Raw genomic sequence first — 144179 nt, 5'->3', positions numbered from 1 at the left:
CTAAACCATCTAAGTATTGCATTCATCTCCATGGAGTTCATCCAATATGTGTCAAAATAGATATTAGGTTACTATAAAAAAATGATAAGATTTCCTTGATTTTAAGATGATGAGCTTCCATTAAAGTTGTGCATTTCTTCCTAATAATTTTTAAGCCAATGCCTTTGATTGGATTTTTTCTCTAGTGATTTGATAATTGAATCAGCCATGTTTATGGCTATGGCAAGTTGGAGAAGGATCATACTTTGTTATGCATGGTGCCACATAATGTATGTAGCAGCTAGCATAATCAAACATAATGGTACATTTTGAAAGAATCCCAATTATGGCCCCTAATAGGGCATTTAAAATTGACTTGGTTAGTATGATTAGATATATAGTGACTGCTTTTACATGTTTATGTACCTCATTTATGTAGTGAGTGCACTTTCATATTGGTTAGCATGATCATATATTTTCATATTGGTTACAAGATTCTTGGTAGGGAGTTGGAAGAGAAGATTGGAGAGTTAACAAGTGAAAATGATATGTTAGTGATGTTTGCATGCCATGGTGAGTTGAGAGAGATTATACTATATGTTGATTTTTAAAGAGTAAGTAAGGGTTAGTGTTGTTGATGATAGGCGCTGCAATAGAAAGTTGGGGGGGTGGTAAGAGGGTTTACCTCCCCCCCACCTTTGTATTTTAATCTTCTTATAATTTAATGAAAGTTTCCTGCTATTGATAAAAAAAGGACAACACTAACTATTAATGATAAAGATTATGAGCCATACTGAGAAACTTCGAGCTTTTGGTTATATACTATCTTGAGTGTAAAAGAGAAAATTGCAAGTTATTGGGGCATAGACTTGTGTAATCTTTGGGATTTGAAATGATTCAGGTAGAGGAAGGCTGAGGTTATTATTAATTGGATAAGAAATCTTTCTGCTGGTCTTTGGAGGTTGAGGCATTCTAGGGAGGCAAGAAATCTGGCAGTCTGTGTAGCTTTGGGAGACCTGAATTGTATTGGGGGATTTCACCCTTAGGGTAGCAATTATTTTCTCATTTGTTGCTTTGCTTTTATTTTTTGGTGGATTGGTTTTACCTCTTTGAGGTTTGGGATTGGGTCATGTTTCTAATGGATCTTGAGCCTTGTATTACTTCTCTCTTTTTGATCTGCTTGTTTTTATAAATCTCTTTGTTGCTGAAAAAGATGAATATAAAAAGAAAACATTGGAAGTTTAACTTGGTTTTAGCTTTACTGAGGTCATAGTTTTCACTTATTTTAAAGTTAAAAGTTCATTTTCTACTCTTTTTTAAAGGAAGTTCATTTTCTACTTATTTGGATATTTGGAGCTGATAATGGCTTCCTAAATTAGATCAAGGCCAAGCAATGCATGAAGCTGATTTTGATGTGGATGATATAGATGGAGTTAATTTGATACTTTCAAATTAAAAATAAAAGCAAGCATCATACAATATCGAAATCTGATACTTTCAGATTAAAAATAAAAGCAATGAAAATTAAAAAAAAAAGTATAATAAGCAACGATATCATACGGAAGAATAAAAAAAAGGAGTAAACATATGGAAGTTTAAACCTAAGATGTGCAGATACAAGAACAATGGATGTTCAAAAAAAACCCTAATAGTGCATATTGGGATGGGGGTTGTACATGTGCAAACCTAACATTTGAAGTTTAAACCTAACAATTTTTAATTGCATTAAAAAAAAAGGAGTAAACATATAGAAGTTTAAACCTAATAAGACAATCGGTGTTCCAAAAAAACCCTAATAGTACATATTGGGATGGGGATTGTACTTGCACAAACCACCACCCGAATAACAAACTACCACCACCACAAGATTCACGAGCACCAAATGCTTTGTAATCTCCTACAAAAGAGGGGAAAAATATTTTAGTGGAACCACGGAATAGAGACGAAGAGGAGGATGGCGACGGCGGAAGAAGAAGAAGAAGAAGATTGAAGGAGGAGGAGGAAGAGGAGGATGAAGGGAATGGAGGAAATGAACCCATGAGAAGTAAGAGGAAAAGTGTCGAGTGTGCAAATGAGAGGGGTTGGGGGGGGGTTAGCATCGGGGGTTATTGTTCAATTTTGTATGCGTGTGAGAAATCGCACGCATATGGGGAAGCTTTAAGAGGGCATAAAAGGCTGGAAGCTATGATCGTAACTTCCCGAAATCAGCCCAAATTGGGCTTCTCTAAGCTTCTCGATGCAATATCTTTTGGCAGTGAGATCTGATGCGAACCAAACGGGAATAGACCGATTTTCGGTCTTATGAGATTCTAAACAGACGGAAGACCGCACAGAAAGACTTGCCAAATGTGGCCTTCATTTTAGTGCTTCCCCCAACGGATAAAAGTTTATTCACTATTTTGTTGATATGACGCCTAAGTATCAATAAATGGATTTATCATTGTTTTTCTCGATTTTCCAAACAAATCAAGTACAAAACGTTTAATAAATAAATGTCTACAGTTCCAAACACATACTTAGTTTATGTAACGGTGTTCCTATTGCTGCCTCAATTGTTAACTCTAACCGTGTCCAAAACAGGGGCGGTTACTTATTTGGAACGGAAAAACTGTGGTCTAATAGTTCAGAATATTGGAAGCAAAAAGAATGTGAGAGTGTGAAGTAGGGGAGAAGGGAAGAGAATGAGACTATTTTGTTAAGTTTCCTATACACGTACTTTATTGCTTGGGTTTCTATGAATAATACCGTTTTTAATTCTAACTTGCCACATGGCCTATTGAGAAACATGGATAGGGTGAAAGGAGAAACGGGAAAGAGTGAATGAGAGAGAGTTTAAAGAGAGAGAGCAGGGACGGGATAAGGGAGAAAGGATAGAGAGAGAAGAAGAATTAAGAAAAGGATAATAGATAAAGAATAGATTACTCCTTTGGTTTTTGGTCAAAAGAATATATTACTCCTAAAACACCGTAACTTTATTTTTATTTGTACATACAATAATGATAAAATGAATCTTAATCTATTGATTATAGATCTAAGAAATGATAATACTTTAACACCAACTGAGGGGTGGGTCAGTTGGTATATTAACTAATTTGGTTCAGCACCGCAACCATCTCTTTTGGGGGTTGTTAGTGTGGTGGATATTACTGAATACCAAAAAATGATAATACAAAATGAAGAAATTGGGCCAGCCCAAACCCAATCCAAGCTCAACGTAAGCCTGATCCAATCCCAATCCAATCAGAAAAGTCAGATTGATTAGGGCTAAGGTTGGGGTTTAACAACTTGAGTTGGGCTAGGTTTGGCCTCAATCCAATCTAACCCGACTTGACTTTCAGTCCTACTTTACGCCCTATCTATTCTTTAGAAGTTTAAGGTTGTGTTTAATTTTAAAATGCTTTTTCTTTATTAAACGGGCTTTTAAATAAGCATTTTTTGCATAAGGTACTTGTTTAAATAAGCATATTTAAGCATTTGGTTTTAGTGTGATGTTTCAAATGGCTTTTTCTTTATAAAAGGGTTTTTAAAAATGTAATGTTTGGCTTTTTAAATGGGCTTTTTGGAGTGAAAAAGCATTTTTTGAGAAATTTTTTATCCAACATTGATTTGGACTTTTTTGAGGGTGTTTGGTTCCGTTTATGTTTATTGAATAAATGTTTTGTACTTGTGTAGCCGTAAACCGAGAAAAACAATTAATAAAGGCACTTATGACACATAGGCACCATTAGGCATCACATCAGCAAAGTGTCAATAAACAGGAAGCTCTAAAATTAAACTTCCTAAAACGGAAGAGATGCACAGAAATCGATGTTTGCAAAATACGTAGGGATGCAATTAATGAGGCCTTTGCTGATAGGGTGCCTATGTGGCACCGTTTACTCAATAAACGTAAATAGAACCAAACACATACTTTGGGTGCTTGTGGCTAGTAATAAGGATTAACTGACTAAGCCCAATTAGCAATGCTCGACATAAGACTCCCAAACACGGGCCTACTCTAATTATTGTGTGCAGTTCCATTTCTATACTTGCCTTTTCGAAAACATAACCAAATTCCCGACTGTCGGTTCAACCGGAGTTCAAATCTGCCCCCCACCAAATTGCCCCCCACAACGTCCTACAGTACATCCCACCGTGTATTGGAAACATCTCCCGATGATGACATCATCACTTCTCGTATCATCATCACGAGATGTTCCCAATACAAGGCTTGAATGTGTTGTGGGACGTTGTGGGGAGCAGATTTGCTTGGCCTAAACCACCCTCAATGATAGACCTATTCATGGGTCAGGCCGGGCCGGGCCGGGCTTTGACTCTTTATTAACAAAAAAATGTTAGGCCCGAGCCCGAGCCCGAAGCCCAACCTAATAAAAAAAATTCAAAATTTTCCCTATTCAAATGGACATTTTCTATTTTAATTTAGATGTTTTTTTCCCCTATTTAAATGAACAATGGGCCTACAAGTGAATCAACAACATTCTCAAATCAAAAAATTTATTCAAATGGACATCACATAGTGTTTTTACTTAGGTTTAACTATAGGTCGGGCCGGGCTATTTTGGCAAAGCCCGAACCCAGTTCGAATTTTATGCGAGCCGGGCTTTTTGGCCCGAGGTTAAACCCACGGGCCAAAAAGCCTGTTCAAATCCGTCCGGGGGTCGGGCCACCCGGCCCATGAACAGGTTTACTCAATGACGATGGCCAAAGTGGCAGCCTAGGTCAACTAAATATTCCGTCCAAGTGGGCTGGTGGGCCCCAAGTCCAACCTGACCTGAAATTCCCGCTACAAGTGGTTTAGGCATGTCGTCGTCATTGATGATTGGTTTCAACTAGTTGTGATGATTGGGTGAGGGATCATTTGTCGGATCTCCGTCATCCAATAGTGGGCCCATCTGACAAAAACGCTTATAGACCGACCGTCATTATGATAACAAAGACCATGGATAAGAACAATATAAAGAGGGAACCGGCCCAACCGGCCTCTTCTTGGTTCACCAAAATGTTTACCCCTCACTTGATTGCAAGTTTTGGAGGTAATTCTTGTAAATATCAAGGAAACACGGGGATGCATTTAGGTAAAAAACGCGAGATTCAAGCTTACACTCGGGCACAGCAGTTAACCCGTTGAAAACGGCAGGTAGAGTGGGGAGTCGTCTACTTGTTTTTCCCGAAGTCTTCCAATGAGAGAGCAATTCGATCTGTCTGCTTCTTTAACGAAAAATAATTTATCCAATTTTTTAATCTTATTCTCTGTTATTTTGCTTCACCTAATCTGAAATGGTGGGTGATGGTGCACAATCCGGCCGATCTTAGCTGTCAACGATCTTGCCTTTGAACTGAGTGGCAGGGACCTGAAACGGAAGGAGAAGAGAAGCTCCGGGGAGAACCCGGCGTAAGGGCTCCGAAGCTCAAGTTAGAGTCTTTCAAAGGCAAGATGATAGCGCAAAAGTTAGCATACCTCGTTCCTGGGGGGTAGGAGCCTTTTATAACCACCTCGCGCACTCACTTCCAGGCTTCCGTCAGAGAGGGCATGATTGCTTCTGAACTCCTGCCAGTTCGGATGTCATTTCCTCTGGCTGGACAGAATCGTCACTGCTCCTTTTGTCGGAGCCATCTCTATGGCTAGTAACGACGGTTGCAGGTGGCGGTAGCAGGAGGCCGTTTGAAGTGCGGCTGTCAGGCGTCAGATCCCAAATCAGTCAGGTGCGTCGCCCTTGGATACGGACGTCCTTGGTGTCAGGTACGTTTGGTCAGCCTGGTGTTTCGGAAGCGAAGTGTTGGAGTGGCGAGCGAGATGTCTTGAGTTCGGTTTGGGGAGTGTTCCGAGCTGCCATGGGCCAGCTCGGGTCACAGCTTTGTGAGGCTTGGGGTCTAGTATAGTTCGTGCTCCTTGCAGGGAGCTCGGGTTCTCAGTAGGGAGCTCGCTCTTAATAGGGAGCTCGGACTCCCAGTAGGGAGCTCGGGTTCTTAATAGGGGGCTCGGACCCTTAATAGGGAGCTCAGACTCCAAGTAGGGAGCTCGGACTCCTAGTAGAGCGGTCTGGAGTTCGAGCTCGGTAGTTAGCTTGGACTTGCTTTCGATGCTCGCTTCGGGCGCTCTACTGTCCCGAGTTGTTTGCTTTTGCCACGTGTCGGGTGATTGCGAGGTCGGGCCAAATTCCCCTTCATCAATTGCCCCCCACTCCCTGCGACAAGGGTCCCGTCTTGGTGCGGGGAGTTCGTAAGGTAGCAGGAGGGTTTTGGTCCGTGCTGAGCGCGCTTGCTTTAATTTGATTTTCAAAAAAGGGCGCGCGTTTGGGAGACGTGACGGCAGTCATTCGAGAGTTGAGCTGTAGATGCTTTTATTGCGAGGAGACGTGCGCCGACACCCCGTCAGTTTCGAGAAGGTGCGTGCTGACACCCGTCCTCTAACAGGACGTGCGCAACACCTCGACAGTTTCGGAAAGACGTGTGCTGATTGGCCTCGGAAGACGTGCGGTTTAGCGCGGCTATGGGCTGTTGGATTGGCTTCGATCTGGGCCGTCGCTTTCCGGCCGCTGTGGATATAAATAGCGCGTGGGGGGGGCCCGTCCTTGCCACTGTTGTACCTCTTGAACTCACGCCTAAGTTTCAGTTCGCGTCCAGGCTCTTCAGCTCGCGTCCCAAGTTCCTTGCTTGTTCGAGCTTTCGTGGTCTACTTCAGTCTTCTTCCCGGGTGAGTGCTTTTGGAATCCCGTTCCATTTCCCAATGTCTAGTTCGGAGGGTACAGACTGTTCAAGAGGGTCTGATGTAGGTTCTACGAACCAGTTTGCGTTCCCCGGTAGTTCAAGTGAGCCCGATGTAGGTCCTGAGGAAGGGGTCGAGCCTACAGCCCGAGGTGCTTCGGGTAGGTCGGCGTCCACCTCCCGTCGTGGCCGGGTTGTAGATCAGTTCGGCCCTTCGACTATGACGCCTAAGGGACTTCAATCCCTCATAGACTACTACGACTTGCCCGGGGAGCACGGTTACTTCATGCCTACGGGTAGCTTCCCTTGGGAACACGGTCCTGATGAGATTGTGATTTTCCGGGAATAACTTGCTGCGGGGCTGCGACTACCCTTTCATCATCTTCTCGTCGAGGTTCTAAACCACTTCGGTGTGACGGTCGGCCAACTTCACCCGAACTCCATTAGGAATTTAGTGGGGACGATCTCCTTATTTTGTGACGAGAACTTTCCTTTGGATCTGGAGATTTTCTCCTCTATTTTAATGCTGAAAAAACAAGCGGGTCCCCTTCCTGGGCGTAGGCGGGCATACTACCTGTCTCCTCGCCCGGGCTTCAAGCTCTTACACGGACTCCCTAATAAGGTCCCTAATAAGGTCCCGGCTGGGGGATGGCCGCTCCCGACTCCGGCGTCACACTTGATAAGGAGACGGCGAAGGGCCTCCGGCAATGGGCACGGCTTGGGCTGGATTGTCAACGGTATCTGACGGAGGCCAAGCTTATTGCTGCGGGCCTGAGTTCGGGTAGGTTCTTTCCCTAGCAATCCTGTCTTGCTCTTCTTTTACGTGTCTTACTGATGCCGAACTCCTTTTCGCAGGTACAATGGACTCTCGAGGGACCCGAGGTGGGCACTTGTTCCAGGGCATGAAGAGGAGAAAACGGGTGGCTAAGCGAGCTTGCGCCGAACCATCCCAGGGTGCGGAGCCCGAGGTGCCGGACTATCCGGCGGAGGAGCCCGAGATGGTTCCTCCTATGCAGGAGCCGGCGGGGGCTCCTTATGCCGAAACAACACACACAGGGGCTCCCGCTTACTCCGAGTCTGCCCATACGCGAGCTGGGCCGTCGGGCTCAGAGGCCCCGGGGGACTTCAGGAGCGTGCTGTCGCCTGTTCATGCTCTTCAACGGAGTAAGGAGGTGATGTTTCCCGAGGAAGTTGCGGCGTGGACCGAGCTCCCTCTGCACCAAGTGGCCTGCCGTGCTGTTACTCATGCCATGGTGGTAAGTGCTCCCTTCTTTAGAGTTCGGCTTTTATTCTTTTATTCGTTCCTTTGATCCCGTTTTCCTTTGATAGGTGAACTCTTCCATTCACGCCTTGGCGAACCAGGTGGAGAGATGCTCGAGGCAAGCGCGAGCTGCCGAGGAGGCTGCTCGAACTGCCGAGGAGAATGCTCATGCTGCTGAGGCTGCTGCTCGCCTCGCGCGGTCTAGGCAGGCGAGGTCTCAGAGAGATGCCGAGGCCATGGGAGTGGTGGTGAAGCATATGGCAGAATTAAAGCTGGACCTGGAGCACCAGGTTGAGTATCTTCAGGAGGATATCAGGGAGAGGACTCAGATCTTCTCTCAAGGCATCGAAGACGCGAAGAAGAAAGCTGTCAGTGATTATATTGCTTCGCCGGATTTCGATGATCTGATGGTGGACTCCTACAGGAGGGGTTTCAAGCTAAGCCGGTGGATGATCCGGAATACGTACCCCGACCTCGATACCAGCGCCATATCCACTTCGCGCATTACTCAAGAGATGGCTAATGCTGCGGATGCTAAACCGGACTCCGAGGGGGAGGCAGGTCCTTCGGGTGTTGTCGAAGTGGCTTCTGATAATGATGAAGTAGCCCCTGGCTTGTAATGGCTTTTTTTTGTACACATCTATCTGAAATGAAATGGCTTTTTGTTCAAGTGTTGGTTGTCTTCGAGCTGCGTTTTTGCCGAACTGACCATTTCGGTCCTTCAGTTCGTTTTCTGACACTATCTGAAATGAAATGGCTATTTTTCTGGTCGTCTTCGAGCTGCGTTTTTTGCCGAACTGACCATTTCGGTCCTTCAGTTCGTTTTCTACCTAGGCTTCAGGGTGCTTGCCTTGGTGGTTTATAGGTAGTATCTTCTTAAGTTGACGACGTTCCATGCTCGGGGTACTTGTTTTTCTTATAGGGTTTCGAGCTCGTATGCTCCCCCACGAGTGCTTTCATTACTCTGTAGGGTCCTTCCCAGTTTGGTCCAAGTTTCCCTACGCCGGGTTCGGGCACCATGACCTTACGGAGAACCAGGTCGCCGACGCAGAAGTTCCTCTTCTTTACTCGTGCGTTATAGTACCGAGCTACCTTTTGTTGGTAGACCGCAGTTCGGATGTGCGCGAGGTCTCTCACTTCATCCAGTAGGTCGAGGTTGGTGCGTAACTCGCCCTCGTTTGTCTGTTCGTCGTACGCTTCTAGTCACAACGTAGGCACTTCGATTTCCGCCGAGATCACCGCCTCAGTGCCGTAGGTGAGGTTAAAGGGGGTCTCTCCTGTGGCAGTTTTTTCCGTGGTTCGGTGAGCCCATAGAACAATTGGTAGTTCGTCTGCCCACAAACCTTTGGCTCGGTCTAATCGTGCTTTCAGTTCGCGGAGGATGGCTCTATTCATTACTTCTGTTTGGCCATTTGCCTGCGGGTGTGCGACCGACGTGAAGTTCTGACTAATTCCCATACTTTGGCACCATTCTTGGAACTTGATGTCTTCGAACTGTTTGCCGTTGTCGGAGATCAGTACCCGAGGTAGCCCGAAGCGGCATACAATGTTTTTCCAAAAGAAGTTCTGTATGTTTCGGGCTGTAACTATTGCCAGGGGTTCAGCTTCTATCCACTTTGTGAAGTAATCTACTGCCACCACTAGGAATTTTCTCCCGCCTGTCGCTGGTGGGAATGGCCCTAGGAGGTCGATGCCCCATTGGGCGAAGGGCCATGGGCTGGTGAGGTATTTGAGGTCGGCAACGGGCTGATGGTGGATGCTGGCATGCTTCTGACACTTGTCGCATTTTCTGACGAGCTCGATTGCCTCTGTCTTTATTGTTGGCTAGTAGTATCCTTGTCAAAGCGCTTTTTGGGCGAGGGCTCTGGCACCCAGGTGTTCGCCGCACAAGCCTTCATGGGTGTCGCGGAGTACTAGCTCGGCTTCAGCTGGGCGCAAGCATCGCAGGTAGGGGAGCGTGTAGAATCGTCGGTACAACCGTTCGTCTATCATGACGTATTTGGCTACTTGGCGCTGCACCCTCTTGGCTGCGTTGCGGTCCGCGAGGAGGGTTCCGTCTAACAGGAAGCTCGTGAGTGGGTCGATCCAGCCCGGCTCTGCTTCAGTGACGGGAGCGACCTCTTCTGCCCCACCGAGAATGCTGGGCCGAGGTAAGTCTTCTACGTACACGGTTCTCCTGGCGTTGTGGCTCGTGCTAGCTAGACGAGACAGGGCGTCGGCCTCAGCGTTTTCTGACCTCGAGATTTGCTTGATGAAGTGTGACTGGAAGTTGAACAGAGCCTCCACTTTTGCCAAATATGCAATCATTGTGAGCTCGCGCGCTTCGTATTCGCCTGTAACTTGGTTGACCACGAGCTGGGAATCACTGCAGACAACCATGTGCTTTGCTCCAACCTTGTGCGCTAGGTTTAGCCCGGCTATCAGTGCCTCGTACTCCGCCTCGTTGTTGGATGCCGCAAACTCAAAGCGTAGTGCGTATTCCAGTTTTGTTCCGCTCGGGCACGTAGCACTATTCCAGCCCCGCTGCCTTGTTGGTTCAAGGAGCCATCTACGTGAAGGATCTAGGGCTCCTCATCCCAGTTCGCGCTTGGTCTAACCAGGAGGGATGCCACACTGGCTGCTACTTCACGGGGTTCGGACTCGTTTGGCTTGGGAGCTCCGAGTTCGCCTGAGCTGGGGATCTCGGGCTCGACCGGCTCAGGGGCTTCGAGGCTAAACGTGCATTCTGCGATAAAATCTGCTAAGGCTTGGGCCTTAATGGCAGTTCTTGGCTTGTACTGGAGATCGTACTCACTGAGTTCGATGGCCCACTTCGTCAGCCGGCCGGAAACCTCAGGTTTGAGTAAAACTTGTCTCAGAGGTTTGTCAGTCAGGACGATGACGGTGTGAGCCTGGAAGTACAGGCGGAGTTTCCGTGCTGCTACCACCAGTGTATACACTAGCTTTTCTATCTGCGGGTACCTTGTCTCTGCTCCCTACAAGATTTTACTAACATAATATATGGGTCGTTGGACCCGGTCTGCTTCCTTTACTAGTACCGAACTGACCACCTCGTCGCTGGCCGAGAGGTACAGTTCTAAGACTTCGCCTTCCTCGGGCCGAGCTAAGGTTGGCACATTGGCGAGGTAGCCTTTTAGCTCGTCAAACGCGAGCTGACAGTCTTGGGTCCATTCGAACCCTTTGCCTTTGATTGCTTTGAAGAAGGGTAGGCAGCGATCTGCCGACTTGGACATGAAGCGGCTTAGAGCGGCTATGCGGCCGTTTAGCCTCTGGACTTCTTTTATTTTCCGAGGTGGTCTCATATCTAGGATGGCTTTTATCTTGTCCGGGTTGGCCTCGATACCGCGTCGATTGACAATGTGGCCTAGGAATTTGCCCGAGGTGACGCCAAAGACACATTTGTTGGGGTTCAATTTCATGCTATACTGACGCAGGATTTGGAAGACAGAATCTAAGTCTTGTATTAATTCTTGTGAAAACTGTGTCTTGACGACCATGTCGTCTACATAGCACTCTATATTTGTGCCGATCAGGGGCCGAAACAGCCTATTTACAAGTCTTTGGAAGGTCACCCCGACATTTTTTAACCCGAAGGGCATGACCTTGTAACAGTATAGGCCGAACTCGGTTATGAAGCTGGTTTTTTCCTCGTCGGATTGGTCCATCCGGATTTGGTTGTAGCCTGAGTAGGCATCCAGGAAGCTAAGCAATTCATGTCCCGAGGTCGCATCCACTAGGCGGTCGATCCTAGGAAGGGGGAAGCAGTCTTTCGGGCAAGCTCGGTTCAGGTCAGTGTAGTCGACGCATGACTTGCCGTTCGCCTTTTTCACCAGCACAGGGTTGGCCACCCAGCTCGGGTAATGGACTTCCCTTATGAAGTCTGCCGCGAGGAGCTTCTCGACTTCCTCGTCGATCGCTTTCCAGCGCTCTGGGGCTAAGTTCCGTTTCTTCTATCTAACGGGTCTGACTAAAGGGTCAGTGTTAAGTTTGTGAGTTATAAGACCAGAGTCAATACCGGGCATATCGGCTGCGGACCATGCAAAAATATCTAAATTTTGGAGTAAAAAACTTACCAGTTCGGTCCGTAGGGGTTCTTTGACAGAAACACCAATCTGGAGTGCGCGAACTAGGTCCGTAGGCGAGGTTGGGATCGCGACTATTTCTTCTGTGGGCGAGGCTCATTCTTCGCCTTGTTCCGCGGGCCGCTCCAGATCGAGGTCGCCGGCCGCCTTGGTCTTTCCCTTTAGGGCGGCAACGTAGCACTTGCGGGACTCGAGCTGGTCGCCCCGCGCTACCCCCACATCGAAGTCCGTAGGGAACTTCATGGCCAAATAGTAGGTGGAGACCACCGCCCGCAGGATATGCGTGATTGTCTGCCCTATTATGGCATTGTATGGGGAGGGGGTCGCGATCACCAGGAAGTCATGGTTGAGTCTGACCGCACAAGGCCACGTGACGACTTCCACAGGCACCGTTATTTTTCCAAGGGGCCTGACTTCCTCTCCGCTGAAGCCCACCAGGGGAGTGCTTGCGGGCTTTAGTTCGCTCCTTGGCAGTTGTAGCCGATCAAACGCCGATTTGAAGAGGATGTCCGCCGAGCTGCCCGAATCTACGAGTACGCGCCTAACCTCGAAGTCGCTGATCCTTAGTTTAATGACAAGCGCGTCATCGTGAGGGTAGCGAACTCCTCGCGCCCGTCGTCTTCTGTGAAGAGGATTGGCTCTTTGGTCTTTGGCCTTTTCGGAGGGTTCCACTCCTCGAGGGTCACTTCGCGAACTGAAGTCCGGGCTGCCGCCGATGTGCACCCCGCTACCACCGGACATCCCACAATTACATGAATGGTTCCCCAAATTGGCCTCTCTGCCGGAGGCTGTCGCTGCATCGGTTCGGTAGGCCTGCTGCTAGTCTCGGGGGCGTCCTTTTCGTGCTCGCCTGGCTGATCCGCTTTATTGCTATTATTGTTGTGCTGTACAAAGTTCCTTAAGTATCCGCGACGGATGAGCCCCTCTATTTCGTCTCGGAGGTTATTGCACTGCTCGGTACTGTGACCATGGTCCATATGGAAACTACAATACAAATTCTTGTTTCTTTCGTTCGGATTTCCCTTTAGGCGAGGTAGCCATTTCACGTACGGGGCGTCCTTAATCATCATTAAGATCTCAGTCTGCCTCGTGTTCAGTGGCGTGTAATCCGTCCGAATTGGCAGGGGAGCTCGGAATGACTGGTTCGGTTTTGGGTCCCGGGCTGGGTTTTTTCGGTCGGCTGAGTTAAAGGGCTCGCCATCCCTCTTTCTTTTCTCATTTCCGCCCTCGGTTCGCTAGTTGATTTCCTCCTCCGTCCTCATGAACTTGTCCGCGAGCTTGAGGAACTCGGCCACGGCCGCGGGTTGGTTGGCTACCATGTGCCATTTGAACTCCTTGTGCGTCACCTCTCTTTTTGCTGCGGCGAGCTGCACCGTGGGGTCTAACCGCGGTATCTGTAAGCATGCTTCATTGAATCGTTTGATGTAGCCCCGTATGGGTTCTCCTTCCCTTTGGACTACCCCGAAGATGCTTTCCTCTGCTCTGGGGCACCATTTGCTGGTGACAAAGTGTGCAGTGAAGACCTGCACGAACTGAGCCCAACACTTTATCGACCCGGGGGCCAAGTTCCTGTACCAAGTGCGGGCTACCCCCTTGAGGGTGGTGGTGAAAGCCACGCACATGCATGATTCACTGGCTCTGGCGAGGTGCATTTGGGACTGGAAAGCGTCAACGTGGTTGTTGGGGTCGAAGGACCCGTCATACTTGTCTAGAGGCGGGAGCTTGAAATCTCTGGGCAGGGGGACTGCCAGGAGTTCTGACGCGAGGGGGGAAGGAACTGAGAGAATCGGGGCAACTCCTACCTCGTCTGAGCTCGTCTCGCCTTTGCCTCTGACCTCTGATAGGACGCGGGTAGTGGTTCGTCGACCTCGACGGCGCCTTCACTACTGAGTGGGCCTTGTACTAGCACTGCTGGCCTCCGTGTTGCCGAGCTCGATGGGCCCGGAGTGCTGGTAGTCCGCTGCTGCCAGTGCGCCGAATCGGTTTTCCACGAGTGGGAACTCTGGTTTGGAGCCCCGAGGTGCCGATCTCGCGGGCGAGGTTCCCGACCCGCCTGCGAGCTGCGAGGCGGGGATGACTTTTCTCTCTCTCCGGCCTGGGGACGAGGCCTGGCTGTTTGGGGGGATCTGGGGCCTGGAGGCCTTTCCTTGGTGGAGGCGTCCATCCTGCGGAGAGGCCTTGACCGGCTTCGGAGCAGGCTGGCGAGGTGGAAGTAATGGTTGGTTCGGTGGCAGTTGGGGGAACTGCTGTTGATAGTGATATTGGGAGAGGTTGTGCAACACTTGGTGCTGGTGAAGCTGGTGTTGCTGGAATTGTTGCATCTAGGCTTGCATTGCCCGCATGCACTGCATTAGGTCGTCCAACCGATTTTGGCTAGCTGCCAGGGGGACGGCGGTTGGTTCAGTGAGGGTAGTTTCGATGGGGAGAGGAAAGGGGATGTTTGTGGCAGGTAGGTTTGCAGGCGCCACTACTTGTGGCGTATTCAGATTGGGAATTCCGTCCACCGAGAGGGGGATGGTGAACTGCCCAACACACACCACGGGAACTTGAGGCTGTTCCCCGGTGGTGTTTGTCTCTGTGCCGCGTCCGGCGTTGCTGGAGGAGGCCATGAGTATTGAGTTTTTCAAGGAAGAAGAAAGGGGTATGAAAGTTTTGGAGGGAGGCCTTTTGAAGCGTTCCCACAGACGGCGCCAATTGATGGTGCACAATCCGGCCGATCTTAGCTGTCAACGATCTTGCCTCTGAACTGTGTGGCAGGGACCTAAAACGGAAGGAGAAGAGAAGCTCCGGGGAGAACCCGACGTAAGGGCTCCGAAGCTCAAGTTAGAGTCTTTCAAAGGCAAGATAGACCAGATAGCGCAAAAGTTAGCATACCTCGTTCCTGGGGGGTAGGAGCCTTTTATAACCACCTCGCGCACTCACTTCCAGGCTTCTGTCAGATCGGAGCCATCTCTGCGGCTAGTAATGACGGCTGCAGGTGGCGGTAGCAGGAGGCCGTTTGAAGTGCGGCTGTCAGGCGTCAGATCCCAAATCAGTCAGGTGCGTCACCCTTGGATACGGACGTCCTTGGTGTCAGGTACGTTTGGTCAGCCTGGTGTTTCGGAAGCGAAGTGTTGGAGTGGCGAGCGAGATGTCTTGAGTTCGGTTTGGGGAGTGTTCCGAGCTGCCATGGGCCAGCTCGGGTCACAGCTTTGTGAGGCTTGGGCCTAGTATAGTTCGTGCTCCTTGCAGGGAGCTCGGGTTCTCAGTAGGGAGCTCGCTCTTAATAGGGAGCTCGGACTCCCAATAGGGAGCTCGCTCTTAATAGGGAGCTCGGACTCCTAGTAGGGAGCTCGGGTTCTTATTAGGGGGCTCGGACGCTTAATAGGGAGCTCGCTCTTAATAGGGAGCTCGGACTCTTGGTAGGGAGCTCGGACTCCTAGTAGAGCGGTCTGGAGTTCGAGCTCGGTAGTGAGCTTGGACTTGCTTTCGATGCTCGCTTTGGGCTCTACTGTCCCGAGTTGTTTGCTTTTGCCACGTGTCGGGTGATTGCGAGGTCGGGCCAAATTCCCCTTCATCAGTGGGGACTAGAGAGAGAAACAGCGGGGTGGCTAAGAAGAAGCTTGGAGCTCAAATGTTTTTTCTTATGAGTTTGAAACCCTAATCCATATATCACGGACTATAGCGTGTTTTAACTCTGAAAATGGTTTTTAACCTTTTTTTATTTCTTTGATGATCTTATCTATTAATTTAGTCTTTTGTCAGATTTTTTTTTTCTGAGATAGAGCTTCAAAGAGCTGGGACATTTTATTTTAGGAGTCTTGGTTGTGCCCGTCTTTGATCCAACCATTGGAATTTATTAAGGAATTGACAGTTGGGAGTTGCTTGGATTTGCAAAGGAGGTGTTTGTGTTGGGGGGAGGGGCCGAGGGGGTTGTCTGTCGATTGAGGGGTTTAGAGATCAATTCGGACGCACGGAAGAACAAGAACATTGCAGCTGGGGAGGTTCTGACTTCTGAATAAGGGAGGTAGCTGGAAGATGTTCAGGTGAGTGAGAAAGTAATGGATAAAGAGATATGTGATCGGCAGGGGGTCGTTGAGAATTCTTTGTCGAGTCAGACTGATCCAGCTCCTCAGACTGTAATTGTGATAGCACCTGCAGAGGATGAAAGTGCAAATGGAGAATGTGGGGGTTCGAAAGCTAAGGACAACGTGCTGGAGACGAGTAAGGTGTCTCTTGAACTGGAGAAGCATACATGTGTCATCGGTGTTAAATGTGGTGGAGAATTCAGCGGTGAAACTTGGGAGGGAGAGAAGGCTTGTAGGATCTGTCATTTGAGTTCTGTCTCAGATTACCCGTCCGAGGTTCCTTCCGATCTTATCACGCTCGGTTGCGGTTGCAAAGGCGAACTGGGCATTGCACATCGTCACTGTGCTGAGGCCTGGTTTAAGTTAAGAGGCAACAGGTATTTATTTTTTGCTTGTTTCTGAATATGGGTGGTTTATATCCACCTTGGATTCATTACTGCTCGACTCATATGGTGCCTGGACAATCATGGCGGACATGAAATCAACTTTATGAATAAAAGGAAAAACTTTCTTGACCTCAAGAAAACATTTAGATCGTTAGATCCTAAAATCACTGAAATGTACTAAAGATGTAGATTTTATAACTCATACCACTAATAACTACAAAATTTGAAAAGGTTCTTGGACATGCAAGAATAACACAGGTCCTCAAAAGTAATCATATTTGGAAAGCCGATCTTATCAAAATAGGTACACCGCGGTTAGATTTAGTCATATAGATGTTGATACCTTGTCCCCATTATGTGGGCAAGAGGACAGGGTTCCATTGAATAGATGGTTGTGCTCTTGTGTCTCAGGATTGTGCAAGCAGAAAGAAAAGGATCAGTTTTTGTTGAGTTGTAGTATGATGTTACGCACAATTTATGCATATTTTCCCCCATTTATTTGGGTGTGTTGGTGTATGTAGGAAACACATTGTGGATGACATCTACAAATTTTAGTTACTAAAAACTTGACAAGTTCTGAGAGTACAATTCATATGTTAATTTTTCTGTTTTTAAAATACATTACCAAGAAGATATCAATTTAAAGTTTTTAACTCTAGCATTGGATATACTAGAAACAAATGTGTAATACAGGCCATGAAACCCAATCAAAACGCATCAGTTGCTGGTACATCTAGTAATAGTATGGATAGCTGTATTTACTTCTGATTGGGTTTTGTAACCCGTGTTAGTTATGCATCTTGTTATCCTGATTCCTGAATTGGATGTTATTTGGGAATGTGGAATGCAAAAGGGAACTGGCTAGATCAGTTGAGCGATTTCTGAAAATAATTAAGGAAGATTTTCTTTTTCATTCTTGACATCTTTGTTATTCAATTGTCCTAAAAGCAGTTTAGAAGCTTAGTACTATTTGGTCCTACATTAACAGATTAGAGGCACAAGGATGACACTTGTGAAAAACAGTCTATCTGCAATTCTGCATTAGCTTAATACTATTTGGCCCTATCTGTAATCTGTTTTCTATGAGATTCTAATGTAATCTAAAGAATTTCTTTAGTTGATCAGTACTTGATTTTGGATTTTTATTGAATAGTATTGATATTTGTTTTTGGAAGATTAACCATTCTTCTTCTGGAGTTTCTCAGAGCTCTCACTTTCTATAATCATCCTAAAATTCAAACCCCTGAATGGGGGAAAAGAGGGTATAGGAATGTTGATTTGGGCCTGAAGCTCACATTAATCTCTCAATGGGCACTCTACTTACTGTAGGACTAGAAATGTTTTCTAATATTATGATTATATATAGATGTTTTGTTCCCAATGGGAATGGAGCACTTGCACACATCTTACTAATCTCTTACTCTAGGACCATCTAAATAATTTAAGGTGATCATGTAGCCTACCCCATATAGTTAGGATAAGGCTTGGATGATGATGATCATGTCTACATATATTTGTTTTGAGGTGCTAGAAACAATTATAGTTTCACCTCTCTACCTTATTATGATTACCATGTCACTAACCCGGAATACCATACAAGAATAGCAGTTACCAGCAATTCAGCTTTTCTGGTGAAGGCAAACTGTTTGAGCTTCTATGAGGCGATTTTTCTGAGATCGGCTTCAGTCAGTGCAAACTCCATTCGAACAGCCTTTACAGCCTTGCATTGGGAACATCTCTGCACTTCTGTGCTTTATTTCATGGGGAGATATGCAAGGCTATAAAGACTGTTTGAATGGGGCTTGCACTGACTGAATCAAGTTTCCCATTTTTCTGGGAATTTACCTTATTATACACTAGAACAAACTTCCTGGATGAGATTATATGGTGCTCAAACATTTAGGACAATCTAATGGAGCACATGAAGTTGGATATTTGAGTGAATATGCCCATAACCTAAGAGATAGATGTAGGGGTGTCAATGGACCGGTGTTGGATTGGACCCTGTCCAAACCAAAATCAATTTGGATGGATTGGACGGACCAACAAGACATACTGAATTGGACCAGTCCAGACTTAATGGTCCAAAGCATTTATTGGATTGGATTGGACCTGGTCCATCCATAATGAATTCATATTGGATTGGGTTGGATTGAGCCAATATCTGGTCCATTGATAGAAGATAAGTGTCAATGGACCAAGTTTGGACTTTGGATTAGAATTAATCTAAATTAAAACAAATTTGAAGAGATTGGACAGTCCAGACATTGAATTGGACCGGTTCAAAAAATTCACTGGATTGGATTGGACCTGGTCCATTTGTAATGGACTGGATCGAATTGGACCAAATCCAGTCCAATTGACACCCCTAAAAAGATGTGCTATATCATGTAGAACAATTGTTGTATGAGTTATGGATGCCTCACTGACCTACTCCTAGTTTGTTCTTGGCATTAGAATGAAATGTAGAAAAGGGGGAATTGGCATTGAAACATGCTTCATGCACCAATGTGAATGATTTTGTCATCATTCAATATTTCAAGGGTTCATAGAAGATATGGAGATTATCTCTTATGCTTCCATAGGCATGAAGTTCCATCTGAAGACCATGTGGATATCTGATCGATCTTCTGTGTTATATCAATAATTTCAGTGCCTTTAACAAGGCATAGTTCACCAAGGTCATGCCTTCCAATTTAAATTCAGGTTGGATGAGGAATGTTGAGGGCATTCATGGAACCACAATTGTGAGACTAGATCTTTGACAAATACTAGAGTGAAAATCTTCTTCATCCGTAGAAATCCTTTTTAGATCAAATCTAAATAGGGTCATGCTCCACTGCAGAGATACTGATCTGTAAAGGTGGTTATTTTTTTTTTTAATTGTTGTTCTTTCTCAGGTTGGGGTAGGGGGTTGTATGCCGTTATAAGGATGGCTTTGAACCAAAATTTTGTGTTGTGGCTCTTTCTTTTTTATTTTGGGCTCTTTATATTTTTCCCTTTTCTTCTTGTATCTTATTCTTGCTTTTTATTGTTTTCTGATGGAGTTTTCTTGTTAATGATAAAAAAATAATGTTGAACTTGAGTACCCAGAAAACCCTTCATAGATGTAATTAACATTTTCTTTGTCTCTTTTATCGAATCCTAAAGCACTGGGATAGCCAGGACCATTATTGGATAATAATGCTTTTTGTTTCTGTATGTTGAGATTGACCTGTCATTTTCATGAAAATCATATGCTAATTTGCAGGATTTCTGTATTCTATGAACCATATAATACACACCAGTTCTATTAATCATATTTATGAAGGCTTTTGTCAAGCATAATTTGGACAGCTACTACAAATACAACATATTTCAGTTTCCAAAATTGCAAAGGTATATGGCATAGAGAAATGTTTGGATATCAATCGAAAAAATGGGAAATGTTTGGATGCTCTTTTGAGAACTAAGGTTAGTATTTTGATTGGTAATCAATCTATGTTTGTATGAATGTTCTACACCTTTAGAATATCCTGAAAATGTTATTGGTTAAAAGAATTCAATTAAAAACTTTAGTATGACCTAGTGAAAAAAGAACACTGATTGTTGAATTTACTTACACAATATCAAGGTCAAAATAATGTACTTTTCATCAAATAGCAAATCATTCACAGGGTTAAATAAGTGCTTTTGTAGACTCACCTCGGAGAAATTAATTAGTATTATTTAAATTGTGTACTTAGGTGCCAACTGTTTTTGCTAAAGTATCTACTTGCCAGCTGTTGAGTACTTGTTTTTTCTCTTTGTCCATTAATTTTCCTTATACTATACATATTCTGCTTACTCTGTCGTCCTATTTTCCCATATTATACTTTATTAGTCATGGCACATGGAGATAAACTCCTTTTCAATGACAAATCTTACAAGAAAATGTTGCCTCATGCTGCCACCAGCAAATTCCACCTTAGCACAAGTACCTGTTTCTTCTTCAATCCCCCCCCCCCCATCCTGTGTCTGCATTTTAAACATTGAACGGAAATGCTATTACAATATTCTCAGCATAAAATTGGATACTTAATAAGTCTCTTCTAAATTTTAATACTAGTTAGGCAATGTCGATTCTTTGCTACCACAATTCAAACTAGATTTCTTACAGAGCCCAAATCATTACAATGTTATTGCTTATCTCTGGATCAGAAATTTGCACATGCCTTACTTGAGATCACTATCATGCCTTTGTACAAAACTGATCTTTCGGGCTGGAAGCTATAGATAGACTGGAAATGCAGGACAGAATACCTATTCACATCTAAATTGTTGGGAATAGGTCAGAAGGAGAACAGCACTAAAAGTAATGGTGCCTGGTTTATTATTTGTAATAAATTAGAAATGTCTTTTGCAAATCCACAACATCAGGACTTCAAGCTTACTTGATTGTCTCTTCAAAGGTTTGCATAGTATTACATACTCTCAAAGAACCATTCAACCTAAAAGCTTAAGCTATTAGGTGAGGTCCTTGAATAGATTGATATTCTCTAACACGCCCCCTCACACGAAAGCCCATTGGGCTTGAAGTGTGAACAAGCACAGGCCCACCCATACCTTGTGCTGAAACTTAATTAATTATAATGGGGGTAATGAGGATCGAACACTAGACCACTTGGTCAAAGTGGCTTTGATACCATCTCAAAGAACCATTCAACCTAAAAGCTTAAGCTATTAGGTGAGGTCCTTGAATAGGTTGATATTCTCTAACACATACTATATTAATATCTTACTTTTTTTTTCATGTAGATGTTGTGAAATTTGTGGAGAGACTGCCAAAAATATCACAGGTGTGGGGGACAACAAATTCATGTGGGAATGGAATGAGAGGAGATTGGGGGCTAGAAGTACAAACTACTCTGGTAGGAGGGGATGCTGGCGGGGACAGCCACTTTGTAACATCCTGATGACATGCTTGGTAATATCCTTTATACTTCTATGGTTTTTCCATGTAAGTATGTTCTGATACTACTGTGAAGAAGACATTGGAGCTTGTCATGCATCATCAATATGCAAACTTGAATATTGTGCATGATTGCACTGTACAGTGTGTGGTTCAGTATGGTATGCTGTTATTCAGCCCCAACATTTTAAGGGATGTAGTGGATCCTGATCCTGGCCTCTAAGAATTTAGAATTGATTTCATCAACTGTTACAACCCCAGATAGCAATTCATATATTTTTTGATAACAACTCATATTATTAACGTGAACTTTTTGCAAACTATCATTGCTTTGGCTGCAGTGAATACAAGCAATGGTGCTTTTAGATTTGTCTAGGTGTTTGAATCTTTATCACACAAGTCGGATTAGAATTGGTTAGATTTCAGGATACTAGGAACTACTTCCCTCTGTCATTGATTGTTTGAGTGTTCCTATTTGTACATTTTGAAGTCAACATACTGTTTTATACTTCCATTGGATTTAGTGAAACAATCATCTTTTGGCTGTTCTTTCACTTCAAGGCATTTGTTCGACTGAAGTTGTACCAACTTATTGCTGGCTAATTCAACAGAGAATAACAGGCCCCATGATCCTTTGTGACCTAGTGACCAGGACAACTGACTGGATCCTGGTTTTTTTTATGGTTTTGATCATTAAATCCAGCCATCGAACCATTCAACCTATGGCCTAGACAACTGTTTGGTTTGGTTATCAGGTTCAGGTTCCAGACATTACATGTGATGAATGAGTATGTTTGTATCTGTCCTATCCGTATCCCTTAAGTCTTAACATCTGGGTCTTTGCCCCCCCCCAGAATTTGCAACCTAAGTGTTCTTTAAAAGAGGAACTCTGTTCCAAATTGGGCTTGAGTGATACAAAATCCAATTTAATCTGGAGAAAAATGTTTCCATACATGATACATTCAGTATCCCAGTGCTGGAAGAATCCAGTATGAGACCATCTGTTCTATTAATTCCCATCTTAAAATTTAATTTCAATACTGAAAACGTCTAAAAAAAAGATGGAAATAAGGCTTCCAAAATTTGGTTCGTTGTTTCAATGACTGCTTTATATTGCAATGCTAATCAGCTAGCAGTATGAATTTTTTATAAAATACCGATTTTAACGATAATCTTTCTAATTTTTTGTTAAATATTTATATATAAAATTATTTTGTTTAATACATGTAACCCCCAAGTTAAAAGGCCATGTTCTTTTTTCGGAAACATATTTACCTGGGTAAATGCACTTACCACTTACCTGGGTAGGTGCATTTACCCATGTTTTTTTTTGTTTGATTTACCTAGGTAAATGAAATACTTTATTTTCCCATGTTCTTTTGCAACACCCACTTTACTGGGTAAATTGTTATTTTTGCATCTCTTTCCAATTTTACCCTTTGGCCCAAATCCATGTTTTTTTGGACATGGATTTGAAAACCATGTCACAAAGTCTTAAATGCCCCTAAAATTTTTGGAAATAAACCATGCTGCCTCTTCTTTTAAACCTAATTTGAGCCTAATTCAAAATTTTCCTCTAGAACGATAAAAGAAAACACCATCTACCGTTATTTTGGGCTCAAATTTTGGGCATTTAAGACTTGTCATAATTTCTGGTTTTCTTTATAAAAATCAAACTAGTTCTGGTTATTTAATGAACCATTGAAGGTTCAAAAATAACAAATAGCAAAGGAGAGTTTAAAATGTCAATGCTTATAAGATCATGCAACATAAGTTTCTCTGCTACTTCCTGTAATGAAAGAAGTGAAGATTTGTGGTTCCCGGTTTTTCCGGTAAGTTAAAATACAAATTCAAGAGTACGGTAAGGTAATAAATAATACATTGGTATCAAACGTTTCAAGTTCCAACAACAACACACTCTATCTATAAAAAGAAAACAAACAGCACACTCTTGGAATACCCAAGTATGGAGGATAAAAATCTCAACACCAACTCACAAAGGCATTCTTCACTTTCTTCTATCAACAGTCGCTATCATGCTCCAATCCCGGTTGTGCGCTTATCCTTGCACAAGACACAGGCCTAATAGGCCTTAGATGCATGGTTAAAGAATCCCCCGCTTAGCCCATAGCTAGTCATTGTTTCAAGGCAGGTCATTTTGGTGAAAAAATTTACAGAGCCCCAAGCCAGGTAGGAAAAAACGAATTGCCAAGGTTAAGAGCAGGGCCAAAAATAAATCACAGAATTTACAATAAATTAGAATCGCAGACCTTGGTACAAACATAAAAATATAATGGACCTCAGGATTCTTTCCAAGAACTGCCTCGACTGAACCACCCTCTCTGCCACAAGCTTTTCTGCATGAACAAACTCAACTGAATCATTTCCTTTTCATTAAAAAAAAAAAAAGGGAATTTAAGTTCAAATGATAAAGATAAACTACAATTATCTTTAGCAGCATTCCTTGTTCCTTATGAGACAAGAACCTAGATGTTTACATAAAGATGGAGATTTCTTACTCCTAACTTATCAGAACCAGACAATCACTTATCTGCAAACCTCACGTGGGGCTAAAGCAGAATGTAAATTGAAACCAGAAAATTTTTTTACCAGCTCAAACTACAATACTTGTTAGGGCAAATTCTGTTGTCTCTCCTTAACTTTGGCTAATAGTAACAAATTCTCCTTCTGTACTTTAATTTTATAACAATTTTGACTTTCTTATCATTTTATCATCAAATAACAATCAACAAGAAAAATTCATTAATGATTTAAAGTAGAAGATCCAACAAGTAGTTGTGAACAAGGAGCATGCCCAATACAAGGCAAAACACCCAACCCATATTACAATGACTTTTCTTTTCATTTTCAAATTGGATAATCTGCTCAAAGTCCCAGGGTTTGGGAAGAGAAAGACAACGAAACAAATAAAGGAAACAAAATTTTTAAGGTAATAGCAATTGCACCATTTAAGTAGCTTGAAAATGCTTTTAACCTTCTACTAAATCCCTAAGGTGGTATAAGCATGTTTAGTATTTCCAAAATAACTTGTTATTCTCCCCATAAACTCCAGTACACAAAATGGTGAAACCATAGACATAGATTATAGTCCATAGAATAGAACAATTGGTAGCATAGATGGCTAAAGAAAAAAAAGTGTATGAATTCACATACCTGATCATCATTTAATTTCCATCTTAAGGTCTTCAAACGCTGAGGCTCATCCTAATCCCAAGAAAGATGAACTTTACTTTGTTGTAGTGCACGTGTATGGAAATCTAACCCTTGATAGTTTGTTGGTGTCTGAAGAAAATGGGATAAATAAGTGATGTGCCCAACAAATAAACATCCTTAACCATTTATCATAGTTCACAGAAATCTAACATCCTAATGTTAAAGCTTTAGGATATACCGCAAAGATGTTAGGAATTTTCTTTTTATCAGTAACTGAAGATGTTAGGAAATTTATGAACTGGAAATTGAAGATATTTCAACTGAAGCCATATACTTTGGCTAAAAACAAAGTTCTTTTTTTTTCTCTTTTTGCCTTACGTAGGCAAAAATTCCTGAGAAGACGCTTCTTAGATTGGGAACAAAGAAGGTGTATCTTACAATGGATTGGCAAAAATCCCTAAGAAGATAACATTGTCCAAACACCCATGGCCATTACAATGAACTGCTAAGCTTAAGAATGTTTATCCATGAAACTGACCAAATACTATAATCATCATGCCTTTTGAGTCAACATTTTTAAACCAGAGTCCAAAAGCTTCTGAAACATTTATAATTACAGTATGTTGGTTAGCATATACAACTCATGCCTGTTAGCAAGATCAGTGTACTGCAATTATTACCATTTCAAAAAATAATAAAGCCTTTGAACGAACCCAAATAAATATCAAATTCAGATACAAACCCAAATAAGGAACAGATAGCCTAATTTGTTCCCTTTTGACCTTCTCACTGATACTAAGACAAGAATTGCAAAATGGGAAAACTTCAAATAACTATATAATTACAAATTACACGAGATCACTAAAACACCAAATATAAAAGGTTAGTTCACACTTAACAATGTAGAGAACTCCTTTTGACTCCAAAAAAAAAGGATATTCAAAACAAGAACTAGCTGAAGCGAATCGAATCAGTCTAGATCTACATCATATCCCCGCCATTAACACATACAGGGCCGAAAAAAAAAAACCAGAAAAGTTGGTATAGTCCACACAAACATAAAAGAGAGCACATTATACACCTTCTCCAGCTAAAAGAAATAAAGCTACTACAGACCACGAATGAAACACACCGAACTACACTAGATCCACCTCAGGATCCCATGCAACTATAAGATTTCGACCTCTTCATCTAATAAGTGAGAAAACCCTAAGATCTTCAGCTCAGAACCAATAAAACAAACATGAATAGCTAAAACTCAAGCACTGAGAATCTCAGCATGATCTAGCTGACAAAGATGAAATTAGACAACATTGTATTGCAAGATCTGCTGAACTAGCCCAAAAAACCAAGTACCTTGCTTCTTCGGAGAAAAATCGCCATGAATCTAAAAGAATTATTGCGTCCTTCGCCTTCTTTCTTTCCATGAAGAGAGGAAGACGTTGGGCGTTGGTGAAGAGAATACGAGCCGAAGAGGAGGAGAAATGCAGAGCCGAGAGGTGAGAGGAGAAACGCAGAGCCGAGATCCGGGAAAAAAGTCAAAGAGACACTCTATCTTGTGGGGGCAATTTTGAGATTTTCCTTTTTATCTATTTACCCTCCACTTGGAAAACCAATATACCCGAGTGTCGCAAGGGTATCGTTTACCCGCGAAACTGATACCCAGTAAAATTAAACTTAACGTGGGTTTCATATGATTTTAAAATTCGAATACAGATAAATTGGTCAATGGGATTGACCAAACTTTCCCCTTCACTTTATGAAAAACGAACATGGCCTAAATGAAATTTATATTATTTTAATCATTGTTTTAAATTGTTTAAGCCATAAGGCACACTATCCTCACAACTTTGATGTAATGCCTAGGCCCTTGTCAAAAAGAGGCATATGCCTCAAACCTCGAGGCATGAGGCATAGCGTGAGGCATGAAAAGGTGTAAGTCTTGACTGTGGGTGATTTTAATACAGATATATATTTAATGAAAAGACAATAGGGCAAATTAATTTTTTTTTATTAGTTTCTGTTATTTTTTTGGGAGAACTCTGTGCATAAAAAAAAAGAGTAGGGATGCAACTTTGGCAGGCCAAACCCAATCCCATATCAATCCAACCTGTAATTTTATATGGGTTAGGCTTAGATTTTCAATTCTATATGTATATATAGGCACATATTTGCATGTATAAGTGCATACATGCATTTTTTTTTATTATTATTTTGTACACCATACATGTATTCATACATATAGACTATATAGGCATACATTATATCAAATTTTAGTGTGGGTTGATTAACCAACCTAAGCTTGACCTAGGCCTGAGCCCAACCCCAAGTGCATCAAATTTCAATGCAGGCTAAGCCTAGGTTGGACTGTTTGGGCTTGACCTCAAGCTTGGGCCTTACTCTTAATTTTTAGGGTTGAGCCTGGATTGACCTTAAACATGGTCCAGCCTATCGAATTGAGCCCGATCTTCTCAACCCGAGCCTAGCCTGCACTATGCACTCAGGTTGGGCTTGGGCCCGGACCAAACTCGAGTTGGTCAATGAACCCACTTTAAAATTATATATGTATATACATATATGTAAGTTTATATACATATATGTACGTATATATGTAAATACATATACAAATATATATGTATATAGGTAAATATATATGCAAAATTTACGTGTGTGTGTAGTTGGGTTGGATTTGAGCTACCTGAATGTTAGGCCTGGGCCTAGCCAAAAAAAAAAAAAACCCAATTTCTAAGGCCTGAGCCCAGCTCGAGGTCCGAAAATTCAAGTATAACCTCTATAAAAGTCCTTCTAATAGCTTGCGGATTAACATTTTTTAATTTGTATTATAATAACAGGGGAATAAATGGCAAGATTTAAAAATCCATGATTAACGACATTAATGGTGGTAAGTGGTAACTGATGGGCAATTTGAAATTTGAAAGCTAAAGGACCACAATTAATGGGGCATAAAAATGAGAAAAGGCACATGGGAATTAATGGGCTAGATGGTACAATAAAATATGAATTTGATATGGACCAATCCATACAATCAATACAAACGATAGGTATAGACATGGGATGAATGGTGTATAATTTTTGGATATTCAATCCGTCCTGACCCTAATAGGATGTATTTATCAAACCTATAGGGTTTGGAATGGGTTATATTTATATAGGAAATAAAATATGTGGTATGATATAATATATTGTATAAAATAATTTATAACATACAATATATTAAAAGAAATTAATTAAGTAGAAGTCAGGAGGAACTCTATGGCCTATGGAATTCCTAATTGGTTAACTCACAAGTTTGGGGATCTGGTTAGGTTCAAGTAAGTAATACTTTTAGGTGAGTTACTTGTTTATGAAATTTATATTTTTATTAGTTAATTTTAAAATGTTATTGGCATAATTATTATTAAATTTAACTGAATTTTAAATTAATATAATTAGGATTTAAGATTGCAAAATATAAAATGTTATCCATTTGTCTAAATTCAAATTAATACTCAATTGGTTTGGGCAAGTTTAAGTTCAATCCAAGCAATTCTAGGTGAAATATTTGTTTACGCATTTTAATTTTTTATCAATTAATTTTAAAATTTTATTGATGTAATTATTTCTAAATTCAATTGGACTTTAAATTAATGTTACTAGGATTTGGGATTGCAATTTTGTAAGTGTTATCTATTTTTCTGAATTTAGATTGAGGCTCAATTGGTCTGGGTAAACTCAAGTCCAATCCAAGCATTATTTTTAGGTGATACACTTGTTAATGATTTTTTAAAATATTTATAGTTATTTTTCAAAATTTTATTGTTGTAATTAAGATTGCAAATGGTATTTATTTGTCAAAATTCAAAATCAAACTCAATTTCAAATGATAATCTTAACTCTTAAGTGCTTGATCAGATTCAACTCGCATGGGGATTATGACCTTGTGGGTCGACGAGCATAGGCTATCTATACATAGGTGTTTTGGGGATTTCCCACCTATAACGGGATTTGGGTTGATGGGAGATATTTGGAGCTTTGCCATGTGGCTTAATGGGAGGACTGGGTAGGGGAAAGTAAGGGAGGAGAGAGAAATAATGAGAGAGATAAGAAGGGTAAGGGAGAAAGGAGAGAGTTAAGGAGAAGCCAAGATTGAAGTAAATAGGAGGAGAGGGCTGCTGATGTGACCTATATTGCTATATAATATAATATAGTATAGATGCAGTACCTATTGATTTTCAGGGTCATCAAAACACTAAATAATTAGAGTTGGCCCTTAAACATTACTATTTATCGTAATATGTATGCTGAAATTATCAAAACTAAAAAAAAATAAAAAATAAAAAAAACAGTCTCTGAATACACGATTTCTTTTTTTCGTATCTAGAATATCCATACTTTGAACCATGAATACATCCTATTATTGGACATCATATAGATGCCTTAATTGACCTTCTTAAAGTTTGTATTTACTAAAACATCCATATAGTTTGGGATTTATTTAATTGACCTTCTCTTAAGAATTGTTTATATTGTCATTAGAAAATGAGAGTTTGCTCCATGGAGCAAACACAACCATGGTATGAGAGTTTGCACCATGTTTTATAGGGGCAAATATGACATTTTTATTTTTATTTTCTTTTAACTAAATTTGCTTATATGGTTGTTACGATTAAAACTGTCATTTTCAACTTTCATCTAACAAGAGGTCAAGTTCGTCACTTGCAAACTATAAGGGTTGTTTTAGTAAAACACAAACTATAGAATAGATTTTAATAAATATAAGAAAGTATAGGAGGTGTTTTAGTTAGGGGTGGATTTGAGCCAAGCTGAGCCGAATAGTATGAGGCTCGAGCCCGAGCTCGATTTGAGGGAAAATATTTTATAAAAATAAAAAACTATATATAAAAAATATCTTTTATTTGATATTTAAAAAATTAAGAATTGTAATAATTTTATTATATATATTATTTTATATAATTTTATTATATATATTCGAGCTCGACTCGTTTATTAATCGAGCCTATAAATTGAGCTCGAGCTCAGTTCCGAACTTTTCACAAACCGAACTCGAGCAATTCGTAAAAAATTCGGCTCATTGCCACCCCTAGTTTTAATAAATGACATTTTTTTTATTCTAAATTGAGCTGTAAAACTTAAATAAAAGGTGGACGTGCAAAATATGAGCAAACATAAATTCAATCAACTCCCCTGAGCCCATAGGCCCAATCCCAGCCATTACACTGGATTTAGCTGATTTTTGTATTGGGCTGCAAAAGTGTCTGGTCCAAAGCTGGAGGTTTAGGTAGGCCTATCAACAATAACCAAAAAACTCTGGCCCAATCCAACATCCAATTTAGAAATACTATATACAAGGTTTTGAACTGAACATATTTATACTTGCAACCTTTTCAAACTGAACTGAGAAAAAAGATGCGCCATAAGGCCTATAAATGTGGAAAATATACATCAGATTTTGTAAAATTTTAATAGTAGTAATAAAATGGAATAACACTAATACTATGGCACTCAATAAAATGGAATAACAAAATAGGATTCATGTAGCTGATTCATTATAGTTCGGACAAGACTTACATTAGCTGACCCGTTAACTACCTATTCGATGGTGGGTCATGTCATACATCTTTAAACATGATAGGTCACGGGGAATAAGAGTGTCAATGGACCGGTTTTGGACTGGACCCCGTCCAGTCCAAAATCAATTTGGATGGATTGGACAGACCAAAAAGATAGTGGATTGGAACAATCTGATCCAAAATATTTATTAGATTGGACTGGACCTGGTCCATTCGTAATAAGTTTTTATTGGATTTGATTGGATTGAGCCAATATCTGGTCCATTGATATAAGATAAGAATATAGGTGTCAATGAACCGGGTTTGAGTTGAAACCAGTCTAAATTAAAATGAATATAAACAAATTGGATGGTCCGAACATTGAATTAGACCGATCCAAAATGATCCAAATTATTCATTGGATTGGATTGAACCTGGTCCATTTGTAATGGACTCACATTGGACTGGATCGGGTTGGACCAAATCCAGTCCAATCGACACCCCTAAGTTATGGCATCCCAAGCCCATGTGAAGAATGTGTCCCCAACAAGAATTCAAATGCTATATTAACAACTAGTGGGGTCCCGTGTGATGCACGGGAAAAGATGTCAGAGTATTAGGGAGGTTTTAAATTAAATTAAAACAAACTTTCTATTAGTTATTATTTGCATAACAGAAAAATAAAAAATAAAACAAAATTTTGAATATTTTAGTAATAGCAATCTATATTAATTTACTGTTAATTGAAGTAAGAGAAGGAAAAATCTACTAATTAAATACCAAATTAGCAAATAAATTATACTAAAAATTAAATTTCTATTTTTTTTAATCAATGCGAGGATTAAAATAACAAAAAATAAATAAACAGTAAAATAGGAAAGTTTCTACTAAATTAATACCAAATTAACAAAAAAAATACTAAAATTAGTTTTTTGTTAATTAATTACTGTTAATACTAAATTAACAAAAAATCAAAGAGTTAAAACAGGAAAAATCTACTAAATTAACACCAAATTAATATATATATATATATAATAAAAATTAAATTTCTGTTAATTAATTATTGTTGAGATTCTATTAAAATTTAATTTTTGTTAACTAATATTCATATTCATTTCTATTAATTACTGTTTGCAACTAACGGAAAATCTGAATATTTTAATGATTATTGATTAATTTATTCTTAATATATATTTACTGTTAATACAGTAATGAACAAAAATTGGATACATAAACCCAATAAAAATTGGCCCTCATTTAGACAATTAAGTGATTGCATGCCTCTTCACTTTACGGTAATGATTATGTGTATGCCTCATTTGTAGAATTTGAGGATGTGCACAGATCCAATCAATGGTCGGTGACATGATACCGAAGTCATTAGATTCAATCAATGACTTGATAGATGCCCATTTTAAAAGTTAAAAGTAAGCCAAGGATACCGAAGTCATTAGATCCAATCAATGGTCGGTGACCACTGATACAGAAAATAAACGTCCAAGACTCTTTGGTGGGACCTTTCTACAATACATAACCGTACAATATGGGTCATTTAATCAAGAAATAATACGGGTTTTCGAAAACGGATCTCATTTGATCCGTTTTTAAGAATCTTATTCGCCAGTAGATTTTTATAATCCGATTTTCTTTATTATTTTTTATGAAAAATCGGAGATGCTACACAAGCCGGGAGTAGCACGTTCCCCAAGGATTCAAATTAAAAGATAGTCCAAACTCCAAACTATCCTCCATAACTAGATGAGTGAGGAGGTCTGCCGCTTGATTCGCTTCCATCTTCAGATCGAACGCGAGTCTACGAGATCAAAACAACTTAAACTAAAACTCCTTAATCGCCATGATGGGAAAAATTCCTTGAAGTTAAGCGTGAGGTTATGGGCTTCCCATGCCGATTATTACATGGTGAGGGTTTGAAGTGTTACCAAAGGTTGTTTTCTCCTTATGTTATTTCAAAATTCAGAACAAAGCGAAAAGGCTCAGTCGATTATTACATGGGGAGGGTTTGAAGTGTTACCAAAGGTTTTTTTATTCCTATTCTCCTAAATAGTCCGGCAATAGAATAAAGGCATTTTTTTCGAGAACTTGATTCTTAATACAGACTTGGTCCCCATTTAAGCTATACTACCATTCCCACACACTAGAATTTGAAGTAGTGGGACTTTGTGGTGTTTGATAAATATGAAATTTTAGATATGAAAAGTATGTTAAAAAGATAGTGTCCGAAATCTGAAAAAAAAAGTATAGATGGCTTTTTACTTTCTAGAGGTTCTGAATCCATAAGTTTGTTTGTGTTCGATCAATCATTTATCATTTGAAATTCACAAATTTTATTATTTTACCCCTAGAACATACTATTTGGAAATGTTGAGTTCAATTTGCATTATTTCATAAAAAATAATTTTCAACCTCAAAATAATATTGAAACAATACAAATAAAAATAATAAATTAAAAACTACTAATTAATAAATGAAACGATTAAAATTTAAAAAATAATTAATGGCTATAAAATTATTAAAATAATTAATAATTAATAATTTACACAAATAAAATTTAAAAATAATTTTTAAAAATTAATGAAATAATTAAAAATTACTAGTTAATAAAAATAATTAATAAATAACTCAAGTAAAATTAATAAAAAATAATTAATGTTAACAAAAATATTAAAATAATTAATAATTAATACAGAACCCAAAGATCTAAGATACCAAGTGTAGTCCAAATATACAATATGAAGACAAGTCCTGAAATGTTAAGGACTTGCTATTTGACAGAAAACATGGCTCTTGATGGAGCACGATGGCATGATAGGATTTGTGTAGCTAACCCCAATAGTTGTGATTAAGATTGAGTCAAATTGTCTACATGACCCAGGAATCTTGAACTAGTTAAAGTTCTGGACAAAGTTGTGAAACGGAATTTTCTTGAAAAGATTGTAACGATGTCACATGACTTGAACTCAATTAAAATTATCAAATCTTGCCTTGATATAGGAAATGAATCACTAAACCATTTGTTAGTCATGGAACTTAGCCTAAAAGTTGAGTTGAAGTGCCCAATTTTTTCTTCTTCTTCTTCTTCTTCTTCTTCTTCTTCTTCTTCTTCTTCTTCTTCTTCTTCCTTTTGGTAGTAACCCAAAATGGATATGGAGTAAATATAAGGTACACATGACTAACAAAGGTTGTGCTTTTCAAGTTAAAATTGTTGGATTAAAACTTATAACTTCAAAGATAGATACAAGACAATAAGTTGAATATTTATAATACAAAAAAAAAAAATCTTGTGTTGAACATTGTATCTTGGTTTAGCAGGGGATTGAAGATCCTTTTTTTGAAGGCTCCATTTGCTTTTAGGTAAGTTATTTATCCGGGTAAGTGCATTTACCCAAGTAAGTGTTTCCCAAGAAAGACTTACCCGAGTAAACCATTCAAGTGTTGGCAACTTTTCCCCAAGTGAAAAACTTATTTACCCACCTAGGAGATGGGTATCACTTACCCGGTAAGTAATACCTAGGAAAATAAACTTTCCACCCTCTCAAAATCCAAAAAAAAGAAGTGTTATCTGATGGTATGGTTTTACAGTAAAAGGTAAGCATAGAATGTGTTCCATTCCCAAAGAATATGCTATAATGTCCCTACAATATATGGTATTAAGATATGTTTTGCCATGTTAACATCAAAAGTGCTGAACTTGTTCAAATATTAGATAACACCAAAGATGCTCTATTTATTTAATCAAGACCTCGGGTATCATGAAGATATTATCTTTTTACTATTTGTTCATTTTGGTTGGCATCACAATTAATTACACTTTTCTTCTATTTATCTTTTGAATATCTAAACTGCTTAGTTCCATTTATCAAATCTTCCATTATGTTGATAACTTTACTTCCATTCCTTAGATTTTTTTCTTTTTTTTTTTTCTGATGTCATGATCCAACCCCTAGTTTAGATTTTGTATGGCATCTTATAATTCTTTTCAACTTTTAGGTACATAATTATATCTTTATGATTTTTATGACACATCTTCATTTTAATGGTAAGCATCTTCTGATTATTTTGTGGCATTTGTGGGACAATATTGTCTTCTGTGTACATATTGGTTTTCAAGATATAACAGAAGCTCTTGGATTGGCAGCTGTTAAGGCAATTGTTGCTATCACTGCCATAATTGCTAGTGGGCGCTTCTTAATTTTTTGCATTAAGATATTACCTCTACATGAGTAAGGTTCATGTTTTTTTTTCTTATTTTGTATTTTTTAGTTATAACATGTTAGAATTGTTGTTTGTATCCTTTCAATTAGAACAAACTAAAATATCATAAAAACTGAATTTTGAAAATCTTAGAACTGTGTCAAATGCTTTGAAGAAACATATCACACAATTGTCCCAGTTTTCATTTTGTTTTGCAGATACAATCTGAACATTCACATTGTTCACAAAAGTTCTTCTGCAAGGATTTCGATTACTGGAATTATCTACAAATATAGCAGCCATGATCCTTTCATGCACATGGTAATTTGTTGAGATTTTTTTAATTTATTTGAGTCCTGATTCAAATATCCCGTGCATCGCACGCCATTCTACTAGTGCTTGATTAAAACTAACAGAAATAGTTTCTAAACTTAAAGATTTTGTAGCAAAAAGAGAAAGCTGAAAACGTAAATCAAAACCTATCTTGGCATAGTGTCTTCAGTATAAGAGAATCCGATTCAAAACAGGAACGGAAACAAATGATAACCGATCCAAAGTAGGGGAATAAAGATTTGGGGAAGAACGATGTCTCCTTTTTGGATACTGTATTTTCACAGAATCTCATTTCTATTAGGGAAGAATGAGGTTTTTTAGTAATAGTGCAAAAGGTAAGGAGAAGGAAACTATTTTGGCAGGTTTCCTTTAGCTGTACGTAGGTACTGTTTAGTAAGTTCCCATTTATATCAAGATTTTGAATCCTTGCTATAAAGGATGTCATGGCTAATTAGGGATGGTTGATAGCCCTGCTTACTTGGCCTAATGAGAAACTTGAATAGGGGAACAGGGAGAAGAGAGAGAGAAAATTAAGGAGAAAAGAGAATAGTTAGGCACCTAATTGTAAGCACATTCAATAAACACTTTTAAATTTTTTGACACCTGTCCCTTGAAATACACCCAACCTCTCTTCTCAAATTGGACTACACTAGACCTCCCGTCATATACATATATATGATATTATTAGATAAAGACCACTCCGTCAACAATTAATCCATCAAGATCCTACTCATATATGAGTAAAAATTGTTAAGTTTTTTTTTTTTTTCCTTTCCTTTTCAGAAAACCGAATATTATCCCTCTTTTCACACAATTATACTTAGGAATCCTTGAATGTGATTTCTCACAATACCAGACGTTGAAAAAATGAATAGGATGTATCTCATGAACCGCAGGAGGATACAATACTGTTCATCTGGTTACATGTGACCCTCTTCTACCCAACTGCATCCGGTTATGTGGAAGCATGGCCTTAGATTTATTGATGTGACCGCACCAAGATGTAGCTTTATCTTAATCGATACCACTTTGATTTTCTTGTTCTCTCTCTCTCTTGAAGAGGGTATTTTCAATTTCTAATGCTAATGCTACCCACCCATGGTTTGGGATAAGAAAAACCAAAGCTGGTCCATTCCTGCTCCATTACCTTTCCTATAAATGCCTCTCTTAGGCCTTGTTTTCATCTCTCTCTCTCTCTGTCTGTTATCATGTCTTCCTCAGAGGAAATTTCAGGTAGCACTATTGCAGATAAGTACCGATCTCACATGCATGGGGAAGCAGAAAAGAAAACAAAATGGAGACATGGTAGCCCTCCTACCTATGATCTGGTTAACCAAGTCTTCGAACAAGGCCGAACCAAGGTGGCCTAAGTGCACCCCATAAAAGTTTCCATCTATTGCTTGTTCTTGTTCTTCTTGTTGCATGTGGATCGATCATATAATTTCACTTGTCTGTTCTAATGTTTGCATCGTTAATTTATGCATTTTAATTAAGGATTTGCTACAGTTTTTAATTCTTTGCCCCTCAATCTCATCTGTTTTTGGGGGGAGATAAAAGATAAAGATAAACCCATTATTGGACATTTCCCTTCCCTCGTAATCATCTACTCTGGTTTTACAGGAATGGCCTAAAGGATCACTAGAGGAAACTGTACAAAATGCTATTAAGACATGGGAGATGGAGCTCTCTCATAAGACACAACTGCAAGACTTCAAAACCATAAATCCAGAGAAGTTCAAGTTGTTCGTCAACGGTGAGAGAACCCAAGCTGCAAAGTCTCTCTTCTTCTTCTTCTTCTTCTTCTTCTTCTTCTTCTTCTTCTTCTTCTTCATCTCAATAAGCATTTCAAATTAATTAACAAAGTTTTTGAAACCTGTCGCAGGGAGAGAAGGAATATCGGGGGAAGAAACTCTAAGACTTGGGAGCTACAACGCACTGTTGAAGACTTCTCTTCCAGAGGAACTCCAATATTACAAGGCGGATGTGGAGAGCTTTGAGTCGTCTCACGACGTCTTCCGGACGGCTTTTCCTCGTGGGTTTGCGTGGGAGGTGCTGAACGTCTACTCCGGACCGCCTGTGATAGCTTTCAAGTTCAGACACTGGGGATTCATGGAAGGCCCTTTCAGAGGATATGCTCCAACTGGAAACAAGGTTGAGTTTTATGGGATGGGAGTTCTCAAGGTACGTACAAGCACTAAACAACTCTTAAAATGTTAACCATGCCTCCTTGGTTCATTTTAATGCATGCTTGACTCAGGCATTTTCTGGGTTGGCTCTGAGCATCTTGAATCTTGACCTACCCACGAGCTTGGTTTTGGAGTTTAGGTTTGTGTGATCTAACCCATAACCAAGCGGATCGATTTGTGCAAAGATTTGTTGGCATTTGGAAGTACTTCGGGTGTATAGCACCCGAACACTCAACCTGCCCAAGATGGGAGCCTGATTATTCACACAACTCAAATGAATTTAATTGCTAGAAGAGAATGACTCGAGTCTGGTGACACATGACATGACCGCTAGTTGCAGTCTGGGGCCTTTAACTTGCCACGTGGCATATGTTCAGAAAATTAGGACCACCATTGGTTGGGTCCAACCTAGCTAAGAGTAGAATTACGCCAAAACCTATCATGGTAAGATGGTTAATTTCAATTCTTTAACGTATTTGCTTCCAAAACCCAAGCCTCTAGATGTGACTTGTGAGCGAGGCTTCGAGATGATTCTTGGCAAAGTTAATCTTTAGTGGGACCCATGAATTGTGGGTCTTGATCTGCGATAGATGGCAAGTCATGGCCTCATGGGGAACCCAGACCAGAACTTGCCTACTGATGTAAGTAATTTCGATCTTTCCCAAAGAGAGGTAATCCAGTGATTCGGAACTTGAAGAGTCCAGGTCAATATGAACCAATTGGTATTGACTTTATTGGTGTTAATACTTAAAACTACTTCCGTATCTGCTACACACAGGTTGATGAGACTCTCAGAGCTGAAGAGGTTGAGATCTATTTCGACCCGGGAGAGCTGTTTGGAGGTCTGATGAAAGGACCAGTGGCCTCGGGTTCACAAGAACCACAACACAACCACCCTCCCTTGAATTCCTCCTCCTCTCAAGGCTGCCCTTTCTCAAAGGGTATACGTAATTGATCATTCACGTACGTAAACGTTTCTCTAATGGCATGTATGTTGTCATATATCATACCTTAATTAATAATAGCTTTATCAGATATATATATATATATATATATATGGACTCCCTCATTTGGTGGTTTATGTTTCCTCTATTCAAACAGATTGTCCATCAGATGTTGTATCCAACTAAATAATTAATTTCTTGTTTTGTGTGATAATATATATTCTATTTTTCCCTTTTCTTCTCTTTTTTTTTATGTTATAAAAGCAAATGCATTAACCATGAAGTACAGAATAGACTCATAAGTTGGGCCTTCAGAAGTTCAGGACCCACAATTGGATTGGTCCCAAATAGGGCCCTCGGAGTGCTCAAATCCCGATAAGTGATGGAGAGTGAATTTCAGGTGTAATTTGGATGAATTAAGACTTTAACCAACAGAAAACATACGGAGTGCCAAAAAAAAAATACAGCTGCCTCTGCATAGAAAACCAGAATATTTCGTATATGTAAATGTTTAAATTGTTGAGGAGACCGGGCCCAAGCCCACATGACACATAACCCAGCCATCGAACCTTATCTCCTTATCAAGTTTCCCACTTTAACTCAGTCTTTATCATTATGATTATCACCACTGTTATCCTTATCATTATTGTAATCTAATCTCTGCCAAGTGTACAATTAGATTATAACCAAAACTCTTGTATTATATAAGTACAATGAAAGGCGGAAGCCCTTGTAAGTTTTCTCTCCAATTATTTCAAATCTTTTATAAATCATAGAAAGATATTCTAGATGCACGGCTGAAACATGTTGTGAGGTAAGTGTGACACGCATTTTATGAGTAGATGCGATTTAAAAAAGAGAGAGCAAGAGAAATGCACCATAAATAATTAGCTGGAAAATATACATCAGACTTGGACTAAATTAGAAATTGTAACAGCAACCACTATGAAGAGGGCAACAAGGTAAATTAAGGTTGTTGCAAGGGTCGAGCTACATGGGAGTAATTTTAGACCACGCAATAAAATATAGGCTTATGGGACCATCTTTCAACGTAATGAAATTTAGAGATACTATTAATTAAATATGCATGTGCATTCCACATGATACAACAATAATTTCAATATCTTTATTACAATTCATTAGAAAAGATAGTAATGAAAGCATTGTGTGATGGTGGTTTTAAAATAAAAACTGATAACTATTATAAGGAAGGGAATGTAATGTTGTTAAAAATAATAATTTATCTTTGTTTTAATAATTTCTTATTTAGTAATTTGGATTAATTATATTAATAATTTTTAACAAAAATAATAAATTATTTCCAATTACTTGATAAAATAATTATTTTCCCATATTATCTATTAATGTTCCATTTTATTTGTTTTACTTTATTAATGATTTAGTGTTATAATTTTTTGTAAATGTTACTTAAATATTAGTAAATATATAAAGTTAGGTTGTAGTCATAATTAAATTAATCTATAGATTAACCTTTTTTAGTCATAATTAGATTAATCTAAGACTGAGCTAGAGGTTTAAGACTTCGGGTTGGACTTTGGTTGATCCTCAACCTGACCCAACCCCCTAAGTTACACCCCTAAGAGCAATGTGATATTTGTAATTAGACTAAATCAAACTTAGCACAAACCATGCATGCATTATTTTGGGGTTTTTAACTATTTTTAGATAAGAATTATTAATATTAATATTATTTTTTATTTATCTCATTTATTTTTGTTTAATATGATATATATATATATATATATATATATATATATAATGTTAGAGATGTGTACAATTGTTTTTATTCTCTATAATTTTTTATTTCTATTTATTTTAGTTTTTACTATATAATTATGACATCATATGTTGACCTATTTGACTTAAAAGAAAAACGAATCTCATTTCTTCATAACTTTAAATTTTCTTTTCCATTTACATAATTAATTCTAAAAATAATTCTTGTTTATCCCACTTATCTTTGTCTAATATGATAAACTTAAAATATTTTAGATATACAGAACAAACAAATACAATATTTTAGATATACCAATTTTCTATATATTTTTTGTATTTGTACTATTTTTAAATTTCTATTATTTAATTATAGCATCATTGGTTGACCCATTTTATCCAAACAATTGAACTGTTATGGTGCAAGTCGGACAGACTAAACCGAGTTTAAGCTCAATTCAGACCCAATATTGGTGGGCCTGACCTATAACCTAGGCCGAACTTGCACTCAAATTGGATCTAAACTTGAGTTTGTCAATCAACACCATGCTAACTTTTGACATAAATGTATATGTATGCATGCATGTAAGCAAATTAATATGTTTCTATATATGTATGTGTATTTATGTATTTTGAATATTGTCAATAGGAGAGGAGCCAGGGACGGTGGAGAGAGCCACGCCCCCCTTGCCTTGAAAATTACCACAATCTCCATTTATATCGCACTTATATTTTTGCCCCCCCCCCCCATGAATGTTTATTAACTTTTAACCCCCACAATCCATGTTTATTAGTTCTTGCCCCCCACCTCCCAAGAAAAACTCATAGCTCTGCCTCAATTGTTAGGTTAGGCTTGGGCAACTTGGGCTAGGCGTAGGCCCAACCCAACAACCAAAAGTCCAAGATAACTTGTCCAAAATTGTGAGTTGAGTCAGTCCAGACTCGGGTTAACCTATCCAATTTGCTCTCTTATGGACCATTGACCACCAATTAGATAGAAAAATAATTTTCTTTTCAAGTTAATTTTATTTTTATTCTATTTCCACTATCACACTTATTTTTGTTTAATAAGTTGAATACATAATATTAGAGATGAAACCAAGTGTCTTCTATAAAAGTTCAATATTTTTTAATAATTATTTTTGCTTTGTCTTTTCTAAAGCTTTTGTTATTTAATTATGACATCAAGATTGACCCATTTGACCTAAAAGGTTGAACCATTGACCCACCACTTGAATAGGAAAATGGTTTCATTTCTAGGTCAGTTTTAATTTGATTTTTTCATTTACATCATTTACTTCTATCATACTATTTTTTTAGTACGATAAATATATAATATTAGAGGTGTGCCTAAAAATGACATAAATTAAAACAACTATTATTTACCACACTAATTTTTTTGATGTTGGAAATAAATTATAAAATTTAAAACCAACCCAAAAATAAAATTGCTCTCTTGGTGGCAGATCAACAACTCAAGCTTTCGGGTCATGTATCAACCCTTGATCTTCTAATAAAATAATAAAAAGTAAAAGAAAAATATAAAAATACAAAAAAAACATATAAACTCTATAGAAAACATTTGGAAACATCTCTTATATTTTATATTAATCATATTAAAATTTAAAACAATAAACAAGATTTTTTTAACTTTTGTTAATGATGAAGATAAAGTACAATTTTAAAATCAACTAACTCAAAAGTCAAATTATTTTCTTATTTGTAGTAGATCCACAATTATACCTTTCAAGTCAAATGTGTCAACCTGTGAAGTCATAATTAAATAACAAAAATTGAAAATATAAAAACACAAAAATATGCAAAAGATATATATATATATATATATATATATATATATATATATATATATATATATATAAATTTGTAGAAAACATTTGGGTGCATCTCTAATATCATATATTCAGCATATTAAACAAAACAAGAATAACTTTTATAGACATAGGAATATTAAAAAGTGTAGACAATTTGAAAACATATTATTTACTATCATCATCATAAAAAATTGCCACATGCAAAGCATGTGAACAATTATTTATACTTCTAATAAAGGACCTAAGGAGAGAAAATGGAAATTAAAAACTTAATAGAAAGGAATTGAATGATGTGAAAATAATAAAATTTTAACTAATTTTCTGTCCTTATGGTTAACACCTTAATAAAAGGGAATTAAATAAAGTGAAAAATTAATAGTACATTAAATTACATATGCTGTTGGAGAGGGATCAAACTCAAAAGCATAGGTGTTTTAATCAAGAAAAAGTCCACAAATCTCATTTAATTAGTATACTTTAAATATAAGATTTAATGAAAGGGAGTAATAATTAATATTTTAAATATATGACTTAATGATAGAGAAAAAAATAAATTTAATAAAAGTAGTAGTTCAAATAACGTTTTTCTTGGCATCATAATAAAGAAGAACCAAATTCAAAAATATGGATATCTTAGTTAATAAAAAAAAAATCCAGAACCTAAACCTCATTCACATTTTTAATAATAGAATAGATATTTTCTTCGAAAAAACTAAACAAAGAAAAATCAATAAAAGGAGCTTTTAAAAAAAAAAAAGAAAAAACGGACAAGATAGTCCAAGCCACAACAAAACACCCGCCGAACTAGACACAGCACCAGCCAAACACAAACTACAACCCGAACCACTAAAGGTCCGAGCTAGGATACCACCCCTCGGCTCTGAGGCTTCACTACAACATCATCATATAGATCCACTAGCTTTCTTCAATTTTCGGCAGCCAAGAAGAACATATTCTAAACTATATATCAATAAAGGACCATTCAAAACCATCACCACTCGTGGGGAAATTGGATGTTCTGCTTGTGTTTGGTTCATTCATTAACTCTCTAGCTAGCTCATAACCAATCTCTCATCTTGTCTATACCCCCAAGTACCAGAGTCACTACTCCAAGAAACTTAATTTCCCTTCTTCAATTGCAACAAGACTTGCCACCTGCCCCAACTCCACCAACCTCAGAGATGCAAGAATCATGGACTGTTGGAGAAGCAACAAATCTCACTCTATCTGAGGACACCGGATTCACAACTTGAGCATCGCAAGTAATTGGCCCTACCTACCTTCTAGACCTCATGAACTTCACTTGGTTGTAGTGCAATTTTATTTGCACTAGTATAAATGAATAGGAGTGCAAATAAAAAAAAATACAAATTCTTGTTAAATTTTGTTTTGGGTTTTACTTTAATCTGTTTCATATCTTAATTTCACTTTATTTATATTGCAATCAAATAAAATAAATTAAAATTTGAAACAAAAATAGGTCAAAATTTGCACGGTTGCATCAATACAAGCAACGAAACACAACCTTAGCCACAGAAACAGAAGGATTCACTCCATCTACCAGAAAATAAAATTAATAAATTAATTAACCGTATACCCCACGGCCACGGAGAGCCAAACCAACCACGAACAGGAGGCAAAAGTACAAAAACAAAAGAAATGGTCAACGGTCTCTATTTATTTCTCGATTACACAGCTCAGGCTTAAGGATTTTCAACACATTAGACCATGAATTCAATGCAATAGTAACGATGCTTAAAGCATTAATTTTGTCACATTGACAAACGTGTCAAGCAGGGAGAACCAAAATTTCCCCCTTTCTGTAAAACCAGAGCTTTTCTGATGTTTATTTTTCTGTATTTTATTCATTGAGAATTTAAGTATATATATACATGAATACAACCACCAAATCTCCTAAGCTTATGGTAACTAGAACTCCTAAGTTTACAACGACTCAAATACATCTTTCCTATCCTATCTGAACTATTCATGATAAGGAAAGGATAAGAAGATATATACAAATAAGATAATACTGAACGAACTCCTAATCTTAATACCCCCCCTCAAGTTGGAGAATGCAGATTGTGAATGTCCAACTTGCGGAGAAAGTATTCAAATTCTCAGTGATCCAATGCCTTTGTAAAAATGTCAGCCAGTTGAACGGTAGTCGACACATAAGCAGGACGAATGCAACCATTTTGAATCTCATCACATACAAAATGGCAATCAACTTCAATATGTTTTGTACGCTCATGAAACACTGGGTTTGCTGCAATATGCAAGGCTGCCTGACTATCACAATATAATCGCATTGGGTTTGAACGCATAACTCCAAGAGACAATAACAATCCCTTCAGCCATTTTAATTCACACGTGGCCGTGGCCATAGCATGATACTCTGCTTCCGTTGAAAAACGAGCCACAGTGTGTTGCTTCTTAGTTTTCCAGGAAATAGGCGATTTCCCAAGCAAAATAAACCATCCAGACAGAGAACGTCGAGACAAAGGACAGCTCACCCAGTCTGAATCACACCATGCATATAAATGTAAGTCACAATCTGAACGCAAGAGAATTCCTTGACCAGGATTTCCTTTCAAGTAGTGCACCACTTGCAATGCGGCCTCCCAATGTCTTTCTTGCGGTTGCTGCATAAATTGGGACAAAACATGCACACAATAAGACAACTCTGGACAAGTTGCTGAAAGATAAATAAGCATGCTACCAAGCGCCTGTATCGCTCAGGATCAGATAAGAGAGGCCCATCTGTCAAGGCGAGATTGTGATTCTGCTCCAGAGGAAAAGTAGCAGGTTTTGCACCAAGTAATCCAACTTCAGAGATAATATCCAAAGCATACTTACGTTGAGACAGAAAAATTCCTGATGAGTTTCGGGCAACTTCAATGCTCAAAAAATATTTCAATGGTCCCAAGTCTTTCATATGGAAGCAGTCACTCAAATATTTCTTGAAGACTTGAATTGCCATACGATCATTACCTGACACGATAATGTCGTCCACATACACGAGAACAAGCACATGCACCTTGTCTCGACGAAAGGTGAAGAGGGAGTAATCTGAACATGATTGCTGAAACCCATATGTCTTCAAGGCTGCAATTAATTTAGCAAACCAACATCTCGACGCTTGTTTCAAGCCATACAGAGATTTTCGCAACCGACACACCATACCTGGTTTATCTGACTGAAAACCAAGAGGCATTTGCATGTAGACTTCCTCATGAAGGTCACCATGCAAGAATGCATTATGTAGGTCCATTTGATGAAGCTCCCAATTTCTAGCTACTACGACTACAAGGAAGGTACGGACAATAACCATTTTTGCAACTGGGGCAAAAGTTTCATTATAATCAATTCCCTTAACTTGCTTGTTCCCAAAAATCATGAGACGGGCTTTGTATCTTCCACTGTCCCATCAACGTTATACTTGATTCGATACACCCATTTGCATCCTATGGCTCGTTTTTTGGATGGCAAAGACTCCACAGCCCATGTCTGATTATTTTCAAGTGCCTGTATTTCTTTCTGCATTGCATCCCTCCATTTTTCATCCTTTATGGCCTCAGCAAAAGAAGTAGGTTCAACTCCTGTAGTAATAGCTGCCAAAAAGCACGATGTCGACAAGAAAAATTGTTACAGTTCACATAGTTATCTATGGGATAAGGACTACCTGCAGAATGTGATTGGCCGAGTGAGCTTGCAAAGGGACGCGGAGAGGGACTCAAGCGTTGTGTGGTGTGAAGCACATAATCTCTCAACCTTGTGGACTGTTGTTTCTGTCGATGCCCACACCCCAAATGAAATTCAGAGTGCTGCTGTTGAAATTCAAAGTGTTGTTGTTGCTCAACATTGCCACCCCCCTGACATCAGGACCGTCTTCGCTTGCATTTTTTGTGGTGGCGTCACAAGAATGCATGGGTTCACCAGCATTTGCATTCGGGTCTACACGGGTTCCTTCTTTAGCGAGTTCACCTCGCTGGTTAGCCTCTATCTCGCCATTTGCTAGTCCAGGTAAATAAGTGGATGGCACCAACACCTCATCTGTCCCACCTATTCCACAATTAAATTGGCCTTGTGGTTTGTTCGGCTGTGCATCTTCCCTGTGTGCATATGGGAACTCATGCTCTAAAAATGTAACATCTCTTGATGCAAAGAACATGCTGGACTCTAAATCATACAGGTTCCATCCTTTCTTTCCAAAAGGATACCTAACAAAAACGCACCGTCTGCTTCGACTGACAAATTTATCCCCTCCATGTCCATGATTGTGTGCATATGCTAAGCAACCAAAAACGCGCACATTATCATAAGAAGGAGGTCGCCCAAATAACATTTCATAGGGAGTCTTTCCCTTCAACAGAATGGACAGTGTCCGATTGATTAAATAACATGCGATCAGGACATATTCCCCCCAAAAATCAATAGGCAAGCTGGCTTGAAAGCGCAAAGCTCGGGCAACATTGAGTATGTGGCGGTGCTTGCGTTCAACCCTCCCATTTTGTTGAGAGGTCTCGACACAAGTGGTTTGATGAATAATACCACTTTCAGCAAAATAACTAGCCAAGCATACAAACTCAGTCCCATTATCAGTACGGATCACCTTCACAGGTTTGTTAAATTGCCTTTGAACCATAGCAAAAAAATTTCGAAGAACCCGTCCCACTTCCGTCTTATCACCCAGAAAATAAATCCAAACGCCTCTAGAAAAATCGTCTACTATGGTCAAGAAATAATGAGCCCCACAAGAAGCTACAGTTCTATAAGGACCCCACAAATCACAATGAATTAACTCAAAAATGTCGGATGCTTTATTATTATTAGAAACAAACTCTTCTCGACATTGTTTAGCTCGGAAGCATGCATCACAACCCTTAATACTGTCATCATTATTATTCTTAGTACTAATAAAAGGCAATAACTTAACAATTCTATAAGAAGGATGCCCTAACCTTTGATGCCAAATATCACCATTCGTCCTGCTTTCTGTAGTCTTCATTGCTCTTGTTGATGCAATGCTCCGGAAATAATAGAGTCCCTCTCGCTGCTCACCCGCTCCAATCAGCATCCTTGTAGTGCGGTCCTGTATCACACAGAATTTATTAGTGAACTGGACAATACAATTCGATTCCTCAATCAATTGCGACACGGAAAGTAAATTGCAATTCAAACTAGGCACATATAAAACACTAGTCAGTTTCAGATGATCGTCCAGTGCAACTGTGCCTTTTTTCTCTGCTATTGTCGCTTTCCCGTCTGGTAGCCCGACAAAGCACGGAATGACATTCTTTATGTCTCTCATCGACTCGGGGCTTCCTGTCATATGATGAGAGGCCCTTGTGTCTATTATCCATTCTATCAATTTTTGCTTACCACTTAGTCGTTGACTCCCCTCTTTCTATGTGTTCAAAAGGTTGAGTAACATGTTCCACTGCTCACTACTCAGTCCATTTAACCCAGTCTTGGTTGCATCAATTGATTCTCCTTGAGACGCATTGCCTTGCGCAGAGGCTTTGGTTGTATGGGCCTTGACTTGGCCGCCACGACCTTTTCCTCCTGCCCCTACTCCTTTTTCTTTGTTTTCAGTCATGCCGACTATTGTGTCTGAAAGCCCATGATCGGTGCCACAGGAGACAAAGAACCGATCTCAGGATCTCCCTAAAACCTGCCGCAGAACGTTGACTCGTCGGAGACTTGTCAAAAATCAGTGCGTTCGAGAACGGACACCCAAGTTCTCTGTTACTCACACAAGAAGAACCGTCCAAGAGAAGACCGAAGTCGAAGGTTGGAACTTCTGTAGAAGGAGACCGAACTTCTGTTCCGAGGGCTCAGGCTCAGACCCGTATTCCTTTCTTGCTTTCTTCTTCTTCAGTCAATTCTGTTTTTGCCTGCCCCCAACTAAGCCTTAGCGACCAGCTCAGACAACAACAATGGCGAGTAAAGCGATTGAGAATTACAGAGAGAAGGCGGAGATCTACCATGGAGACGCTCTCTGCAAGGAGAAATCACTACAGCTTTTGGAGGAGATATCGCTACCCAAGGGTCTATTGCCGTTGGACGTCATGGAGGAGGTGGGCTACAACAGGGAAGCCGGGTTCGTCTGGCTGAAGCAGAGGAAAGGAACACAACACACCTTCAAGCATCCCGAGTCCCTTTGTTACAGGCTTTATCGCCGACGTCCGTCGTCCTCCCTTCCACGGCCAAATCGAAGGGTGTGTTCTATCTTACGCCATGGCGGAAGAGAAGTACAACCTGAAGAACCTAGCGGTGAAGAGGATCCTTCAGGAGGTGAAGGAGATGCAAGCAAACCCTTCCGATATATTTGAGTGGCAGTTCGCGGTCAGAGGTCCCCGTGACACAGAGTTCGAGGGAGGAATCTATCACAGACGGATCCAATTGCCAGCAGAATATCCATTCCAACCTCCTGCATTTATGCTGTTAACTCCTAATGGTCATTTTGAAACACAAACGAAGATTTGTCTAAGCATATCCAATCATCATCCGGAGCATTGGCAGCCATCTTGGAGCGTGAGAACTGCTTTGGTAGCATTGATTGCATTCATGCCCACCAACCCAGATGGTGTACTGGGCTCATTGGATTACAAGAAGGAAGAAAGACGTGCATTAGCCATCAAATTTCGTGAAGCAGCCCCCAGATTTGGAACTCCAGAACGTCAGAAATTGATTGATGAGATTCACTAGTGTATGTTAAGCAAGGCACCACCAATTCCGCAATTAAATGCCCCGCAGGCCTCGAATGAAGAAGAATCAACCGAGAAAGAAGCAGAGGCAGAGGTTAGCCCGCAAAATTTTGGAGTGCAAAGCTTGTCCTTTGGCAGCGCCTAACAATCGTTGCTGCCGCCACTGATCTCCAGAAGTCTTGGAACGCAGACCTCTTGCTCCTATTTCGTGGCTCTGATACCATGTAAAACTAGATCTTTTCTGGTGTATACTTTTCTGTATTTTATTCATTGAGAATTTAAGTATATATACATGAATACAACCACCGAACCTCCTAAGCTTATGGCAACTAGAACTCCTAAGTTTACAGGGACAAATATATATTTCCTATCCTATCTGAACTATTCATGATAAGGAAAGAATAAGAAGATATATACAAATAAGATAATACTGAACGGACTCCTAATCCTTAACACTTTCATAGGGAAAAAATTAATGACGTTTTGGCTTTTTGCAGGAAAACTCTACTTGTGGCCTTTCAAAATTTTGAAATAACAAATTACTGACAATCTCAATGTCTATCTATGGTGAAATAACCCCGTTAATGCAATTACGGGGCAACTACACATGTTATTTTATTTGCTACCACACCTACTTCTTTGTTATAATTGAATAGATCTGTTTTAAATTTTAACATTAATATTTTAACGAGTGTTTGGTACCGTGGTGTTGTGTATAGTGCGATCCATTTTGGTGGCATTACCATATACAATTCACATCGGCGCCTCACAGCACATCTTAATTGTGTATTGTGAATATCTTCCGATGATAAGTATAGGAATGGTTCCTGTGCGGTGCTCAAGTGGTATAAATTGATCAAGTACAAGCGTTTATATTTTTTATTATCTTGGGTTATATAAAATTCACTATTCTTAGTGGAAACATCATTTTGATATTCTGATTGTTGTGTTTCCATTTCACCTGTGTGATGCCTAGTGGTGCTTATGTGTAATAAAACACAATAGTCAATTGTTGCATTGCAATTCCTACTTGCAACATCAATAAATACATAACACCATGTGCTAAATATCACCTTAGCTATTTTCTCTTTGTAGTGCATATTAATTAATTTTTTTAAAAGAAGTGTTGATTATTAAAATTTATATATTTAAAAATATTGATTAAAACTGTATTGGTGTCCCAAGAATTAAAATATATATATTTATTTAGTCCTTTTATACTTTTTAAATATTTTCCAAATGTGTCCTAATAGTTCACTCCACATAATTAAATATGTTTCTTATGTATATATGACTTATTTATAATGATATAGACTTGGATTTAGTATTATTTATGTATTCTTTTGAGATTTTATTGAAGTTTCATAGTGTATCCTTTTTTTTGTATCCTAAGTGTATCTTCATATATTTCTTAAATTTGCATTTCCAATACTTTGTAATTAGTATGTTGATTGTTTGCATTTGAAATAGAAAATTAAATTAGAATGGTTGGCTAGTGTTACTTTGAATCCCACACCATGTATTAAAAAAAAGTGGAAGTAACTAACAACTCTTGTTTTTAATAGAATGGTTGGTCAAGCTTGGTAAATGATTTTTTGATAGATAGGTTTCTTATTTGATTTAAAGAGGTTAAATCAGGTATTATTTTTAATTGAAAACCCACTTTATCTAGTAGAATAGATCCACCACACCTAGGGCTACAAACAGATCGGATCGGGTCGAATTCGAATTGTGGTATATCTGATTCAATTTGCTAAAAAATCTGGAAAATTTAAATTCAATAAGAATCTATTGGGTTTACACAATGTGATTCAAATTCAATCTATTCCATCTTAACAAATATCCAATTCAAATTCGATTTGCACCTGATAGTTGTAAGATCTAAACTCAAAAAAAAAAAAAAAAAATAGAGGCTTAGGGTTCCAAAGAGAGGGAGAGAAGTATTCAGTTACATTACAAGTCAGGTTGCACTGGACAGTGGCAGGTTGGTGGTGAACCGTGAGCAAGATTGCATGTATAAATACTATATAAATATATATTTATGCATATAACATTGTAAGTACTTATATATACACATTCCTTATTCATGGAGGTATGTATATGTAAGTATGTAACTATGCATTCGTAAATGTATATATCTATATATTTATGTTTTTTTTTACAAGTATTTATGTATGTATATCATATTTATTATCGATATATGTATACATGCATACTACATGCCAAAAAATTTTAAGTTTAAAGTCTTTTTTTTTCAAAAATGATAACTATGTTCTTTTTTACACTAATAATGCCAATATTGAATTAACATGAACACGGTCTAGAAAACAAATACATTTGACAACAGTAAGTAGAGAACTTGGATGGTCAGACCAACCCAAGCCCAACCAGATCTTAACCCAACCTAAAAACTTTGGGTTGTGTCAAAGTTAGGGTTGGAGTTTAACAACTCAAGTTGGGCTAGGGTTGACCTCAACCCAACCTAACCCAACTCACTTGCAACCCTAGCAAGGAGATTCTATATCAGGGCCTGTTCGTTTGCTCTAAAGTCTAACATTTGAAAGTGTAATAATTACATTAAGAAGTATATTGGTATTGGTGAAAATTTCTTTTTTCTGAACTCTGAATGCAAAGAATGTTGTTCTAATTTCTAAAAGCTATCAAATATCCATTTTGACCCCATATATAAGAGTTTTTGTTTGTCTTTTTGAGTATATCATTAAAAAACAAAAAGTTGTATGATTACACTTTAAGAGATAAGAGATAAGAGGAAGCGAACAATCAATTTTCTCTTAAAACTAAAAGATTCCTTTTAAGAGATGAGAGTTAAGAGGAAACAAACATGTCCTTAGTCTCAATCAGCATCTGGTTCTTACAAGAGAGACTAATCGAAGTTCTTAACTCAAAAAATAAACAAAATAAATAGTGATTGTCACTTCAGGCTTCTCTTAGAGGTCAGGTTGCAACGGGCAGCAGAGGGTCGTAGTGAGCCCCCAACAGCGAATAAGGAGTTTCCATCCAAGCTTGCACGATGAGTAGTCTGGGTTAGGGTTTTGAATTTTTGATGATTAAACTTTTGATCGTCAAGCAAATGGGGAAGATACAATTAGGACAACTAGCATAAATGATTTTACATATTTAGACATTGCAAAATAAAGAATTACAAATAAATAAATAAATAGCAATTAAGTATGAAAAGATACGACTAAATATTTTTACATCATACATATAAACAATGAATCTGATCATATCAAATCGACTCGGAATACATATTAGTTCGACCAGGCAACTTAATAGATCAAATTTCCCCCAATCAATGCATTTAACTTGGAAGGATATCCAAATCCAGCTCTTTTGAGATCGAACGATATGCAAATCAGATGGAATCCGACCCATTTGCAACCCTACCCACACCATTTATTACTTCAGTTAAGATTCACCGTTTACGCGTATTTGGTAAAACCGTAAAATTCCACTTGATTTCTTATTTAATTTACTAAATTGAATCAGGTTTTATCTGTAATTGATGACCACCTGTTTGATTTAAAAAAGTGGGTCTCATATTGGAATCAGAAAAGTAAATTAGAAAGGTTAATATGATTCCCACATCATTGGAAATGGGTTTCTTAATAGATGACCATGTATTGAAAAAAGTATTTTTTTAGAGAGAAATTAATTAGGCCCGCTTTTTTCAAGGACCACGGTGTGGATTGTGGAAAACACCACTTTCTAGAAACTATTTCTTGAGAAGATGTATAACCACTTGTATGACGCCTTCGGGTCTGAGAGCTTTATTTTAAGATTAGTCCGACCAACGATATTTATGGTGGTTAGGTTACAATAACAATGTGAAATGTCAATCACCTGATGGACGCCAAAAAAAACAACAATAAGTCTAACACCATCCACATCACATGTATCCTCTTGTAATCTATCAGCATTAATGGGAGTTACCTTACCACCATTTCGGAGCCCATCAAGTCATTGACCTCTAATCCACCTCCCACACGGTTGGCCCGTCCCAACAACCACCCTCGGCGTGTAAGGTACTCCTCTCTCAGGCATTATTTGCCACCACCTTGTGGCTGTCTCATTGAATGAACTCTCACAATTTTCCAACACATTCTTTCAACTAGTCAAGGAGAAAAAAACAAGTTAAATGGCATAACACATGTCAAAATGAAATTACAAACAGGAGATACAGAGGAAAACCTTTCTACAACAGTACAACTTCAAAATATAATAGTAATAACAATGAATAAAACCACTAGACCATCGCATACCTTACTTATTTGACAGATTAACTACAGTATGTTTGAATATATATATATATATATATATATATATATATTAAAATTCTTGATTACAAAGCATGGACATCGCTTCTTCGAGATTCATTTTTGTGATCCGAACCACGCCGGCACTCATCCACTAGAGCCAGTGTCAACATCTCTGTGCAAAACTGATCATCCGGTTTTAGCCACAATGCCTGCTGGGAAACAACAGTTGCAGGACATGTTAAACCAATCTTGTACATAACCACAAAACCTAAAATACAAAGTTCCAATTCCATAAACATAGGATCCAAAATTTTTAGCTACCACAGTACCACTCTTTATTTTGTAAGCTATAAGATGCAGATGGCTACTGCTTATAGTTTTCTACATAAGAAAGAAATGTTGGTTCAGTTCAGTGCAGGCAGTGATGAAATTCCATAGCTGATCAAAAAATGTTGAAATTCCATCAAAAGAAGACCATATCATGTTTTCATTAACAGCAGACGTAAGGTCACTGTAATCATTCATGGAGAGAGAGAGACGAGAGAGAGAGAGAAAGAGAAGAAGAGGAAGATACGATTGAGAGAAAAAGAAAACCTTCTCCTGGCTGCCGCCAGTTCATTATTTATATTAACTTAATATAAAAAGAATGGAAATTACAAGTATGCCCCTGGCGGCACTCCCTAGAAACAAACTAATAAGAAAGAAAGAAAATAACTAATTGACAGCATCTTAAGAGGACAACCCACTAACAGCAACTATAAAATAACAATTAAATAATCCTCACAACACTCCCCCTCAAGTTGGGTTGAATATGTCTATCATGCCCAGCTTGTCACATAACTCATTGTGCCGCGAGTATGGAAGCCCTTTTGTGAGGACATCAGTGAGTTGTTCCTTGGAGTTGACATAAGGGATGCAGATTTCCCTTTTTTCCAATTTTTCCCTTATGAAGTGTTTGTCCACCTCAATGTGCTTGGTCCTCTCATGTAGGACAGGGTTGCTGGCGATGTTTATGGCTGCCTTGTTGTCATAGTAAAGAGACAGGATTATGAACAACAACTCCAAATTCCCCTAGAAGATTATTTAGCCAAAGGACTTCAGTCACCCCATGTGCCATAGCTCTATATTCAGCTTCAGCACATGACCTTGCTACCACACTTTGTTTCTTGCTTTTCCAGGTCACTAGGTTTCCTCCCACAAATGTGCAATACCCACTTGTGGACTTTGTCATCCACAGCACCTGCCCAATCAGCATCTGTAAAGACTTCCACCTTTAGGTGATTATGTTTACTGAATATTAGACTTGTTCCGGGATACTTTTTCAAGTATCTAAGAACTCTCTCAGCGGCCTCCATGTGTGGTTTCTTAGGAGAGTGCATGAATTGGCTTAGAACCCCCACTGAATAGGCAATGTCTGGATGGGTCATGGACAAATAAATCAGCTTTCCCACTAACCTTTGGAACTATTTCACATCTTTCAGAGGTTCACCATCACAGTCACCCAACTTGTGGTCAACATCCATGGGAGTATATGCTAGCCTTGCACCTAATTTGCCTGTGTCCTGTAATAGATCAAGGGTGTATTTCCTTTGAGAAATGAAGATACCCTTTTCTGAGCGGGCGACTTCAATTCCAAGGAAATACTTCAGGGGACCTAAATCTTTCACTTCAAATTTAGATGCAAGGAATTGTTTCAATTTTTGTATTTCTGAACACCAACTTCCTGTAATGATGATATCATCCACATACACTATCAATACAGCAACTTGTTCCTGACATCTCTTCACAAAGAGTGTATGATCAAATTGACATTGTTTGAAGCCCATCTACTGAACTGCCATGTGAAACTTACTAAACCAAGCTCTGGGAGATTGTTTTAAACCATAAAGAGACTTTCTCAACTTGCACACCTTATTTTCACTTCCCTTGGCACAGAATCCAGGGGGTTGAACCATGTATACTTCCTCTTCTAAGTCACCATTCAAAAAATCATTCCTTATGTCCAGTTGATGCAATTCCCAATCAAAATTAGTAGCTAATGACAGGAGAACCCTAATTGAGTTCATCTTAGCTACTGGAGCAAAAGTCTCATCATAGTCAACCCCGTACACTTGAGTGTACCCTTTGGCTACTAATCTTGCTTTGTACCTTTCAACTGTTCCGTCTGCCTTGTGTTTAACTGTAAACACCCACTTACACCTCACGGGGTCTTTCCCCTTTGGAAGATCCACCAATTCCCAAGTTTGATTTTTATGAAGGGCATTAATCTCTTCCTTCATGGCATCTGTCCATTCGGGGCATTTTAAGGCTTCTACAACATTTCTGGGAACAATGATGCAATCAACTGCAGATAGAAAGACTCGATATGAGGAGAAAATGTGATCATAGCAGACAAATTGGGTAATGGGGTGTTTGGTAGTGCATGACCTGACTTCCTTTCTTTGAGCAATAGTAATGTCAAGGTCATCCACAGTAGTAGGGGTATCAATAGGTGCAACAGGGATTGGACTTACCTCCTGGGAGTCTAACGGTGTCAGTTGCTCAATGTTTGGCCACTCCACATCTCTATCACATTGCTGATCTCTACGACGTGTACGTTGGAAGACACGAAAGGGAGCAAGGTCCGGAATAGAAGGAAGAGAGACTTGGCGGACCTAAACCTGCTTCTCCTCTTCCACACTACTACTCTCCCCCTGAGGAGAAGCAGGGAAGAATGGCTCAGACTCAAAGGACACATCCATAGACTCAAAAAACTTATGACTAACGGGATCAAAGCACCGATACCCTTTTTGAGAGGAGGGATACCCCCGAAAGATACAAAGAATGGACCGAGGGTCTAACTTACCTCGAGACAGAGACAAATCATGGACAAAGGCACGACAACCAAAAACTCTCATGGTAATGGAAAATAAAGGGAACTGAGGGAACAACAACTGATGAGGGGCCCTGTAGTTCAGCACTTTGGAGGGCATGCAATTGATGACATAAGCAGCTGCAAGTATAGCATCCATCCAAAACATTTTTGGAACATTCATGTGTAACATCATCCCGCGAGCTACCTCAAGGAGGTGTCTGTTTTTTCTTTCTACAACACCATTTTGTTGTGGTGTTCTGGCGCATGAGCTCCTACGAATAGATCCGTGGGAGGCAAAGAACTCATTGAGCTCACCATGGAAGTATTCTTTTGCATTGTCGGATTGGAAGATCTGTATTTCAACATGGAACTGCGTAAATACCATCCTCTGGAAGTCTTTCACAATCTTTGGAGCTTCGTCTCTACTACGCATAGGGAATACCCATGTATAGTGAGAGTAGTCATCAATCAATGTGATAAAGTACTTATATCCGCCCTCAGAGATTACAATAGTAGGCACCCATACATCAGAATACACAACATGAAAAGGAACACTTGATCTTTTATTATTTGAGTGAAAAGTTGTTCTACATTGTTTGCTCAACTGACACGTTTGACACTGGAACTCTAACACTGAACATGACTTAAATAAAACCGGAAACAAAGACTTTACTATTTCAAAAGAAACATGACCTAACCGACTATGCCACAAAAAAAATTGACTCTTATTTGACTGAATATGTGAATCTGAGGATGACACCGAGAGACCAGTTTTGTTGTCGATAATGTAGAGACCATCCACTAGGCTCCCTCTACCAATCATCCTCTCAGAAGTTAGGTCCTGAAAAACACATGAGCCAAGAAAAAAGGTTACACTGCAGTTTAAAGAGCTTGTGATACTACTAATTGAAAAAAAATTTATAGGAAGTTGAGGGACATGCAACACACAATTCAGGTTAAGGCCATGGGGAAGAGATATTGATCCTTGGCCTGCAATGGAGGAGAATGAACCATCTGCAATCCTCACTTTGTCCCTTCCTGACAAAAGGCTATAAGTCTGAAACAAGTTCAGCTTACCGGTCATGTGGTTAGAGGCCCCTGAGTCAATGATCCAAGGGGAACCGGTGGGAGTGCCATGAAATGCAAAAGTCGTATTACCTAATGTAGATGCAAATGAAGTAGAGGGAGTACTAGTGACTGAGCTATCCATCTGTCGCAAAGCCCTACCATAAGACTCCAAGTGGTCTCTGAAGGAATTCATTAAATCTTCCTTGGGGTCAGAATTATTAAGGTGGTCCCGATTAGTACTGGCAACCTAAGTATCTTGGGTTGCCACATGTACTGCATTATGTGATGTGTTCATCTTCTTCTAACCTTGCCCTTTACCCTGTTCTTGGTTCTTCACTACCCACTTGGGTTTCCCGTGAATGTCCCAACATGTGTCACGTGTATGCCGTGAGTGCCGACAGTGGGTACAAAACAACTTGTCTTTATCATCAGCCTTCTTGGTGTCACTTTTCTTCCCCATGTTGTTATTACTCATCGCAGCCAAAGCAACTTGTTGCTCCCCCTCAGCTGTAACCATCACACTCCGCCTACTTTCTTCCGATTGAACAAGGGAGTATACCTCGTGAACCGGCAACAACTCTTTGCTTCCTAGGATCTGAACTCTCAAAGGTTCATAGGCAGGGTTCAATCCCAACAAGAAGGCAAACATACACTGCTGAGAAACCAGCTTCCTGTAGGCCTTAGCATTGTCATCATGTTTCCACTCTATAGCCTGATAATGATCCAATTCTTTCCATATAGAAGTAAGGGCTGAATAATAGGAAGACAAACTACGATTTCCCTGTTTACAGGTTGAGGATTCAGCTTGCAACTGGTAAACCTTGGCATAATGCCTTGGATCAAAATAGGTAGTTTTGGCCTGTTCCCAGATCTCACTAGCAGTGTCTGCCCACATAAAGTTCTTCACATCAGGTTCCATGGCTGTAAGGAGCCAAGACATCACCATAATGTTTTCTTGGTCCCACCTATCATGTTCAGCTGTCTCATTCTTGGGTTCACCCTTCCATTTATGTAACCAGCTTTTCCCCTTGCCATTACATAAAGTTTTACACTTTTAGCCCACTCCAAGTAGTTTAGACCATTTAAAGGGGTAATGGGCATGGGAAACATCATGTTTTCACCTCCCATACTAGCTGTGATGCGGGTCGGTGTAACCCCCAATGAGGTTGAATCATAGTTTGCCATAGATTACTGCTGAAATCAGTCTAAATCCCACACAACTACACAATAACCACAAACAGAATACCAACCCTCAAGAAATTTACTTCTGGGATGTGGAAAAGACAACAAAAAACTGCTGAAATCAACTCTGTGATGGTTCAGTCATTAAACCAGCCCGGTAATCAGTCCAACACCAGCCAAGGCAGACGTTAGAATAGTATACTATCAGTCCGACTACAGCCAATACAGTCTAACAATCCAGCATCCAAACGAATGTATAGAACCAAGGAATAAGGCCTTCACACCATTGGCCAAAAACAAAAAAACAAGAACACATACCCTGTCCAGCACCTGTATGAAGGTGCCAACCAGAAACTGACTTCACAGCATCGAACAGAAAAGAAGGGGAGTGTTTTTCTGCATCGCCCTTCTTCGACTAGGGTTTCCTTGATATTACGACCAAGGAAAAACCCAAAGGAAGAGCCGAGAGTAGTCTTCTAGGGTTTCTCTGTCTTCCACGTCCAAGAAATCAAAGAAGAAAAAGAGGACGAAGCAAGTTCAAATAGGAGAGACTGAAATTCTTTTATAGCCCAGAACCTTGCTTTGATACCATGTAATCATTCATGGAGAGAGAGAGAGACGAGAGAGAGAAAGAAAAGAAGAGGAAGATACGATTGAGAGAAAAAGAAAACCTTCTCCTGGCTGCTGCCAGTTCATTATTTATATTAACTTAATATAAAATGAATGGAAATTACAAGTATGCCCGTAGGGGCACTCCCTAGAAACAAACTAATAAGAAAGAAAGAAAATAACTATCTGACAGCATCTTAAGAGGACAACCCACTTAAAGCAACTATAAAATAACAATTAAATAATCCTCACAATAGCCGCCAGTACTTTACCTTGTGGTAATATGTAATTGCGGCATTGAAATTATCCTGCAAAAAAAAGAATTATGACCATTAATATTGATCTAAAAATATAAATATCAGCATAGGAGGTTCAAGCATAAACAAAGAAAACTAATTCTAGATGTAGAAGACTAAATTATGATTTAGAAATGGCAGTAAGTATTACCAAAAAAATCTTAGGTTACTTGATCAGTGTGTTCCTAAAGGCTAAAGCATAACCTTTTTTCAGCAAGGGAAAAATATTAACGATATGCAGTGTTACCAATGATGTGCATACCTCTGTGGTTGATGCTGGGATTGTCTTATTTTTCAACCATCAGATTAGGTTAATCTAATGGTTCATGCAGTCTCTGCTTTAAGTTGGCGGATTTTACATATAAAAGGTTTCTTTTGTATGTAGGGAGGAAGTTTTTCTTTTTTTTGTTGTTGTTGTTAGAGATGAAAAAAAAGAGGTTAGAAAGAAGAAAGATGCTATTGGTAGGGTGGATTCTCTTCTCTTGTTTTGTTCTTTGAGTTCAGAGAAGGGAGAACAGCTCTGCAATAGTTAAGGGTTGGTTTGGATTACAAATCACAACGTACTATATACTGTTTCTCATTTTCTTTCATAGTGAAAAACAGTTTTTCATCTTTCACCCTGTAGACATTGAAGTTAACAAAAGTAATTTTATTTCATTTTTTTTATAAATAACAGAAACTTTTATTAACAATAAGAGTAAAAAAGAAAGATACAACAGGTGGGAGGGGTAAAATCTCTTAACCCTCCCTAAAAGTAGACTTCAGATTACAACATTACCCAAAAAAGATTAGTTCTTCCCACCCCTTGTTTGGCCACAAAGTCTGACAAAGAATTGGCACTCCTCTTAGTACACTGAAAATGAATTTCCATATTTTTGAGACAGCTGTTTAATTTTCTTTTTCTCATTTAAGTATCTCCACAAACTGAAATCTTCCTTCTGCAACCAACTAATAGCCAGCCTAGAGTCACCTTCCACCAACAGTTTTCTGATATTCAGCTGTTGGGCTCTTTTAATCCCTTCCAAGACTGCCAATATTTCTGCTCTCAGAGAATCCTCCCGTCCAATAGGACCCGAATACATGGCAATAATTCGACCTTCTTCATCCCTGAACACTCCACCTATACCTTCTTCATCCCCATCCAAAAGTTATTTTATTTCATCTATTATCAAAAGATATAAGATAGCTCAGTGGTTAGAAGATGTATTTAAGGCTTGGGCACTAGACAACCAAGACCAAATCATGCCACTTGTGCCTTTTTTTAATAGAGATGCATATGCAATGCAGTCAGTGTAGCAGTCGGTATCACCCTGTATCAGTTTGTATTGGCTGATACACACGATACAAGTCAATACAGGTGTGTATCAGTCTGATACGCCCAATTCAATGGATAAGGACCTAATCATAGCATATCATGTATCCCTTGTAATCGATACCGATACAATACGCCCCTTATCGGATGTATCGTATTGATATTTCAATCCTTGAACCAGATATTCAAACAATTCAACTGCATTTAAAGGACAGAAAGCAAGAAACAGACTATAGCAATTTAGAGTCTATAGCTACACTCAAATCCTTTTTGCTTTCTCAGACTTCAGATTTAACACATAATATCTCATAAAGACGGTCAAATTAGAACTTAAAACTCCAAAAATAACTTTGTAATCCACTTTTAATCCTACTACAACACTAACATCCTAAGAATAAAATGGCAATAACTCTAAAAATGCATTATGTTTACAAGAACATGGTCTCATAGGATTAAATAACCTAACCAATGAGACCAAAATCACACAAAATGGACAACTTTTACCCCTAGAAAACAGCCCAAGGAAAACTAACGTGATTGTAACCAAAACTCTTCAAAGTTTTAGAAGATTTTTTAACTACTTTGATCATTTAACATGATTAATCCTATCCCTATGACATTAATAAACTAAAATAACTACTTATAATTTATAAAAAATAAACCAAAATAACTTTCGGAAAAGTCATATTGACCAAAATCCAAACCACCCAAAAGTTCAGAAAGTACCCCTAGTGAAGGAATCTAAAAATTCAGTTTCTTCTAGGGGTGCAACTTGGGCGGGCACGACCCAACCTGCACCAACCCAGCCAACAATTTTACACAGGCTGGGCTTAGGTTTTCAGTCCTCAGGCTGGGCTTGGACCCAAAAGTTTTGGCTTTTTCATTTCGGGCTGAGCTCAGGCCTAGCCCTTAGGTAGCAAAATTCAACTCAAAGTCTCAAACTAACTGTGGTTTGTGTAAAACCAGCTAGAGAGGTGAATAAAGAGAAAGCTCAAAGCTCCTCAATAAACCACAATGTCACTCAACCAATCAAGCTTTATATGCCACCCAACTCACTCCCTCCCCCCCCCCCCACCCCCACTCTCCCCCTCCCTAAGAATTGTAGAAACTTCCCAAGGAATTCTCTTACAACTAATGCTCCTAATCACTTCTTGCTAGCTAAGGAACTTACAAGTTTCTGAAGAAAGTTTCTTGCATTTCTCCCATGACAACATAATTATAATTTGGTGAAGCATTAATGTAGCATTTCTTAATATTCCTGTAGAGATATGATTTATTATAGCATGGTTGTAGCTCCCTTCAGATGCTCCTACATCACAAGCATGTTAACAGCCACAAACTACTGCACTGTTCCCGAATTGCATGTTAACAGCCACCTCCCATAGGAGATTTATAATATGTAACTTAGAGAAACAGAGTAGCTGAAACTTCAAGTTGCATACAAAAATTTAAAAATATTTGTTACATACTAATTTCCCCTGTATGTATCTTTACCATTTGTGTACAAAATGAAGTATCACTACCACATCATATCGTAATGAATTTTTCCAAAACCCAAAGTATTAATAATATTCTGATCAATTCCTTCACAAACCCCCTTTCATTAAAGAGCCGTATAGAAAATGCTTTAAAATGAAAGAAAAATAATCTACTGCACTGGGTATGAAATTGTCTATACTTCAATCTAAAATCTTCTCATGCATAATACCACCATAGTAGAAATGTTACTTTCTGCTAAATAATAAACCAGAAATGACTGGAACATTTCAAGTACCTGTAGATGGTAAGTGTATGCCAGACCTGCATAAGTGCTCAAACTTCTGGTTGATAAGGCAAGTGCTTTTTCATAATATGAGATTGCCTCATGGTACATCCTGATATACATAAAGTTTACAGTTTAAATTCATAATTGAGTAAAAAATCACCTGTTTCTAGTTACTTGCCAAAAAAGTGTGAAAACAGGATGTAGCCTGGAATTATAAAAATGTTTTAAGAGATCTACAAGCATACAAAGACTAATAAGGAGCTACAAGCAAAAGTTATATGGGTTCCATGGCTGTTAGCAGACTGGAAGGCAAGAATTAGCAAAGTAAGGGGCATCAAGGGATCAGTTGATTTGGAGCCAAGTTGGTCAAGGGCAGATGTAGTCTTCTCTGCTTCACCTTACACTATTATGTAGTTTTAACTCTTAAAGTCTACAGGACAACTTTATAGAGTATTGTTTTGTCTATTAACCTTAGTTCCATGGCTTTGTCTAATGGCTTGGAACAAGATAATTATCTAAAGGATTTTTTGTATGCTTCTTTTATTATTTCATAAAATATCATTTTATATTTCTACTAATATTTCCATGTTTATAATTTTTACAACATTTCTATTTGACAATTCCAACATCTTCAACATGTTTCCTATATTTGGGAGACCAACATTTCCACAAAAACCAAAATTTTATACCTAACTAAAAATAGGCAGATTAATTTTGAGACACTTTACTAAATAAATTAATATATGCTTGCCACACCCAAGCAGCATTGCTTTAAAGCCAGGAAACTCAAAAAAGCTTTGGTGACTTGCAATTCAATTTAAATTGAAACTCAGCAGAATTAATGCCAAATGGACCAAGTTAACAAGTATAAAAAGGGCAAATTACAAAGACCCCCCCGGGTACTATGGGGTCAGTGACAATTACCCCCTAAACTTTAATTTGTGACAAATACCCCCCGGCCGTTAAGTCGGATGACAGAATATGTTAAATTACCAAAATACCCACCTGAACTTTTCTTATTTTCTTTTCCCTGCCCTTTTCTCTTTAACTTCTGGTTTCACTTCACTGACACCAATCTCTCTTTATCTTAAAATATAAAAATTATCCACTTCTTTCTCCAATAAATCAAGAAAAACCAAATGATACCTTAAATTCATATCTATCAGAAAGAAACCTCTACCATTTCATCTCAAAATTGAATCCAGCCAGAAATCTGCAAGAATCTATTGGGAGTAACCGAGAGGACTTCAATATTATATTTAGAAAACAGATCGGCTCCTAAATCGTTCAATAAATAAGAAGAGTAGTTTGGGGATTTAAAAAATTTTAAACAGTTGAACGAGAATCTTTTCAAAGTTAACTGACAGAACTCTAGCAGAGGATATTTGTCGTAGAGTGTAAGTTCAGGCGGTCTTTGTTGCAAATGAAAAGTTCAGGGGGTAATTGCCACTGACCCATTAGTACCGGGGGGGTCTATGTAATTTACCCCACAAAAGGAACATAGGTCGCATACTATTAATTTATTTTTTAATTAAAGTACAAAAAGTAACTAAATATTAAGGAAAAAACAAAAAGGAATAATTAATTTTTTCTAAAAAAAGTTAAGGAAAAAATGAAAGAAGAGTACCAGGAAGCCTTCATGGTATTATTTATAAGGTTCAATTTCTGAAGTAATTGAAAAGAAAAATCAACCGAAGGGAAGAAAAAAAATCTCAGGGTGAGATCTAAGAAAGATCTCTGACCCTGATCCTGCCAAAACAATTGCCTGAAATTGGTAGTCCAATGATCTGGTACTTCAACTGAGGCTCTGATGGGATTAGAACCTTGCCAAACATCAATCTTACAAGCATTGCAGTCAATTCTATGAAGATTGGGCAATTCCCTATTTGAATAACTGGGTTTTCAGTACTGCAGAATAGGTAATGTATTAAAAGGATCCCTTAGGGCAGGCTATCTCTTTAACAATCAACTTTATTTTATTTTATAATTTTTTTTTGGGGGGGGGGGGGGGTGGGGGGGCGGCGGCGGATAGGAAACAATAACTTCTATTAACTTTGAAAAGTGTTTTATTGATGCAATGGTCCAATCCTTTTAACAAGGGATTTTGACCCCCAAAAATTTTACGATTACAACTCAGCCCCAAATAAGGGTAAAAGACTTAAACCTCCCTTGATGTTTATGCTAAATACTAAGAGTTCCCCTCTCTTTTCTAAATGGACTAAGACCTCCCTTGTGACATGACATCATCAGACATATACCTCCCTTATGTTAGCAATCCATTAAGATCCCGTTATATAAACTATTGAATTTTATTAAAATTTTTCAAGAAACCCAATATTGCCCCTCTTTTTGACAACTGCAAGACATAATCTCTAGAAACAGTTTGGGAGGTTGAAGAAAGTAGTTGTATACATCCCATGAATTTCTTCTATCAAACTACAAGATGGAATCCATGGTGTGATTTCTCACAAACAGCAACACTTACATCCAACAATCCTAGTAGCATTGTTCACACGAACAAGAAAACTGTAAGTAGGTTGAAGAACAGTTCATAATGTGAATCCCTGGAATGGAACTGTACAATGGAATCTTGTAGCAAGACACAGGACTATTGACACTAACCAAAGAACTGCAGAATCAGCCTACCATCAGAAGGGTTGTTGAGTCTTTCACCCTTTATTCTTGACTTTTTTCCCTCAATGTTATAGATCGAGAGTGCATATAGAGCATTGGAAGGAATTGAAAGACAAGTGATTCCTATCTATTTGAATGACATAATTAGAAGCTATGTTTCAGTATGGTTTTTGTAGGATTCAGAAGTAGTTGTTACAAATATACTAGAATTTTCTATTTAGCAAAAGAATTCAGATGGATGTGTAGTTATTGTAAAATTTAGGGGTAGTTCGATCACATAGTATATGGTTCTCCATCTACTAGTTCCTTGAATTGCCATGATTGATTCATTTAACATAAACAATGTGTTTCTGAGTGTTAACCATTATTCGTACCATCTCTTACTACCCCTATGTTTACCTCATCATGATTTTTAGCTTGTACTCCTTGTAGCAAAAAAAATGTGGTTATTCCGATACTCTACTCCTAGGTTTAGCTTGATAACTGGATGGAACATCCAAGACTTTGGTTTGCTGCCATTTCAAACTTCAAACCATTTTGTTGCAGGAGTGGAAAAAAAATACCTTCAACATGTTTTTGGATGATTGTATCCAACTATCCAAAAACCCTCACTCTTTACAAACCAAAAAAGCCATGTCATCATGCTTCCAGTTTCTGTTTCTTGGTCTTCCAAAACACTGAGGTCCTTTAATCTGCCCCAAATTTCTTGTTCATTTCAGGCTGAGGCCCCTTTAATCTACGTCTTCCAACAAGACGTCACACTAATCACAAAAACTATAGCTGTGGTTTTCTTTGAAAATTTGAAGCATAATGAGGGATAAAAATGTCTTTTCATCAATTCTGTTAAATATAATGGCATCTCATTATGAGTGAGGAGGTTCAAGTGAAGGGATGAGAGATCCATTGTATGGACACCCAAATCTTGTGGAATAAAGGGGCGAATTTCAAAAATTTTTCTCTCCCTTTCAACTGGGAATCGCATTCCCTATTTAGAAAATCATATTTTCAATGATCAATCTTGAACCATAAACTGAGCCAGATCTAAACCAAGAGTAGGAGAGGATTATACCTGATACGAAGAAAAAGTATCTCCCAACGAAGGTGTTCACGACCAAGGAATGATCCAAAGACTGCTCCCACTAAAGATGGCACAGTGCAGGATGGAGCAAAATCAGCAGTATTCTTCTCCAAGAATTCTTTCTCAAAGAACTGATGTCAAGATCGAATCTTGACTTCTCCCACAACTGGAGATCGAACTGGATGTCTGGCAGCTACAGGAAGGAGGCGGCAAGAAAGATCTTTGCAGGGATTGCAGAAATCTTTCTTCTCTGATTTCAGCTCTGAAGAGGATCTGATTATGTGTTTTCTCTAAAGGCTGCCGCCCCCTCTTTTGTAACCCTAAAAGATCAGCTTCTAATCCAAATTAGGAGTTGCTTATCCAAATCATATTTGGATCAAACCTCTCTTTAGGTGATAAGGGTAAACCCTTATCTTATCTATAGATTAGATCAGCCTTCTCCTAATCTCATTAGGAGGTTTCTAGATCTGAATCATATTCAGATCTAGACTCTCTGAGTGGATAGGGTTAAGACCCTATCCTATCTGCTGATCCATCTCAGAATTCGCCCATATTTAACTTATTAAACAAGTCCAATTCGAAATGGGCTTTAGGCCCATTAAGCTTATGTGCTCACTTAACCTTCCTAACTGCTGCCCAGTTGGGCTTTCTTGTATGGCGTGGGACCCAAGCATTGATCTACACATCAGCCACATGGGCTCGGCCCAGCCTTTGTTACAAGGCCTGGCCGAATACACTGTTATGGATAGTGCACCCCCTGAAACCCATCAAATGGGCTCTATGGGCCCAACACTTACCCTAAGTGGTCCCTAGGCCAAACCACCTTGTAACACCTAGGGACTGTGGGCAGATGCAAGATTAACCCATCAGGTATTATCCTTTTGCAAACATTTTAGAAACCATAATATATACTTTTATATCTCATATAAAATATACTTTGCAAAACAAATCTCAACGATTGAAATCGGCTGCAGGCAGTCTTGGTTTCCATCAGTGAGAGTGCATCCCCGATCATTACCTTTGTCCGACAAAGGGGCTGATCCTGTCACTATGATCACCCACTCAGATGAATTCTCAGACTGTCCCAACATACCCAGGTTTTGACCCCCGCTAAGGATCTCACTGATTGGTACATCAAAGACAGCCCAATCTGACACCTAGTGCAGTATCATAATCGAGTCTAGGGGTCGGGTGTAACTTTCCAGTTTTGCCCATCAATCTCTAAGGTCCAGGGCAATACTGAAAATCTGGTCCAGTTCAAAAATTCAATTAATCCTACACTGTATGTGCCTAGGGTCTCACCCTGGCAGCTGAGACAGGCCACCCCAACCGACTTGGTGGCACAATAGTGTCAGCCTTATCAGGATAGGTCTCCCCAGACCGACCCACTGGTTGTGAACATTCTAAACTAACACGAGTCTCATTAAGTGTCCAGTTTAAGGGTATTACACAGAAATATACCAAGGGAACATGAATCAAATATGCACTTTTATTCATTTACAATAAACTCATAAAGTACATCATTCTGATTGAAGCTAAGGTTTAAGTCTTTTACCCCCCAAATAATTCTACCTTGTTTGCTTGTTTATCTAGAGAGTCAACCAAATCATTTGCTGATCTTCTAACCCATCTATCCAGCACACCAATCTCTCTTGAGAGGCTTGTAATCTCCCTCATACTCTGTCTATGAGTCCAAATCCACAAGGTACCTGTTTGCATCAGTAGACGATCAAGACTACAATCAGCCTTGAACCCTAATAGATTTCAGATTAGGAAAAGTAGAAGAAAAGAAAAGAGAAAGGAAAAAGAGAGGAGAAGAACTGGAGAAACAAAGGCTGAAAGAAGGGATAGATTCAGAATGATCTGCCGCCGCCACTCTCTTATTATTTATAGGTTATGTTCAGTACATAGGGAAAAGGACAGATCTGCCCTTAGTACTTACATGACAAATAAAGCAAATAAGAAACTGAAATAAATAACAACTGAAATAACAAACTAACCACCAACTAACACTACCATGACTGAAACAAATAATTACACATACTGTCCTACGAACACAGTGGGGACCACAGCTGCGGAGCCCACATCAGTGTTCTCTACACTCCCCCTCAAGTTGGGAATAGATATTTATCATTCCCAACTTAGATAGGTCTGCCTCTAACTTCTTCCTTGGCACTACCTTGGTGAGGATATCTGCGAGCTGCATGTTGGATGTGATATACGGAAGACACACTTCTTGTGATGAGACCCTCTCTCGCACAAAATGTTGATCAACTTCAATGTGTTTAGTTCTGTCATGCTGCACTGGATTGTGGGCTATATTAATAGCTGCCTGATTATCACAATACAGCATCAAGGGCTTCTCATAATCAATACCCAACTCTTCAAGTAGTGACCTCAGCCATAGGATTTCAGCCACTCCGTTAGCCATTGACCTATACTCAGCTTCAGCACTAGAGCGGGAAACAACACTCTGCTTCTTACTCCTCCAAGAGACAAGGTTACCTCCCACAAGGGCACAATATCCAGAGGTAGACCTCCTGTCAGCACTCCCAGCCCAATCGGCATCTGTATAGACCTCCACCTTCATGTGATTATTGTTCTTGAACAGTATACCTCTACCCGGGCATCTCTTCAAGTATGCTAATATTCTCTCTGCCGCAAGAAGATGAGTAGTTCTAGGGGAATGCATGTACTGGCTGATAACACTAACTGCATAACTGATATCTGGCCGAGTGAGGCAGAGATATAGGAGGTTTCAAACCAACCGTTGGAACATAACTTTGTCTTCAAGAGGCTCCCCGCCCTCTGCACTAATCTTGTGATTCTGTTCAATGAGTGTATCAGCAGGCTTAACACCTAACTTTCTAGTTTCCGCCAACAGATCTAGAACATATTTTCTCTGAGAAATAAAGATCCCTTGTTTAGATCTAACAACCTCAATACCCAAAAAGTACCGTAGTGTACCAAGATCTTTCACCTCAAACTCTTGATGAAAGAGTTGTTTGAGGGACTCAACCCCACTACTATTATTTCCGGTCACTACAATATCATCCACATACACAGCAAGCAGGGTCAGAGAGGAGTCCACCCTCTTAATGAACAGTGTATGATCTGACTGGACCTATACATAACCGAATTTTCCAAGGGCTAGTCTGAATCTATCAAACCAGGCTCTAGGTGACTGCTTCAAACCATACAATGCCTTGTTCAATCGGCAAACCTTCTTACCTGTCTCTGTATCATAGAATCCAGGAGGCAACTACATGTAGACCTCTTCTTGTAAGTCTCCATTCAGAAAAGCATTTTTAACATCCATCTGGAACAGGGGCCAAGAATGACTTGCTGCAAGGGATAACAAAACTCAGATGGTGGTCATCTTGGCTACTAGGGCAAAGGTCTCCAAATAGTCTATACCATAAGTCTGGGTGAACCCCTTTGCAACCAGTCGGGCTTTGTACCTTTCAATGGAGCCATCGGCATTATGCTTCACAGTAAATACCCATCTACATCCAACCGATTTCTTTCCTTTGGGTAGGTCAACTAGCGCCCAAGTATTATTTTTCAACAGGGCATCCATTTCAACTTGCATTGCATCTTTCCACTCTGGAACTAATAAGGCTTCTTGCACTGTTCTTGGAATAGGGACATTGGCAATGGAAGTGAGATAGGACCGGTAAGAAGGAGATATGCGATCATAGGATAAAAACTGGGAAATGCAGTGAGTTGTAGATGTGGTGCAATGTCGTTTCCCATTGTGGACAACAATAGGGAGGTCAAGGTCATCCGCAGGAGGTAAAGGAACAGTGGAAGGTGTATTAGTGGGCTCTGGGACTGTAATACCTGGATCTGGAGCCGCAAAAGGAACTGGAGCTGGCCTAGACTGCCGATGACTGGGATCAACCTGCCTGCATCGCCTGTAATAGACTCCCAACTCCTGATCCCTCTGACCACCCTCACCATTACAGCCTTCATCACCCAATGGAATAGGTAAAGGAACAGCCCCACTCCCACTGCGCTCCCCTTGAGGAAAAAGACCCAAATCCCCACTCTCACTGCTCTCCCCCTGAGGAGAAAACCTAGGATAAAAGGGTGTCTCCTCAAAGAAGGTGACATCCATGGAGACAAACTTCTTCCCCGAAACAGGATCATAGCAGCAATAACCTTTTGAGTTTGTGCATAGCCGAGGAAAATGCATTTGGAGGCCTTAGGGTCAAACTTGGAATGATGGGGCCCGAGAAGCTGAACGAAACAGGTACAACCAAAGGCACGAGAAACTTGGAATGATGGGGCACCTCAAACATGGAATGATGGGGCCCGAGAAACTTGGAGGCCTTTCGGCAACTCCGTTCTGCTGTGGTGTATGAGGGCAAGTGACAAGAAATAATAGTAGTGAGATTGAGTCCCTCAAACAGCTCCTTCATCAAGAGTTTGAGGTGAAAGATCTTGGTACACTACGGTACTTTTTGGGTATTGTGGTTGCTAGATCTAAACAAGGGATCTTTATCTCTCAGAGAAAATATGTTCTAAATCTGTTGGGCCGAACTCTTGTTATCCTCTTGGAAAGTGCTTGTTTTAGGGTTTTCTCCCAGAGGTGATCAGTTTTAGGGTTTCACATTGACCCTACGACAAAACCTAACTGTACGGACTGCTTGGAAAGTGCGGCTGAGCACTTATTTCAGACCTACGATTGAAACCCTAATTCTGTTCCAGCATCTCAGATTGCTCTCTAAGCTGGTTTCAGACCTATTTTTGGTTTCAAGCTCTTTTAGGAGGTGAAAACTTGTACGGACTGCTTGGTACTGTGATTGTTGATTGGTTTCATATCAGATTTATACTGGTTTCATGCATATATTGTGGTTTGCCGCAAGGTTAATGTCAAACCCTAGAATAGAGAGACAACCCTAAAACAGTTCGGCCGCTCCTTCTAGATAGGTCCAACCTATCTTGACTGATAGCAGTCTCTAGAAAATAAATAAGACTTACCCAGAGAATGCTGTTCACTACCTTCCAAGGTTGCCTGAACCCTAGCCTTCTCTGATTCTTCCTGATTACCAACACTCTGCAAGCCGTGGCAAGTCTTCAACAGCTGCGAACCTCTTCTGGTAACCTCCAAGAATCAGCCAACGTATACTTCTTCATAAACTTCCAGCCCTAGATAGTTCTCATGTGGTCGGCTGGACTAGACTCACATGAGAAACCCTAGATAGATAGGCTCTGATACCAAGTAGACGATCAAGACTACAATCAGCCTTGAACCCTAATAGATTTCAGATTAGGAAAAGTAGAAGAAAAGAAAGAGAAAGGAAAAAAGAGAGAAGAACTGGAAAAACAAAGGTTGAAAGAAGGGACAGATTCAGAATGATCTGCTGCCGCCACTCTCTTAGTATTTATAGGTTATGTTCAGTACATAGGGAAAAGGACAGATCTGCCCTTAGTACTTACATGACAAATAAAGCAAATAAGAAACTGAAATAACAAACTGACCACCAACTGACACTACCATGACCGAAACAAATAATTACACATACTGTCCTACGAACACAGTGGGGACCACAGCTGTGGGGCCCACATCAGTGTTCTCTACAGCATCCATCCTATCACCAATTTTGAGTCCCCTTCTACTTCAATATGTTGTACACCCAACTGTTTCACTAGTCACTGCCCTTGAAGGAGAGCTAATACTTCAGTCATTAGGGAGTCTCCCATTCCTATTTACATTGCCACAATCTTTCCTTCTCCATCTCTTATCACACATCCTATCCCTGAAGGACCCAGATTACCAAAGGAGCTTTCATCAAGGTTTAGTTTACACCTTTGGTTCACTAGAGGAACCCAACTTTCCAGAATCAATTGGGGAATAGACAATTAGACACTAAGAGAGAGAAACCAATTAAGCCTCCTTTTCTGCATCTTTTTTTTGAAAGGTAAAGTAAGATTTCATTAATTCAAATTGAACAAATTACAACAGGAGATAGCCACTTAAGGACTAGACAGAGCACAAGGCCAAGTTACAGATTCCAAATGGACTTAGATCAAAACAACTCAGGTACATTCAGGTTCTTAAAGTCAGGAGTTACAGACATGCAAGAGATCAGCTTGCTAACCGCCTGCTGCACTACCTCATCAGTGCTCTTTGTCTTGTTGCATAAGACTCTCCTGTTCCTTTCTAACAAGATTACCCAAAGAACAGCCGCAGGAACTGTCTCCCATATTAATTTTCCTTTTTTCTTCAGGCCTGAAATCTCCCAACAGAACAGCAGGCCTTTGACTGAATTTGGCATGACCCAGCAAAGATCAATAGCCCTAAGAAAATGATCCCATACTCTGGAGGAGATAGGGCAGTGGATACACAGGTGGTCTGTGGATTCAGAAAATAGACCACACAGCAGGTAAGAGAGATGAAGACCTCTCCTATCCAAATTTTAGAGCGGCTTTTGTTCAGCACCATTGTCCACACAAGGAAGTTGGACTTAGGGGGAGAACTAGGATTCCACACTTGATAACAGGGAAAGTCAGCACCACTTCCTTTTCTGCAGCAAATCACAAGTGTTTATCTTATTCTGAACCACTTCCCAACAGAAAACCTTAACTCTGGGTGGTACTGGAATACACCAAACTTCTTTAGCTGAAAGGACATGGCCTGTGATGCAGGAGCTGAAGAGTCAAAATTGGAATTTTATGATATTTTATGTATTTCTGTATTTTTGGACAGTAGGGGTATTTTTGTCATTTTTTGCAATTTTCAGCGGGGTCCAATGATAGGGTTTAAATTGTCTATTTATAGTTTGTTTATGTTTAAAATTTCAGAGTCATTGCATAAGTAGGATTAGAGTTATTTAGTCTTCTTTGAATTGAAATATGATATGACAGCTTAGTTTGAGTCCTACTAGGATTATCAAGTCAAACAGTTTGACTCCTAAGACTATTATGAGTCTAACAGTTTGACTCCTAGGATTATTATGAGTTTAGAGTCTATAAATATGTATGGGCGTTTTACACAAAGGCAATGAAATTTGTAGAGTTTTCTTCAGCTTATGCTAGCTATGGTGAGTGATTCACATGCCCTAGAGTGATTCTAGGCACCCTGTGAGTGATTCCAGGTATTTTCTCTCTTCTTTCTCCCCTTATTTTCTCTCTTATTCCTTCAAGAAGCCATTACAGCCATCAACAGCAATAAATTTCTGACCAAGAAGACCATTCAACACTCTTTAAGGACTAGAACTGAGCTGATCCTACATCAGCCTGACTAGAAGAAAGAAGGGCATAAAATAAAAAGGCACATTAAAAGAGCCCAGAAGGAGAGGCTGACCAACTCGTCAAGAGCCTCCATTTCAGACTCTCTTAACCCTCTTCTCAGGCACAGATCCCAAGCACCCCCATCACAGTGGAATTCAGAGACTGGTTTAAATTTTTGTAAGGAAATGGAATAGATAAAAGGGAATCTATCCATGAGAGAGCTCTTCCCTAACAGATGTCCTCCCAGAAAAAGAACTTTAGCACCAGTGCAAGCATCATACCTTACAAAAGGAAGGAATAAAGGAAGAATACCATGAATTTCTTTCCAAGGGGAGGAGTGGGATGCCCTCAGGTCAAGACCAGCATCCCAACCATTTACTGAATGACCATGAATGCTTACATTCATGTGCCACAACCTATCCTACTCAAGAGGCAATCTCTAAATCTACTTACCTAACAAAGCTATATTCCTCTTTTTGATATTACCTATTCCAAGACCCCTTTGCTCCCTACATCTAGTCTCCAACTCCCACTTTACCAAAAGACCTTTCTTTGAATCCCTCAGCTCCCACAAGAAATCTCTGATGAATTTCTCAAGTTTACTAGCAACCCCCATTGGAACGCTAAAAGTGGATAAAAATAGACCAGTAAATTTGCTAAGCCGGACTTAATTAGGGTTATCCTGCCTCCTAACAAAATGCAGTTCCTTTTCCACCCCGCCAGTCTCTTTGAGAACCTCTCCACTACTAGGTATCAAAACCTCTCAAAGAAAGGGTCCCCCCCCCTGCAACATCAAACCCAAATAGAACAAAAGCCATTCTCCCACCTCACACCCTAAGATTGCAGCAAGTCTAAGTCCTTAAACTAGCTATATTTATACCAGCCACACAACTTTATTCCCCAGTTCACCTTGAGATTAGACACCCTTTCAAAGTAATTAACTAGAGTTCCAAGATTAGACAATTCAATACATCAAATCATCCACAAATTGTAGATGAGATACGACCACTTCCTCCCTACTCTCCAACCCTTGACAGGATTCAATACATCAGCTCGGAAATCAAACTACTCAAGACATCTGTTACCATAGTGAAGAGAAAGGGTGATATTTGGTCACCTTGTCTAAGTCCCATTTTAGCTGGAAAGAAATCCCTAGCCACACCATTAACCAACATATAGTGACAAGAAGAGATACAATCCTTTATCCATTTGCACCATCTATCACCAAATCCCCTTCTCAAGACTTCCAGTAGAAATTCCCAATCAACCATATCATAAGCCTTTTCCAAGTCTAACTTACAAACCAATTCATGTTTCCCTTCTTCTTATTGTAATCAATACATTCATTTGCCACAAGGATTTGATCTATGACTTGTCTACCAACCACAATTCACAAATATGCTGTTACTGGAAGAGAAGAAAGGAGAACTTTTTTTCCTCAAAGCCAAAACCTTCGCAATGATCTTGTACATGTTGCCCACCAAACTAATGGGACTAAAATCCTTAGGATGCCTCGCATTCACCTTTTTAGGGATTAGAGCTATGAAAGTGGCATTTGCTCCTGAATTTATTCTTCCTCTCTCATGGAATTCCTCAAAAACCCCCATAGGACAATCAACTTTAGTGGTTCCTCCTCTTCACTCAGGTTTTGCTAAAATTGTACACTATCATCATATCTTGGTCTGACATATCTCAAAGTTCTTTTAATTCTTAAGCATGTCACTTCAGAGTTATGACCTTCCCTCTTAAATCTGTTTGATCAAAGTATGACATCAGCCCATACAGGTTTCCTTTCTATTTTTCCAAAATATGGGCTGTGTTAAATATTTATCATATTTTTTATGGTATACTTGCAGTCTTTATGAACACGCATATGAGGTTACATAGTTATTTAAATTTAGCTATTACACATTTTTAGCCAACTAGTCAACGTATCACCTACAAAATCCAAAACCACAAGTAAATTGCCTTGATACGTCAACATCCATGGAATACAAAACAAAATAGTGCATGATATGCCTTTGAAAGCAAAAATTCCTGAAGAACTAGGATTTGCAAGAACTCCCATCATGGCAATGGAAACAAAAGCACAATAGGTTCACCAATGGGCAGTAATTATCAGTAAACAGCAGCAACAGAACACACATAACTGTGCTTGAACATAATTTCTTTTCTTGGTCAGTTGAAAACATAACCTGTGCCATTTAATTGGAAACAAGAGATGTTTGTTTAGAATGAAATTACTTGTTTATTATGTTTTACCACAATTATGACATTTATAGAATTTTGTCAATAAATACTGCACATATCGATTCTATGAAGAAAGAAATAATAACAATAATTAAATTATTCCCCAATAACTTGTCCAGTAAAATGCATTTAAAAGAGAGAGGTAACCAAGATATCAAGCAACAATAAGAGCCAACCGTTCCATTTCATCACGTTCAATTTGGAAGAGTAACTTTCATGCATTAATATATAACTAGCTTTCCAACACACAATATGAAAACCAGAAAAAAAAAAAAAACTACTACAACAATTTTACACATTTCCGCACAGAACATACTTTAACTTCCTTAAGGCATGAGCAAGATTCACCACCGTTGGCTCCCACATTTCACTTAAAGATGAAGGAATGTGTGCCAATGTTTTCTCAAACCACCAGACTGCCTTTTTATACCTAATGCGCATCCAACAGACAATGAGGTACAAAATCAGAGTACTGAATACAAATGACTACAATAAAATACTAAAATTATCAAAATAATAAATACTACTACAAAACAATCTAAGAGTTCTCAATGAAAACTAGAAGGAATTGCAAAAAAACAGTCAACAAGACTACAAGGTAGAAGTAACAAATTGTAGTCTTAGCTGCTTTTTTCATTGTTTTAACCCGTGTGGAAAAGGTTATCTAGTAGTTGGTGACTTTGAATGGTAGACTAAATATTAACTTTGTCATTAATTAAAAGGTTAGATCACCAATGTTTTGATCAGCACATAAAACCATTTCTCAACCTTTAATGCCCAGATACAGAAACTAACAAGAACATTGATACAGAAACAGGTTACGAATGCATATTCTGGCTGAATTGTTTCTGCAGGTGCCAAATTCTAAACTATGAATGAGTTGGATTTCTTTTCTAAAAAAAAAAAAAAAAAAAAAAAAAAACAAACAAACTTGAAACCTTATAGACCTAGAAGCAAAGTTTAAATATAAATGAACTCATGATCATCCTTGTAGGAAATGGAAAGGATATAAAGTTTATGGATTCTTCACTCTTGGCAGAAGCACTTGTCAAAATTACCAAGGATAGTAGGAGCAGGACACCAAGTGCTAGAAGCAGTGAAAGAAGATTTTTGTCAACTTAAGGTAAAGTTATTGACCAAATAGTCTGGACTCGTAACCCCAATCACTTTCTTTTATTATATGAAGCTAGCACTATATGACAACAATCTAATATAACCTAAACAATGTCAACTGTGTATGGAATAGTACAGTGTATATAAGTATGACGAGATTGATGCATGACAAAAAGAAACTAGAGCAGTACATGTCATGAGCCTTGAATTCCTTACTCCTTCATATGATAAGCAACAACACCAAGTTCATTATATACAAGTGGATCTGAAGGGCAAATTGTCTTTGCCTGCAGGAAAAACTGACCACAGAAAAGCCCAATAAGATTTTGATATTTCATTCATGATTAAAATGTACTTCCTTCCATAATTCCTCAAACGGTTCTCAAGTCACATGCATTAAGATACAACTCTAGATAACCAACAACAGAAAACAATTCACAGTATATATAAGAAGCCAGTGATATGAGAAACAATGAATTTTAATGCCAATAAAGAATCATGGAATGATGAAATTGTGGGCAGAACAAATTTGTTCCTTTCAGAAGGTTTTTTTTACATCTTTTTGAAGGGCCACACAACGAAAGGTAGCCCATCACCCAACCCATAACCCCTCCCCCAACCCAGGTGCAGGCAGGATTCAATCCCAAGTCTCTGCTACGACCAGCAGGAGACCTTACCGACCAGCTGGTTGGAACCTTGCTTCCTTTCAGAAGGTATTGAACCACAAAAGAAGATAGAATGGAGCAACCATACAAATTTGTTTGGTACCTTGACCCAAATGCTTTACATCTACTCATAAAACTTGATCACTACTAAATCAAAGAAAACACCTTCTCGAATGCAAACCATTTCATCATGTACTAGTACTTCTGCCAGTTCCATTTTTCAGTCCTATTGAGATTTGGTTTGAACATACTTGCTAATAATATAACACAGAGTGTATCTGTCTACCCACTTCTCATTACAAATATGAGAAAAATGTGCACATGTCACATGCAAGGGTTTCTTTTTGTTCATAAATTAATCCTTCTATGTTCTTGTATCGCAGAGACATGGGGTGTTATTAAATTGAACATCAGGCAGTTTAATTCCATAAAACCTTTTTCAGATTTGTAGCTCCTCTGATATATGTGCAACTACAATATTGAACTAGAGATCGAAAGTAAAGACTCTTAATAATCAACTTACTAAGGTATGCAACTCAGCCAACTGTCCTTTTTTTGCTTGAATTTCTTAATCCATTTACCTGTACACTTCCTTTATTTTTTTTTTGAGGAAAAGACAATTTGTATTAATCAAAAAGGGAAAGAGTGTACATGAGAAGATGTACAATGTAAGGCCATGAAGAAACAAAAGCACATGAGCCCATACAATTAAAATGGCAACGCATTTGCACTATTAAAAAAAAGATCCCTTACCAATCCAAACCAATTCAGATTTAGCTAAACTATCTGCCAACTGGTTCGATTCTCTTGGAATCCATCTGCAACTTCAATTTAAAGAAGAGGAAATGTCATGGATGATGGATCTCAAGAATAAGGTGACCACACTTCCAAGGGCTTGAGTCCCTGAACTTAGCCCAATTTATAGTGTTTCTGGAATCTCCTTCTATCACCAGATTTCTGATCTGCTGCTGAGTAGCAATCCAGAACCCCTCAAGGAGAGAATGGATTCCAGCACTAGCTGCATCTGAAGCTGAAGTTCGAGCACTAGAAGCCCAAACCAGGCCCCCATCAACTTTGCTGAGGATATCCCCAATACCAGTAGCAGTAAGACATCCTGATTTCTGCTAAAACTTCCATCAAACTGTAGGATATAATCTGTCTGTGGCCTGAGACTCTGGGAGGAAGAGGTTGGACAGTGATAGGTCTGGCCAGAGATGAAAGCATCACTTCAAGCCAGCTTCTATGCAAATCACCCCTGTTAACTCCAGCAAAAGTCTTTGTTTCTAGCATCCAAGAGTTAATTTAACTCAGAATCCGACTTTTTGATCTTTCCATTGAAGAGTCCCTGCCCTCAGAGATCCTTCTATTGTTCCTCTCAGATCCCCCACATAACCACATGTGATAGCTTTCCAGCAGCACTTACCTCCCTCAAACTTGTTGCACTGCCAGTGGTCAATAAACTCTCCTACAGTGTTAGAAGGAAACCAGCTGTAGTTACCATCAAAGACTTGGTCAAGGAAGAACAGCCAGAGGCTTCTAGGCTTCTAGCTACCATGCAATTGATAAGCAAGTGACCAACTGACTCCCCGACATTATAGCACATGACACAAACATGAGGATACCGATAAATGTACAGCTTTCCCTTCTTCTCTTGCAGGTTGTCACAAGTGTTAAGCTTACTCCATATTTCTTCTCTAGAACCACACTTACCTGAATCTTTTTTGGCCATTTTACACTACCACCTTGGGTTTTGTCCTTGTGGCATTACATTTAATATGATTTCTTAAAAACTAATAAAGAGAAAATGTTGATGCAAAGAATCTAGAAATGGAGATTTAAAGAAGTAACTGATTAGTTAAGCATAGCAGAATCAAATTGATCATATGACAGCCTCCTAATAATGCTGATACATCCCTATAATATAATATTTAAATTATCCATTAGTTCAACTAATTCAACCACCCCCAACAAATAGAGAAAAAAAAAAAAAAGAAGAAAACCATTCATCATTAGTGCTATATAGAATGCAGCTATCTTAATAGTCCACAACTCAACTAAGCAATTGCCCCAACTATTTGGGATCAGGTACATGTTCCAACATTCCACTCAGTTCGGTGCCATATCTAAAAGTATGGGCCCTTATACCATTGCACAATACCATGCCATGCCTGAATAATTTGTTGTTCTGATTAGAGATCCAAAATTCTTAAAGTTGTGTAATTGTAACATTAACTTGATAAAAATTTTGTAATGAGATTTATTTATGTATCAAAATTAGGTCCTTGCAACAACTGTCAGTAGGTAAAACATCTATAAGGAACAAATATATATTAACACTAGGACTGATAAATCATATGCATGGATACCATATTGTGGTTGGAAATCTTTAGACTTTAGAAGAATGAAGCTTCACCTGTTCTGCAAGTTTAAAGCTGTGTGTTCGCATGTATTCCATCCCAATATACAATGTTGGTAAATGGCATCTGGTTTAAGACAATAATAAAATCCAACCCGTAAATAGAAAAATTCATAATTTATAAGATGGCATCAATCATGCATAGCTTGTGGAAATAATAAATAATCATATTACACATATGAAAGAATCAAAACAAAAACAAATGAATTGAACAATTGTCAGAATAAGGAAATCAGACCAAATCCTATATCCCAATGATTTGATATTCTAAACAGTTAAACAACAAAGAATCAGATCTCTTTGTCAGGCATAATCCCTTAATAACAATGTGGTAAAGCTTGGTTTCCAATTTTCCAGATAATGATGGAGTTTGGGTAAGTAGAATCACTGTCTTGAGCAAAGTTGTGTACTGTGATTACAAACTTCTACTACACTGTTCCTTTTCTTATTTTTATTTATAATCTAATGCTTCTAGGATCCTGCATCCTTGCTATGCGCAAAATGCAAACCGCAGACAAAGTTTATGCATCTTAAGACATAAATCTATGTCTTTGAACTTTTACTAAATTTTTCTAACCTATGATGAATTGACAAAACTACTCATGGAGTACATACTCTTGAGTTGTTTCTAGTCACATTCGATAACTTATCAATTGAGAAAATAGCCTTTTTACTTCTACCTTGATAAGAGTTGTTTCTGGTCACTTTAAAGCTAGAATTAGGATTTCTAAAGGAAGATCGTTAAGTCTACAAATAGAGTCATTGCAACTGAAATTTTAGAACTATTAAATAAAAGTTTGATTTAGGGAGTTCTGGTTATATCCACGAATCTCTTCATTTATTCAATTATTCCCTCCTCTAAGGCTAAGTGATTTTTTTTAGAAAAACTAACTATTTCATTCAAGGAGGTGCCTTGAGAAATGAATTTGGAGAGGTCGTATTCTTTACTCAGGTCCTTTGGAGATTGGGGACTCTACTAGGGCAGAATTATTAGCTGCCTTACAAGGGGTCCAATTTGAAAGTCAATTATGTGTGGAGCAGCTTTTGATTGAAGGGGACTCCAAGGTGGTGGTGGGGTGGTTGAAGAACCCAGAGCAAGTTGTGTGGTGGTATAAGAATGAAATCAAGAAATTTAAATGGCTTACATGTAACATGTCTGTGAAAATACAGTGGGTGGGGAGATCAGCAAAGGCATTGGCTGAAGGTCTAGCCAAGCAAGGGGCAAGTAGGGAAAAATTGTTTTGGGCTCAGTTGTAATTTGATATTTACCTCTTTTGTAATTTGTTTGGGAGAGGCCGCAGCTTACGCCTCTCCAAGGAATGCTTGTATCAGTTTGAATCTCCGAATTAATAATGTTCTTCATTACATATAAAAAAAAAAAAAAACTATTTCATTCAAGTAAAAGGATTGAGATGTACAGCATGAAAGGCTAAGCAACAAAAATCACAAAAACCACCCATCAACTATCAGGTAGTTTATTTGCACAATACAAAAAGTTCCTCTCCAATCCTGACATAGCTCAGTGATCAGCCTTATGGTTCAGTTCTCTTGGGATCCATCTAAAAAAGCAGCCAGCTCTGAAATTTATAGAAGGAGGTGGGCCAGCCTCCAAAGCCCAGTCCTAGGTTTACTTCCCAGCCGATCACATTCTTTGAGTCACCCTCAACCAGCAAGGGAACAGCTTGTATAGCTTTAACAGATCTGAGGCCTACAAGGAAGGCCCTAGCCTCTGCTTCAGAAGCCACCCTTCTTTGCCGTAACAGGCCCACTAAAGGTCCAACCAGAATGTCATTTGAATTCAGGATAATCCCTCCAATTCCTGCTTGAACTTCACTTCAACTGGTGAATGAAATCACAATTTTTATTTGGAGGAGCCCAATAGCTGCCTTTCAAACAGAGATCAAGAAAGAACTGCCAATTCCACAAGTCACTTTACAGTTGATAAGACCAAGTGGTTTATCTCTCTACTCAAAGTTCCAAAAACAAGATTTCTTCCCTTCTTCCAAATTTTGTACTGCTTCATTGTTAAAATCCAATATTCTTAAGCAGACAGCAAGCTGTCTACTTGCTTCTCACCTCTATTAATGATCATTAATTACCCAACATCAACCCAGAAAGCTCACAACCAGTGTGTTAAAAGCGCAAGGCGCAAAAGAAGTGCATGGGGCAATTTGCGCCCAAGGCACAAGGCGCACACCTTTTCGAAGCAAGGAGCAAAAATACAAAGAAGAAATCAAAAAATGCCAAAAATTTTAAAAACAAATGCAAAAATTAAAAAATAGTAATCATAATATATATAAAATATAAACTTTAATTTCAAAATAAATATTTTAAAAAACCTATTATCTAAAATTAAAATACATAAACATAAAATGTAAAGCTTATTCAAATGAAATTAAACAAATAAAACATTTTCAAGCATGTAAAACCCACAATTCATTTTTTTTCCTCAATTGCATTAGTTTAAATAGCTAGTGTGATGTAAAACATCTTGCATTCTTTTGTTGTTATTTCTTTTGAAGAGCTACACAACAGGGGGTAGCCCATCCCCCAACCCATAACCCCCCCAACCCAGGTGCGGGTGGGATTCAATCCCCAAGTCTCGGCTACAACCAGCAAGAGACCTTACCAACCAACTGGTTGGCACCTTACAAAAAACGTTGCATTCTTGGCTCTACAAGCCACCTTTGTACCAAAGCCCTCGAGGCAAGCCTAAATAAATCCATGTTAAGAGTCTTAAATTCTTAATCCTTACACAAAAATAAATGATTTGATGTGGACAGAAAAACAAATTACATGCAGCATTTCAAGTATTCAGCAATAAGAACAAGAAATACAAAGCTGAAAGCAACAAAACAAGTTGGATTTTTAGGGATTTCAGACCTGAACCTGAAGTACAACTCCTCCTGGAACAGTTCCGCTATATAACAATGGCAGCAAGCTTGCCTCCTGTGCGGACACACAGTCATAGAGGGATTGGAAGGTGCCAAAATGGGTTGACTCCTCAAAACCCAAGCTCCCAATACTTGAAGCCCCTAGTTGGGGCCGAGTTATAGCTCAAACAAGAGAAAAAGAACCAAAAAGACCACCTACAGAAACAGCCCCCTTCTCTTTTATAAGACTCACTAGCTTGCTGGACAAGCCAACTAAAATATTTACAACATAAACCCCTAGAATGTTTTCTTTCACAAACAACTCATAAGAACAAAACTAACTTCAAACAACCCCCCCCCCCAAAAAAATAACTTTTGTTACAAAAAGACCCAAGAGACCAAAACCCAACAGATGTGCACCCAACTGCCCCTGACCAGAATCTGAATTATAAAATGACGAAAATACCCCTGGACTCAAACTGTCAACAAAGCTACCCAAAAACAACAATTTGGGATCCTACTACAAAAAAACACATGCAAAGCATAATACATTCATTTTTTCTTTCTTTTTTTGGCCTCATCATGATCTTATAATGTTAATTGCCTTTTAAGAAGATATTTTACTAGGACGAATGAATGAACAACATTACCAAATAGAGGGTTCTCAGAGCTTCGGTGAGCGAGCGAATTTAAGACCCTAACATGGATTTGCTTGGGCTTGCCTCAAGGGGCTTGGTCAGGAATTCGGGGGCAGAGCCCCCAGCCCAGCCATTAGGTTCAAAAAAGAACAAAAGGCAAAAAATTTTAAAAGGTGCACACCTGGGCAGCTGGGCTGTAGCACAAGGAGCATCAGGCAAACGCCTAGGCACACTAGGCGTGTGCTTTTGAAAGTACTGCACGTAGGACCTAGCCAAGGCGCATACCTTAAAATGCGCCTTGGCTGAGTGCCTAGGTGGGCTTTTTAAATCACTGCTCACAACAGATCTGAAAGTCCTAGGACCATCCACCTATCAACCATCAATATGGAGCTTAATTCATAGTCATTTCTTTTATATAGCAGGGCTGCATCAGCTCATCTACAGGTTTTTTATTTATGCAATGATAGTATACTTATCTCAGACATATCAAAAAAATGATTCCTAAGTCTCAGATGAATTCAATCATTACATATGTTACTTGTTCTCAAATTAACTCATCATCACTGAAGCCTCATCCCAGCTAGGGGTGAGCAAAAAAAACCGAAAAACCGAACCGACCAAAACCGAACTGAAAAATCGGTTAACCGAACCGGTCGGTTTGGTGCTTTTAAAAAACCAAAGGTACGGTTCGGTTTCGGTTAACCAATATAGAAAAATGGCGGTTAACCGAACCGACCGGTATACATATATTTCTATATATTTTATATATTTATGTATATTATATATTTTTTTTATATTTTTTATATATTATAAATTAATAAATATGCATTAGATATAAATATATATATATTTATAATTTTTTATTATATATCTATATATTTTTATAATATATATTATAAAAAATTAAAAACCGACAAACTGAACCGACGGTTAACCGATAGGTCTCGGTTACCGGTTTTCCAAAAACCGGTACTACCGGTTCGGTTACAAAATATGCCCCAACCGAACCGTGAGCACCCCTAATTCCAGCTATATGGTGTCATTTACATGAATCCTGTTTCGCCATTCCATTCTGTTTAATGCCATATCAATTGTTAAATTACCGGCACTAGGCTCATTTCTTACTACTTCAACCCATTTCCTTTTTAGTCTACCCCTAGCCTTTCTAGCCCCTTCAACTTGAAAATATGCTTTCATTTCTTTTTTGCCACAAGCGGTTATATAATGACATTAACAAAATATACATGGATTTTTTATCAGCAAGAAAATAGATGAGCTCTGATTATATAGTGATACTAATAAAATATACGTCTTCAATATGCATCACTCAAAAATGAGTTCTAACCCAACAAATTACCCAGGAAACAAACGAGCTCCAGTACGATAAGCAAACATTGCCTGATCACCCTCTTCTTGAGCAGCATAAGCATTTCCATAACCTATCCATGCAGGTGCAAATGTTCCATCCAGCTGTGTAGCCTTGCTGCAGAAGCAAAAGTTGAGCCAAAACTTTAGTTCTTAAGCACTAACTTGTATAACTTCAGAGATGGACCTACGAAAACAGAAACTCGAAGAATACATAGATTTTGAAGAATAATCAAGTTATAAATAAAATGTTTTGTTTTTCAAATCATCTAGTAATGAGATCAAGAGCAGAAGGAACATCAATCTCAGGATACAAGGTCCATTTGAAGTTCCTTTTTTTTCTTGTTCAGTAACTAGATAAAAGAACTTACTAATAAGAAAGACTAGTATGGAGGGCTAATCCCCAACTTCGTAATTTCTATCCCTTTCTTTGGAAAAGGGCCAGCTAGATCATCAGCAGATCTCCAAATACAGCAGAACAAAATGTTCACATGAACTGTCAAAGAACTAGCCTCTCTGACACAATGTTAATATATCCAAGGTAATCAATCTTGCCCATCCAAAATACCTCTCAACATCCACCACAGAGTAAGGCAGTAAGCTACAGCATATATCAGCCTTAGACCCTTTAGTAGATACAAATAGTTACTCTCTAGATGAATCATTGTCCCCTCCAGTCCTGAGTAGACCTGAAGGGTCTTCCTTTATAACTCCTAAATATTCCTCTAATGTATGATAACCCTAGTTTCCCATCAAAAAAATCACCAAAGTTCATCTTGGTAGGAAATAAGGAAGGGGAACTCAGGACTGAACAGGGACTCTGGAAGACAATGAAGAAGAAAAAGTGATGAGCCCACTCTGTAACAATGCTATCAGCATTGAAATCTCTAAACTCATCCAAAGTACACATCCAGTTGGCCACCAAATGGTGATGAGATCCATTAGCACCTCACTTCCTTACTTTTGCCACGGAAGACTCTAGCATCCCTTTTTTTCGCAGATCAACCAGATAACGCAAGAATATGCATAGTCATGTACAAACAACCAAATAACAAAAGATTTCGAGTACAAAAGGTACATCTAGAATGAAAATACAAAAATATGGTCTAATCCAATTCATCCTGGTAGAATCTTGACTATTACCTGAAATATCGTCGTGATTGGTCATATTTCTTGATACAATAATAGTAGCAACCAACAGCAAACCATGACAAAGCTCTAAAACAAAGAGAATGACAAGAATTAGTCAGAACACAGCTTCATAGTGCTGAGATGGCTACACAAATTAGAAGTCAAAAAGTCAGTAAAACAATATAGCACCACTTATCACTGTAATTTAAATATCACTAACTCAACCAAATGCTGCAACTGATGTTTTATAGAGAGCCAAATTTAATCTCTATGTTCAGTATCCTTGAAACATTGGCAACCAGTTGAGATTTGGTGCCAAGGCTGCTCAGTGATTTTTTAAAGAAGGTAAAGTAAAATTTCATTAATAAGCAAAAAGAAAGCCCCTGTACAACAAGAGGCTGTACAATGGGAATGTACAAACATACATCTCTGAACCCTATACCATCACCCCCCTTACTATTGGCAAAATGATTTTTGAATACAAAAAAAGACTAGTAACCTTTTCCTATAAATTCTGTGTACTGCCACCCAAGAATACAATTTTCCTATATCTTCAAATACACCGACTCAATTGAACTATCTTCCTGACATAGTTGTCAAGGCGACGCCTAGGCGACTAGGCGCTTTTCAAAGAGCGCCTCGCCCAAATGCCATATATTTTGCGCACTAGGCGCCCACCCCAAGACTTAAGCGGGCACCTACATGCATCTAAAAAAAATTTTTTTTTAATTTATTAATTTGATATTTCATTGGTTGTTGTATTCTTTTAAAATAAACCTGTTACATTGTGTCATTTTAGTATTAAGAGAACTATACATTGTATCATTTTAGTATTAAGAGAACTATACACTGTATCATTTTATTATCGCTATTTTCTTTTCTGAACCCTTGTATCACAAGGGTTTTGGTTCGACTGGAGAGGGAGGAGAACTGAACAGGCGAACACTGCAAGCTCGAGTAGCCCAGCTCCATCACACCTTAGTTCGAGCAGGAAAGTTGATAACTTCAGTTCTTCTTCGAAAAAACAGGGGCTTTCCAGTCCTCCTTTTCTTTTTTTTTTCGAAAAAACAGGGGCTCCGCCCCTATACTCCTCAGTCCTCCCATTCTCCACTTCTTCTTCTTCTTCTTCTTCTTCTTCAACCCCATGAGTCCAACTGTTCTCAGTCAGTCACTCTCACTCTCTCAGTCGTCAGTCCGCCCCATGAGTCTTTTTTTTTGTTTTTGTTTTTTTTTTTGAAAAAAAACAGGGGCTCTGCCCTACCCAATCAGTATTTCAGTCATGATTCACACTTGAATCATCTCAGTTTTTAACAGCCTAAGCTGTCGAACCTACTCTTCTTCAATTCTTCTCTAATCTCTTCTTTAATTCTTCTTCTTCTCATTCAAATTTTTTTTTATATCATTAATATATATGATTATATGGCTGCTTTTTTTTTATATGGATGAACTACATGGATGAAACTTGATTCAGTGATTGTATGGCTGAATTGGATTCTCTTCTTCAAAAGTTTTTTTATGGCTGAATTACATGTCTGAAACTTGATTCACTGATTATATATATATAGTTGGTTTAGACTCCTTTTTATTGATAATATTTTAGATTTTTAGATTTTTATATGAAATTTATACTCATTTTAATGATTTATAGTGTTAACAGTTAGTGTACATGATTGCTAGTTAGCACACAAAACCAATAAAATGACTTAGAAAAGCATATATAAAGTAAAAGCTCAATAAAACAAACATTTTAAAATTCCAACACCTAGGCGCCTGGGCACCCTGTGGTCGCCTAGCCTCACCTAGGCGCCTTGAAAACTATGCTTCCTAATAAAGACTATTGTTCCTCTCTTGCTGTATCATCCACTAACTGCTGCTGGAACTGTGTGTGTTCTGTAGTCGTATGAGACTACTAACAGCCCAAGCTGTGGTGTATAACAACAGGAAATTAAGAGGATGAGAGGAGAGAATGAGAGAAAGAGAAAAGAAGAGAAGAAGATTTCGAAGGAAGGATTTTAGAAAAGAAGAGGATGCTTAATCTGCCGCCCTCCTCTTTCTATTTATATTAATTCTGAAGTAAGGATAAGACTGCTTACATGGCAAAAGTAAAATCCTAATAAAAGACTAACAACTAATTGTGGACTGACACTTAAATAACTAGTAGTTGTATACGAGTACAATAGAAGAGGTGGGGACCACATAGTAGTTGTATACGAGTACAATAGAAAGAGGTCGGGACCACATCAGTGGTTTCTACACTCCCCCTCAAGTTGGGAATAGATGTTTGTCATTCCCAACTTGCATAGATCTGCTTCTAACTTCTTCTTTGAAACTGCCTTGGTGAGAAGATCAGCAAGCTGCATGTTGGAGTTGATATATGGAAGACAGACTTCTTGAGATGCAACCCTTTCCCTAATAAAATGTCGATCGACTTCAATGTGCTTGGTTCTGTCATGTTGTACCGGGTTATGAGTTATATTAATAGTAGCCTGATTATCACAGTACAACATTAGAGGTTTCTCATAGTTAATACCCAATTCATCAAACAGTGATTTCAACCATAGTATTTCAGCCACACCATTTTCCATGGACCAATATTCAGCTTCGGCACTGGAACGAGAAACAACATTTTGTTTCTTACTCCTCCAAGAAACAAGGTTACCTCCTACAAAGGCACAATATCCAGAGGTAGACCTTCTATCATCAGCACAACCGGCCCAATCTGCATCTATGTAAACTTCTATCTTCATGTGATTATTATCCTTAAATAGTACACCTCTACCTGGACACCTCTACCTGGACACCTCTTTAAATATGCCAATATCCTCTCAATAGCAAGTAGGTGGGTAGTTCTGGGAAAGTGCATATACTGACTGACAACATTGACTGCATAGTTGATGCTTGGTCGTGTAAGACAAAGATACAGTAATTTACCAACTAATCTTTGGAACATAGCTTTATCTTCAAGAGGCTCTCCACCTTCTGCACTATTCTTGTGATTCTGTTCAATAGGTGTATCAGTTGGCTTAACACCCAACTTTCCTGTTTCTTTTAACAAATCAAGGACATACTTCCTTTGAGAAACAAAGATTCCATGCTTGGACTGAGCTACCTCAATACCCAAGAAATACCGTAGCTCTCCCAAGTCCTTTACCTCAAATTCTTGATAGAGAAGTTTCTTAAGAGACTCAATTTCGCTGTTATCACTCCCTATTACTACAATGTCATCCACATATACAGCAAGTAGAGTCAAGGAAGTATCCACTTTCTTAATAAACAAAGTGTGATCAGATTGAGCCTGCACATAGCCAAACTTCAAGGGCTTGTCTAAATCTATCAAACCAAGCTCTGGGGGACTGTTTTAGTCCATACAAAGCTTTATTCAACCGACAAACCTTCTTACCTGTCTCTGTACTATAAAAACCAAGAGGTAACTGCATGTACACTTATTGCAAGTCTCCATTGAGGAAGGCATTTTTAACATCCATTTGGAACAAGGGCCAAGAATAACTGGCTACAAGAGATAATAACACTCCGATAGTGGTCAGTTTTGCTACTAGTGCAAAAGTCTCCAAGTAATCTATACTATAAGTCTGAGTAAATCCCTTTGCAACTAACCGAGCCTTATACCTTTCAATGGAACCATCAGCATTATGTTTCACAGTAAACACCCATATGCATCCAACTAGTTTCTTCCCTTTGGGTTGATCAATTAGCTCCCAGGTATTGTTTCTCAGAAGGGCATCCATTTCTACCTTCATTGCATCTTTCCACTCGGTCAGGGCTTCCTGTATTGTTCTGGGAATGGGAATATCAGCAATGGATGTAAGAAAGGACTTGTAAGAGGGAGACAGGTGATCATAGGACAAGAATTGTGAGATACAGTGGGTTGTGGATGAGGTGCAACAGTGTTTGCCTTTACGGACTGCAATGGGAAGGTCAAGGTCATTCAATGGAAGTGAGGGCTCAGAAGATGGAGAAGGCTCAACAACAGAAGGCTCATCTGTAATGGGAGCTGGAAGAGATGTAGTACCTGGATCTGGATCTTCAGAAGGAATTGGGGTTGGCCTGGACTGTTGATGACCAAAATCAACCTGCCTCCATCGTCTATGATAAACTCTCAAATCTCGACATTTTTGACAACCCTCCCCATTACACCCCTCTTCACTCAATGGAACAAGTAAAGGAACTTCTGATGTATTAACCCCAACCGTACTACTTTCCCCCTGAGAAGAAACCTTAGAGTAATAAGGTTCATCCTCAAAGAAAGTAACATCCATGGATACAAATCTCTTTCTTGAAGCAGGTTCGTAGCAACAGTATCCCTTTTGAGTTTGTGCATAACCAAGGAAAATACATTTTGAGGCTTTAGGGTCAAATTTGGAACAATGAGGGCCAAGAGTTTGCACGAAGCAGGTACAACCAAAGGTTTTAAGAGGGACAGAAAACAACTCTTTATCAGGATATAAAAGAGTGAATGGGAGTTTCATGTCAAGAACCCGTGAAGGAATTCAGTTGATGAGATACACAGCTGTGAGAATGGCATCTCCCGAAAAATGTATAGGCACATTGGAGTTGAATATGATACTTCTAGCTACTTCCAATATGTGCTTATTCTTTCTCTCAGCCACCCCATTCTACTGAGGGGTATGAGGGCAGGTACTCTGATGGATAATCCCATGGTCAAGAAAATAAGAGGCTAGTGATGTTTTAAAGTATTCTCTCACATTATCAGATCTGAAAATTTTGATTTTTACCCCAAACTGGGTTAAAATCATCTTATGAAAGGTCTGGGTTAGGGTAGGGACCTCATCTTGAGAACGCATCAAGTAGACCCAAGAAAACCGGGTGTAGTCATCAACAAATAGCAAGAAGTATCTGTACCCCCTCATAGCAGTGATGTGATATGGTCCCCAAACATCGGTATGCACAATGTCAGAAGGAACACTACTTCTCTTATTACTTAATTAATAGGTTGTTCTACAATGCTTTGCAAGCTCACAATTTTCACACTTTAAACTGGACATCTGGATATATTCAAATAAACTAGGAAACAAGCTTTTCAAAGACCTAAAGGATAAATGACCCAATCGGTTATGCCAAAGCATGACTTGACCAATAGACTGAGAAACAAAAGACCCTCTAACTTCACTACCGTCCCACTGTGAACTTCCTCCAAGCAAATAGATTCCATTTGTCTCACGGCCAGTCCCAATAACCTTCCTTGTCTCCAAGTCCTGAAAAACACATCGATCAAGAAAAAAGGCTACTGAGCAATTCTGGTTTTTAGTAATGCTGCTAACTGAAAGTAAATTGGTGCTAAGTTTAGGATCATGCAGAACGGAAGACAGGGAAATGGCACTAGACAACTTGATGTCTCCCTTGCCAAAATTTGGAACAAGTGATCCATCAGCAATAGACACCTTGTCTTTACCAGAGGATAAGTGATAGGTAGTAAATAGTGAAGGCAAACAAGTCATATGATCAGATGCACCTAAGTTTATTACCCAACAATGTTCAGTGTTACCTGGAGCTAAAGCATGATAAGCTGAGGCCCGTGTACCTGAATGAGCAAATGTTGAGGTGGGAGGAACTGATGTTGTGACTGGCTGAGATAATGATGCTGAATTACCAACCTCCTTTTCCAATTAAGTCAAGGCAGCTCAGATAGCAACTAGAGTGTTTAGTGGTGCTGCTCTTGTGCCTAATAAGGTTGCACTATCAATAGTAACAGTTGTATTAGCATTCCCCTTTTTGTTCCTGAGTTTTGCGGGAACTAGATGAGGATGTAGCTTCCAACAAGTTTCTTGCAATGTTCACATATTAGGTCATTCTTGTCTTCCTTCATATCTCTCCCCTTATCCCCCCCAAACTTGGGTTTAGTTGCTGCCAAGGCTGATTCAAGTGGCGAATGTTGTAACATAACTTTCCTACTACTTTCTTCACTGTGCACTAGAGAGTAAGCTTGTGATAGAGTCACATTATCTCTTGTTAGAAGTTGTTGTCTCAGAATGTCATACTCAAAATTCAGACCAGCTAGAATCTCAAATACCCTATTGGTTTCAACCTGCTTTCTGTAGGTCTGTGCATCCTTCTGACTTTCCCACTCAATTGTTTCTAAGTGATCAATCTCATGCCACAACGATTTCAAGGTGGAAAAATAAACCAAGGCTGTCTTCTCTCCTTGCTTAAGGTTATTCACCTTACACTTTAGCTCATAGGCCCTGGCAACATTGAGGGGCTGGGAGTAGGTTTCTTTCATGATATCCCAAATTTCCTTTAGCTGTTTTTGCCCATAAATAATTTCGGCTGATATGTGCTTGCATGGAGTTACACAGCCATGTCATAACCAAATAATTCTCCTGAACCCATTTGGTATATATTTGGTCCTCCTTGGCTGGTTCCTTGACATATCCCAGTAAATAACTTAGCTTTCCTCTACCCCAATAGCCATCATGGCTGATTGGGCCCACTCTAGGTAGTTTAACCCATCAAATTTTACAGTGGTAATCTGAAAATTGTTTTCAGGTATGCTACCAGCACCACCAGCCCCTAAATAGTTTTCCCCTTAGCCCTTAAACTCCATTCTTGGTCAAGAAAAGATTAACAAATGCCTTTTGTATCACTGAGACGAGGTAATTACACCCAAAAGTTGCTACCAGCCGAATCTACTTTATCCTTCTAGGTCGGAAATCCACCCAAAAAAGATAACCTTCCAAGTACTACTTAGAGTGCAGGGTTGAGAGTGCAAGGCTGAAACTAACTGCAGCCCTAGAATTGGCGACAGTCAAGAAACTAGAATCTTCAACCAAGAACCAGTCAAAAGTCAAGAAACAAGCCAAGAACACAACCAACTCAGCCACACCTCTTAAAGTAACCAGAAAACTATTCTTTTAATGTATCAAGAACAGTTCAGGAGGAAAAAACTTTCAGTCGAACCTTTGAAATAACCAGAAAAGGTAATCCTTTTAATAGAAAAGATTGACTTACTTTAGCAAAACTCTGGCCGCAACCTTCAAAGATAAGTCTGAACCCTAATCTTGAGGGTTCTTCCTTCTGACTTTCTGGCCACAACCTTCAAAAACAAGTCTGAACCCTAATCTTGAGGGTTCTTCCTTCTGACTCTTCCTGATTGTTGGTCATCCTCTGATGCTTCACCAACAATCTCCAAGACTCAGCCGATGATCCTTTTTGCTGGAAATTTTCCAACCCTAGGAAATTCTAGTAGAAGATCAAGACTGTAATCAATCTTGAATCCAAATAGGTTTTAGGTTTACAAAACAGAAGAAAAATGAGAGAAAGGAGAAGGAATAGAAGAGAAACAGGAGAACACAAGGGGTTGAAAGGAGGGACAGATTCTAACAGATCTGCCACCGCCACTCTCTTATTATTTATAGGTTATGTTCAGTACATAATGGAAAGGACACATCTGCCCTTAGTACTTACATGATAAATAAAGTAAATAAAACTGAAATAAATAACAACTGAATTAACAAACCGACTCAAAACTGACACTACTATAACTGAAACAAATAACTACACATGTTGTCCTACGAACACAATGGGGACCACTGCAGTGGGGCCCACATCAATGTTCTCTACACTCCCCCTCAAGTTGGGAGTAGATATCTATCATTCCCAACTTGGATAGGTCTATCTCTAACTTCTTCCTTGGTACAGCCTTGGTGAGGATATCCGCGAGCTGCATATTAGATGTGATGTACGGAAGACACAATTCTTGTGATGCGACCCTCTCTCACACAAAATGTCGATCAACTTCGATATGTTTAGTTCTGTCATGTTGCACTGGGTTGTGGGGTATATTAATAGTTGTCTGATTATCACAATACAGCATTAAGGGCTTTTCATAGTCAATACCCAACTCTTCAAGTAGTGATCTCAGCCATAAGATTTCAGCCACTCCGTTAGCCATTGACCTTGTCTCCTCCAAGAGAGAAGGTTACCTCCCACAAGGGCACAATATCCAGAGGTAGACCTTCTGTCATCAACACTCCCAGCCCAATCGACATCTGTATAGACTTCCACCCTCATGTGATTATTGTTCTTGAGCAGTATACCTCTACCCAGGCATCTCTTCAAGTATGCTAATATTCTCTCTGCCGCAAGAAGATGAGAAGTTCTAGGGGAGTGCATGGCTAACAACACTAACTGCATAGCTGATATCTGGCCGAGTGAGGCAGAGATATAGGAGCTTTCCAACCAACCGTTGGAACATAACTTTGTCTTCAAGAGGCTCCCCGCCCTCTGCACTAATCTTGTGATTTTGTTCGATGGGTGTATCAGCCGACTTAACACCCAACTTTCCAGTTTCCGCCAACAGATCTAGAACATATTTTCTCTGAGAGATAAAAATCCCCTGCTTGGATCTAGCAACCTCAATACCCAAAAAGTACCATAGTGCACCAAGATCTTTCACCTCAAACTCTTGATGAATGAGCTGTTTGAGGGACTCAATCTCATGGCTGTCATTTCCTGTCACCACAATATCATCAACATATACTGCAAGTAGTGTCAGAGAGGACTCCACCCTCTTGATGAATAGTGTATGATCTGACTGGGCCTGTACATAGCCAAACTTTCCAAGGGCTAATCTGAACCTATCAAACCAGGTTCTAGGTGACTTCTTCAAACCATACAATGCCTTGTTCAGTCGGCAAACCTTCTTACCTGTCTCTGTATCATAGAATCCAGGAGGCAACTACATGTAGACCTCTTCCTGTAAGTCTCCATTCAGAAAGGCATTTTAAACATCCATCTGAAACAAGGGCCAAGAATGATTTGCTGCAAGGGATAACAAAACTCGGATGGTGATCATCTTGGCTACTAGGGGAAAGGTCTCCAAGTAGTCTATACCATAAGTCTGAGTGAACCCCTTTGCAACCAGCCGGGCTTTGTACCTTTCAATAGAGCCATCAGCATTATGCTTCATAGTGAACACCCATCTGCATCCCACCAGTTTCTTTCCTTTTGGTGGGTCAACCAGTGCCCAAGTATTATTCTTCAACAGGGCATCCATTTCGACTTGCATTGCATCTTTCCATTCTGGAACTGATAAGGCTTCTTGCACTGTTCTTGGGATAGGGACATCGGCAATGGAAGTGAGATAGGACCGGTAAGATGGAGATAGACGATCATAGGATAAGAACTGTGAGATGCTGTGAGCTGTAGAAGTGGTGCAATGTCGCTTCCCTTTGCGAATGGCAATAGGGAGATCAAGGTCATCCACAAGAGGGGAAGTGGCAACAGTGGGAGGTGTCTCAGTAGGCTTTGGATCTGGAGCCGCAGAAGGAACTGGAGTTGGCCGGGACTGCCGATGACTAGGATCAACCTGCCTGCATCGCCTGTGATAGACTCTCAACTCCGGCTCCCTCTAACCACCCTCACCACTACAGCCATCATTACCAAGTTGAATAGGTAAAGGAACAGCCCCACTCAAACCAGCCCCACTTCCACTCTCACTGCTCTCCCCCTGAGGAAAGAAACTCAAAACAGCCCCACTCTCACTACTCTCCCCCTGAGGAAAGAAACTCAAAACAGCCTCACTCTCACTGCTCTCCCCCTGAGGAGAAACCCTAGGATAATAGGGTGTCTCCTCAAAGAAGGTGACATCCATGGAGACAAACCTTTTCCCTGAAACCGGATCATAGCAGCAATAACCCTTTTGAGTTTGTGCATAACCGAGGAAAATGCATTTGGAGGCCTTAGGTTCAAACTTGGAATGATGAGGCCCAAGAAGCTGAACAAAACAGGTACAACCAAAGGTTTTAAGGGGAACAATGAACAACTCCTTGTCTGGGTATAGAAGGGAAAAAGGGGTTTTCATATCAAGAACCCGAGAAGGAACTCGATTAATGAGATAAACTGCCGTGAGGATTGCATCACCCCAGAAGCGAATAGATACATTGGAGGTAAACATAATGCTTCTAGCCACCTCCAAGATATGCCTATTCTTCCTTTCGGCAACGCCGTTCTGCTGTGGTGTATAAGGGCAAGTGCTCTGGTGAATAACTCCATGGCTAAGAAGGTAGGAGGTCAATGGCTGAGCAAAGTATTCCTTTGCATTATCAGATCTAAGGACTTTGATTTTGGCCCCAAACTGAGTGAGAATCATCTGATGGAAGTTTTGGGTCAAAGCAGGAACCTCATCCCGAGAACGCATAAGATAGACCCAAGAAAAGCGGGTATGGTCATCAACAAACAGTAGAAAATATCTGTACCCACCCATAGAAGAGATATGATATGGCCCCCAAACATCAGTATGCACAATATCAAAAGAGGAATTACTCCTTTTATTACTTAAAGAATAAGAGGTTCTACAATGTTTGGCAAACTCACAACTCTCACACCTCAACTTTGATAACTCAACAAACTAAAATAAAGCAGGAAACAGACTCTTCAAAGACTTAAAAGACAAATGACCTAATCGGTTATGCCAAAGCATAGCCGAACTCACAGACTGGGAAACAAAAGACTTCTTATCCACTGACTCCTCCCGACAAGAATTCTCTCCAAGCAGATAGATCCCGTTCGTCTCACGGCCAGTCCCAATCACCTTCCTCTTCTCCAAATCCTGAAAAACACATCGGTCAGGGAAAAAGGTTACTGAACAGTTCATGTGTTTGGTAATACTACTAACTGAAAACAGGTTAGTATCAAGCTTAGGAACATGCAAGACAGAAGATAAAGAGATAGTATCCGAGAGCTTGATGTCCCCCTTGCCCGAAATGGGAACAAGAGAGCCATCAGCAATGGATACTCTATCTCGGCCAGAGGACAAGTGATAAGAGGTGAACAATGATGGCAAGCTAGTCATATGGTCGGATGCACCTGAATCTATTACCCAGCAGTGGTCAGTATTACCTGGAGCTGAAGCATGGTAAGCTGAGGCTCGAGTACCTGAATGTGCAAATGCAGATGTGGCAGGAGCTGATGGTGACTGAGATGGCTGAGCTGAACTCCCAACTTCCTTTTCCAACTGTATGAGGGCAGCCCGAACAGCAGCTAAAGTCTCTAGGGATGTGCCCGATGAGGATGTTGAATCAGTGTTCACGGCCACATGAGCATTACCCTTCTTATTTCTCAGTTTTGCTGGGACCAAGTGAGGATGTAACTTCCAACAAGTATCTTTTGTGTGCTTGGGTTTCTTGCAATGTTCACATACCAGATCCCGTTTATCTTCCTTCTTCCAGTCCCTTTCTGAATCACCCCCTGGCTTAGGTTTAATAGCTGTCAAGGCTGGGAAAGGGGGCTGAAGCTGCATCATGACTTTCCTCTTGGTCTCTCCACTATGCACCAAGGAGTATGCTTGAGAAAGGGTCACACTATCTCTTGTCAATATCTGTTGTCGCACAATGTCATATTCTGGATTCAAACCAGCCAGAAACTCAAATACCCTATTCGTCTCGACTTGCTTTCTATGAGTCTGTGCATCTTTGGGACTCTCCCACTCAAGGGTCTCTAGATGGTCAATCTCATGCCACAAGGATTTCAAGGTAGAGAAGTAAACAGAAACTGGCTTCTCTCCTTGTTTAAGGTTGTTCACCTCACACTTCAGTTCATAGGCTCTGGCAACATTAAGGGGTTGGGAATAGGTTTCTTTCACAACATCCCATATCTCTTTGGTTGTCTTTGCCCACAAGTAATTTCGGCTAATATGTGGTTGCATAGAATTACACAACCATGCCATAACCAAATAGTTCTCTTGAACCCACTTGGTGTATGTTGGGTCCTCCTTGGAAGGTTCTTTCACATCTCCCAAGAGGTAACCCAGTTTTCCCCCTTCCTCCAATAGCCATCATGATTGATTGAGCCCACTCCAAGTAATTTGACCCATCAAATCTCATAGTTGTAATCTGAAACCCGGTTTCAGATACACTACCATAACTGTTGTTTCCAAAACTACTTTTTCCCTGACCCTTAAACTCCATCTTTGATCAAGAATCAGTGGCCACAAACTGGTAGAGCCACTAAACCAGAAAACAGAGTAAAACAAGCAGGATTGAAATCTGATCTGAAACCAACACAAATTGGATCTGAAATCTGATCTGATCTGATCCGAAATCTTATCTGATCCGAAATCTGATCTGAAACCAACCCAAATCTGATCTGAAATCAATTGCCTATCACAGTATATGCAAGAAATCAACTCAAATCTGATCTGAAATCAATCAGCATGCACAGTACCAGGCAGCCTATCAATCTGAGATGCTATTTTTCTGAAATCACTACTATGGGGCCTACTACTGCGAGAGCAAAATTAGAATTTCAACTGTAGGTCTGAAATAAGTGCTCAGCTGCACTCTCCAAGCAGTCCGCACAAGTGGGACTTGTCGTAGGGCAATATGAAACCCTAAAAACTGATCACCTCTGAGAGGGGGGGGTTTGGCCCAACAGTCAAACCCTAGAAACAAACTTAAAAACAGTTCGGCCTCTCCTTCTAGATAGGTCCAACCTATCTCTACTGATTGCAGTCTCTGAAACTCAATAATAAAAAAAACTTATGGATTTCGATTTACTGCCTTCCAGGGTTACCTGAACCCTAACCTTCGTTGCTGCTTCCTGATTACCAGCTCTCTGCAAGCCGCGGCAAGTCTTCAACTGCTGCGAACCTCTTCTGGTAATCTCTAAGATTCAGTCACCGAATACTTCTTCATAAGCTTCCAGCCCTAGCTAGTCCTCGTGTGGTCGGCTGGACTAGACACACATGAGAAGCCCTAGATAGGCTCTGATACCAAGTAGAAGATCAAGACTGTAATCAGTCTTGAATCCTAATAGGTTTTAGGTTTACAAAACAGAAGAAAAATGAGAGAAAGGAGAAGGAATAGAAGAGAAACAGAAGAACACAAGGGGTTGAAAGGAGGGACAGATTCTAACAGATCTGCCGCCGCCACTCTCTTATTATTTATAGGTTATGTTCAGTACATAATGGAAAGGACACATTTGCCCTTAGTACTTACATGATAAATAAAGTAAATAAAACTGAAATAAATAACAACTGAATTAACAAACTGACTCAAAACTGACACTACTATAACTGAAACAAATAACTACACATGCTGTCCTACGAATACAGTGGGGACCACTACAGTGGGGCCCACATCAGTGTTCTCTACAATTCTTATGCAGCCGGCCATGTCAAACTATCATAAGATTTCCTAGGTTCGCTCTGATACCATGTAGTCGTATGAGACTACTAACAGCCAAAGCTGTGGTGTATAATCAACAAGAAATTAAGAAGATGAGAGGAGAGAATGAGAGGAGAAAGAGAAAAGAAGAGAAGAAGATTTCGAAGGAAGGATTTCAGAAAAGAAGAGGATGCTTAATCTGCCGCCCCCCTCTTTCTATTTATATTAATTCTGAAGTAAGGATAAGACTGCTTACATGGCAAAATTAAAATCCTAATAAAAGGCTAACAACTAATTGTGGACTGACACTTAAATAACTAGTAGTTGTATACGAGTACAATAGAAAGAGGTGGGGACCACATCAGTGGTTTCTACGTGTTCCATAAAATTCTTCCTCTTTTGCTCAAACCTTCCAATCTCCACCCCTTTAATAATTCCTCAATTGAGTTAATATTGCATCAATCAGAAAGACTTCTTTAAGTTCTTCACTCTGATCATGAACCTTAACAACTACAATAAGAGGGGCATCATTTACATGTACCAAGCAACTTAAAGACAAGCAATACAGTGCACCAGCATGAGCATGGAAGTTAATTTTCTATTTTCATGTATAGACAAACAAAAAGTATTTTCTTAAAGATCCAGTGGGAATTGGAAACTCTACAAGGGCTGAGATACTAGCTGTTGTACAAGGATTACAAATTGCCAACCAACTTGGAGTGGAGAATTTGAAAGTTGAGGGACATTCTAAGGTGGTAGTGAATAGGTTGTTTGATTCGGATACAGTTATTCAGGGCTACATGGATCTTCTTAAAAAAATAAATAAATGGCTATGGCTTACAAGGAATATGTCAGTCAGGTTTCAGTGGGTTAGCAGATCGGCAAATGCCTTGACAGATTCTTTGGCTAAACAAGGGACTTCTTGGGTTTCTTTGTATTGGACTACCTTATAATTGGATTCCGATAAGAGTTTGGTTTGATCTCTTTCCCAAGAGGAGGTAACATCTTGTGCCTCTTTTTACAGAGATTGTACACTTTCTTACTTTAATTAATAAAACCACCATTCAGTCATCCAAAAAGAAAGATCAAGGGGAACAAAGAAGACAAAAGGATTACCAAAAATGAGGAGATGGAAGTTTAAATCTAGTTAGACTAACTTACAATTTTAGGCCCATTAGAACATTCCAATTTGCTTTTATACAACATTTTAAGATGCAAACATGATTGGCCTGAATTACAATGATAAAAGAGACAGGAACCAGTTAAAAACTGAGCCATCAACTCAAATGGCTCAAGATGCAAAATATATATATATATATATAAACTACAAACACTAACCACTCACAGCCAGATTTTACATAGTAAAATGACAACAATAGCCCTAAACATAAAAAAGCACACAAAAATAAATAATAAATCAGAAAAATCAGCTGCAGCCACCAAACATTCAGAAACAAATGAATCAACAACCCACAAGTATATTAAACAGACTATGCAAATGAAACCAAACTTATACTCACTTCTGAGGATAGTCCTTCACTAAATTGCATGCCATGAGATAAAGCTCATTTGAATGGCCAAGCTCCATCGCTGCTGCTAAATGCACCAAAGTGCATTTCAAATGGAATGGATCTCTCTCAAGTAGTCTAAAATAAACATGGAGAGAAAAAAATATATATACATTAGTTAGAATCATACATAGTACATCAAGTACAAAATCTAGTTGCACTCTGTTCCCAATTCCTTTCCAACTTACACAGAAGTTAAGTCAAAGCATTTCTGATATTCTCCACACTGATGATAATATTCCGCTTTGCATGCCAGCAGATCAGTGTTGTTTTTCAATGTGTTTGTAAAGGAGGGATCTGAAGAATTAATGCCACAATTTCCTTTCTCCAGTTCTGTGAATTTTGCTTCAACAACATTTTCTTTGTCGTACTGGATGATAGATAGTTGAAAAGTAAACAAAGTGTTGATTAATAGGTCATCATAATGACAACAAACTGAAAATATGGAAGAGTCTAGTGTAAACTATGAACTGATTAAAGGGGCACAAATGTCGATGGTCATTCACATTTTTTGCTTGAAAATGGATACATTTTTAAGTTGTCTGAGTTTTTACCTTCTTTATTAGACATGAATAAAATGATGAGAGCCATCCATCTTCAGGACCAAATTGCAACGATGACAGGAGACTGGTTTCTAAAATATATTAACATAAAACTAAAATATGTTAAATATTCAATCTTCCAGACAACCAAAAAAAATTGAAGGACTGCATACTAAAAGAGAGCAAGTAGGTTCTGTAGAATAGACGGAATGCATGCTCAACAATTTAAAAGACATTCCCAAGGATATGAGAGAAAATATCTAAGTTACAACTTGGAAGGAAGTACCCATGGGAAAGAAGACTTAGAAATTCCTAATTTTTACATGGACAAGCTCACATGCATAAATGAATATGAAGGAAACTTCAAAAAAAAAAAAAAAGTGAATTCTAAAAGCCTCTTACCTTCTTCACAAGTTAGCATGTGATTGTCAATAAGACATTCCAAAGCCTACAAAATGTTGAGAGACATAACCATTACACAAATTACAAAAAATGAATATTTTGAAAAAGAAGAAAGAATGTAAAATGCCATATTATTGGTTACATGACAATAATAACCTAAAAATAGAAAACTAAGGGTGTGAAATGTATGGGAGAGTTGGGAGGGTTTCTTTGTATGGTGACCGTTATCTACCCAAATTCTTTTTCTTCTCTATCCCCCATGCAAAACCTCCTTTCCTGCCATATAATATATAATAATTTTCTTTTCTTATAAAATGGAAGAGCACATTTAATAAAATTCAGGTATATGTAATGGGTTTTAGGAAGTCTAGTTACAGTAAATTCATTGGCTTCAGTTTACAAACATTTTTTAAAAGATATAAATAAAGAAAAAAGATTATGTTCCTACTATTTTTTACTAAAAGTTTGTACCTCATAGCATAATGGATCAGCTTTGATTGCAGCCTTGTACCTTGAAGCACCACAAAGGAGGTGAATGTATGATCTCTTCCAACCAATATACAGTTCAGTTTAAAAGAAACAATTAAAAATGAATGCATTATTTAGAAAAAAAAAATGAAAAGAAAAACAAATTTGAAAAACAAGGATGACCACATGTCTTAAACCAAAATGGTGCCACTAAATGATCATCAGACCTCAAAAGCTGATATAAATTTAGAACAAACAATAATAGCTCACCATTGCCGAGCCTGAGCACGGTTTTCTAGAGCCTCATATGCCTTTCCTCGTAGAAAGCATATTGCCGAAGTAATCTGCCACAGGATATAAGAAAGAAAGTCTCATATTTAAAACCTAGACATGGCAACAAAGTTATGAATTAATATTAACTTCATCATATGACAAAATTGTACTACGACCAAAAATTCACCTACCAAAAAAAAGGTTGTTTGCAAAAGACGATACATCCAGCACGCATAGTACAAATGTACAATGGGAATTCATAGGAGATGATAGAAAACAGAAAATTGTACAAAAGACACCCCTACATAAATAAACAAGGAGACAGGAAGAGATAATCCCTCACAACACCATCTCCAGCCAGACCAGCAGCAATTTAATTGGATGATCTTGAAACCCATGGAGAAACAGATTCATTCTGTCAATTCTTTCTTTCCTTTCTTTCTTTTTATTGATAATTTTCAGATTTTATTAGAAGGATTAAATAATATGGTATGGTACAAGGACAATGTGCCATGCACCCCTAGTCGGCTAGTCATACATAGACTTGCCTTTGCTGCCAACCCCAAAGATTCCAACATTTTGACTTGCATACAATCAAAATCCAGATATTTTTCAACAAAATCATGATTAATAGAGCCCGGATCTGCTACTAAAAAACAAGGTTGTTAACATCAAAGTTTTGTGCCGCCTGTTCTCAACACATAAGACATGCACTTGTGCCCTTAAAATCTCCCATGTGTTGAGAATAGGTGACATAAAACTGTAATATTAGCAGCTTTATTTGTTGCAACATATATGAACTGTTATTAATAACCTCCCAATGCAGCTGGTTTCCAGTAAACCCTGTTTTGCTAGTACATTAGCCAAATTATTTTATTAGTGGATGATCTTTGTACTCATGTGGAAGTTGCACTTAGTTATTTAGCCAGCTACCTCACTTCCTTCAATGAGCTCCTTTGATGCGCCCACCCTTAATTACTTAACCAGTTATCTCACTTCCTTTATTGAGTTCCTATGATGCCAAGCTCCAAGACCATCCTTTTATAGCCAGCCAGTAATTACTCTAGAATCCCCTTCCACCAAAATGTCTTTGTAGTTCAATTGTTTCCCTAGCCTTGGAGAATTTATAGTAATGCTGCACTTGTTGAGTTCCCCAAGTGATAGGACTTGGGAATATGACCAAAATTTTGCCATGATTGTTCCTCAGTACTCCACCAATTCAAATTAGTGTACACTTAGGATTAAAGACTAAGAGGCAACTGAAAGTGACCACATTCATTATCTTGGTTCAAAATTCAAAACAAATGAGAGACCGAGGAGGATGACACCAAAGGAATTAGCAGGATGGGCAACATGTAGGGGTGCATCCGAAGTCTTATGTTATAGTTGATAGGTGAATAGCACTCAGGCTAAAAAGAATATTCTACAAAATGGTAGGGGTGCTCACGGTTCGGTTAACCGAACTGTGGGGCTTTTTTTGGAACCGAACCGGTACTACCGATTAATTTTTTTATCAATAACTCTGAAAATTTTCATTAATTAAGATGCTTAATATACAACAAGAAGTTACAAAGAAATCAGCATAGAAGCTGACCCAAGACAGAATTACAAATGTGCCCAAAACATATATGTTCTTTGAACCCCTTGCTTTGCTAAGCTATCAGCCAAGTTGTTGGCCGATCTCCTAACCCAACCCACCTGAATAGACATATTTCTTGACATCCATTTGAACCTTCTGAAATCATTCTTCAGCTGCAAGGTCACTCCTTCCCCTTTTTGCAACCATTTTATCATAGCTTTTGAGTCTCCCTGGATGATCAGTCTATTAATCCCCAGCACTTTGGCCTTCTCAACCCCATATACTGCAGCTAGAAACTCTGCCCTAGCTACATCACCCTCCTCCACAGGACTGGAGAACAAAGCAATAATGGAACCATTTTCATTTCTAATGCCCCCCCAATACCTGAAGGGCCTGGGATACCCACACAACTCCCATCGAAATTCAGCTTCATCCAACCCTCTGTTGGAGGGGACCAGGTCTCACAAACATGTCGTCTCATAGTTGATGAAGCAGCAATAAGTCCCCAAACCCTGAAGAAGTCTTCAACTTTAAAATCTGAGAACCGCTTTAAACCTTTTGCCCAATGTGCCACCTTCAATGTTATTGTTTCCACTAGAGCCTCCTTGCATTTTTCCTTACTTTCAAATACTCTATCATTTCTTTCCTCCCAAATGGTCCAAAGTATTGCTGCTCTAGTGCACCTCCAGAGAACCCTTCCCCTCCTTGTCTTACCACTGCAACCATTAGGGTTGAATAAACCTTCCAACCGGTCAGGAAAAGACCACTTGCACCCAAAAAGGGAAGTAAACCAATTCCAAATAAAGCTGACAAAAGAGCATGATAAAAAAAGGTGGATAGCAGTCTCACCATTCAACTTTACACAGGGCACACCAGTTAGGGGACAAGCACCAATTTGACCTTTTCCTTTAAAGTACATCAAAGGTATTAATACAACCATGTCCCAACAAAAAGCACTGATTTTAGGGGGAATAGAATGGCACCAAATTTCTTTGACTGGAAACTGAAGAGAAGACTGTGTAGCAACCATCAAATGAAGAAAGGATTTACAAGAAAAAGATCCATCAGAATTAGGACCCCAAATTCTAAAATCTGGCCCACCTTCCCCCAAGAAAACTGAATTCATAAATCCTAACAACTCAGAGACTGCAAGCAGTTCAGACTCTCTAAGATTCCTATTAAAACCAAGGTTCTAATTCAATCCTGGAACTCTGGAAGGTGAGAATGATGGTTTAGGGAATCAGAAATAAGCTTACCCTTGAACCTAGACAGATCACAAAGAGAAGGAAATTTCTCCCCTGAAGGAGTATCCCCAATCCACAAATCCTCCCAGAATCTGATTTTACTACCCGAATACAAATCATACCTGATAAAATTAAGGAACATAGGGAGGACATCATGGATGGCCTTCCAAGGAGCAGCCAAGTTAGCCCTACGTAGACAACCAGCATCCCATCCGTTGCACTTGCATGACATGCCATGAATGCTTGCAACCACTTTGTGCCATAATTTCTCATTTTCATTTGGAAACCTCCAAAGCCATTTGCCCAGTAAAGCCTGATTCTTCATTCTAACATTACCAATTCCCAAATCCTCTTCCTCTTTCAGTTTACTCACCTTCTCCCATCTAACCAAATGATCCTTTTTTTTTCCCCTAGCTACCATAGAAATTCCCTCATGATTTTTTCAACTTTCCTCACTATCCTTTGTGGCATCCTAAATACTGGCATATGGTACATTGGGAGATTTGCTAGAGTGGATTTAATTAGGGTTGTCCCCCCCCCAATGAAATATAATTTCTTTTCCACGCCGCCAATTGTTTCTCTATCATTTCCACCACCGGAGACCAAAATCTAGCAAATCTAGGATTATCTGGTAAACCCAAGTATTTCATTGGCCACTCACCTTTCTAACAACCTAGAGAACTTGCTAGAAATCTCACTTCATCTTCTTCAATGTTGACTCCAACCAGTAAGCTCTTTGACCAATTAATCCTCAAATTAGACATCTTCTCAAAGAGATTCACAACCACCCTCAAATTTCCACTCCCTCGCTACTCCCTCAATCACAGAAAATAAGAATGTCATCTACAAACTGTAAATGAGTTACTAAAACATTGTCCCTCCCCACTGACCATCCCCTAAATAACTGCACACCATTTGCTCTTGAAATCAATTTACTTAATGCTTCAGCAATCAGGGTAAAAAGAAAAGGAGAGAGGGGGTCACCCTGCCGAAGCCCACGGAATCCTTCAAAGAAATCATACACTATCCCATTAACTATAACTGAAAATGACAAGTTAGCAGGCATCCCATGATCCATTTAAACCACAAGTTTCCAAACACACATCTCCTCATAATTTCAATCAAGAATTTTCAATCCACTAAGTCATGAGCTTTTTCCAGATCCAACTTGATAGCCACTCCCTTCCTCTTTGATCTTTTATGAGCCTCCACACATTCGTTTGCAATTAATATTTGGTCAATAATCTGTCTATCCTGCACAAAGGCCCCTTGAGATTAAGAAACTAAATGGGGAGATCACCTTTTTAATCCTCAGAGGCAGCACCTTTACAATCACCTTGTAAATATTGATGACCAAACTTATTGGTCTGAAATCCCCTGGTTGGTTGGCATTATTCTTTTTTGGGATCAGAGCTAAAAAAGTAGAATTCATTCCCGGACTTACCACCCCTCTCCTGTAGAATTCATTAAACACCCTAACCAAGTCTCCTTTAATTATCTCCCAACAATCTTGATAGAAAGCCATTGTGTAACCGTCGGGACTTGGAGATTTTGATCTATCCATAGAAAAAACTGCCTCCTGAATCTCTCCCTCTTCAAACCTTTTTTCCAAAAATTGGACTTGATTCTCATCCAGAGTCTCCCAATCAAAGCCTTCAATCCTCCACCTCTCACTTAGGGGTCTTCTATAAATTGACCTAAAATACTCTGCAAAAGTTTTAGCAATCTCATCTTGATTCGTGATCTCATTTTCCCCCACCACTAAAGAGTTAATCATGCACTTCCTTCTCCTTCCGTTTACAATAGTATGGAAAAATTTTGTATTTCCGTCACCTTCTTTGATCCATCTTTCTCTTTACTTTTGCTTCCAACAAATTTCCTCTCAATAAGGTCTCCCCTAGTTCTTTCCTCAAATTCCACCTCAAGTCCTTATCACCAACATCTAAAATTCCTTCCACCTCTTTGCTATCTATTGCCTCTATCTGAGAAATCAACTCCACCTTCTTCTACTCCAATCTCCCAAACTTCACCCTATTCCATTTCTTGATCTCCTTTTTCAACAATTGAAGCTTCTTAAGGAACTTCTGGCCTTCCCACATTGTAGGTGTTACCAAACTATTCCACCAAGCCTTGACTTTCTCTTTAAAATCCGGGTGAGTGAGCCACATATTTTCAAATCTGAAAGGGATTGGGCCACCATCACTTGTTCTCTCAAACAAACAAATGGACCAAAGGTCTGAGGTGACCCTAAGTAGATTTCTTTCAACTAAACTTGGTCAATGCTCTTCCTAGTCAGGTGAGACTAAAAACCTATCAAGCTTGGATAGGATAGGGAAAGTTTGAAGGTTTGACCAAGTATAACAGGATTACCCAAAAGTAATATCTCTTAACTCAAAAGCTTCAATAAAGAAGTTGAACTTTCTCATACTCAATGTGGTTCTTTGCCTACCTCTTGTCTCACTCACATACCTAACTACATTAAAATCTCCCCCTAGACACCAAGGTCCATCCCAGAGACCCCTAACATCTCCAAGCTCCTCCCACAAATTCTTCCTTTCTTTATATGAGTTTGGCCCATAGACATTCGTGAGAACCCATTCAAATCCGTCTTGCACATCCTTCAACTTAATAGAAACTGAGTATTTGCCTACCAGCTCTTCCAAGCATTGAATTGTTTCTTCCCTCCACATTGTTATGATACCCCCCGAGCCACCCCAAGAGGGAGTGAAGCTCCAATTAATATTCATCTCTCCCCACACACTTCTTATCAACTTCCCGAATTTTGGATTCTTGAATTAGAGCAAAATCAGGTCTCTCCTTCCTCAATACCCCGTTGACTACTACTATTTTTATGGCACTACCTAACCCCCTTACATTCCAACTATCAATCTTCATGATCATAACAATTCTAAAACCAGCCCCCTTACATCCTATAGACCTCCTCTCCTCCTCCCTCCCCTAGCACTGAACTCTTTATCCCCTTCCACATCACTAATGAGTTTTTCAACTTCATTTAACTTCCTTCTCCTCTTGCCCCCCTTTTCTTTGCTTGCCTCCATTTGAGATTCCTTTTCTTTGATTTTTTCCACTCTCAACCCCATTTTTTCAGCCATAACCACCACAAGATCCATAACACTCTGATCTTCTTGATTGCTTTCACTTTCTCCCGCCTCCTTTTCTTTCTTCCCTTTAGTTAAGACCCTTCCACCCCCCCCCCCCGTCATTCTCATCTTCTTGTGAATGAATCAGTTTGGTGGTTTCTTTGTCCCCCTCTGTACCCATCCCCTTATCAGTCCTTGCTCCTTCCTTGTCCTTCTGCCCCCTTTCACCCCAAGCCTCAAACACACCCTCCCCTCCTTACTCTCCTATTATCTCTCTCGCATTCTCTCCTTCTTCAGGTAGATTCATGAGCAAATCACTACCTTGGATGGGATCTGGATATACTGTAGGATCAACATGACATAAGTTAGCATCAAAAATTAAACCAACAGTGTTATCGAAGTTACCAAAATGCTGAGAAGAAAGAATGACAGGCGTCTTAGACACAGGAGTTCCGGTGCCCTTTTCCTTTTGGAACCTCACCAAACCCCCGACTTCAGTTCTAACTAGTTGGGAAGGCCTCGAAGGATTATTGGACTTGGCCAAACCAAAACTTGTACCCCCTCCCAAAGTAATTTCTGTAATCTCCTGGTTCTCCTGTCGAAACACCAATTTATCACCATGCTTCTGTCTCTCATCTGGGATTAGTTCCTTACCCCCTTGGGCACCTCTAATCCCTTCCTGAATAATTGGACGATCCTTCACACCACTTATCGGTGACGGCCGTAAGACAACATCTATGTTCATAGTCGAGAGAAGTACGTCTTCAACTTGTGATTTCCCCTTATTTATTGCTACCTCCTTTTCATCAAAGAGTGAACCAATATGAAAATCATCCCCACTCTCTACACTGACCTGAACAGTATCTCCGTCGTCTGAGTTTCTGCTACTAGAATCATCCTCAGAGGAGAGACCATCATCTGAGTTTTCACAATGAACCCAAAGATCCTCTATGTCATCGTCCTCATCCTTCCAATCTGCCTTCGACCTTTCATATCAAGGATTAGGCCTATTGCAACATTTCCACTGCAGCTGCGAGAGCTTCGAACCAATTCGGCTGCCTTAGGACGAAGGGGACGATGATAGATAATAAATGTTGTCCCCCATCACCCTATTAAAAGCCTCGCACGTGCTCTTTAAGTTATCATGTTGCCTAGTCATAACAGGTGGTTTGGCTTGCCAGTTTGACCCAGGATCAGCGGGTGGACCATCCTTTTTACCCCCTCCTTTAGCCATCGATCTAACTGAACGATGAAATTCAAAAACATTTAAAGAGCCCATCTTTAATGACTTAAAGCCCGACGGTCCGCCTTCTAAAGCAGAACCGACATTACATTGCTGATTTTCCATAAACTCTTGTCCTCCTGGCATCACTCTGGATACGTCACCATCGTCTCCTACCTCCTTGCCTTTCTCCCATAGCACCGTTTCAACTTCCAATGCTAACCAGACTCTCCTCCATCGTCCGCCTAAAGAAATCTCAACGAACCTCAAAACTCTCTACGAATGAGAACCCTGAATCTTGATCTTAGTGGCTTGAACGGAAGAAAGGTTCACTGCAATGAGCAACCCTCCACAGAGATCTATAACTCTGGAGAAAACCTCCTACTTCCAAAGATTGAATGAAATAACCTCCTCTTCCTCCAACACAAACTCATTGCAGAACGGAAACCAACTCTACAGCAAGGCCCAACCTTCCCGTGTCTGTATCTTAGCCGCAACCTCAAGAGGACGACCAATGAACCGAAATGGGCATGGTTCAAGTAGTAAGAATTTAAGCACTCATAATTTAACGGATATGGCACTAAACAGAACGGAATAAAGAAGTAGGATTCATGTAGTCGATCCTGTATAGTTGGGAAAAGGTTTAAATCATTACTTTAAGATTAAAAAAATATAATAAAATCATTACAACTAAAATATCAACTATAGGTATTATATAATAATCTTTTAAACCCTTAAATTTAGTCTAAATGGAGAAAGAGGTTATCTTGAAATAGTTATCATTTTAAAAACATCAATTTTGACCCTTAATATAAATACAATTATTTAAAATAGCATGTCCTTTTATAATTTCAGAAATTAAATAAAACATTTTAGTAAATTTTTATAGATTAATATTTACAATGATAAAGAATGTTTACAATAAATCATATACAAAACTTCTGACATTTCTAACATTTTTTATTTTTAATTGATTGACATTTCCACTGAAACTAGCCCTCAAAGGCTAAAGGAAGAAGCGACATGGTTGGGTGTTGGAGGAGCTATGTGTAAGCCTCAAGGCATAAGCCTCAAAGTATGAGTTATATGTATTATCCATAAATATAACAGGACACACACATGATATACAACGCATGTATTTATAATTTATTATAATTTTATGTATGTTGGAGTACACTTGATTTTGTAGCAAATTTATGTATATATATTCTTTTTAATATCAATCCTAGGTGTTTTTAAAGTTTATTTTATTTATAGAAAAAATCTTTTTATATTCATATTGTGTTCAGAAAGTTTGCCTCCCTAATGTTGTGTCTATACCACCAAGAACCAAGTGTTTTTCCTTTCATCAAATTCACGATGATCTCAGAGTCTCCGCCATGGACTATTGCAAAGGTGAAATCAATTAAGTTGTCAAATCTACTATCATCCACCAATAAAGCTAGGGAAGCAGCAGAGATAGAGACAGCAAAACAGGAATCAACTCAACAAAACTATAATCGAGCAAAGTTCCGATTGATGCTGAGGCCTGGAGTCTAGTGTTCAGTTGTTATCATTGGTTAGGGGACTTAACCAATTTGTTGTTGAGTTGGTCAGGTGGTCTGTCAATTAAATCAAGGGCTGAAGCTGAGGTTTTGGTTGATTGGTTGCATTTTGTTTAATACTTTGATAGAAGGGTTTGGAGTAGGTTTGGGGCAGTTGTTGGGTTGTTTGTTTCTTCTCTCGGGTGTCTTCCAGTCATCTTTAAACTAAGCATCCTCAATTATCCATATTACAATTTTGTAACCCACCACCTCCCATAAACTTTCCCCTAAGTCCTCTCTCTTGACTTGTGGAAATTCAGGCAACATCAAAACCCAATCTACAACAGATTTGCCAACAGCAGCCACCAACTTGTCTAACTTCCATTCCTTGTCTTCAAAAGATCTTCTATCCCTTTTCTTCCATAAATTCCAGCAACCATTAACACTCCAGGACAACAATCTAATTTCAATCTCAACCTCCACTACCCTTCCTATCTTTTTCTTCAAACAGCCCCTTCACTCTTCTTCTACCAAATCCTCTTCCCACTCCTCTCAGACCTCTCCCCCCTCCCCTAAGACTCTTTTCTTATTTTTCTTCTCTTTTGCATATCTAAACTGGTCAATTGCCCTTCTAACCACTCTCTCCCCTCCCACAAAAAATAAACCGAAGAGATTTACCCATTTCCACATGTCAATCCACTAGCTTCTCAATTTCCACCTTTTTCTCCCCTAAACCTCCCTCTTTTGAAACCTTCTACCCCTCGAGACCCTCAAGCGCCTCATCCAGTCATCCCCCTCCTTTATCCCCTCTCCCAAGACCTCCTGTTCTCTCACTTCCCCCCTTCCACCCCCATCTTCATCATTTCCTTGATAATTTGTTCTTTTTTCTGCTGTGTACTCTTTTTGGCTGCCAACAACTTCTTTCCAAATTAGGAACCTTTGTTGTTCTTTTATTTCCCCTTTCACCCTCCTCTTCAGTTCCAATTCCCTCCTCTTTCTATATCTTATTGACTTCTTCCAATGTCTTTGAAATAAATAAGGAATACGAACTCACCTCAGCATTCACACGGGCAACGATCACTAAAGATCTTGACCCAGTCACAACATTCTCCCTTCTCCATGTCATCACTGAAAAGTCCACCTGGTTAGCACTGGTGCACTACCTCTCTCCCTATCTTCAGTTTCTGTGTTCCTCGAAACTCCTCTCCAACTATCAATAACAGGTTCCAGACACTAACTGCAGTCAACGACATGATCTGGATGGAAGAGATGCCATCTTATTCTTGGTTTAGACTGCAATCTTGAGCAAACACCTCTTCAAGCACCGACTTACCTCCCTCAAATCTCGCAACCACCCAGACCCATTCATCCATTGAGCTCCCTCTCTCCAAACAACCAATCTGTCCTGACCTTTCTTTCCCAAAAATACCCTTACTCCTGCTACCGTTTGTGTTGGTTCGCTTTTTAAACCCCATACTAATTTTCTTGAAGCAGTGGTCCCTACACCTAATTTCCTTTGTGTTAAAACTTCCTACAGCCTGTGTTTTATCTCCCCCCCCCTTCTTTCACCCGAGCCTTGATCTTCTATCATCTTAAAATTCTCCTCCACGTGGACATCTCCTGCCCGTCCACTTAAACTCAAGTTCTCCACGTGGACATCTTCCTCTGTATCCTCCTCTACCCTGCTACCTGAGGCCTCTATGCCTCTATCTCCCCCCCCCCCTATTTCCTTCCTCTTCTATGTTCTTCTGCTCTTCCATCAATCACTCCTCCACTCTTAAAAACATTTAGTCTTCCCCTTCAACTATTACTCTAAGGCCATAGCTTTCACCTGCAAACATAAGAACCATCCTATATAGCATAACAAAGGCATTCTCAACCTCAATCAAGATTCTAGCCATGTCTAATTTCTTCCAAGACCTATTTCTGTCATTGTACTTCAAGAATATTCCACACCTGTTGCCTATCTCTTCAAACGTTAGAATACTCCACGCGTGTGAAGGTATGTCGATCACCTCAATCCACATTGCTCGTCTCCATCTACCTCTGGACACTTCTCCTGCCGCTAGGAACCACTAATCCAGCCGTAGGTCAAGGCTCCTCTATTTTTATCACTAAAATTCCAAAACCCACTCCATAGCACGCCTATTGTGGACATGAAAAGCATCAGACCTCCGTTCAACTTCCTCACCCCCATCCCCATAACCCTCCCTCTTCCCCATTCTAAGCCCACCTAAGCTTCAACTTTCTCTACCTCCATCTCTCTCCCAACTACTCTGCCAACCAAGCTAGCGTACAACACCCTCATTCATTCCCGCATATTACCAACACTCCTAACGTCAACATTCACCTCCACCTCCATTGCTTTTTCTTGAGATATGCCTATTAGAGCATCATTTCATCTTATCTAGGAACAAGTACATCCATTAATTTTCTGCAAGGCACATAGAATGAAAACATAGAAAAGGCGCAACATCCATAATATGGGAACATCTGCAGATCATTACTGTGACCCCTCAGACTAGACATACCCAGTCTGATTACCATGTAATCCACTCTTACAAATAGAACAAAGTATACAGTGATGCAAGGCCCTTCTGAAAAAACTTTGTATTGTGCTATTGAGGATTTGTCACCAAACCCAAAAACAGAAATCTTAAGGTCTCTCAAAGACCATAGTAGGTATGCTAATGGCATATAAAACCTATCAAAAAACTGATAATGGTATATAAATAAGTTGGGATCCATTTGTTTTCATCATTCATGACAGAATATGGTAAATGGCAGAAAGAAGAAAATATAAATCCAAAGAGCATAAGAAAATCTCAAGCTAACAGCATGAGAATGCAGATTTGAATCTAGGACTGAACACTTCAGGTAAGAAAACACTGAAGACAGGACTAATATTGAGTAATGACCCCTTTTTTTCTTTTTAGACATTGTACAGATCACAAACAACATATAGAGAAAGAGAGACTAAATGCTTACATTTATTTCATGATCTTCCCCATCCTTCTCCAAGTACATGACATTACAATCTTTTAAGTCATGTACATTTCCGTGTTCATCTATTTTAGCATCACCAAGCATAGACAAACACTGATCCCATTCTTTCAGCTCCTCCTAATACCAAGTAGAGAAAACAATAATTAGATTATAATTTACCAAAGCACAAACAAGTTACCATCCAAGAAAAAACAAAGTACTAGAACTCTTCGAAAATTTTAACGGCAATTGTTTAGAAGGAAAACAATTGCTGTTAAAATGGGTTTGAATGTATTAGGGAAACTGGGAGTGGCATTTGAGTGGATACAAAGATCATCCAACAACATAAATGATTCATCAGCAAGACAAGAGCAGAAATCATTTCCATTAGGAGGTGACTTCCCAAGGGGAAGCTTGTAGACAAAAAACAACAGCTTTTAGGGATGGGTAGCAGATGCTAGTCGTATAAGGGATGCTTTTTTATTTTCTGATTTTTAACATTGGACTTTATTGGTTACGATAAAAGAACGTTATGTACAATGGACTTGGCTTCCTTCGTTAGGCTAGCCTTCACTACCTAACCCCAACCTTTATATTTGACCATATAAGGCATGCTTTGCATACTGTTCTACACATTCACCATTCTTTAATCAATAATTTTTTGAAAGATAAATTTTAATCAGTGCTACATATTATCAATTCTTTAATCAATGATACAAAAAAAATGAATTGTTGCTGATCAAGAAAAAAGGATTTGGATGCATTCCAGAACAAAGGATAGCCAGGAATTTAGCAAAGCATTCAAATGGAAATATAAATATGAAATAGAAGAGTAATAGAGAGATATAAACAGAATGTTTCCATTTGATTGTAGCCTTTTTTTCTCAAAAAGAAAAACAAACAAGATTATATATATATAGTCCATTTTGAGTAGGAAAATTAGCATTTATGCAACAATTTCGCATTTAAACATTGATTGTTGATGGAAGAATAGCTTGTTTGCTAACTTTCATTTTTTTCATTTTCCCTCTTTTTGCCTTTTCTGATTGATAACAAGGAAAGCAGACCGGAAATATAAAAATGTGGAATACAAGTACCAGCATCCCCAAAAGAGGAATAGTGATTCCAACAGAAGACCTAAAAGAGGCATCCAGCTAGGACAGACAAGAAAAACAAGTCATCCCAGAAAAGTGGTCCCCATGAACTCACTCCTGTCATGATTGAATGATTGAATAATCCAATTTACTACATACAACAAAGACACGGGTGAAATAAGAAAGCCAAAACTGGCATCATCGTGGTATTGGAGGATAATGAACAGCCCAGACAAGAAAAGTTACCACAAAAATTCTATAATGATAAAGGCCAAAGGAGACCAAGAACTGTTTGTCTCTTGCAGCTCAAAGAGAAGTGGGTCCCAAACTCCCATGAAAAAGAAAATACAACTAGTGGAATATGGATAACTTGGCAATGGAAAATGAGCACCAATTAGGTAATATATTAACTGAGAGAACTCAACACACAGACATGTCAAACAAGTCATGGTTGTCAAGGCATCGCCTTGGTTACTAGGGGCAAGGGCGCCTTGCCTGAGTGCCATGGCTTAAATAAAAAAGGCACCCATCTAGGTGACTAGGTGCCCAGATAGGTGACAAAAATCATAAGACAAGTTCCTTATAATAACACGATTGCCATGGCTACATATTAATACTATGTCTTAGTGTTTTAAAAGCGCAAGGCGAGGTGCGCGCCTTTTTGAAGCAAGGCGCAAAAATTTTAAAAAATCAAAAAAAAAGTCAGAAAATTTTTAAAAAATGCAAAACAAAATAAAAAAAAAATATTAAGCATAATATTAATAAAAAATATAAACTTAAATTTTAAAATAAATGTTTTAAAAAACCTATTATCTAAAATTAGAACAATAAGCATAACATGTAAAGCATATTCAAATGAAAATTTAAAAATAAAATCAAACATATAAAGCATTTTCAAGCATGTAAACCCCACAATCTCTTTTTTCCTCAATTGCATTACTTCAAGTGGCTAATGTGATGTAAAACATATTGCATTCCTGATTCTACAAGTCGCCTTTGCACCACGCCCGTCGAGGCAAGCCCAAACAAGTCCATGTTAAGGTCTCAAATTCTTAATTTTCACATAAAAACAATGATTTTATAACTTTAATTGCCTTTTAAGAAGATATTTTATTAGAATGAATGAATGAACAACATTATCGAATAGGGGTTTGACCCTAACATGGACTTGTTTGGGCTTGCCTCAAGGGGCATGGTTGGGGGTCCGGGGGCCCGACCCAGCCACTAGGTTCAAAAAAAGCAAAAAAACATGAAATTTTCAAAAGCCGCACGCCTGGCCTGAGGAGCAAGGCACATCATTTTTGAAAGGGTTGCACCTAGTACCTAGGCGAGGCGCATACCCTAAAATGCGCCTCGCCTGTGCGCCTAGGCACGCCTTTTAAATCATTGCTATGTCTATTGTTAATACACCATATGATATATTATGTATATCTTTATAATGCCCATACTTGCCTTTGCTTCACATTCAAGCTATAAAAATTAAAACAAGATATTTTAATGGCATCATATAATGTCAACATTTGCAAACAGTGATTGCCATAAATTCCAAAATTTCAATCTTTAACCCAATACATCAATTAAGGGTTTGTCCCTAGGTCTTTTTCCCTTTTCATCACTCTTTCTTAAATTCTTTTATTAGTATGAAATTGTAACCTTCTTTAGTTACTAATAATCTTTTAACATGCAATTGCTCCACTAAATACTCATTATGACATGGTGTTGTGTTTGATTTTTTTTTTTTGTTTTTTTGATAATTGAAAAAGCTTTCATTAGTCAAGAGATATAAAACTTTACAAGAATCCTTTGGAGAGGCATGACATGCAGCCTCCCCTAAACATTACAAGAGATCAGAATAAAGATTACAACGCTGCCTAAAATAAACGATCCCTAGTACGTTTAGCAATATGATCAGCCAAGGCATTTGCCTCCCTACCCACCCACCCACCCACCAATATCTACATGTTATGTGCCTTGTTAAACATTTAACTTTTTTATGAGATCCCTATAACTCCAAACAACTGAGTCTGGATTTGACAACCAGCCCACAATCACCTTAGAATCCCCTTCAATTAATAGGTTCTCCACTCCTAGTTGATTAGCAATCTGAATTCCTTGTACTGCAGCCAATATCTCAGCTCTTGTAGAGTCCCCCATCCCTACCGGGCCTGAGAATAAGGATATGATGTTGCCATTCTCATTCCTCAATACTCCTCCAATGCCAGACGGCCCTGGGTTACCCTGACTGTTTCCATCAAAATTCAGTTTAAAAAATTCTTCTGGAGGAGTTACCCAAACTGTAGTGGCTCTGGTTTTCCTAACCGAAGTGTGTGCAACCATGGCCCAATTCCTCCAGATGTCTTCAAATGAAAAGGAACTGAAAGTAGCCAAGGATTTCAGCCAATGGATAGCCCTAGTTAAGATACATTCCTTCACTTCTATAAAGGACCTCTCTTTATCTTGGAAGATTCTAGCATTTCTTTCTTCCTAAATTGTCCATAAGGTGGCTGCTCCAAAATATCTCCACATACTCCTCCCTCTTTTTGTTGAGCAAGCAAAGGTAGTTGGTTACAATAATAATTTTACCTCTACCGGTTGATTCCACCTACATCCAAACAAAACAAACATCCAGTCTCAGAGAGTTGCAGCAAAGGAACAAAAACCCAGTAAGTAGTAACAGTCCTCACTATGAGATTTGCACAACCCACACCAGTTTGGGGATAAACAAATGAAAGGCTTTTTTTTGTAAGTTCCCCAAAGCATTAATCTTCCAAGGTACACTTCCCAGCAAAACGCAACAATTTTGGGGGGCATAGGCTTTGTCCACACTTCATTCACTAGGAAAGGCTCAAGTGAAGTACTCAAACAAAGGGATTTGAAGAATGATGCACAAGTGAAGGAACCTTTTGGGATAGGGGTCCACACCCATTTATCAAGAGAAGAAGGGTCCAAACAACACTCTCTAAAATGGATAGAAGTTCAGTAACACAAGCAAGCTCATCCTCCCTTAAGCCCCTATGAAAACCAAAGTCCTAATTCAAGGATAAAGGTAAAACCGAAGGGGGAAAAAAGACAAAGATAACCTCCTTTTTATAGGGAAAGAGCATATACAAAGAAGGAAATAGGTCTTTTAGAAGTTGATTACCCACCCAAGTGTCTCCCCTAAAGAGAACCAAATTTCCAGAGCAAGTGTCATACCTTACAAACTAAAGGAAATTGGGGAGGATGCCTATCCCAAAAGGTGTTGTTGGATAGCCCGATGAGATACCCTAGCATCCCAACCAGAGATGGAACAGCCATGAATACTAAGAACAACCATGTGCCACAAACTTTCTCTTTCCAAAGGCCATCTCCATAGCCACTTCCCCAATAAAACTTCATTTTTTAGGATCAAATTCCCTAATCCCAGACCCGTTGCCTCTTTACTCCGACAAACTATCTCCCAATTAACTAAGTGATCATTTTTCTCTTTCCCTGGTTCCCAAAGAAAACCTCTCATCAATTTCTCTAATTTCCTACCCTCCCTACGGGGGATCCTAAACACAAAGAGATAATAGACTGGTAAATTAGCAAGCATAGCCTTAATCAAGGTTATCCTTCCCCCCATAGTGATATAATTCTTTTACCAAGCTGCCAATTTTCTTTCAAATTTCTCAACAACTAGGTACCAAAATCTGATTTCCCAAGGATTCCCACCCAAAGGTAAACCCAAATAAGTCAAGGGCCAAGAAGAAATAGAGCAATCCAAACAGTTTGCAATAGACTCAACTTCATTGTCAACCAGATTGACCCCTACTACACAACTCTTTTCAAAATTGATCTCTAGATTGGAAACTCTCTCAAAGCCTAATATTAGATCCTTAAGATTTTTCACTCTTCTCGGCTCATTTCCCTCACAAAAAATGATAATGTCATCTGCAAACTGGAGATGAGTTATAGAGACATTATTCCTTCCTATTTTCCAACCATCTATTACTCCCTCCCTATCTGTTTTTTTATATCAATCTACTGAACACATCCGCCACCAAAGTAAAAAGAAAAGAAGAAAGAGGATCATCCTATCTCAACCCTCTGTAGGCTGGAAAGAAATCCTTTACCACTACATTCACTAGCATAGAGTAATGAAGCAAAGTGTGGCAACCTTATATCTACGAACTAATAACATAAGTCTATGATGCAACGCTAGAGCTATACACTAACATTGTAAGTCTATCGTGTGAATACCTCATGCCAAAACTAAAGTCGCACCATCTAACATTTTTCTAACCATGGTAAGGAAGCAAAGCCAATTACCTGGATCAAAATCTAACCAATTAAGGCACCTTAGTCCTTAGAGAGGAAGCACTAAAAGCAAAACAAAGACTTTTTTGTAGAAGAGCTAACTTAGTTCCATCATGTGTAGATGAACTTCTTATCGTTGTTTGGGACTTTTTTCTCCCTCAAGACCCATAGGTGATGCAGAATTGCAGACTCTAAAATAGCAGAACCTCTTGGTTTTCTCCTTGGTCTAAAATCCACCAAAAATTCTTTCTATCCATTCTGACATGGCAAGGGGAAATACTAGGAATGCTTTCACACTGGAAGTGGAAGACTAGAGAATGTTGGCAGTTGACTTACATTGCACAAGAAATTAAAAGCAGACATTTCTATTGAATATCTTGTTCCAATGTGTAAAGGCCAATTCCTTGACTGATGAGCTTGCTAGTTAAGGGCATGAAGGGATATTTCATACATAAAAGTTTTCAGATATGGCGGATACTTATTGTACTACAGCCCCTTGTACAGTTTTTAACTACATGTTCTATTTATATAATTGATTTAGGGTTATCTCATAAACAGAGTGAACTGCCATAATGTCCATGAGGAAGATCAAAAATGACTTAAAAGGGAATACACAGACACTCTTATGATGTGAAAAGTAGAGAACAAATTGAAGCAAGTCATCATCATCATCCAAGCCTTATCCCAACTATATGGGGTTGGCTACATGAATCCTGTTTCGTCATTCAATTCTGTTTAAAGCTATGTCCATTGTTAAATTATGAGGATTTAAATTACTTCTTACTAAAATCAAGAACAAAAGAACTCTAAATTCAAGAAAGACATGAAGAATGAAGAAAAACTAGGAATTAAGTAACTCATATTGTTCATTTAAGCATACATACTTAGAGGATCTAGAAGGAATCAATTCCTGGGAAAATTCTGAAGGAATCAAAAACGTTAAAGTGTTTAGAGATAGAACCAAACAAGGCAAAACCAAAAGTAAAACCATTACTCCAAAATCCATAATAAATCTTATAGCTATATTATGAGCGTTATGTCTTTACGTATACATATTTTCCTAATCTAAAGACTACCAACACCATACTTAATTACCTATAGATCAGTAAACTTTGAAACAAACACTCCCTGAACTTCTAATCTTCGGCAATTGGCTTTTGACCCATTAAAACTCCTGCCCTAAGAACTAGAATAAACTAAAAAATGGTGAATCCCATGACAGACTCCCATGTTATTTTTACTTTTACCATAACTCACTCATTTACATCCAAGTCATGTGATCTGGGAATGAATGGATATATAATCAGATAACATGTGTAATGTCCGAAAAATCATACCAAATGAGTAAGCTTGAAGAGGGGAAAAAAAAATAGCTGTGTGAAAAATGGTCAGCACCTCCATAATGCTGTCAGCGTATAAAGCTTGCTGAAGTAGTATAGTCGAATAGGACTGCAATCAGTCCTAGGTACAATGTGAAATAAACAAAGAAAAGATTGAGAAGGAAAGAAGAAGACGAAGAGATGAAGAGAACAAGAGAAGGAGAACTCGAAGAGAAGAATTCAGAAAAGAGAGTGTTGACTATCATGTCACCCCACTCTACAATTTATATTAATACTCAAATAAAAGGTGAAAGGGCTGAATTACCCATACTGCTTACATGGCAAAAGAAATAAACAAAAGAAATAAAAAGAACTAATAAAACTACCAACTGAATTAACTGCTAACTGAAACTAACCATGATCGTAAACTATCGAGCACAGTGGGGACCACATTACTGTTCTCTACATAGTAATCTTTCCATTTATTTGGAAAAATAAAAAATAAAAATCGGTATTTCATTTCAACTAAACCAAAGCATTCAGAATATCTTCTTCCCAAGTATTTCACTTCATCAAACTTTCTGAAAGCCACTAAACCAGACTGGCCTTTCTTATCTTCTGACACTGGCAACGTGGGAAACTATCAGAAAGGTTTATATATTCTCCATAATCTGCCTATTTCTGTAGTCTTAAATATTTTCAATAGACAAGACTAACAGATTATTCCTCACAAACATCTTCAGAACATTCCAAGCATCCTATGGAATTGAATGTGTGATACTGGCAATCTGGCATTGCTCTTCTCAAAACATCCCTTCCTGTTTTAGTTTTCACATGTTCTTTTTCATCAAAAAAAAAGGAGTAACAATAATCCTGCTAATAATTCTGTCTTCAATTCTAAATCACCAATCATTCGCTAATATGCAACTATTTCAACACAGAAAAGAAACACTATCGATCAGAGAAAGAAATAACCTTGATTGTTAACCTGAAACGGTTTTAAAACCCTACTATCTCAATTAACGAAACAATCAAGGGCACCCGTAAAAAAACTAATGCTCAATCGAATCTCCTAGCATCTGGGGCGTGATGGAGGGAAGAATCTACCAGACATTTGGCGGCAAGGTACCGAAACCGGAGATCACGGAGGACGATCTGGGAAGCGTTGAGGAGATGGAAGGCCCGGCGGTAATGACGACCTAAGTAGAGAGCCTGTGCCTGCATGTAGATGTCGGCGGGGTCGGATGTAAAGGCAGCAACCTTATCAGCGAAGAAGATGGCCGAGGAGTAGAGATGCTTGCTAACGCAGTCTCTCACCACGCCTCGGAGCTTCTCCACCTCTTCCTCTCTCATTTTGGTGAGTTGTCACCGGATAATTTTACAGAAGCTGCCTTGAAGATCAAAGATTGCAGGGGTAAAGAAATTTGTGGATATCTGGGGAGAAGGTCCCGGCGGCAAGAATGTTTGGTTTTGGTCTCTTTCTGTGTATGGTATGGACTATGGACAGTGTGACCGGGAGCGTGGGGGTGTGGGAACTGGGGAGCGAAAAAATGAAAGTGGAAAAAGAGCGGGATGTTTGCTTTGGGCCGTTATATCTTTTATGGGTGTCACTTGGGCCGGGTTAGTTAGGGTTGAAGGGATAATACCCGATTTAGATGGTTTAAAATCCTTCGGTTGGAGTTAGAATTAGGATGGGCTTGGAATCGAATCCAAACTGAATCATTTATTACTAGTAGACCTGTTCATGGGCCGGGTGGCCCGACGGGCCGGCCCGGCCCGGCCCCCCGATGGGCTTGAACACGCAAAAGAACCCGTGGGCTTAACCCCAAGCCAAAAAGCCCGGTTCGCAATAAATTCGAGTCGGGCTCGGGATTTGCCAAAATAGCCTGGCCCGACCTGTAAATTAAAGTTAAAAAACCCTAGTCGAACCCCTCTTCTCTTTCACCTATTTCCAGCCGAACCTCTCTTCTCTTCAGTCTTTACATCCTCCTCAGTCCTTAGTCCTCACACTATCAGGCAGCCACACAACCGGCGAGGCGGCGGACATTCACTGTTCCTCTTCTCTCTCTCTCTCTCTCTCTCTCTCTCTCTCTCTCTCTCTCTCTCTCTCTCTCTCTCTCTCTCTCTCTCTCTCATACGCGAACTGATCACTATTGAAATCGCAGCTTACAAATCTCAAACATCGCGAACTCATCTTATAGTCACCGGCGAGGCGGCGAATATAGGCACCGGCAGCGGCGGTGAGTTCTCTCTCTCTCTCTCTCTCTGACGCAAATTGATCACTGTTGAAATCGCAGCTTACAGTCACCGCGAACTTGAGCTTCAGGCTTTTTATCAGGGCTGGGCTCGTGCTCGGGCCTAACAAATTTCCATTCATGAAGAGTAAAAGCCCGGCCCGAGCCCGGCCCATGAACAGGTCTAATTACTAGGATGGCAATTTTACGGGAATATAGCGTATTTGACTCGTTCCAACGTTAATATGACTCGTTTATTAAAACCCTAGAATTTGTTACAAGTTTGAGATTTTATATTAGGGCTATTCACAGGTCGGGTTGGGTCGGTTTACTGCAGTTTTTCCAACCGACCCGACCTAGTCGGGTTACCTGACATAGAAACCGAAACCGACCCAATGTTAAGCAAAACCGACCTGGTCAGTTTGAGTCGGGTTGGATCGGCTTCGGTTCTAAGTTCATCCCTGTGATAAAATCCTTCTAATTTAAAAAACAATCATAAATTGAACATCATTTCAACCATCTCCAATGATAAAATTTATATGAAAAGTTAATTACAAAAATTCTTCATTAATCTCTATTCACTAATCTAAAGTTTCTTGCAACCATTCAAAAACTATGTGGCCTAATGGGCTTTGGAACTTCATGTTTGAACTAGGAACTAAGTCGGTTCGGTTCGGGACGGTTTCGGTTTTCTTGTGTGAAAACCGAAACCGGCCCGAATAATCGGTTTAGGAATTTGCACAACCTGAAACCGACCCGTGCTGATGAAAACCTAGCCGACTCGGGTTGGATCGGTCTGGGTTGGTCAGTTTGGTCGGGTTGGGCCTTCTTATGAACAGCCCTATTTTATATTAAATTCTTACAAGGTTGGGATGGGTTTAGGTTTTGCCCTTACGGTACCCATTATCCAAACCCGATTTATCGGCGAAAACGAGAATTTTATTCAATTAAGAGAATTAATATAGAGATATGGCATATAAAAACATAGGCATTTCAACTGAGAATTTTTACAATAAAGTCCAAAAAAGTTGTTGCCTTGGAAGAAAGTCGGCCATTCCATTTGCAATACTCCTAACCCATGTAAATGAGGCATTAAGTTCCCTTGCTATGGTTATTTTCTCCCTTAACTAATGTTTGTAGTACCAAGGAAGATTACTACTTGAATTGGTCAAAGATATCACTACTTTTTGAGTCCCCTTCTATTTCCAAGTTCTTAAAATCCGCTTGTTTGGATATCTTTAACCCTTGAAGTATAGCTAACATTTCAGCTTTTAAAGAGTCACCTTCCCCTAAAGATCCTGAGTACATAGCCGATACTTCGTTTGAGGAGTCTTTGATCACACCACCAATGCCTACTGATGTAGCACAATCTGACTACTCCTAGCTGGAGGGCGATCCGAACTCCAGATGGACGTCGAGCTACATCGATCTATAAAACAGTGTATCAGAGAACCCGGGGTAGCTAACCCGGCGAGGTCACTCCGATGCTTATTATGCTGTAAATGCGAGCTGAATACTTGAGAGCTTGAGTGCTAGTGAGTAGAGTAATCACGTGTACCTTTGCCTTGAGATTTCGAGTCTTAATATACTGGAGTAGCCGTGGGCTTTACGAAAGAGCTTTGGGTTCTCCGGGCTATAGAGATAAGGTTGGCTCCGTTTTTGAAGGAGGGCAGTACGTGGATGAGGATTATCGCCCACCTCCGATTTAGGCGGAACCGGGATGAGTTCTTATTGTGATATCGGGAGATTCAGGATCTATTGGCTCATCGTGACCCCAAGCGATTCGGGATCTATTGGGGAGGCTTTTGGAGTTGGTTATACGACGCTTCGACTTCGTTAATTCTGAGCTGGAACTTTGATTCTTCAGTCTCAAACTGAATTGGATGCCAAGGTGCCTCTACGCCGAGGCAAGTTTTGGGTCGAGGTGGCTGGATGCCCGAACTGCGAATGTTGTGAACTGGGCTTGCTTGGATGAGTTGTCATCCTTCAATCAGATCGCGCCTACGTGTCCCCTTCCTGTTAGGTCGTGCCAAATCACCCTTCATCACCTAGCATACCCGGATTTCCTATATAGCTCCCATCAAAGTTCAGCTTTACCTTATTGGGGCCTGGCAACTTCCACTCCATTTACTTTTATTTCCTTCAACTCTACAGTGTGAGCTAGGGTTGTACACAAATCGGTTTGGTTTGGTTGCATGCAATTTTGTCAAACAAGCCAAATAGTTTAGGTTGATTATTATGATAATCAAAACCAACCAAAAGATACATAAAACCGACTTATACTAACGATTATTAGGTGGTTGGTTTTTTAGTTTCAACCGAACTGAGACCTTGTTTTGGTTTGATTTGGGCCCATAACTTATGAAACTTTTATCCATTCTTTGTCATGAATACATCTCAAAAGCTGAAACCTCATACTAGGCATAATAAATGCATTCCAAAATTAAAAAAAAAAAAGGTGATATGTTCAAATCGAGTTACTGATAAAAGCATACATTTATGGAAGAAAAAGTAATAAAAAAAGTAGATACTAAATATAAAATTGATGAGTTATTATTGCTCTGCCAGCATATTGCACATCCTATCATGCCTAAGAGCTAATGGCTAGGGCATGGTTTTAGACTTAACTTGCAAACTTTCATAAATAATATAGATAGCTTTCATAAATAGAAAAACGAGTTAACTAAACCTGAGAGATAAGCATGTGCTCGGGTTGGATCGGGTTGTTTTCAGTTTTCACATGTAAAAGCTGCAAATTGAACTGGATTCTTTGGTTGTTCTAGTTTAAGAACCGAAACCAACCAATACCTTTTAAAAACCGACCAAATCGGGTTGGACCAAACCGATTTGGTCGGTTTGGTTGTCATTGTGAACAGCCCTAGTGTGAGCCACTTCATTCCATGCTCTTACAATATCCGTAATTGATATATTTTAGTAGAGCTTGAGTGATTTTACCCAATGTGCAACTCTTATCTTTATGGCCTCCACAATGAACTCTTTTGGCCTATATTTTTCATTGAAAATTCTTGCATTTCTTTCCTCCCATATTGTCTACACCACTACTGCTCTTGTTGATTTCCATATCACCCTCCTTCTTTTTATTGGTTGCCTTAGAAAATTTGGATCAAAGAGGCTTATTACATTCTAGAAAGCACTCCAATTGCAACCAAAGAGAGAGCAAAGAGATTTCCAAACAAATAGTACAAATGAACAATGGATCAATAAATGGGGTAGGGATTCACCATCTGCAAAGCAAAGATAACACATATAAGGGGAGAGGCATTTATTTGGCCTCCTTTTCTGAAGCATGTCGCGAGTATTTACCTTCCCTAAAAACACTTCCCAATGCGGAGCTTGAATTTTTTGTGGAATGGGTTTGCTCTAAATCTCTTTCACTAAGAAATTATCACCCTCAACAATGGTTTGGACAAGGGTATTAAAGAAAGAAGCATAGGTAAATGTGTCATCAAAAGAAGTAGACCATACTATAGTGTCCTCCAAGGATTGAACAAAGAAAACTGACTTGAGATCATTAACCAAGCGTATAAGAGACTCACACTCATTGTCCCTCAAACCTCTTTTGAAACCAAAATCCCAACTCAATCCATAGTGAGAAAAGTGACAAAATTTGAGATGTGTTTTAACTTGTAGTTAGAGACTGAATATAGAATAGAGAAAATGGAGTATCCCCCAGCCAAAGTTCCCAAAAAAGCACCCTAGAGCCACAACCCACAACAAATCAAATGAGATTAAGAAAGATAGAATATACCTCTTGTATTGCTTTCCACAAAGAGCTCAAGGAAGATATGGGGTCTAACTTTTCATCCCAGCCATTGGTCGTCAACCAATGAATGCTTTCTATCACCTTATACCACAACCTATCTCTTTCCAATGGGAACCTCCAAAGCCATTTTCCTAGCAAGAAAGCATTCCTCCGCACTAGGTTCCCTAGTCCTAAGCCTCCATTTTCCTTTGTTTTGCAAACTTGTTCCCACTTTATTATATGATCTATCTTTTCCTCCCCAAGCTCCCAAAGAAAATCCGTCATGAGTTTTCTAAATGTCCTGCCACTCTAGAAGGGATTCTAAAGGTCTAAAGGAAATAAACTAGTAAGTTTGCTAGGGTTGCTCTAATCAAGGTTATTCTCCCACCTGTGGATAAATAATTCTTCTTCCAAGTGCCAACTTCTTTGTAAACCTCTCCACCATTGGCTTCAAAAAATCTTCTCATCTTGGATTCCCTTCCAATGTAACCCAAAGTACTCCAATGGCCATTTTGACTTCACACCCAAAAATCTTCACTATTCCTCTCAAACTTTCATATTCCAAGTTAATCCATGCTATACAACTTCTTTCCAAATTTACCTTTAATTTGGAGAGCGATTCAAATGAAGTGATAAGCTTACGTAGATTTCTTATGCCATTCTGATTTACTCCCTCACAAAATAGAATGCCATATGCAAACTATAAATGTGTGGTTGCCACCTTAATTCTTCCTATTCTCCATCCCTTAAAAAGATTTATCTGATCAACCTCCATAATCATCCTACTTAGAACATCAACAATTAAAATAAACATAAAGAGTGAAAGGGGATCCCCTTGTCTCAATCCTCTTTTTGTTGGAAAGTAGTCTTTAGGCACACCATTGATTATGATTGAATAAGCCTTCTCTAAATCCCACTTGCAAACCATACCCCACCTGTTCCTCCTCCTCTTATTTGTTACACATTCATTTGATACTAACACTTGGTTAATAATTTGTCTCCCTTCAACAAAGGCACATTGTTGTTGTGAGATCACCAAAAGTAGTACCTTTTTAAGTCTCCCAACAAGAACCTTTACAATTATCTTATAGAGGCTCCCCACTAAGCTTATTGGCCTGAAGTCCTTTAGAGCTTTTACTTCATTCTTTTTGGGGATGAGGGTGATGAAAGTTGAATTTATACCTTTAGAGATTTCCCCTTCTGTGTAAAACTCGTTGAAGACTTCCATCAAATATCTTTTAATAAGGTCCCAACACTCTTGATAAAACGCTAAAGTGAAGCCATCCAGACCAGGAGTTTTAGACTTCTCCATTGAGAATAATGCCACTCTTATTTCTTCTAAAGAAAACTCCATTTCTAAAGTGAAGCCATCCAGACCAGGAGTTTTAGACTTCTCCATTGAGAATAATGCCACTCTTATTTCTTCTAAAGAAAACTCCATTTCTAAAGTTGCAACCCTATATCCAGGCACTTGAAACCATTAAGCATTTGGGGAAAAAGAAATTCTCTCACATTAACTTTGGAAAATCCTCTTAAAGTGATCCATAAACACCTTTATAATCTCCTCCTCCCTAATTATCTCTTGTCTATCCACTTCTAGCTTGACGATTTAACTTTTCCTTCCTCCATTTGCTGAGTAAAAAAATTGAGTGTTTCCATCCCCCTCCAATAGCCACCTGCATGTAGATTTTTGCCTCCATGAAATCTCTTCCTTCTTGATGACTTATTCTAAGTCACGTTTTAAATTCCACATTTTCTCTCTTTCCTCACTACTCATAGATTTGAAAGCTTTTTTCTTATCTAACTCCTCAATCCTTGAAACAAGTCTTTCTTTGATCTCCTCCATTTTACCATAAGTGTCCTTGTTCCACACCTTTATTTTTCTCTTTTAAACCCTTGAATTTCCTCAGAAAATTAACTCCTTTCTTTAAACCTCTACTACCTACATCTTGTCACCAACCTTTGACCCTTTCTGCAATGCTAGGATCTTCCAACCACATATTTTCAAACCTAAAAGGTGAAGGGCCCCTATCAAATTTTCCTGAGCTAGACAAATAGGGCAATGGTCTAAAGTCACTCTCACTAAAGCTTGAAAAGTTAGATTCTCCCACAAAACTTCCCAATCCACTAAAATAGGAATCTGTCCAGTTAAGAGCAAATCGATGAATTTTGAAACTTTGACAAGGTATAGTCAGCTTGTATCAAAGGTAGCTCTTTCAGCTCAAATAAGTTTGCACTCATTAAACTTCCTCATACTTGTTATGATTCTTTGGCTGGGATTATTTGTTTCCGATGTAAATCAGATTATGTTGAAGTCACCACCCAAGCACCAAACACCCTCCCACAAACCTCTAATGGCACTCAACTCTTCCCAAAAATGGACCCTACCTTTATAGGAGTTTGGACCATAAACTTTTGTCAAAGCCCAATCCTTGCCATTGGTCAGCCTTCTAAATTTGATTGAAACTGAAAATTGCCATACTAGCTCTTCTATACCCTTCCAATTCTAGGAATGGCAATGGGGCGGGGATCATATTCCCCATCCCCGTCCCCGACCTCAATTTTGAAATTAACCATCCCTACAGGTGTCCACGGTTCGGTTAACCGAACCATGGCATTTTTTGTAAACTGAACCGGTGGTACCAGTTTTTTTAATTCTCCAAACCGAAATCAAATCGGTACTTCCGGTTAACCGGTCCACCAATTTCAGTTTTTGACTGGTTTGGTTCTTCAGTTTTTCGGTTTTTTATATTTATAACATATATTATACAAATATGTATAATATTATATTATAAATAATAAATGATATATAATATATTATAAATATTTGAAAAATATATAATATATTTATAAATAGATCATATAAGTATATATTTATATATACAATGAATATATATTTATATATAATACATAGAAAATATGTGACATATATTAAAAATATACATAAAAATATATATACCGGTTGGTTCGGTTAACCGTCAACTTTTTTATGGTTAACTGAAAACTGAACCGGTCCTTCGATTTTTCAAAAATCTCGAACCAAAACCGAACCAATCGGTTCGATTAACCGCATTTTGCAATTCGATTTTCTTGGTTCGATTTGGTTTTTTGGTTTTTCAAGGACACTCCTACCGATCCTTGATCCCCGTTGGGGATAAAATTTGTCCTCCATCCTCGATCCCCGACAGGGATGGGTTCCCCGTGGGGACCTGAATCCCCGAAATGTTTTCAAATAACAATATTTTTTTTAAATAAATTTACTTAAAATAAATAAAAAATTTAAATTATAAATAATATTTTAAATATGTTTTGATATATATAATAGAATAGAATAGAATATTTAATATAAATAACATTTAATATATATAATCGGGGTCGGGGTGAGGCAGGGACCTCAATCCCCATCCCCGACCTTAATTAATAGTTGTAATTAATTAACTAGAAGTAGTTAACAATAATTATTATGAGTAATCAATAGCTGGAATTTATTAATTAGTTTAGTAGTTAACATTAATTAATAACACAATTTCCTTTTTTTTTGGAAAGGATTGAAAGTGGGAGCTTCCCACTTCTCACAACTATGCATGGTGGTAGGCTCCACTCTCCATGTTAGTGGGTTTTTTTCTTGAACTTCCACTAATCAGAATTTGACACATGTCTAGTGGGCTCTATTCTTGAACTACCACTAATCAGAATTTGACACATTTCCATTTTGTTTAAATCTTTGGCATGACAGGTGTCTGAATGTAAATGAGCCACCCACATGTCTGACTTAAGAAGCTTAAGGTTTTGAAGCATGGCCATCAACTCTGCTGTCAAAGAGTTATATATACCAATCCAACCTGAGAAGCTCAACATGATGTCTCCACCTTGGTACCCTACCACACCTCCCACACCAGACTCACCAGGATAACATGTTAATGTTTATTTATTTGTGCTCAATTCAATGCAACAAAATATTGGTGGTAGGTTGGTGGCATGTTAATGTTTATTTAACTGAGCTGCTTCCATTTTGAACAGAATTGTAACCAGAGTTAAATGATCAAATCAACTAAACTCCATGGAAAGCTCTCTTGTAAACTGATGAATTTGCTATTTTTACTGCATTTTTATCTAGAAAGTAGAAACTGCAAGGAGAATTAAATCAAAATCCTGATCTGCTCCTTCAATCTGAACTAAACACAGTATTACCTTGTAGAACAACCGACTGTAAGGAGAATTAAATGCCAGGTGTGGACTGAAAAGAAGTCTGACACCAAGAAGATTACCCACACCAAGAAGCAAGTAACTAGTAAGTTATTAACACATGATCTGCATACCTTTCACTCTTTAAGTTAGTATCTTCAACAAATTTTTTACAGTACAAACCAAAAGTAAGACTAAATTAACAGGGAACCAACATCCAAAAAGATCTGGTTTGTATTGGCTTAAAATATAATGGAATTCTAATTATCACATATTCCCTATGGTCTAGATAAATGGAGCTATCAAAATAATGGAACCTTTAAATTTCTGGGTTGTAAGTTTTAAAAACAAGGGAGGATTCTAAATGAAATTATTTTTCAGTTTGTACTAGCCCTTTTGAACCCTTGTTTTGGTTTGCTTGTTGCTAATTAATTTCTTTCTTTTTTAACAAAAAAAAGTGATCTCAATTATTATGATTGTTTCTATGTAAGAAGAGAGTGAAACTTGTGAGCATAGATTCTAATTCGATTTAATTCTATGATTAACTCTAATTTAATTTTGATCAGTTAAGATGGTTACTGAGCATAGACTTTTTGAAGACATGGCTGAAAGTTCTTCACTGAATAACTTGTATGACAATTTGTTTGTACCTTTGTTTGTTTGTTTTCCTAGGGGATGGAAGATAATAAGGATATTGCAGTAAATTTAAAAAAGTGTGGGCATTAGGGTATTGTATGAATCTGTAAACTCTGTTACCTTTAGTAAGTCCAAGGGTCAACAAAGATATGTAGTATTTCCTAGGCTATTTGTTTCATTGGTTTAATGAAATTAAACCAATACGTTCTTCCTTTAAAGTTTTTTTTTTCCCTAATACAAAGCTATTTTATTTGTCCTATAAATTAAACTTTTCTATTTGATTAGCTATATACAGATTATAATTTATTTAAAATTAATCATGATGCTACCTATAAAAGTAGCTTTATTCATTTTCAATTTCAAAGTATTTTAACTTTCTAGTTGTATTATCATGAAGAAAAAAATGGAAACAAGATTCATGTACTTGCAGCCACCCCATATGGTTGGAACAAAGCTTAGATGATGATGATGATTATCATCATATGAATCTTTCCTTGGTACAACTTCTATTGATAAAAATGAAATATTGAATTTGATGACATGGCCTATCAAACTGGATGAACATTACAAAGAATACTACTAAGCATTACTTGTTTGTCCCTTGGCTGATGTAGGTACAAAGATGCAACTTGGGTTGGCTTAACTCATGATCAACTGCCCCAACCTAGAAAAATATATTCAGGTTAGACATTTATTTAGAGCTACAGTTGAAAATTGTCAACTTGATTTAAACCATGAACCAACTTGGATATATGTTTATGCCTTTCAACTACCTGACACAACATGGAATGGCTAGAGACATGTGATGTGTGATTTGAGTATGTGGGCACGTGTGTGAATTTGGTTCCCTGAAAAAATTCACTAATACAAGATTAGGGTCTGGTTACTCTTTCCTTTTATTTCCTCCATAGTTACCTGTGTAACAATTACTTCAATGCAATATGATGGGTAGGGGAAAGTATTTGAAGGGGAAGATTAGGATCCTGATGATTTTACTAGGAAGTATGCTCACCTACAATGCAGGTGGGCGAATGTGGAGTTGGCTAAGGGTCTAGTCCTGGAATTGAAACAGTTTAGTAGTGCCATGATTCTTCTAAATTTGATAACTAGATTCATCAAGGAGTTTACTGTGAAATATTGAATAATAAAATATGTACGCTAAAGAATGCAAAAAGCATTAACAGTTGAGAGAAAAATCACTGCTGAGCTTCCGATTCCATGGATTTCTTGACTTGATGGATGAAATTAGATTAATCCATAAAGACTTTTTGTATAGCCCCTTGATTTGAGTTCTCTGAAGTCTGAACTCCCAAGAATAGACACCCTGATATGAGAACAGAATATTTGCATGGTAGAATATGGTGTCTACCTACCATTCTTGGTTGTCTGGATTTCGAGCTGTCATCTGCATGCAGAAGCAAATAGTTGCATTGTAGGAAGCCTCCCCACCTAAGGATCCATAGAATTTAGTAGTGGCATGAAGTCAAACAGCTCTTCTATCTCATCCAATTGCATTAATTGTTCTTGGAAATACAGTTCGAATTTGTTATTTGAGATATGCTATAAAAACTCTATTGTGTTCTTAAATCGTACTCTAAACTTTAACCTTGGTTGATTCCCAGTGTAAGAAAGAAATATAATGATGCTGCCCATAATAAAACCTGAACAATTTTGTTGAAAATATGGTTTGAACCTTGTTTTATTGTATACCTAAGTGGTAATTGCTTTCTGATTTATTTTTTACCTGAACAGTTTCAAATGAAAATTTATTAATGACTATGGTGTTGCTCATTCTTGTTTAGTTTAGTTTAGTTAAGTATCAACTTGATATCTATTTTATTATGTTCTTGCAAGTTTGTAAAAGCATAAATCTTCATTTGGTGTTCCTTGGATGTGTAGACATGTACTGGGAAAACTTGATCAATTACAAGTAATGTAATCTTATTCAGTTCGGAAAGAAATACAACTAATAACTTAGCAGACTCCCTTGCTAGAGAAGGGATGAATAGGGAGCTCTTCTGGAGCTTTCAGTCTAGGAGTAGGCATAGTGCTTTGTAATATTTCTAGGGAGTAAGCAGGACAGCTCAATTGGGTGTTAAAAATTGAGGGCTAATGGCTCTGTTTTTGATGTATTCTCTTTGTTTAAGCTGGTTTTGATAAAGTCCATTCTGATCTATTAATCTGGTTTTGAGAAACTTTTCACTCTAGCAAAAGTCTCACTAAAAGGGACTATACATAATATACACGACTCACACTAGATTAATTTTATAGAAAAAATACATTTTCAAAGGCTTTTTCAAGCCATATGCCTCACTCCTTGAGGATTTTTTTTTAGTTAGTTTTCTTTCTAAATCAAGGAAAAATCATGTTATTCTTAATTTACTTCCAACCATTTTTGGTTTCAGGTCAGGGAGGTCATTTGTACTTTTTCTATGTCCAGGAGGTATTCATTCACTCTTAATCTTGTATTTTTTCTATATCCAATCAATAGTCAAAGGCTTATATATTCTTTAGAAGTACTTTTTATCCATCAATTATGCTTGACTTTATGTCACATTAGTTTCACCTACATGCTTTAGACTTTCTTTTCTTTATGTTTTTTTTTTTTTTTTTTCTCGTTAATGATATATGGGTGGAGGGAATAAGGTTTTGTGGAGATTGAGTTTGTGAGCTAGGAAATCCATATTTCAACAATACTCCCTTCTTTTAAGGGCTAAACCTTTATATCTGGTCTTGGTACTTGATGCAGACAAATGGCTTTATTTGTACTTTATGTGAACATGATTCATTCAATAACAACTTACCTGTATTTTTTGTCCTTTAATTATGGTGTTGTTCTATTGAAGCCCTTATTGATTAGATAAAAAAGGTATATGCCCTGTATTGTAATCATACATTTTTTTAGGCAGTATGAACCACCATCTTGACACCGTAAAGCATTAAACTTTTTCAGTATTTAGCTAGACAAATGACTTAAGTCGGTAGGTTTTTTGAAATTGTACCAGAGATATGTACTCTCCTTCGCTGCTTTCAAGTTATTTACAAATGCATGACATGCTGGTATTATGAACAAATTTCTTCTATTAATAGTAATCTCAAAATGAGTTGTGTAGGTTCTTGTACCCCAAGGATTTTAGCTCTTTGTTCCTTTTAGTTTTTTTCTTTCTATGTTAATCTTGTATTTTATGTCCTGAGTTCTTGAAAAAGTAATTTTTCTTAAAAACCAAGTATTTTACTTTTTTTTCCTATTTTTCGTTTTATTGGGTTTGTGGCATATATTGATATATATTTTTTATTTAATGTGACTTTTGTAGATTTCATGTGTTGGAGGTTTTGGCTCAAATTCATACATGTACAAAATTAATGGGACTGCAGACATCAATGCAATTAGATATGTTGGAGAACAAGGTACATATGCTTCATATATGCGTTTATGCATGTGAAATTAATGCCTGGGTTATTGGCTCTATAGTATATAGACCTAAGCATGGGCTAGGCTTTCGGGCTTGGATTTACATTGTTTTTTGCTCAATCATTGGACCAGGCCCATTCAAGTTTTGGCAAAAATCAAGCCCGAGCCCAGCCCACAAACATGTCTACTAGGATATATACACAATTTCTGCACATATCATATGAAGCCAGAAAAGAATGCAAAAAATCTTCACAAAAGAGCATGCACATGGCCCAAGTGAACAGGAAAAAAGTCTTGGACTCAAACTAATAAAGTAGGGGATGCAAATTAATGGACGGGATTAGGTTAAAGGCCAACCTAAATATGAACCTTAGCTTGGACTCAAACTAATGTCAAAACCCAAATGTGCCTACTTGATATATGGGGTGAACCAATCTTCTTCTTATATGAAAGTCTTAAGAAACCTGATGAGGGCAGATTTGGCCCTCCACGGACATCATGACACATGGCATCGTAGAACAACTGAATGACATCCCAGCATCACCTAGGTGACGACTTGCCTTAGCCAAAACGATGGAGTCCCAGTTGGCAATCTGGCGACTTAGTGACCTGCCTCCGCCGCCAACCTAGCGACCTGCTTTTATCGCCAACTAGGGGTGGATTCGAGACGAATAGTACCAGGCTCGAACTCGGCTCAAGACTATTCTATAAGGCTCGATCTCAAGCTCGAGTTCGAGCTTGGTTTGAGACAGAACCTTGAGCTCGAGCTCGGCTCGAGTCAAGAGTTCATAAGCTTGAGCTCGGCTTGGCTCGGCTCATTTTATATTTTATAAAAATATTTTATTATAAAAGCATTTAGAAAAAAATATTTTATAAAAATAAAAATTATATATAATTTTTTATATTTAAAGAATTAATAATTATAATATTTTTATTATATATATATATATATATATTCGAATCGGCTCACGAGCCGAAGTCTAGTAGGCTCGAGCTTGGCTCGTTTAATAATTGAGCCACTGAATTGGTCTCGAGCTCGAGCTCAGCTGAAACCGAGTCGAGCCGAGCTTGAGCAGCTCGCAAAAACCTTAACTCGTTGCCACCCCTATTGCCAACCTGGAGACCTGCCTCTACCACCGACCTGCAACTGCCTCTACTGCCAACCTGGAAACCTGCCTCTTCCGTCGACCTGCCTCCACCATTGACCTAGTGAAAATCTAGCTGCCAACCTCATCCACAACTCAGGGCGGCTAGCAACACCTCGTCTAGGGCCGACCTGTGGTACCTCATCAGTACTGGCTGAAGTGACCTCAACGTGAGGAGCGACCTCCCTCGGAGGCTTGTCGACTTGATTGAGGTCCAGGTGGCGACCTGCGAGACGTGCTCACCGACCAACTCTACATGCATCCCATCACTCCCGAGTCTCTCGGAAGTCAGTTCTCACATTGAATGTTCTGGAGGAAATCGAGTAAGGTGCAAAAGTCGGCCTAAATGCACAACTACCTCCGAGGACTTCAAACCAGTTGGGCATGTCTTCCCAAAGATCTTGGACGCGGTGCATGATGCCCACGCCAAACAATGCTTATATAAAGGCCTTACATGCGTAGCTCTCTAGCTCTCTTACTTTCATCTCTCTCACAAAATCTCCGCATTCACTAACTTAAGCATCAAAGCCCCCCCACCCCCCCTCCCTCCCCCGGGTAAAGAATCCTAGGCACTTTGACACTGTTTCCTTGCAGGTTGCACTAGTAAACTATGTAGTTCGCCACCTTTAGCTAGGGACAGTTCATCTAGGCATCAGAGCCACCTTCAGCTAGGAGTTAGAGCCACCTTCTAGGTAGGGATAGTTCAGCTAAGCATCCAAGCTACATTCCAGGTAGGCATTAGAGCCACCTTCTAGCTCATCACCATTCAACTAGGTGTCTGGGCCACCTTCCAGCTAGGAACCATTCATCTAGGCATCCAACCTACATTCCAGGTAGGGATTGTTCAACTAGGCATCCGAATCACCTACCAGTCGGAAAGCTACCAAAACATGCATCATCAATTGGTGCCATTTGTGGAAAATGCTTGAACCCCTCAGGGGGGCAGAATCAAATAACATAGACGAGTTCTCGTTGTCTTGCCCGAACAGAATCTCCCTAACTGTGAGGCCACCCCCATAGGACGATCCCTATGTGCTCTTTACAAGAGTTGATGGCCAACAAAATGTGAGTTCACCCAACAGGTCGATCCCTCCGTGGTTTCCGTGGGAGTTGATAGCCAACAAACCGTGATGTTGTGCCGTAGGTTGAGCCCTCCATGCTCTATGTGGGAGTTGATGGCCAACAGGTTGTGGAGCCACCCTCATAGGTCAGTCTTGCCAAGGTGACGAGGTGTCTATAGGCCGAGGTGCTGAGAGCAAAACTGGACTATCAAAATTCTGCTGACCTGGCAACCTCGAAACCCGCCTCTGCCGACCTAGTGACTTACTTCTGTCGACCTAGCGACCTACATCACCGACCTAGCGATGTACCTCTATTGCCGACATGGAAACCTGCCTTTGTTAACTTAGCAACACACGTAATCAGCCTGGACGAGCCTTGTTAACTCTGGTTGCCCCTACAGGTTGAGCCCTTCGTGGCTGTCGTGAGAGTTGATGACCAATAGACTACAATTAGCCTTGCGGGTTGAGCCTTTCAAGGTTCCCGTGTGAGCTAGCAACCTGCAGTTAGTAGAGCTGCCCCCACAAGTTGAGCTCTTTGTGGCTTATCATAGGAGTAGACGATTAGCACCTCCAAGGACTGACATAGAGCAACTGTGGCACCGACCCACTATTCAAATGCCAATAGCGACACACGTATTACAAGAGGAAGCCAAAATTCAAAATATATTGGTAACAAGCCAATGGACCTACAATAAAGCTACTCTTTTCGCTGAGCTAATCTCAGCTTGGGAGTGGGGGGTAATTGATGAGGGCAGATTTAGCCCTCCACTGACATCATAACACATGGCAACGTAGAACAGTTGGATGACATCCCAACATCACCTAGGTGATGACTTGCCATAGCCAAAATGATGGATTCCCAGCTGGCGACCTAGTTACTTGGTGACTTACCTCTACCGCCGACCTGGTGACCTACCTCTGCCATCGACCCGGTGACCTGCCTCTGACGCCGACCTAGTGGAAATCTAGCTTACAACATCGTCCACAACTTAGGGTGCCTAGCAGCACCTTGTCCAAGGCCGACCAATGGTACTTCATTAGTACCAGCCAAAGAGACCTCGACGTGAGGAGCGACCTCCCTCGAAGGCTTGCCGACTTGATTGAGGTCTAGGTGGCGACCTGCGAGACGTACTCTCTGACCAACTCTGCATGCATCCCCTCACTCCCGGGTCTCTTGGAAGTCAGTTCTCACACCGAACGTTCCGGAGGAAACAGAGTAAGGTGCAAAAGTCGGCCTACATGCACAACTACCTCCGAGGACTTTAGACCAATTAGGCACGTCTTCCCAGAGATCTTGGATGCGGTGCGTGATGCCCACGCCAAACAATGCCAATATAAAGGCCTTACCTACAACCTCAAAAGGTAGATGTGCAATGTAGCTCTCTAGTTCTCTTACTCTTAGCTCTCTCACAAAATCTCCGCATTCGCTAACTTAAGCATCAAAGTGCCCACCCCGGGTAAAGAAGCTTGGGCACTCTGACACTATTTCCTTGCAGGTCACACTAGTAAACTATGCAACTTACCACCTTTAGCTAGGGACAATTCAGCTAGTCATCAGAGCCACCTTCAGTTAGGGACAGTTCACCTAGGAGTCAGAACCACCTTCCAAGTAGGGAGAATTCAGCTAGGTGTCCCAACCACCTTCCAGCTCGTCACCATTCAACTAGGCGTTAGAGCCACCTTCTAGTTAGGAACCATTCAGCTAGGCGTCCAAGCTACATTCCAGGTATAGATTGTTCAACTAGGCATCTGAGTCACCTGCCAGTCAGGAGCTGCCAAAACGTGCATCATCAAAACCATTGCTCCTTTCAATGGGTTATAAAGCTTCTCTCTCCTATTAATTTAATGAAGATTTGTTGCATAGAGTCTTTTGACCCAATAACCAATTGTAGAATAAAGCACTTAATGTGAGCCTTGATTTCATGCTAATCACATATCTTCTAAGAAAAAATAATTTTAGTAATATTACTAATAACTAAGTAATAAAAAATAATAAAATATTAATATTAATATTAATAATTAAATAATATAAAATATTCATTATAAATACTAAGATATTAATTATTAAAGACTAATAAATAATAATAAAAAGGTACTAATAAAATAATAAAATATTAAAAAAAGTTGTTAGTTGATTCCAATTCCAACTCTAAATGAACCAAACAACAACAATTGGAATCCAATTCCAACTCCTAGTGAATCAAATAGGTGTCAAGAATAGGTGATTCTAATTCTGATTCCCAAGGATTCCAATTCCGATTCTTTTTGTGAACCAAACAAATATAATCCACTAAATTTCAACTTAAAAATAATAATTAAAATAGATTTATCTTATAATAGTTAATAAAAATTAAGAAATTTTGTTTCCTTAAAAGGTTAATTAAGTTGTTTCAATCCCACTTAAAAACCAAACTTAATAAACACTAATAAAAACAAGAAGTTTAAACATTAATTAAGCAATTTGTTGTTTTATGTTTTATTGTTTGACCTCAACCAATTTAGATTGGTTCAGATTCAGATATCTGATTTCCTTAATGGACTTGGATTTAAATCACCACCTATGAGATCGGATCAAATCGGATACATACATACATACATACATACATACATACATACATACATATATATATATACAATTCTCTCTCTACTCAATCACTCCATTAAATTGCTTTTTTCCTTTTTATTTATTTTTCTCTTTTCCTTCATTGTTGTTATTATTATTATTATTATTATCTCTTATCCTCACTAATATAACAAATCAAAAGCAATTTGCTTAGGGATGACCATTTTAGTTTGGCTCGGGCCTTGGCCCCTTCAGGCCCACAAATTTTAGGGTCGAGTTGGGCCTAATACATCAACTGGGCATGAGTCCAACTAGACTAGCTCATGGGTTGGGTTGCGCTAGGTTTGGGGTTGGCTTTTTCTCTTTATAAACAAAAAATGATAGGCCTGACCCAACTCGTGAAGGGATGAGAGATCCATCATATGGATAGCCGAACCCTGTAGGTAGGTAGGGTGACATTTCAAAACTTTCTCTCCCTCCCATTTGGGAATCACATTCACTGTTTTAGAAAAAATTGCATTTTTCAATGATTAATCTTGAATCAAGAACCAAACTAGACCTAAAACCAAAAGGTAGGTGATGGAGGGTGATTTGACCCGACCCCTTTATACAGTGACACGTGGACATGACTCAGCACAAGTAACATCTCAGCACAACAGCCTCGCCGCGACCAAGTAACGAGCCCGCAGGATAGCTCACTACGTCACAGCTCGCCATAGGGTGAACTCGTTACAGTGCGAGCTCAAGGACCTCGATGTATTGAAAGGGAATACTCCAAAACAAGTCTATCCCAACTCGCAAAATAAGATAACCAGCTCGCTCCGATACTTAGGCAAAAAAACTGCCTCAAGGGCCACTTCAAGAGGAATCACCTCGAAGTACCCCCGGGAGCTCGCAACAGAGTAGTTCGCTACAAGCTAGCTCGCTGCAAGGCAACTCGCTACTAAGCGAGGCGACGTTTTTAGGGAGCTTCTATTTGACAAGACCGTACCCATTAGACTGCGCCACGTCTCCTGACCGACGGTGTAGTCCCTGCCAGCCCGACAAGTATGCACCCACGTCTCTCGATAGATGGTGGCATGTCTGTCCTTTCAGGACGTGTCACTCATCTGATTGGGTAGTACTCTGCAACAGTCACCTGCACAGCCCTGGTAGATAACGACTGCGACAAAGGCCCAGTGGCGGTTACACCCGATTTGACAAGAACGCTCATATTTAAGAGCCCCAGGGTTGAAGGGGAAAAGATATCTTGAACATATCTAAACTTTATCTCGAATATTCAGTGATCTAGCGCGATCTGCACTCTTTGCCTCCTTTTGCACTCTTTACTGCTTTATCCAGCGTTCTAACTTAAGCATCGGAGTATTCCTACCGGGCAAATCCGCCGGGAATTCTTCACCGTCTTCTTCTCAGGTACCGTTCGTCGCCAGTTAGGAGCCAGTCAGCTGCCAGTTAGGAGTGCTCGAATTGCGTAGCATCATTAGGAGAGAGAGATACCTGATACGAAGAGATAGTATCCTCCAATGAAGGTGTTCATGCCCAAGGTGAGGCCAAAGATTGCTCCCATTGAAGATGTCATAGTGCAGGGTGGAGCAGAATCAGTAGGTGGTTCTTCACAAGAACCGAATCCTTCAGCAAGAATTCGATGAAGGGTATGTGAGCATGACTTTAGATCACTTTTTCTCCAAAAACTAATATCAAGAACCTTTCTTGATCGCTCCTACAGGTGGAAACGAACTAGCAATGGCGGCAGTAGGAGGAGAAGGCAAGGACAAAAGATGGCGTCAGTCTCAGTAGAGCTGTTTTCTCTCTTGTATCTGTAAACAGAATTGGTGAACTGGGGTTCACCCTCCTCCTCTATTTATAGCCTTAAAGATATCATCTCCTAATCCTATTAGGAGTTTCCTAATCCAAATATTTATTTGGATCTGGACTCTCTTTAAGAGATAAGGATAAGCCCTTATCTTATCTGCAGATTAGATCATCCCTCCTAATCTTATTAGGAGTTTTCAAATCCAAATCTTTATTTTGATATGGACTCTCTGAGTGGATAAGGATAATCCCTTATCCGCCCCTCTTTAATTAATATGGACTCTCAGAGTTTTCAGATTAGATCCGCCCCTCTTTAATTTATCTAATTAAACCTATTTGAATTGGGCTTTAGGCCCATTAAGTCTATGTGATCACTAACCTTCCAAACTACTGCCCAATTGGATTTTCTTGTATGGCATGGGACCTAAACATTGGTCTACACATCAGCCACATGGGTTCAGCCTAGCCTCTGTTAAAAAGCCTAGCTGAATTCACTGAAAAAGGCAGTGAACCCCTGAGCCCATCACCATGGACTGTTAATGCGCCCAACACTTACACTAAGTGGTCCTTGGGCCAAGCCACCTTATAAAAACCAAGGATTGTGGGTAGATGCAAGATTAGCCCATCAGGTATTTCCCTCAATGGTCTTACAACCCATAATGATCAAACACTGCACGACAAGAGATGACCTCTCCCTCGACTGCAAGGAATAGTGTTGCACTCTCTTCTCACATGGATCCCGGGAATTAAAACCTTTTGCAAACATTTTGAAACCGTAAATATCTATATCTATATATATATCCGTATATAAATATATTTTGCAAAACAAATTTCAACGATTGAAATCAACTGCCGGTAGTTTAGGTTTCCATCAGAGAGAGTGCATCCCCAATCATTCACTTTGTCTGACAAAGGGGCTGATCCTGCCACTATGATCACCTACTCAGATGAATTTTTGGACTATCCGAACATACCCAGATTTTTATCCCCTCTAAGGATCTCACTGATTGGCATATCAAAGACATCCCAATCCGACACCTAGTGCAGTATCATAATCAAGTATAGGGGTCAGGTGTAACATTCTAGTTTTGCCCACTAATCACCAAGGTCGAGGGCAATACTGGAATTCTGGTCCGGTTCAGGGTTTCAAGTAAACCTACACTGCATGCACCTCGGGTCCACCGGCTGTGAACATTCTAAACTAACACGAGTCTCATAAGTGTCTAGTTTAAGGGTAGATCTCCATCGTACGGACATGCCATAAATCAGGAAAATTATAAAGAACAATTGTAAATATATTTCAGATTTATAAAGAATTAATTTCAGATCATTCGCCCTTAATCGGGGAACCGATTTCCCAGAAAATCCATAATCTGCGCAAATCGGGTAGAATGCCTTCTACCCATTTGTGTTTGTTCAGATCTGATCTGTTTTGGTTCAAGATTTGAACAATGGCTCTAATACCACTGAAGGGATGATAGATCCATCATGGGGATAGCCGAATCCTGCAGGTAGGTAGGGCGAAATTTCAAAAATTTCTCTCTCTCCCACCTAGGAATCACATTCCCTGTTTTAGAAAAACTGCATTTTTCAAGGATCAATCTTGAACCAAGAACCGAACCAGAGTTAAAACCAAAAGGTAGGAGAGGGAGATACCTGATACGAAGAAATAGTATCCTCCAATGAAGGTGTTCACGCCTAAGAAGAGGCCAAAGATTGCTCCCACTGAAGATGACACAGTGCAGGGTGGAGCAGAATCAGCAGGTGGTTCTTCACAAGAACCGAATCCTTCAACAAGAATTCGATGGAGGGTATGTGAGCATGACTTCAGATCATTTTTTCTCCAAAAACTGATATCAAGAACCTTTCTTGATCACTTATACAGGTGGAGAACGAACTAGCAATGGCGGCAACAGGAGGAGAAGGCAAGAGCAGAAGATGGCGTCAGTCTCATTAGAGTTGTCTTCTCTTTTGTATCTGTAAACAAAATTGGTGAAATGGGGTTCGCCCTCCTCCTCTCCCTCGGCTACAAGGAATAGTGTTGCACTCTCTACTCACATGGATCCCGTGAATTAAAACCTTTTGCAAACATTTTGAAACCGTAAATATCTATATCTATATATATATCCGTATATAAATATATTTTGCAAAACAAATTTCAACGATTAAACTTAACTGCCGACAATTTAGGTTTCCATCAGAGAGAGTGCATCCCCGATCATTCACTTTGTCCAACAAAGGGGCTGATCCTGTCACTATGATCACACACTCAGATGAATTCTTGGACTATCCGAACATACCCAGGTTTTGACCCCCTCTAAGGATCTCACTGATTGGCATATCAAAGACATCACAATCCGACACCTAGTGCAGTATCATAATCAAGTATTGGGGTCAGGTGTAACATTCCAGTTTTGCCCACTAATCACCAAGGTCACGGGCAATACTGGAATTCTGGTTCGGTTCAGGGTTTCAAGTAAACCTACACTGCATGCACCTTGGGTCTCACCCTGACAGTTGAGACAGACTACTCCAACCAACTTGGCGGCACCTCAGTGTTAGCCTTATCAGGATAGATCTCCCCAGATCAGTCCACCGGCTGTGAACATTCTAAACTAACACGAGTCTCATAAGTGTCTAGTTTAAGGGTATTACACAGAAACACACCACAATAACATGAATCAAATATGCACTTTATTCATTTACAATAAATGTCATAATGTACATCATTTTGATTGGATCTAAGGGCATACACTGTCTAACAACTTGACCATCAGGCCTAGATCTTGAGCCCAAGACTGGCCTTGCATAAACCCCAAAGTCCAAAGCCCGATCTAGACAAATATTTTATATTATATTAATTATATATTATATATTTTATAATTTTCTATATATTATAATATGTAATACCTTTTTCACTACTAATTTTAGTATTATATAATATATATTATGTATTATCAATATATATTACATTTTTTTCTACATATATATAATACTATTGGGCTAGGCTTGGGCTTTCCTGAATAAGCCCGGTCCAAGCCCAAGCCGACCTAAAAAACAATCGGGCTTGATGTTTAATGCCTGAGCCCAAGCCCATTGGGCTACCCAACCCATGAATAGGTCTAGGCCTAACCTAAAAATAATGAGAGAGAGAGAGAGAGAGTGAGAGAGAATTCAAAGACATAGTTCCCACCATTTCCATCATTATCCTATTTTAGCATATTTCTATAGGCGTATTCTATTATTAGTCTATTGTATTCCAATGAAAGAGTGAATTTTACTCTCATCCAAAATTTTCTTCAAATTCAAATTCTATTTAATTGGTTAATTGTTAGAAGATTATAATTTGTAACCTGATACATAAAGTTACTAAAAATACTAAATTTTTGCAAGTTTTTATCTAGCATCTATTAAAATTTAAGAAATTAATAAAAATTAGGGCAAATTTCTAAAACTACCCCTAATGTTTAGCTAATTGACTAAGTATACCCTTAATGTTTACATATTGTCTTAGAGTACCCCTAGGTTTTCTGACAATTGACTAACTCTACTCATGATCTTAGTGTCACTTAACGTTCCCTCAAAATCCATACACACGTGACACCACGTAACGTACATTTTTTAAAAACCAATAATACCCTCCATCCTTCTTCTCTTCACTTCCCTGGAGAACTAGAATGGTGAGAGACAAGAAAGAGAGAAATATCAGCCCACACAAGCCTTCATTTTTTTCAATGTTGTGAATGCATCAT

The 144179-nt window shown here is 39.2% G+C and overlaps 3 protein-coding genes, 1 long non-coding RNA gene and 1 pseudogene across 9 annotated transcripts; 3 read left to right on the top strand and 2 right to left on the bottom strand.

Annotated features, from left to right (window-relative positions):
• Positions 1-15799: 15799 nt before the first annotated feature.
• Positions 15800-21700, top strand: LOC104609749 (uncharacterized). 4 transcript variants are annotated; one of them, XR_016080091.1, is made up of 3 exons: positions 15800-16471; positions 19731-19933; positions 21257-21395. XR_016080091.1 is itself a non-coding variant. In XM_088894166.1 (2 exons), the coding sequence occupies exons 1-2, from the start codon at positions 16068-16070 to the stop codon at positions 19774-19776; spliced, it is 450 nt and encodes a 149-aa protein (XP_088750292.1). In that variant the 5' UTR covers positions 15800-16067; the 3' UTR covers positions 19777-20887. The 4 variants fall into 4 exon arrangements, 2 of the variants coding, with proteins under 2 accessions (XP_088750292.1, XP_010274427.1); XR_016080092.1 differs by having other exon boundaries at positions 19731-19858; positions 21257-21393; XM_088894166.1 differs by lacking the exon at positions 21257-21395 and having other exon boundaries at positions 19731-20887.
• A 1502-nt stretch (positions 21701-23202) lies between these two features.
• Positions 23203-26147, bottom strand: LOC104609748 (uncharacterized). Its single transcript, XR_737316.3, has 3 exons — positions 25941-26147; positions 24585-24713; positions 23203-23767 (listed from the first exon to the last, which is right to left on the bottom strand). It is a non-coding gene; the product is annotated as an uncharacterized LOC104609748 (long non-coding RNA).
• Positions 26148-35800: 9653 nt separating this feature from the next.
• Positions 35801-38070, top strand: LOC104609747 (pathogen-related protein). Its single transcript, XM_010276123.2, has 4 exons — positions 35801-36060; positions 36320-36452; positions 36582-36880; positions 37664-38070. The coding sequence occupies exons 1-4, from the start codon at positions 35908-35910 to the stop codon at positions 37838-37840; spliced, it is 762 nt and encodes a 253-aa protein (XP_010274425.1). The 5' UTR covers positions 35801-35907; the 3' UTR covers positions 37841-38070.
• Positions 38071-47532: 9462 nt separating this feature from the next.
• On the top strand, positions 47533-48253 carry LOC109115593 (ubiquitin-conjugating enzyme E2 32 pseudogene; annotated as a pseudogene).
• Positions 48254-51862: 3609 nt separating this feature from the next.
• On the bottom strand, positions 51863-121185 carry APC6 (anaphase promoting complex 6). Of its 3 annotated transcripts, XR_016080090.1 has the most exons (17): positions 120724-121185; positions 112929-113063; positions 101269-101342; positions 101002-101041; positions 100531-100576; positions 100141-100220; positions 99775-99956; positions 99539-99664; positions 84889-84963; positions 83738-83863; positions 78867-78936; positions 76005-76087; positions 74992-75105; positions 61484-61583; positions 58374-58409; positions 52392-52597; positions 51863-52240 (listed from the first exon to the last, which is right to left on the bottom strand). XR_016080090.1 is itself a non-coding variant. In XM_088894164.1 (16 exons), the coding sequence occupies exons 1-16, from the start codon at positions 120967-120969 to the stop codon at positions 52472-52474; spliced, it is 1659 nt and encodes a 552-aa protein (XP_088750290.1). In that variant the 5' UTR covers positions 120970-121185; the 3' UTR covers positions 52250-52471. The 3 variants fall into 3 exon arrangements, 2 of the variants coding, with proteins under 2 accessions (XP_088750290.1, XP_088750291.1); XM_088894164.1 differs by lacking the exon at positions 51863-52240 and having other exon boundaries at positions 52250-52597; XM_088894165.1 differs by lacking the exons at positions 51863-52240; positions 120724-121185 and having other exon boundaries at positions 52250-52597; positions 101002-101076; positions 101269-101382; positions 112929-113064.
• Positions 121186-144179: the final 22994 nt, after the last annotated feature.

This window comes from Nelumbo nucifera, chromosome 1, assembly GCF_055504915.1.
Source record: "Nelumbo nucifera cultivar China Antique chromosome 1, China Antique-T2T, whole genome shotgun sequence".
Lineage (NCBI taxonomy): Eukaryota > Viridiplantae > Streptophyta > Magnoliopsida > Proteales > Nelumbonaceae > Nelumbo > Nelumbo nucifera.
Note: the sequence above shows the minus strand (reverse complement) of the source record. Positions and strands in the feature narration are given on the sequence as shown.

Coding starts and splice junctions, on each gene's coding strand:
- LOC104609749 (XM_010276125.3), top strand. CDS start 16,068: ATGGATAAAGAGATATGTGATCGGCAGGGGGTCGTTGAGAATTCTTTG. Junction 16,472..21,256: donor TTTAAGTTAAGAGGCAACAG/GTATTTATTTTT, acceptor TTTTTCATGTAG/ATGTTGTGAAATTTGTGGAG.
- LOC104609747 (XM_010276123.2), top strand. CDS start 35,908: ATGTCTTCCTCAGAGGAAATTTCAGGTAGCACTATTGCAGATAAGTAC. Junction 36,061..36,319: donor TCGAACAAGGCCGAACCAAG/GTGGCCTAAGTG, acceptor CTGGTTTTACAG/GAATGGCCTAAAGGATCACT. Junction 36,453..36,581: donor GTTCAAGTTGTTCGTCAACG/GTGAGAGAACCC, acceptor AACCTGTCGCAG/GGAGAGAAGGAATATCGGGG.
- APC6 (XM_088894164.1), bottom strand. CDS start 120,969: ATGAGAGAGGAAGAGGTGGAGAAGCTCCGAGGCGTGGTGAGAGACTGC. Junction 84,964..99,538: donor GTGAAGGACTATCCTCAGAA/GTGAGTATAAGT, acceptor TCTTTGTTTTAG/AGCTTTGTCATGGTTTGCTG. Junction 52,598..58,373: donor CAATTACATATTACCACAAG/GTAAAGTACTGG, acceptor GTTTCCCAGCAG/GCATTGTGGCTAAAACCGGA.